This window comes from Phoenix dactylifera, unplaced genomic scaffold (assembly GCF_009389715.1).
Source record: "Phoenix dactylifera cultivar Barhee BC4 unplaced genomic scaffold, palm_55x_up_171113_PBpolish2nd_filt_p 000312F, whole genome shotgun sequence".
Lineage (NCBI taxonomy): Eukaryota > Viridiplantae > Streptophyta > Magnoliopsida > Arecales > Arecaceae > Phoenix > Phoenix dactylifera.
Window position 1 is genome coordinate 59,662 of NW_024067783.1, and position 144,179 is coordinate 203,840.

General features: G+C 41.9%; 7 protein-coding genes across 11 annotated transcripts; 3 read left to right on the plus strand and 4 right to left on the minus strand.

Annotated features, from left to right (window-relative positions):
* Positions 1–4,083: 4,083 nt before the first annotated feature.
* Positions 4,084–7,790, plus strand: LOC103697473 (cytochrome P450 704C1-like). 2 transcript variants are annotated; one of them, XM_017840683.3, is made up of 6 exons: positions 4,084–4,506; positions 4,723–4,938; positions 5,025–5,312; positions 5,406–5,741; positions 5,846–6,049; positions 6,154–6,246. In XM_017840683.3, the coding sequence occupies exons 1-6, from the start codon at positions 4,177–4,179 to the stop codon at positions 6,172–6,174; spliced, it is 1,395 nt and encodes a 464-aa protein (XP_017696172.2). In that variant the 5' UTR covers positions 4,084–4,176; the 3' UTR covers positions 6,175–6,246. The 2 variants fall into 2 exon arrangements, with proteins under 2 accessions (XP_017696172.2, XP_008777558.2); XM_008779336.3 differs by lacking the exon at positions 6,154–6,246 and adding an exon at positions 7,473–7,790 and having other exon boundaries at positions 4,086–4,506.
* A 6,426-nt stretch (positions 7,791–14,216) lies between these two features.
* Positions 14,217–28,774, minus strand: LOC103698423. The gene is made up of 5 exons (XM_008780434.4): positions 28,487–28,774; positions 28,274–28,344; positions 17,403–17,629; positions 14,841–14,967; positions 14,217–14,732 (listed from the first exon to the last, which is right to left on the minus strand). Exons 1-5 carry the CDS (start codon positions 28,644–28,646, stop codon positions 14,601–14,603), a joined length of 717 nt encoding a protein of 238 aa, XP_008778656.2. The 5' UTR covers positions 28,647–28,774; the 3' UTR covers positions 14,217–14,600.
* An 18,103-nt stretch (positions 28,775–46,877) lies between these two features.
* Positions 46,878–71,217, plus strand: LOC103723649 (nudix hydrolase 14, chloroplastic). 4 transcript variants are annotated; one of them, XR_005507935.1, is made up of 10 exons: positions 46,878–47,179; positions 53,385–53,490; positions 54,398–54,475; positions 57,494–57,586; positions 57,803–57,895; positions 68,523–68,621; positions 68,992–69,108; positions 69,709–69,912; positions 70,624–70,775; positions 70,845–71,217. XR_005507935.1 is itself a non-coding variant. In XM_008814623.4 (8 exons), the coding sequence occupies exons 1-8, from the start codon at positions 46,893–46,895 to the stop codon at positions 69,737–69,739; spliced, it is 885 nt and encodes a 294-aa protein (XP_008812845.3). In that variant the 5' UTR covers positions 46,878–46,892; the 3' UTR covers positions 69,740–69,870. The 4 variants fall into 4 exon arrangements, 3 of the variants coding, with proteins under 3 accessions (XP_008812845.3, XP_008812844.3, XP_008812843.3); XM_008814623.4 differs by lacking the exons at positions 70,624–70,775; positions 70,845–71,217 and having other exon boundaries at positions 69,728–69,870; XM_008814622.4 differs by lacking the exons at positions 70,624–70,775; positions 70,845–71,217 and having other exon boundaries at positions 69,725–69,868.
* A 189-nt stretch (positions 71,218–71,406) lies between these two features.
* LOC103723652 (alpha-L-fucosidase 1-like) lies at positions 71,407–73,919 on the minus strand. The gene is made up of 3 exons (XM_008814625.4): positions 72,588–73,919; positions 72,269–72,508; positions 71,407–72,169 (listed from the first exon to the last, which is right to left on the minus strand). The coding sequence occupies exons 1-3, from the start codon at positions 73,112–73,114 to the stop codon at positions 71,485–71,487; spliced, it is 1,452 nt and encodes a 483-aa protein (XP_008812847.1). The 5' UTR covers positions 73,115–73,919; the 3' UTR covers positions 71,407–71,484.
* A 5,757-nt stretch (positions 73,920–79,676) lies between these two features.
* On the plus strand, positions 79,677–82,081 carry LOC120105576. The gene is made up of 2 exons (XM_039118163.1): positions 79,677–81,229; positions 81,499–82,081. Exons 1-2 carry the CDS (start codon positions 79,677–79,679, stop codon positions 82,079–82,081), a joined length of 2,136 nt encoding a protein of 711 aa, XP_038974091.1.
* Positions 82,082–95,161: 13,080 nt separating this feature from the next.
* On the minus strand, positions 95,162–96,656 carry LOC103723653 (3-ketoacyl-CoA synthase 5). The gene has a single exon (XM_008814627.3). The coding sequence runs from the start codon at positions 96,563–96,565 to the stop codon at positions 95,162–95,164; it is 1,404 nt and encodes a 467-aa protein (XP_008812849.2). The 5' UTR covers positions 96,566–96,656.
* A 36,793-nt stretch (positions 96,657–133,449) lies between these two features.
* Positions 133,450–135,105, minus strand: LOC103723651 (transcription factor PCF2-like). The gene has a single exon (XM_008814624.4). The coding sequence runs from the start codon at positions 134,728–134,730 to the stop codon at positions 133,636–133,638; it is 1,095 nt and encodes a 364-aa protein (XP_008812846.2). The 5' UTR covers positions 134,731–135,105; the 3' UTR covers positions 133,450–133,635.
* Positions 135,106–144,179: the final 9,074 nt, after the last annotated feature.

A 144,179-nucleotide genomic window follows, 5' to 3' on the forward strand; every position in this document is an offset into this window, starting at 1 on the left:
GAAATAATATTATTTTGATGTTTTGATCATTTTATTATTATTACTGTGTGTGACTGTTGGGATTCTTACGGGGCTGGAAAAGCTCATACTACTCTTACTTTCTTTTTCAGAGGCACTGGATTTGTAGAGTCCATCGGGTGGAACGAGAAATGAGATCAGCATGAAGTCTGACTGCTAGATAGATAGAAATTAATTTATCTTTTGCTTATGGACATTTGAATTTATGTAATTATTCAGTACATTTTGGTTGGTTTGGTTTAATTACATTAATCATGGAATTATTGGAATTAATTGTTTATCTTAGGCCTTGCATGATCTTTAGGGCACTGCTCTAGGGCTCATGCGGCCGGTCACGTACCAGACCCGGGTGATGGGTTCGGGGCGTAACAGAGTGGTATCAGAGCTTAAGGTTAAGGTATCCTAGGGTTTAGGCTCGAGTAAACCTGAGTGGGGAAAATTACTAAACATGTAAGATATTAAAATGGTGTGATTAGCATATGAAAGATGCAAAATTTGTCTTAGTTTGATAATCTTGGTGTGAGGTCCAATAGTCCCACATCGGAAAGACTCGTTCCAGAGCCTAGGCATATGAGGCAGGTGTCTCCAAATTCCGCAGACGCATTTTGGGTGGAAAACAAAACCGGGGAGGGGTGAAGGACGCTTGCGTGAAGCTCCGAAATCGGACAATATCTGGCAGAAGAGCTCCGTATTTCCCCCCTCATGTGGCCCCCACGTGGGCATTAGGTGCCTCACGTGCTCCGCGGAGGCGGGGGCGTGACATTTGGTATCAGAGCCGAGGACGGCTCTTGTCCGATGGTGGGAAGGGTGTGAGGCCCAATAGTCCCACATCGGAAAGACTCGTTCCAGAGCCTGGGCATATGAGGCAGGTGTCTCCAAATCCCGCAGACGCGTTTTGGGTGGAAAACAAAATCGGGGAGGGGTGAAGGACGCTTGCGTGAAGCTCCGGAACCGGACAATATCTGGCAGGGGAGCCTGTTTTCCCCCTCATGTGGCCCCCACGTGGGCACTAGGTGCCTCACGTGCTCCGCGGAGACAGGGGCATGACAGGAAAAAAGCTCAGCAACAATAAGGTGAGCACAAAATTCAAAGGACCTTCGCATCTCTCTACCCACTTCGTACTGATAGTCAACTTTAAAGACCACGCAATAGCACGTATCTGGTAGGATAGTGATTACGGGTATCGATCCATAGGGATTGGGGTACAGTTATTTTTCTTAAAAATAAAAAAATATTTAAAAGGAAAAGTTTGTGAAGAAAACTTAACTAAGAAATTTTAATAAAAAAATATAATTAAAATGATATCAGTTTGGGAGAACTTAGGGCAAGGAATTCACCACTAACATCGGAACAAGGGTTATTTATATTTTAATTTATTCTTGGATTAACATGCAAATTGGCTACAAACCTAATAAGCATTTGAATAAAATTTCACAAAAGTAATTTAGGCATAATTCATCTTTAGTTGGCATGAAATGTCTACCCTAATCTAAGGTGGCAGCACATCGCATCTTCCTTAAGCATGAACTATCTTATTTTTACTTCAATGATCATGAAGAACAGTTGTATAAACTTCATATTTAAAATCACAGTAATTAAACATGAGATAAAAGGATATTCAATAAGATCAATTAGGTTCATACAATTCCAAGAAAAAAAAAATACAAAACCCGTGTCCCTTTGTTAGGGCTGCATCCAGCCCTGAAGAGGAGATCAGCCTTCCATAAAGTCGTGGGCGACAGCAGCAGCACAGTAGCAGGCTCCCATCTGTATCACGATCGGCTTCCTTCTTTTCCTCCTTTGAAATATTTCCAAAATAGCCAAACTCCTCTCTCTCCTTTTATTTCTTTTTTTCTTCCCGTGGGATTTGGCCTGTGAAGAGCTTGATGAACCGAACCCCCCAAGCTTCAAGGATCAACCCCGGCTCCCTCCGGTGGGGAAGAAGGAATGGAATGGGAGCAGTCCCCCCCCCCCTCGGTGGGGAAGAAGGAATGCCTCCCCTCTCCGGTGAGATAATCCCCAAGAATGAAACCTCCTCCTTTTATAGCTTCACCAATTCTCTCTCTCCTCTATTTCGTGGCTCTTCCGAATGGGAGGATCATCTTGGATGCCGTGAAGCTTGGGAGGATGAAGCCGAGGAAGCTGGAGAGCTGATCCCTTAAATCGCGGATGATTCGAACGGGATGCTGATGATGCAGCTGTTGAAGACCGAATTGTTGCAGATGCAAGGGATGCAATCCACCAATGGGCAGCTGGAAGTTTGGTTGAACGAGATGTGAGGAGAGGGCTCCACGCGGACGGGAGGAAGGCTGGCGCGTGGACGTTGGAAATCTTACGTGGTTGCTGGATAAGGATGATACTATGTTCTATTTCCGAAAAAGGGGAGGCTGTGAACGGTGGATACGGGATAAAGGCTGGCTATGGAAGTTTGAATCATGGAACATCCGGACGCTGGAGAATGAGAAGACGTTGGAACTGCTGGGATATTCGTGGGAGGATGGAGCTGATCGTGTGAGGATTGGTTGCGGATGATTGGAGGTGGCTCTGTTCCGAAGTAGGGGAGGATGCGGTTGAAGCCTGGTGGATACGGCTGATGGCTGATTCATGGGAATGGGACTCATGGCTATGTGGAGATGCCGGAAGAATCGGGATGCTGATCCGGATGGCCACACGATGAGAATGGATTGCGGGAAGATTGGAAAGTGCTGGGAGAAATCCGGAAGAAAAGGATGGCTTGGTTCGGAAGAGAGAAGACACGCGGATGGGAGGAAATCTGGGAAGAATCCGGGTGAAGATGAGAGGGATCTCATGCGGATGGTGAGTGTTGATATGATCTCTGCTCTGTTCCGAAGCAAAAACGTGGGAACGAGGGGATGACGTGGGATTGAGTTGGGATCATTTGAGTAGGGGAGATGCTGGGATTCGGGTTCACTGGCTTGATCCGAAGATGAGAGATGAGTCGGGATGCAAGGGCTTTGGAAGATTCAAGTGATCCAGAGAAGAGGATGAGAAGAAAGCCGTTGGGATAAATACACGAAGAAAAGGGATAAGGATGAGTTCTATAATCGGCTGGGAAGTTCGGGAAGGCTGTGAATGACTTAGGAGATGAAGTATAGACAACGGAAATCACTCTAAGGTTAGTTGGGATCAATTCGGAATGCCGGGATGCATGGGATTCGGAGAGGTGAACTCATCCATGGATGGAGTCAATTCCAAACGGGAGGGAGAAACGAGGAGTGCTCTGTTAGCTGGACACAGGGGATGAGGATGAAGTTTCGGATGGAGAAGGATGCGGACACGAGATGAACTCGGGACGTTGGGAAAGCGGACTCTATTTTGAAGCCTAAAACTAGGGAGGAAAGGGATGACGTGGAAGCTTGTTCTCTAAGCACATAAAGGATGACGTGGACATGGGTTTAGCTGCAAACGCGACCTGCACATATTAGTTCAGACATCATCCCAATTAGTTCGACTCAACCTGCACACATTAAACTTGGCCAGTAAATAAATAAGTAAAACACGAATTATATTTAATTTATTAAAATGCAATGATGAAGGTAACACAATTTTTTTAGTTAAATTTTCAAAATATGTGAATTAAAATAATAATAAGTGCTATGAATAAGATATTAATTTATGTATTATTTAGCACTTATCGTACCTTCTTTTCTTTTAGGATATCAATAGCAATGGAAGCTATGTGTGACATCAAGTTTATCTTATCTTCAAAAGAAACTGGATCCTATGTAGCCCAAATTAACTCTTGATGGAATTTTCAAAAAAAAATACGAAAATAATTTTTTTTAGAAATAAAATTTCTATATTTTATAGAAAAAAGAATAATTTCTACTAATTGAAAATTAGAATAATTTTTTTTCTAAAAATACTCTTAAATTTTTAGATAGGATAGAGTAAGATTTTTTTGTTAAAAATATATCGGTTTTATAATTAAATAAATATATAAAAATTATTTGTTTTGTTTTTTTAAAAAAAATATTTCAGTTAAAAATTAAAATCTTTCGGCGAACCAAAGGAGCTTAAAATCTCGATAACCCCACCACCAAACCTCGATCCCCATGGCTACTATAGACAAGGGGGTTTTCGTGATGTCATGGCCAAATCCAAACATATACTCTTCTCCCTGACTGCGAGATCCCAATGGTAGAAACTAGAGAACCTCTCAATCTTGCAAAGAGTGCCATGGATTTCCTCTCCTTCAAGTATTCGATCACTCTTATAGCCACTGTCATGGCCTGCCTTTGTCTCCACTCCTTCATCAAGGCTACAAAAAAGAAGCGATATCCCCCACTCACAGGCACCGTCTTCCATCAAATCTTATACTTCAGCACTGTCCACGACTACCATACAGACCTTGCAGCTCGGTTCAAAACCTTCAGGCTCTTCTCCCCAACTCGTAGCTTGATTTACACCGTTGACCCTGCCATCGTTGAATACATACTAAGAACCAACTACACAAACTATGGAAAGGTAGGCACTTCATAAAGCTTTTGGTTGTTACTTGTTAGAAACATGGTACTATGGCTACAACTAAACGAAGTATCTTAGACTGATGATATAATTTTGGAGTCATCTTCTCCAAAAAAGATATAATCTTAAAGTCTGGTAGTATGAGCTTAAGGTTTTTGGTAGGAAGGTTGAGTTTTTGGGTATTTGTTTGACTTTGAGATGGATGTAAACTGGCAGGGGTCTTACAATTATAACAACCTGAAAGATTTGCTGGGTGATGGGATTTTTGCTGTAGATGGTGAGAAGTGGCGCCACCAAAGAAAGCTGGCAAGCTATGAGTTCACCACCAAGAATTTGAGGGACTTCAGTAGTGATGTTTTCAGAAGCAATGCCTCCAGACTGTCTCTGATAATTTCCAAGGCCGCAAATTCCAACCAAGCCATGGACATCCAAGTGAGTGAAAAGAGGATGTTGTGATGGATTTATAAAAATAAATCTGTTTTCGTTCTTCTAATGTTATATTATTTTTTGAGTTGCAGGATTTGTTCATGAAATCTACACTAGATTCCATATTCAAAATTGGGTTTGGTGAAGAACTGGATACTCTGTCTGGTTTAAGCGAAGAGGGGAATAGCTTTGCAAAGGCATTCGATGATTCAAGCGATCTAATCCTGTGGCGCTATGTGGATATTTTCTGGAAAATTAAGAGATTTCTAGGCGTTGGATCAGAAGCAGAGCTGAAGAAAAACATCAGAGTGATCGACGGCTTTGCGTACAAACTGATTTACAGAAAAACACAGTCCATGTCTAAGCAACAAATTGACACTGTGAGTTGGAAGAAAAATTTTTCATGTTTGTAGTCGAAAGGTTCATATACTCCCTTTCTCTTGCTAAGCTCTATGTGGCTGTTTGGATTCTAGATGAAGAAAGAGGATATCTTGTCAAGGTTTCTGGTGCAGAAGACAAAGGACCCGAAGAATTTGAATGATCAGTACCTTAGAGACATAATATTGAACTTCATAATTGCCGGGAGAGACACGACGGCGGTCACTCTTTCTTGGTTCTTCTACATGCTTTGCAAGCATCCATCTCTGCAAGAAAAGCTTGCTCAAGAAATAAAGGAAGCAACCAAAACAAATGACAGCATATCGATTGCAGAATTTGCCTCCAGGTTGACTGACGAGGCACTTGACAAGATGCAGTATCTCCATGCAGCTCTGACTGAGACACTGAGGATATATCCTGCTGTCCCTGAGGTCATCTGTTATTCAAATTAAATTAATTTATCGACAAAAAGTTAACTATATTTGACTTGTTTCGGTGTATGATGACACAATTGGTTTTACCTTCCATGTTGAAGGACCCAAAGATTTGTTTCTCTGATGACACTCTGCCGGGTGGATTCGATGTAAAGAAAGGGGACATGGTATGCTTTCTACCTTATTCGATGGGAAGAATGAAATTCCTGTGGGGGGTGGATGCAGAAGTTTTCCGTCCGGAAAGATGGCTTGATGAAAATGGGGTTTTCCGACCTGAGAACCCCTTCAAGTTCACTGCCTTTCAGGTAATACTTTACTTGAATTGAGTTTTATTCTACCTTAGCATAAATTTTGGGCTCAATAATTGTTCAATCTGTTTATAAATTTCTTATGTTTGGCTTGATTGTAGCCTTGCTCAAGCTTGAATTAGAAGTACACAAGCTGGACTTAATCCTAGGTATTTAGGCACCAAATGATTTCAATTTGGGATGCACATTGTATATCTGTGATCAACCACTGTATTCAATTCAGTGGCTGAAATCAGATTCTAGACCTAAAAGCTTAAGTTCGAAGTAGGTAGGACTAAGGTGTTATATGGCAATTTGTCTAATTGGTTTAATGGGTCATTCATTATATTTGCTCAAACTATGATTTTGATTTTTTTTGTCTGTGTGTTTTCTTCTGAATGAACCTGGTGGACTAGGACTCCACCAGCTTCATTCAGAAAAATGGTGATTTGTGTGATTCTAGCTAGGCTGCTAGAAACAAAGGGAGAAGGAGAAAAAAGAAACCAAAAGGAAGAATAGTACATAACTTCAGATAAACATTGGAATCATCTTGGAAAGAGAGCTGTAAGTGCTGCAGAACTTCTGGGGGCAATGCTGTGAGTTTCAAGCTTGATAAAACCTAGGGCAAGCTTGATTTGAGGTTTTTTCTTTTTCTCTTATAATTTTTCTAGGACAAGTGGAAGCATGCTTAAGTATTGGGGTGATGGTGGGATTAAACCTGGTTCTCTTGTATCAATATAAGAGATTCTTTTTCCTTTTACAACCTCTTAAAACCAAAACCCAAGCCAATTGGCCTGAGATAACCTCCAAATCTTGGTAGGAAAATCTGCTGTGCGGAAGGCATACGTTTCCCAGGAGAGTGCATGCCTTGCTAGCCATATTAGATCAGCAGCAAGTTGGCACCCTCAAGCTTGATTCAAGTTTCATTCAGCTTGATTTAAGTTTGACTTGAATTCAGCTCAATATAAAGGATTCGAGTTTATCAAGCTGCTCAAAATAGGTTCATTTTCGTTTCATCTCAACACTTGGCTGAATGGCTTAATAAAATTGGAAACTAAACTAGCTTGATACTGAAACTCAGATTTCAAATTCTCAGGGGGCATTAAGTTCCTCTATACAATGCTTAAAAAAGGCCCTGTTCGACTCCTTGTTGCCATATCTATTTCATGCATGGTTCTTAATCCCAATCAATTTGTATTTTGATAAATATCAAAAAAAAAAACATTAAGTGAGCTAATTTACTGTTAGCTCCTAATCCAGGTATCCATTCTTTTCCCTTATTTTATGCAAAGTTACAAATAGAACTAATTATCTTTATGAGAACTGATTACCAAATCTTCTTGTCATTTGTTTTCATTACATGGATAGATCATCTGAAATTGTTTATATTATCTGTCCTATTTTCATCTTAGAAATAACCTGTCAAGACTTCCATTCGCAGGCTGGTCCACGAATTTGTTTGGGAAAGGAATTTGCATACAGGCAGATGAAGATCTTTGCAGCAGTCCTCATCCACTTCTTCACATTTATGCTGAGTGATGAGAGAAAGGATGTCAAATATAAGAGCACGTTAACTCTTAGAATCGATCAGGGACTCCATCTTTTAGCCTACCAAAGAGAACCGATGGCTTCTTCAAATGATCCTTCTATGTAATCAAGATGCACCAACTGCTATAATGTCAAGGGTTATGGAGTATTGTGAAATTTTCAAATGAACATCACCAACACTGGAAAAAAAAAAAAAGTTTAGCTTTTCCATCAGTGCATCTAGTAGCTTAATTTTGGTCTCTTGGAGACTAGAAAATCTTCTCTATTCTTAAGATTCCGTCATAAAAATGAGTACCGGAATATCGCTAAACTAGTTAAATGCATGTGCAGTTCATGTGAATGATGATAGATAATTTAGTTAGGCTTAAGTTAGATGTCCATTATTTAATATTCTACTAGTTGTGTGCTTCAACATATACTTACAAATTTATTTCATGCTTTACCATGATAGCTAATTTAAATGAGTTTAGGTACTATTATTCCTCTTTACAGTATATAAAAAAAAGTAAAAGAAATAGCTAACTCCTTTTAGATTGTATTTGTTGGGAACCATGGTTGCTACTATAATAGCATTGAGCATGTAATTTGAGAAAATCCATGTGAGAATTTGTGAGAATTTGCATACTTGAACAAGCAACTCTTAATTTCCAAAGACTCAAATTTAATGCCCTCAAATGTGAACTACAGCCACATATACAGTTACCTACATCCGCATGTTCAGAATTTCAGTAGTTTTCTCCAAGGGTCCAAATTAGCATTTAATCTTTAATATCAGAAATATGTGGCCTAGGTTTGCACTGAGCTTAAGCCAAGGTTTAAGTGCTGTGTGCAGAGCTCCATAACACCTTAGAGAGAAACATAAGTGTAATTGATCCATGAAAAAAAATTTGTAGAAGTAGAAATTTTTATTTCTGTTAAGAGGAAACTCTCTACAGCCTCAAGTCTATGACAACATAGAGTTCTTTAAGGAAGAAGACTTGGATGTAGGTCGCTTCCTGGGTGCAAAGAAGTGACCGTTCTTAATGAGATGGCTCTTCAACTCTCATGATTTATGCCTATAGATAGCTCTGTCTCCAACCAGAGATGTGCCCAAGCTTATAATCTATGGGATCCATTGAGCTTCTAAGGAGAGAAACAAGTAGAATAAAAAGGAGAAAGAAATTATCATCTGGAGTTTCGCAAGGCCTGATTTTGGCCCCAGACAAGAGCTTCAAATGAGAAGAGGTTAAGAGAGATGGGCATAGAGGAGCTTGTGGTGATGGTGAGGTATGAGAGAGAGAGAGAGAGAGATTTAATATCCCTTCAAAGAGGAGAAACCTCTGATGGTTTTTATTGCTTGGGCAGAAAAAACGGTAGGGAGAGTTAAGTGCTGATTTAGTTTGAGATGAAAGGTAGCTATCTTTCTAACTGAAAAATCTCTTTATTTTCTCAATTAAATGGATGGCTATTTTTTTTTAATAGATGAATGTAATTAGAGATTAATCAAGTAATTATTATGTTTGTAAATAAATTTAATATAAAATTAGTGTGTTAATGAGATAAAAGATTTTGCTTCTGGTTTCACTTACCTTCGTGATCTTTGAATTTTGTGTGCGTCCGTCCTTTTTCTTTCTTTCTTTCTTTCTTTCTTTCTTTCTGTTTGAGAAGGTATTAAAAGAATATGCAACTAACTTGATGAAATGAATTAAGAAAAATTTTGATTATCAACTTTAATTATGTAACAAAAATATAATGATATAAATAACTTATTATTCATGCTAATTGATATAAATTTGAAAGTTTATAAGATAAGAAATTTACTCTAGGATAATTTTAGTGATCAATTTTGGAATACCCAGCATGTGTGAGCCTAATAAAGAGCTGAACCTGGTTCACTTAATCGGGCCGGATAGCAAAATTAACCCATAATGGAAAAAAATAAATAAATAAAGTTCTTAGCCAACATTTGTGCTGGGAAGAGAGTAGACTTTGTTTATGAGTCGTTTTCTACTCTGATTTTGAGTGGAAGTCCGCAGATGGAAGATTTTTGGGGATGAAGGACCCTCGGCTCTGCCCTATTTAAAGCCACCACCGGCCTCCCTTTAATCCCCATTAGTGATCTCAACTTCAAGTTGGAAAATCACCAGCATTTGTTTAAGTCTTCGCTAAATGCCGAACGCCACTGCCATGGCCAAAACATTGCTAGAAGCTAGATAAAGATCTCAAAATCATTTAATTAATCCTCCTTCATGCCCTTGTTAATCTTTAAATCATGGTTTCCGTCCGACTAATCGACAGATTTTGTCAAGAAGGGGATGCCCTATTTGGTTCCCCTATTTTTTTATTCGATTTCAACCTTCTTTCTTTCTTTTCTGATCATTCGTGTTGTTGGTGCTTATGTCAAAACTTGTGGTTAGTCTCCTCATGCACTGCTAGAACCCCAGCTGCCGGTGAGCGGCCTAGGATCGGAAATCTACCAAGCTAAGGAAACCCCTATTTGATTGGCTCTTTTTCTAGTTTGCTTCTTTCGTTGTTGGCCACTTGTAGCTGCCCGCCGCCATTCTCAATGGCCGACCATTGGTCCTCCAACCGCTAGTCACCACCCACGAGCTTCCCACTTTCTCTGTTGGAGAGAGAGTTTTGTTCTCTCCCTTTTTCTCTCTTCCTCAGGCTCTCTATCTTGTTTCTCTCTATATATATTTTTTCTTTCTACTATCCCTCTAGGGTTGTTAGATACAGCAAAGAGCTCTCCTCAATAATCTTGATCGACCCTAATGGATGGGGAGGTCCTGACCTATGACCACCGATAGCGTGCCGGCCTCCACTTTAACTCTTGTCGGACACTGATAGATTTGGTTACCCTCAATCTTTATTAAGCCATCTGCACTGCCTTAAGTAGTCTCCTAGTTGAAGCAATGGGTTTTTATTAAAACCAAATGGGATATCAAGAACCTCTACTTGGTCAACCCGTTGAGGGTGTTAGGACATGAAATTCCTATTCTTAAAATAATTATTGCTAAAAATATAATTTTTGAATATTAGTCTCTAAGAGGGATTTTTAGAGTTAGAAGATTTGTTAGCTGGTTGTACTCTTAAGAAAAGTGACGTAACTCTTTTTCTATATTTGTCAGCAAAATTATAAAATATTTTTTGAATGGAATTATTCATGATTTATGAACTTGATATATGGTATTTTATTATTGAAAATGTCTTTTTCTGAAATAATATATATTTTTTGATCGAACATATTGATTTTGATATGGATTATGCTCGATTAATTTCAATATTGCATGATTTTATGTATCTTTTGATTTGGAACATTGAACTTGTTTCTAAGAAAATAGTTTTGATTCGAAATAAATTTGGACTCGCAGTGAAACTAGGTTTCAATATCCTGGCAATGGGGGTTACATATTGACACATTGATACCTTATCAGTGGGGATTATGTGTTGACATATTGATACCCTACCCATAGGAGTTATATGTTGATACTTCGATATCCTACCAATGGGGGTTATCACTGGCATTTCGATACTCTACCATTGGGGGTTATATGTTAGCATTTCGATACCCTACCTATGGGGGTTATATGTTGGCTCCTCGAAATCTAGTTAGTGGAGTTATATGTTAGCATTTTGATACTCTACTATTAGGGGTTATGCATTAGCATTTTGACTATTTGTAAGATTATTTTCTGGTCTAGCCATAAAGTATAAGTGTAGTCGTAGTTTATTGCTATCGAGATTTGTCAATAAGGGTTATATATATGTTGATACTTCAATACCATGTCAGTAGGGGTTATACACTGGCATTTTGATATCATGTCTTTGGGGGTTATATGTTGGCTCTTCGATATCTTGTTAGCAGGGTTATATGTTGGCATTTCGATACTCAACCATTGAGGATTATGCATTAGCATTTTAACTATTTCTGAGCTTATTATCTGGTCTAGTCATAAAGTCTAAGTATAGTCGTCGTTTATTACTGTCGAGATAAACTTGATGTTTTTAAAAGAATTAGATTTATGAATGCAAAATTGGAACTTTGAGAAAGATAGAATTCGCATATATGATGCTTTAATAATGTTACATATTTGGATTTGGTTTTGAACTAATAAATTACATATGCTTATTTTCTATAAAATTATTATTTATCTTATTGCTTAATTAATCTAATTGAAATGTCCATTGCTTACTAGCAGCTACCTAGTTTATTATTCGATATGCTATTGTTTTTACAAATTCAGAGAACTAGCTTAGCTTGAGGTTTTATTATAGGAGAGCGATTTGAAACAGAATTTTGATCTCTTTATTTTAGATCAAAATTTTACTAAGTTTGATGTAAGATCTTTTAAATGTCATTGAATTTCACAAAACATTAACATTTAGATTTTAACTATTTAAATTTTAAAACTTATTTAATTGATTATTTATCCCGCTGCTTGCTTTGTAATATCTTGATAAGAGGTCTTGCATACTTCTAGAGAGAATCCTTTATAAATATGCTACAGTTGCCACAACCTCGGCCCGTAATTTTGGATAATTTTGGGCAGGGAACATGACAAAATTAGAGGGGTAGTTTAGACATTTACCCAAGTATAACCAAAATTAGGTACAACCAAAATCCAAAATATTTACTTTTACCAGTACTATAAATAATGCAGATATTATTGCCTGGAACTGAATTGCAACATGAAAGTGACAACTTAAATTGAAGACAAATGAATGAAGACAAGAGAGACCTGAATAAGGCATCTAGAGCGTGCCAGACTGTCAGGGTTTAGTGCCCAGACAACCAAAGTTTTAAAGGTCGGAGGCAATGATCATAGGGAAAATTGGATGAAAGAGACAGGATTTTAGTACTCTGAAACTTTCAAGGATTAACATGCAAACAGGCTCTTAGTAAATGTCGTAGTCAGCTTAATCTTCACTCTGATGTTTGCTATATAATATAAGGGGGGTGATCATTTGTTTTAAACAATTCCGACTCAGCTCCACAAGAAACAAATTAAAACATGATGGCTTCCTCCGAAAGAAAGACCATTTGTTCTAACAATTCCAACTCAGTTCCAAAAGAAACAAGCCAAACCATGACAAAAACCGGGGAGAATGATTCATATTTCTTGGGAGCTTTTACATATCAAACCAGAACTCCTACCGACAACCCAAGTTTAAAAAGAATCCCTCTGTTACTCTGACTAAAGATATTCATTGCTGATAACATGAATGTTTCTTTTGAAAAGAAAAATGCATTCACGTTATTGGCAATAATTTGAATGTAGCTGCTACAGATTGACAGCTACTTGATTCAAAGCCATGGTATTTCAGCCAACAAAGACACGCCAAGCATTAAACATTTCATATATCCTTATGGCGGCAAGCCTCATCCAATCACCTAGAATTTCACTTTCAATTATATAAACCATGATATTCTTTACCATCTATAAACCTGACTAACCTGTGACAACTAATACACCTTCATGTTCCCATCAATACAATGTTATGGTCAACTAGCAAACCAAGAACTCAAGCAAACTAGCTGTAAGCCCATAACTCAGCATCCCTCTGGTTAGAGGAGATTCCAGTGCAAACCTTGGGAAGTATGTCCCAAACTGTCAGCTAACTATGACCGGAAAAAAATTAAGAAGCTTTCAGCCATAATATCTTCGCATGAACAAAATGTTAATCGACTTAGTACAGCTCATTATGAGTTTATTGTGATGCATGTTAACATGTAAGTTACATGTCAAAATAAAAGTTCTCCTTATCAAGCATTGAGGTGTATCAGAATTTCATTGAATATGCATTTCTGATATCTATCTGAGCTTCACAAAAATAACTAGGCTTCCAATCAGGCAGTAAAATATGCAAGAATTGGCAATCCAATTTAAGATTTCACTAGACATAGCTCGAAAGCTATTCCAGAAATTTAGTAAAAGATAAACAGATAAATCTTTAAAAATTCTCAAACAAAGGTCGTATTTCATGCAACCACAGTCATGCCTTAATGAGACTTTATCTAATAGACTATCAATCCATGTGTTATTCTTTTTATTTCAGATACAAACTTCAACATATAATTTAAATTGTTAAACAAGGCAGTGAAGATCTAGCATGTGATTTACGTCCAAGGAACTACAATCTTTTGCGCAATGTTATTGAGAAAAACTAGCTGTATGTCATATCAGGGTTTGACTGAACTGGATATTTAGGATATTAGGTTTGGATTGGACCCTCACAATTAACTGTAAACTGTCCAGATCATGTGACAGCATTTTAGGCAATACTTAGGAATCAATGAAAGAAAAGGTTTCACTTGCTGAATTTCATTTAAGTCCCATAACACAAAATTAAATTACCAATTAACATGTATGCTGTTTTTCTAGATAGAAATTTTGAAGAACAAAAATTAAACCTATAGCACATGCTTGTACATCTTGTTCAGCCAGATGGAACAACTGGATGAACTGGTATCAACCAAGCCTTAAACGTGTTTTCTAGCAGAGGCAATACCCATACCAATTCTGTGAACATTAAGCATGTTGGTTATCAATTGTAGAGAAACCATAAACCTAAGATAGTGAAAACTTGAAAAATCAATCCTTAAGCAGTTTGCTTGTATATATGCACTCTTAATTTGACTCAGAACATTAAGCAATGAACCATTAAGATGGTATAGAAACCATAAATCTACACGAAGATTGTGGATACCTAAACTCATCCTCCAGCAGTTTGCCTGTATACATGGATTCTTAATTTAATTCAAAACATTAAGGGATCTATCATTAAGATTGTATGATGTCAAAATTTGTCTCTATTTCCTCACAGGCACGTGTACAAATGCTTAAGCAGCATACATAGATCAGTATGAAGACATGCTCTGGTTGGTGTAGCCGAAATCAGAACTGTTAACCGATGGACAGTTCCATATTTGTTAAAAGGTGGATCACAAAGCATGAAGTTAGTCCCAGGTCCATGATACCACCATAAGCAAGGACCATAATGGGAGGACCGGATTCCAGAAAGGTAATGGGAACAACAGTCAAGATGGGGTTTCTGGAAGAGTAGGAAGTTGGATTCCAGGTCTAGACGTCCATCCTCTGCGATTCCTGTAAGCCTCAATTGCCTGTAACCTCATTCTTTCACGTGAAGCATCGAGGGGTTTCTTCAATGCCTTCAAAATAGATACTCATTTCAATTTTACCAATTTTTTAAAATATTGAGATAACAATAATTAGATATACAATAACTTATTTACAAGGACAGAATTCAGAAGGGATACCTTTGGAAGTGACAACCTAGGCGGAGCCTCAACAATTTCACCAAATTTGATGTCTTCACGCCCAGGGAAGTTTGGAACATCATCTGTCTTTGCTTTCTTGTGCTTCTTCTTTTTAGCTTCAAGATACCTTTACAGATAGTAAAATAAGACATTCCCCAAAGTACTTCTGAGAAAATGTTAAAATGAAATTAACAATTGCAACAGTTTATTGTTTGGACTCAATCAATGATCAGAAAAGCTTCATTAAAGCAAAAACTCATAGTTTGCTTTTTCCACTTCAACAGAAAGATATAACAAGTTGCTAAAAGCTGTAGCTTCTGAATTTGGTCAAGATTTAGCAAGATGGTAGCTTTGAGACAAGCAAAAGTAAAAGCCTTTTTTTTTCTTTTCTTTTTGGAGGGGCGGGGGGAGCAGCAGCTCTGGAGAATAACAATTTTCTCTTTCTGCGTAATTTCATTGCAAAAATGGAAGAGCCCATACGAACAATGAAGAGAAACAAAGTCAAGAGATCCAATAGAGCCAAATTGCTTGGACAAATGATGAACCACTCTAGAGTCTAGATTCCACCCATCACAGTTATCCGCCAACTTATGTTTCACAACAAAAGACCACTCCACCATCCTAGAATGGCAGCATGGATAACTTCTAAAGCCATAGATATACTTTAGTCCTAGACCACCCGAATGGGCCTTGGGCCTACCAAGAGTCCTGTTAGGTTTGGTTGGGCCCCAATACCTCCAAACTAAAATTCAAATGGGTACTTTACTCAAATCTTACCCATTTAAGAATCTGATTGGTCCATTTTTGTGTACGAGAATTCACAAGACTAATTGGAACTAAAATTTTGGTGCATGTACATTAAGAGTCCAAATCTTTCCTGACACTCACTCGGTCTAGGTCAAGTATGGATCAAGTCTAGAACCAGGTCATAAGCAAATACCAATATTTAGGTAGCTAAATTTTCATCATTTACTGCTTAGAGTAATTCATCAATGGCATGGTTTCGAAATGGAATTAATATTTTATATAAGAAATGTGAAGGGTATAAGAGTAAATTTATAAAATATTTACCAAATAAACTATTGCTGAGTTCAGATCTGGAGTGGATCAGGTGCATAACAATTAGACTTGTAGCCTAATGTAGCATATGATGAGGTCAGATTTGGTCCTGGTCGAATACCAGTATTCTATATCTGGACCCAGATTTGAAAAGTTTTATGAATCTAACTTTGGATTCATGCGGCCACGCCTCATCCATAAGTCTACAGGTCTGAACTGGGTGTAGGTCAGCTCCAGGTCCACGGGTCTTAGTGACAACCTATTACTGGTTCTACAATTTTATGTATAATAGATATCTAAGATATGAGAATTTCTGGAAGCATATCTAGGTGCTGGAGCTAAAAAAAATGTCAAAAAAATTTAAAGTAGGAAGCATCAACAAAGTGCTGCAGAAATATTTTGATGAGAATTCAAGATAGAAGACACCAACCTAACACTCCAAAAAAAATGAAAAACCATCAATACTGACCGGTAGGGCTGGTACAGTATCACTAATGCACATCGGTATGAAGCAGTACGGTACCAATACAGCTGTTCCGGCATCATGGCATCCATACCAGTGCTGGTTTCACACCAGAACAGTACATATTGATCATATTATCCCGTTTCAGCGACTTTTTGAAACCATGCGAATAACCATATTGGTTCAACAGCTATGAATAAGTACATACAGAATTATTCAAATATTTTTGTCTCTTATTCTATATGGAAATTTTCTAACACGTTATTGCTCTTGACTCAAGAAATAAAAACAATTTCATAATTTGTGACTTGTCAAACTCTAATTGCACATAATATATTGACCAAGATGAATCTAACATTAGAATACTATATTTTCAATATAGTCGTATCGTTGAACTCAGTGCCATATATTTCTATTTTATAACTTTGCACTTTACATGAAACAACTTATTAAAAGCACTGAAAAATCTAGAAAATGATATGCCCATTCAAAAATTGGATGGAAAGGCACAAATAGATTCTACAGCAATAGAAACAAGTGAAAAAAGAAAGGAATGAAACAAGAAGACATATAACACTATATATATACACACACATTCATATTCAGTCAAAAAGAATTAGAAACACATAGAATCATGCAGCAAGCATAACGAGGAACTAGTTAAAAAGAAAATAATAGAACCTTGAAACATCATGTCAATGGGTTACCATGACCATTTAGAGAATTGTATGATATGGTTAAAGACCTTGTATAAGTTTAATATGTTTGTGTTGGCAACTGTCAAAATGCCGCCTTCCCCTGATTTCTTAAAATATTATACATCTGAGAAAATACGAGCTGATATGGAATAAGACTCCACATTCATTAGGTTTTGAAGTTGCACTTTTTGTTGCAAAATCAAGAAAATGTTGGGGACTAAGATTAGCCTAATTTGTTCAAAATAAATCGAGATACCAAGATGCTTTTTCAGGACAAAATAATACATACATGCGTACATATATATACATGAAATTTGATCATCGAGGAAAGGAAACACTTACTCCTTGCGTTTTTTCTTCCTTACGTGAGATGCAGCCTGATCTAACTCCTGAAAGCGGAAGTCATTAACTGCCTTCCTCTTTCGTTTTTGCTGACTGTCATTGTTTATGCTTGAATTTGTAGTCGCATCTTTGTCATTTTTATGTTCATCTGATGCTGTCTTCTCAAAGTTTTCTCCTCTTCTTACATTTACACCAGCGGAAGAGTGCACATCTTTTGGATTTGCTTTCTGTGATCACATTCAGAACACTTCATATGTGATACACATGCTACAATTATCAAATAGCCCAGAAGGCCAAATTTTAAATGCACACAAGAAATGAAAGTGTTAATAGAAAACCAAGAGACAGGAAAATCGAGAAGAATTTCCTGTAATCCCCTAGATAAGCCAAAATCATCCTCAAAATTAGATAAAATACTTATTAGGTTGTTCATTTGCATGATAGTAGATCAATATAATTATATATACGATTTAGGCAGGAACATATGAATCCCTGCTGCACCAGTTGGCAGGATCCCTTTAAAAGAAGAGTCCATGAGTAAGAAAATAAAGAAGCATTCACTCAATGATGCATCAAAATTCCATACAAGTTAACAAATTATCCTTAAAATTCACATACGTGAAAAATACAACAGCAATAAGTACAAGTTTCACAACTAGAAGATTAACACTAATCACAATATACTATTTTATAGCTTCTCGCAGCTACTATAAATTATAAGCAACACAGAAGCCTTATTCCATCTAATAAATAAAGACAGGAAGGGATTTAGATCACCATTGGGGGCTTGTCTGGCAATACCCAGCCAGATTTGGCAAGATACCGAGAGGAAACCACGTGGGGTGCGGAGCATGGGAGGGGGTGGAAGAAGGAAAGGGAGAGCACAGTGAGGTCACAGGCCTGATCACAGCGGGAAAGAAAAGGGACCTCATGAGGTCTTCTTTTCTTCCGGCAGCGATTGAGACCCAGCCTCCCCGCACTCTCCTTCCATGTCTCATGCTCTCTCTCCTTTCCTTCCCTTTCTCCAGCCTGGTCTGCCGACTCTGGTAGGATGTTCCCAACCAGGCCCTAAATATGAAGGAATAATATATTTTTTATCATAATCTAATTTGGGAAAAGTTCGAGTTAATTAGCAGTAAAATGTTGCATTATGAAGGCCCTAAAATCAAGATGAGGTAATTAGTAGCAGAAAGAAGGATGAAGCAGCAGCTTCTTTTTAGTTCAATCAGGTCCTTTCGATGCATCTGAATTTATTAAGGAGGCTCTAGGTCTCTGGTTGTGTCTAGGCTTTGTTTGTTTTGTTATAAGAAGTTTATGTAGGATCAGGACTAAGAACAGACATCAAAGCCAATTTTCAAACTATAGCCTATAATTTGAAGGGTCTTACATATAATAGGGTCCACATTTTTCCCATTACTATACATGTTATTGAAAGGTTTATTGTAATTATTTAAATGAGTTTAGATGCTGGAACTGCTCTGGGCTTCCCTCTTGGCACCCCAAAAAAAAAAACAAGCTTGGTCCGAGCCTAGGCCTCACAATTTTCTTTTAAGGTCCAGTACAAGCCCAAACCCAAGCCCAAATTGAGTCAAGCTCAAGCTCATTCCCATGAGCACAGATCTACGGGTGTAAATGAGCCAAACACAAGCAAGAAGGCCTAGCTCAAGCTCAGCTTGGCATCAAGTCAAGCTAGAAAGGCAGAGCTTAACCTTGTCTCCTTTTGTGTCGAGCTGGTTGAAGCTTTAATAGGCTCAAAACATTGAGATAACTAAGCTTTCAGCAATGATGGAGAGGGGGAACCCTAAGTAGAGATGGGAAAAAAGAAAATAAGAAAAACCTTGCCTCTCATCCCTCTGATCATGAATTAGACCTTGGATCTGAACCTCTTGGCAGCCATGGTTGCCGAAGGAAAAGTGGGAAAAAAAGAACTCCATGTCCTCCCTCTCATCTCTCTAATCTTGAATCAGATCTTATATCTGAACCACTTGGCCAGCTATGGTAGCTAACCTCACTGTGGAAGTAGGCAGCGACGCCTCCAGGCATTGGATCTGGCCTCTTGGCAGCCATCGTCGGACCTCACAGTGGAAGGAGCAAGCAACACCTCAGACACCCTTTTGGTGCCCAGATTGTAAAGAGTGGGGTGGGGGCGAGAGAGACAGAGAGAGAGAGAGGTGACAATGAATTGGGTGTGATAGAGAAAGAAATGGTAGGCAACAATTGGAACCTTTGAGAAAGGGAGAGTGAAGAAGAGTTAGGAAGTTTAGGTTCCCACTAAAAAAAAGGAGCTGGTCGATGTAAATATAAGGGCTCTAATATTATTAGAAAATAGGTTAATATTTGTGCCATTAGGTTTGGATACAATAGCTATAAATTTATTCCTTAAAATAAAAATATAATAGTAGTGAAAAATAATATATCATTTATTTTTAATTTACAAAAATTAATGCTTAATATTACAAATGTATGTATGTATGTATGTATGTATATATATATATATATGAACTATATCGGGCTGAATGAAAACAAGCTATGCCTAGCTCATGTTCAACTAGTTTACGTTTCGATTTCAAAATCCTAGCTCACATTCAGCTCGTTTACCAGTCAAACAAGCTAATATTGAGACAAAATTCCAGCCAAACATGAGTTGTTTATGAACAGCTCGGCCTTTTGACAACCCTACTCAGATCCTCATTGCCTATAGCAAGGGCCATTACCCCATCCACTAGCGAACACCTCCATTCTAGATGTCACCACCATCTCTTCATTAGCCTCCATCTCTGGCTTCCCCAGCCAGTGGCCACATAGGGGAGGGGGAGATCAATGACCTCTAGCCAAAGTCGTCCGCATCTGTTCAACCATGCACCGTCTGTTTTTCAACTACTAGAGGGGAGGAAGATTGTGTGCTGGGGGCAGCAGTTGGAGGCTAGAAGTAGAGTTGGGCATCGGGCCGGCCCAGGCCCAGGCCCGCCGGGCCCGAGGTCTAAACGGGCCGTGCCTGGCCCGGCCCGCTTATGAAGCGCCGGCACGGCCCGTTCAGCACGGAACAGTAGCCCGGCCCGGCCCCAGGCCCGTCTATTGGCGGGCCGGGCCGGGCACGACACGAGACGGGCCGTGCCTGGCACGGCCCGCAACGGTTCCAAACGGGCCGTGCCAGGCACGGCCCGCAACGGGTTTGGCACGGCCCGTTTGGAACCGTTGTGGGCCGTGCCTGGCACGGCCCGTCTGGAGAGGGGGGAGAAAAATAGCCGTTTCCAACGGCTATTTTGGAAAAATTTCAATTTTGCCCCTCCCAACAGTCCAAAAACGGCTAAATTGAGGGGTATTTTGGGAAAAAAAATTTGGGCTTCTATAAATAGCCCTTTCCTCCCTCATTCTCACCACACCAAACCAACTATTCTCTCCTTCTCTACTACTATTATTTCTCTATTCTAAAGTGCTCTTCTAGCAATTTAATTTTTAGTTTGCATTTAGCAAGTGTTCAAGTGCTACACAAGAGGAGGTTCCTGTTGAGAAGAGAAGGTCACTCCTGTTGAGAGCACAAGAGGAAGCTCAGAATCTCGGCTCTACCTCTGCCCTCCAACCCTCTACTCAATTCCTCCTTGTGGTTAGTTTTTATTTTTTCAATTCATCAATTTAGATATGTCATCTTTTGAAGAAAGTCAGTTTGGCATTCCTCCTGTTTCTGAGGGAGAAGAAACTAATCCCCAACCCCATGTTCCTAGTTCCTCTAGAACTAGTGACCCGAGTGGAGATCAAACCTCTTCTCGTAAGAGGACTAGTGCTGTATGGAATGAATTTGATAGAGTTATGGTTGATGGAGTCTGGAAAGCTAAATATAAAAAATGTGCCAAACTTTATAGTTGTAGTAGTAGTGGGGGAACAGGGCATTTAAAAAGACATCAAGAGAGTCATAGGATGCATGATTCTCATGCTCAAACTCAAAGTACCCTTAATATACAAGGGGGATTACTTGTAGGTAATTTTGCATATAATCATGAAAATCAAAGAAAAGCACTTGTAAAATGGATAGTTAAGGATGAATTACCTTTTAGTTTATGTGAATCTTTTAATTTTGAAGAATATGTTCAATTAAACCTACAACCTGCTTACAAAAGAACTAGTAGGCGTACATTTAGAAGAGTAGCTATGACTAACTTTTTAGCAATGAAACAAAGTTTAATTGAAACACTTTCTACTTTAAATGTAAAAATTTCATTAACTTCTGATATTTGGTCAGCATCTGTAGGTAGTAATTGTTTTATTGCCATTACTGCTCATTATATTGATAATGATTGGCAATTAAATAAACGTATTCTTGCTTTTCGTGCTTTTGATTTTCCACATTCTGGGCAACAAATTTCAAATGTCATTTATCAAACTGCATGTTCATATAATATTAATTATAAAATTATGTCTATTACTTTTGATAATGCATCTAATAATAATTCTGCTGTTGCATTATTAAAAGACTCATTGCATCCCATGTTAGATGGAAATTTATTGCATATTAGATGTGCATGTCATATCTTAAATCTTTCTGTTCAAGCTGGCATGGGCATGATTCAAGATGTGATTTCAAAAATTAGAAATACAGTTTCTTTTATTCATGCTTCAAGATCAAGACTTCAAGAATTTAAGGAACTATGTATAAATCATGGTAAACGTTTTAAAAAATTTAAACTTGATGTAATTACTCGTTGGAACTCAACATATAGCATGATACATGATGCATACCCATATAAAAACTTATTAAGTGCATATATTAATGATCGTGGATTAGGCTTTACATTGACTGAAACTGATTGGAATAAAGAAAAAATTTTGGAAGATTTTTTGCTTAGTTTTTATAATGCTACCAATGTTCTTTCTGGTATTTATTATCCAACTTCATGTTCATTTTTACAAGAAGCATATATAATTAGTCAAAAATTTGCAGAACATAGATATGATGATGTTTTAATGCCTATTATTGACCTAATGGAATTTAAATGGAATGAGTATTGGGACAAGATATGTCCTATGCATAACTTAGCTGCTATATTTGATCCTAGAGTTAAATTAAATGGCGTGCTAATTTTACTTGATGCATACTGTGAAAATATGAATCAAGATCCTGAACCTACTAAAAATGAGGTAAAACAACTTCTTTATGATATTTATGCTATATATGATGAAAAAATTCGTGGATCTAGATTTTTCGTACAAACCTCTATTTCTTCTTCTAGTAGTTCTCGTTCGTCATCTATTTTTTCATTCATTGCACAGAGAAAACACACACATGCTTCAAGTTTATCTTCATCTTCTTCATCTTTAAGTAGTGAACTAGAATTTTATTTACGAAATGATCTTCAGTCTGCATATGATGAAAATCAAATAGAGAATCTAGATGTATTATCTTGGTGGAAGAGTGTTAGAAATCAATATCCTGTTATGTCTGCAATTGCACGCGATATTTTAGCTGTGTCGATGTCCACGGTAGCATCGGAATCCGCTTTTAGTGCAGGTCGGCGTGTTCTTGACGAAAAGAGAAGTAGGATGACGGGCGAAACGGTGGAGATGCTTCTCTGCTTCAAAGATTGGTTGGATGCTGAGGCAAGACTTCAAGATAAAGGTGGACATAATACATCCTCTGATGATGATGATACAAACACTACTGAAGAGTGAATACGGATTCACTGAATCACTGATGATTAGTAAGATTTCTTAATTTTTTATAATTGTACATTTTTATTGTATTCTGGAGGTCAGACCAAGGTCCAAACCTCGGCCCTTTCTTATTGTATTCTGGAGGTCAGACCAAGGTCCAAACCTCCCTTCATGTACCATTTTGATTTAAATTAATAAACTGGTAGGGGTCTATGCCAAACCCCCCACCATTAAGGTGACTTTATATTAATAAATCCTTAGTTTTCAATATGTATTAATTTATTAAAAAAATTTATAAAGCATTAATTTTTATGGAGATGGGCCGTGCCTGGCCCGGCCCAGGCCCTTATGGGCCGTGCCGTGCTTGGCCCGCGGGCCCAGAGCGGGCCGTGCCGGCCCAGGCCCGAAGCGGGCCGTGCCGGGCTCGGCCCGCGGGCCAGAAAACCGTGACCCAGCACGGCCCCCTTAATTGGGCCGTGCCAGGCACGGCCCGGTACTGTAGCTAGCAGGCCGTGCCGGGCCGTGGGCGGCCCGGCCCAGTGCCCAACTCTAGCTAGAAGGCCTACAACAAGTCACCACCAAAGCAAATGTCTAGTATAGGAGTCATGGCGTTATAGGGTAGGGTGAGGTAAAGGCGGTCGGACATGGCAATGTTATGAGAAGCAATGATCAAGGGCAGGCAATGAAGGGAAGGAAGTAGGGGAAGGGGTGAAGCGAGGGGGTCAACAAGAATAGCTTCAAGAGAGGCAAAGTCACCAAGGAGGTGCTCATGAATGAGATCGGGGAAACCACGACATGGGAGGAAAGAAAGAGATAGATGGATGGGATGGGGCAAGGATGTGAGGAGTTAGGTGCCTTAGCCTCTTAGTGTGGCCATTTAGGTTATGGATTTAGAGTTTGTTCAGTCTGGGTCCAATTTCGGGCTAGCCATTAAGCTCGGGCTTTGGGCCAGATGTCGAGCTCAGGTTTTGGACCAGGCTTGGACTATGCCAAAAGCCTAAACTCGGCCCAATACCATACCAAATCCAACCTGAAAACTAACTAGGTTCTAGATTACAAGCCCAAGCCCGATCAAACTACATCGAGCCAGGCCCAAAGCCTAACTTGAAGCTAGTCCAACCTGACCTAAAGCCAATCTAGCCTGACCTACCTAGGGTTGGCCTGGGTCCATCTCCAACCCTACCACAAGCCTTAAATACCTTACATGGGATTAGGAAATACTCTTTTTTCTTGGATGAACATGAAAGTAAAAGGTCTATATTAGTATAAAGCTTAGGTCCTTCATAAAATTTCATAAAAACAAAGTGAATTGATTGTTTTTCCAACTGATGAGTGATTCCATTAGCCTAAATAATCACACAAAGCACTTTGGTGATCCCCTCAAAGCTTCGTTTAAGAGGAAAGGCGCAATACCTCCTAGATATCCTCTTAACCTTGTGGTAATCATTCAACCGAAGAAACAATTTTGCACTTTTCTCTCATGTAAGTATCTTCCATTTAGAAGAGGACATTTTCTATGATAGCCTTGCATACAACCTAATCATGTTATCAAAAGATTTACAGATTTCCATTGAATTTGATGAATGGTGACAAACATAAAGCCCAAAATTATAATATTCATCTTGTTTTACCTAAATTAAAGTGAAAATATGACATTTTCTCTATACAGAAGAGAAAAGGAAAAGAAATAAAAATCACATGGATCTCCATTTATGATCTAAATGTCGAACTAAATATCCAGAAAATATTATAAATGTTACAAGTAAAATATATATACCAAGTAGAAGTCCTTGCCCCATGATATTAGAACATAGCATTATCCTATAATGAGTTGAGATTTCTAACCCATTGAACTCACAAGATAGCATTGAATCTCAGGTATAAAGCTTGATCATTCAAAGCAAAATTATGGCTAAGGATGCTGAAGAGAGGCTTAGGATGGCTGTTTGAATGAATTTTAGGGTTTCAAGAAAATTTCTGGGTGGTTTCCTAAATTTCAGCTAAGCAAAGACATCCTCTCTAGGTGTTTGAAGTTCAAACCATTGCATTAAGGTTACCAAGGTTTCATTTCATAGTTGTAACAAATGGGAAGGGTATCATTGCTGTTCTGAAATTCTTGCATAATTAAAAGCAATGATAACATTCAATCTTGATAAACAAATCAGGAGTCAAAATAACTGGCCCCTTGGTGGTAAAGAGAAAGAGAGAGACAATATCCCTAGGGATATGGAAGCGCAGAAGGAAAGGAGAGAGAGGCCATGTGCCTCTTTCTCTTTTTCCTTCTTTTAGCTGCCTGCCCATGTATAAGCCCCACTACTTGTAGGGCTGATTTGGCTTTTAGCTCCAAGATCTTTTAATCTCGAGCTCTAGGCTCCATAAGGCCCATTAAACTAAAAACTAAGCAGAGATGAAAGAACAAACTAATGGCTAAATTTAATCTAAAAGCAACCCAACAATTCACAACCATGCAGTGCAGCATCTTAACATTGGAATATGAATCTGAAGTTTTTGGAGCATCCATCTAATCCATGAAAGAGTCCATTAAAGGAATATATTAAAAAGAATTTGGAGCACTAAAAAGAGGAGAAAATAAAGTAGAGTGCTATCTCTAGATCCAACTCAAAAGGTGGGCCATGCTGCAAGAAAAAGTTCATGGAATGAGTTCAACCAACATATCATAGTTTGTACAAGCCCAACAATAGTCAAGGATGTTTGTTTTATTTATTTCTATGTTATTTATTTAAATCTATGTTGTCAATCTCATATGATTGGAATATTCCCTTCTTAGACATGGTTATAGACTTATAGTTTGATCTTTTTTTTAAAAGTATTGTTGAATCTATTTTCAGGCCAATTTTTTTATTGAGTAATTATGAGATATTTAGAGTTGTCATGTAAATTGTTGAGTAGTCATGCAGAGTTAAGGGGTTCATGTGACAGTCACTTCATTTGGTGGGAGTTTAAGCTCCCACTTTTGTCCAGAAATGATCTAATTTAAAGCTAGGCTGAGGCTAAATATGACTTGGAGATTATAACTCTATTAGGGCAGGGTTTATGCAGTTTTCATGGTTACAAACAGTAAGTGGAAAATCTTAGATTCATATAATGAAAATTTGACCAAAAAATAGTATCTTCTCCTTTCATTGTCATTCAAAATTCTAGAAGATGAAGATGCAGTCTCCAGTCCACTAGGTATCCTCATGAAAATCTGTGGTAGCTGCCCATCAGCCTACCCATGATACAGGCCATACTTTCCTAGCAGATTATATAGACATAATGTGTATTAATTCATCATGGCCATATTCTATTGTTTTCAAGTTGAGTAACCATAGTTTTCTTATAATCTTACATAACATAAATTAAGAATTGATTAAGATATTGTAAGTTCACTCACGTACAATGACATATATATTATTAAAGTGCTCAAGAATCAACAAAGAAATTATAAAAACCCATTGCTTCAATTAGGAGACTACTTAAGGCAGTTTTTTTCCAACAAGTTAATGACTTTGGCTGCATGCAAGATTCAAGGCTGATAATACCTAAATTCTTATAGTCTCGATAGCTGGTCATCCAAAGGAATCAACAATAACAGCAGACCTTATCCAAATAAGAGGTACTTGGCTGCAACTTCAACAAAGAAAGATCCAGCCAAGGCTCAGCAAGTTGTCGTCACTAGTTACTAACCTGACATTAATCTCTCACCCAGTGGGCAGGCATTTTTGGCCTATACCAGAGAAGGCTCCATCAAAAGCTTGAGCAAGTTGCCACAGCTAGTTGCCAACCAGGCAACAATCCTCTCACTGAGCGCATAAACATATTCGGTCTTAGCCAGTTGGGAGTAAGGAAGGAAGTGGAATTGCTTAGATAAAAAAAAAAATGTTCTCAAAACTTTACTTTCCTTCATTGTTTAATGTTAACTTTGTTATTAACAAATACTAAATACTGACACAATAATGGAATCTTCTTACATAAAAAATGTATCATCATGCTCTTTCTCTATATCTCAGACATAATCTGTAATTTTCATCTCCATTCTTAGCCTTTGATTTCTGTTGAAAATTAACAACCAAAAATCACATATATAAATCATACCATAATTTTTTTCCTATTGTTTTCAACAAGTCTTGACATTGGCCAAACTTAATAAAAAATTAAAAAGATTCCCCACAATATGGAACATTAGAGTTTAACAACTTCAATAATATATGACATTATTCAACAACTCACCAATACAATTACATGCTGTTTCTAGGACTATATTTTGTCTGTTAACCACTTCTCAACAGTAGCATTGATAACTAATAATTGATTAAAGAAAATGGAAGTTGCATAATAAAAGAAAGAAAGGTATATCACAATGTCCAAGTGAAATAGATAAATGTTTTATGTTATGTTCTTGACTTTTTTTAACATAAGTCTAACATCTCATAAAAAGTGATAACCTCATATAAGTGCTCAAAACAATCCATATTAATTTTGAAAGTTTATCTAAATTCAATTCTATCTCCAGCAAGGGGCAATGAGGATATTAACTATAGATGCTACCACATACACTGGTACACTGTAAAGAAGCTTATCTGCATGACTTTATGTTCTATGAGTAGAAAAAGCTTCTCAAGCATTCGAATTGTTTCCTCACTTCATAACCTTGGAAGCAAACTAGAAATAGAATATGGCTGGCCGTGTCCATAATCACTGGTAATCAGCTACCTGCTCTATAGCAATTTGGATACGGAACTGCATTTCTGGCCCTTCCTCCAATTCAATGGATCACAAATCGATGGTGCAAAATGGGATAAGTCATCATGTCATTTAGGCAAAGAAGTGATACATATCCTATCCTTTTTCTTAACCATCAAATTCCCCAAAATCCATCACAATTTAAAAAGACAATAATAATAAAAAATCATAATCATAATCCAGCAGTTGCATCAATAGAATGATCAAGAAGAACAAGACTTCACCATTTTTATGTTTTACACTATTTTGTCTTGTATAACTACATGCCTCTAATTGAAATTGCAAGCACATGAACTATCTTCCCTTCCACCCATCAAAAATACAAAATATAAGACGGCTGCAAGAACAAGAAGTTACAAGCATAACACCTCTCTAGCTCAAAAAATTCTATAATCACATGAAAAACCCTAACTCATCACAGAAAAAGTCCAGCTTTTGGCAAAATATTGCAAAGATGAGTTTGAATTCAAAAGAATCCTTACTTTTTCTTTTTCACCAGCAGCACCTCCTTTCCTCCTCTCATTCCTCGAATCTTCGGAACTTCGCAAAGACCCTAAAAACACAGCTTGTTTAAGTATTGGAACAAAAATATAAGGAAAAAGAAAGGAAAAGGCAACCAGAAAGCTATTATAGAGTTGATTAAGAATGAAAAGAGAAGAGAGGGGGAGAGAGTGCAGGGAGGGAAGGGAAGAAACCTGGCTTGGTGGAAGAGGGGTTCTTGAACTCCATGATCTTGCGGAGCTTGGAGGGAAGGGCTTCGAGCTCTTTGAGTTTAGGAGGGGGAGGGAGACGAGTTACGCCGCCGTGGGCCGCTTGGTAGTTCTTCTCCCTCCGCCGCCGCCCCTTGCCGCCCATCCCCTCCGCCGCCGCTACTTCCGACTAGTCTTGTTGGAGAGAGAAGTAATCTCGACCAACCGACCGAGAAAAGTAACTAGGGTTTATTTGCCATGAGGAAATTTGTGAACCGGAATAGAAAGGGGGGAAAATAACTCTCCCACTTAAATGGATGCGAAGAGTTAATATTTTTCGGTTCGCTGGCTTCTATATATTTTATTTACGAACAAGCGACAGAATAAAATGACGCCCTATGAACGATGTACAATGTTCATGATATAAATCAGCTAACTTTTATGATGTCTTGTTATCTTTTGAGCACATTGGAAATGTCCTAGTATTTTCATATTATATTAAAAAATTAAGGAACCTATTTGTCTTGTTGAGCTCGATCATTCCAAATCAATTTAAACAAAAATATGTAATGCTAATTGATGGGGGGCAAAAGGGATCGTCCAGCCTACAACTAAAAGGTCGCCTAGTTTCGGCCCAATAAGCATCAAAGCCAATCGGTTGAATCTTCACTTCGGTCTAGAGTCAGCTCAACTTCAGGACTCCGCCAAAAGCTCCACCAACTCCAGTATTCGCCGACTCCCCCAACCAAGTTCGAGGTGCCTCCAGTATTCGTCGATCCGCCCTGACCAAGCTTGGGGCGCCTACCCCAGTAGTACGCCTCGACCCTCAAGCTCGGGGCGCTCCACCAAGTACACCTCGGAACCCGAGAAGCCGAGCTACTCACAGCACCCATCAAACCGACCTCATCAAACGCATGATGCGACCTTTCAACAAGCTCGGCCTCGCCAACGACCGCACCTATGTGCGTGCGTACACCCATCCACGTGGCCGTACATTACAACACTACCATGCTACGTCTCCATAGCCGGCCTTCGACAGTCAGACAACACCTTGACTACTCCGGACATACCCTGTTGTGCTGTCAACACCCTACCGTTCTCAAGAACGGACAGTACTACAAGCCACCAACCAGCCAAAGCTACGCGCCATCCAGCTCAGAGCCATGCCCCCTCATAATGAGGGCCGACGATGCCTCTGCCATCTGGGCCACTCCACCGGGACTATAAGTAGCTCGGTTAGGTAACTTCTAAGGGACCTTTTTTTTGGCTGGACCAAATTTATCCCACTCTAACTTGATCGTCGGAGGGCCATCACCGGAAACATCGGTGAGGCTTTGTGCAGGTCCAAGGCCGTCGCACGGGAGGTGGCTCTCATCTTCTCTTTCTAACCAACGGCGGCTCCCTCGACTCCACCAGTGTGATCACCCTCGGGCCAAATTTGAACCATAACATTTCTGGTGCTAAAGGAATGGACTGAGCCGTAACCACAAGAATAATGAACCAGGGGGCCCCAAACGCGTTGAGCAACCGGGAATCAGTGCCTGACTACTCTCTCCAAAATCCACCTCCTACACCGCACATGCCGGCAGACCAAACTTCCCAAATCTAGCCAGAGCAATTTTATTTGCTCGCCCAGCAAGTCCAAACCTTGGCTATGGTTATTCAAACCCTTCATTCGGGTGGAGTTTCATCAATCATTGAACTCAACACGAAAGTCGAGGAAGTAGGGCAACAAATCGAAATGCTTTGGGATCAAGCCGCGGAACTCCACAAGGAGTGCTATCGATCGAGGAGCAAGTCCCCTCGGAAGTCTGGAAGACATGTCTCCCACCGAAGTTTTGAGGAGTATACTCCTCTTACGTCCTCCCGGACCGAGATCCTCACGGAAATTGAGGGTTGCAACTACCTCCAATCTCCTCCGAAGATGCGACCATCCAAGTCACGGAAGCATTTAGGCAAATATTGCCGCTTCCATTGGGACCACGGCCATAACACGGAGGATTGTTATCAGCTCCATGATAAGATCGAAGTGATCGTCCACCAAGGCCTCCTGAGCTGGTTCATCGGTGGATCAACCAACAGAGCGGAGCTCGATGGACAAACTTCGGGACCATCTGACGGACCTGACGACGGACGCCCCGCCGTGGGTATTATCAATACCCCGTCTATTAGTCTTACGCGTTGACACCGCCTTGGCCCTAAGGGGCCGAGAAGGGGCTAATGACCCCAAATGTAAATTACTCCCCCAAGAAAGGACCTTAGCCTCTTTCATGTCAGGGCTTTCTTCCTCATACCGTAATCTAATGAAGTTATTCTCCGAAATTTTTCCAAGGCGTCTCTAAAGTGTTCTAGGAAGCTCGACGCATGTTTGATGCCCTAGCAGCACGAGTTATATGCCGATAACTTTATAAAGTCACCCATAGAGCTTGCCTCGGGGCGCCCTGCAGGACTTAGCAAGAGCCCGAGGGTCTCGCAATTGCTGGTTCTATTTATAAAGTCGCCTCTGGAGCTTGCCTCGGGGCGCCCTACAGGACTTAGCGAGAGCCCGAGGGTCTCGCAACTGCAGGTTCTATTTATAAAGTTACCCCTAGAGCTTGCCTCGGGGCGCCCTGCAGGACTTAGCGAGAGCCGAGGAAGAGCGCCCCCGTCCGCAGGATTCCACGAGCACGCCTCCTATCTTAGTAGGAGGGCAATTGCGGGGTTTGTTTAAACTTCATCATGCTCGAATGGATTTCTGTTCTCGGGTATATGTTTATCCCCGAGCTCGTTATTATTCTCGAGTTGGCATTGTCCCTTGGGTGGATTTCTAATCTCGAATTGGCTTCGGCCCTCGAGTGGATTTTTGTTCTCGGGTAGATATTTATCTCCGAGATCATTATTATTCCCAAGTTGGCATTGTCCCTCGGGTGGATTTCTAATCTCGAGTTGGCTTCAACCCTCGAGTGGATTTCTGTTCTCAGGTATCTATCACCGAGCTCATTATTATTCCCGAGTTGGCATTGTCCCTCGGGTGGATTCCTAATCTCGAGTTGGCTTCGGCTCTCGAGTGGATTTCTATTATCAGGTAGATGTTTATCCCCAAGCTTATTATTATTCCCAAGTTGGCTTCGGCCCTCGAGTGAATTTCTATTCTCGGGTGGATACTTATCTTCGAGCTCGCCTGTACTCCTGAGTTGATGTCGACCCCCGGGCGGGCTTCTATCCTTAAGCTAATTTCCGGTTAGCTTCCTCATTTTCCGATTTCGCTCCCCTAGGCAAAGCATAAAGCGGCTCGCACTATCAAATAAAGAGCTACGAGCTCGCTTCATATGAGACTTATTTTCTAATCGGGGGAATGTACCGAGCCCGAAGACTTCAACAAGTGCTAAATGCAGCTCCTGCTATATGAGATGGGCCCGGATCTAGGCTATGCAATTCGGATCTTGATGTCCGAACATGGAGCGGAGCAAACTCAAATACTTAGTCACCCAAGGGAATCGATTATAGAAAATTAGTTTAATTAGTCGATTTATTAGTGAACAGGGAAAAATATTATCTAGATGGGTGAATAAATTGACCTTGAAACAACAACGATTAATTACTATTGCTCCCCTTGTTCCTTCAACCAATTTTCCATTTCAGTTCTGAGTTTAGGGGAAGGAAGGGGGCTGTGGCGTGTTCAAAAAAAAGGCTGTCCTGGGTCGGGAGAGTCTTCAGTATATTGGTCACAATCATCAAAGACCTGAATCGAAGGACCTTTTATCACGACTTTCGCCTCTTTCGTACCCTGCTTCCACTACTGTACGAATAGCATTTCCTTCTACACGAATAGCATTTCCTGCTACAGTTTGAGCAGCAAACGAGGTTTGACAGTATATTGAAAGAGAAGAAATTTTATTGATAGTGAAGGACGAAGGCAGAATACAAGGGTGCCCGACCTTATGGTCGGAAAAATTACAAAGGGCCTAAATGACCAATTTTACAAAAACAAAAACAAAAATTAGTCAACGTGGACGACTTCCACATTGATGTAAGTTACGGCCCCCGACTCGGTTGCGACCTCCGGAATGTCGTCTCCGACTGCTTCAGAAGCGGCCTCAGCTCCAACGCCGGCATCAGGAATGACTATTGATTCCATCCTGTCGGTAGCTTCGAGAGCAATCTCCGACATAGCCTCGGCATTGGCTTCTGCAGCATCCTCGTCCATCTCGGCAGCTCCGTCTAGGTCTGGATCAAGGCTGTTGAGATCAACTTCAGGGCAGAACTGCTGAACTTGGAGACGACAATTGTCGAAACCTTGAACCATAGCAGCAGCGGCCCCTTCCGCTAGTTCAGCGAGGTACTCCTTCAACTGACAGAATTTCTCGACGGCCTCACAAGCGGATGATTTCACTAGGCTCTCGAGTCGCCCGACCTTCAGCTCCCGCTCTTCCTTAACCAGAGCGGCTTCGAGCTCGAAGATGCGGCTTGCAGAGGAGGAACGAGCCCAGGAATGCTCGGCCTCCATATCTCGGATCTAAGCAAGCCTATCCTTTATTACGGCTTCAGAAGCACGCACCTTCTTCTTGGTCTTTCGAAGTTGCTGTGCGGTAGCTGTAGTTTTCTCCTCGGCTTGACGCTGCTGCTGCTCAACAGCAGCCGCTCGATTTTCGGCCTCCTACTAACGTTACGAAGCAGTTGCTGCTCGAGCTTCGTCCTCTTGCTTATGAAGCTCGGCAAGCTCCGTCCTCAGCCTGAGCACCCTTAGCTCCTCCCGGTCGGCGAGTACATCGACCACATGAAAAGACCGGCACGAAAAGACAAGAGTGTCAACAAAAACTGAGCATTCACAAAGAAAATGAACAAGGGACAGAAGGATGGTGTCACTCACCCGCACGCTCGTCGAGTAAATATGATGGACGAGGTCACCAAGGTCCTCCTCCATCTATACACGGTCGCGTGAAAGTATGATGCTGCGCATGAGCCCGTGAGCTACATCTTTAGATTCAAGAGCCGAATCGCCCTCAGATGCGCGACGTTGATGCCGCGGTTGCTCCCTGCCGGACTTGGAAAACATCGGCTCGACTCTTGCCAAGGCTGGAACATCAGAGAAAGTCGCAGCCTCGGCGCATAACGAGACCATGGGGGGACCGAAGTCCCAGGCCTATACCCTAGCTCAAAATCTCGTCCGAACAACTGGGTTATCGCAGCGACCTCTGGGACTTGATCGGCAAGCACGACCGCCGCTCAGTCGGAAAGATCCCCCACAGTCATCGACTAGGGCACCTCGGCCTCTTCTGCGAGCCCCCGGATAGGTTCGACTAGAGCAGGGGAGGCAACCTCAGGCTCTCCCTGCTCGATCTCGAGGCTGGGGGCAACTCTTGCCTTCTTCGGCCTTCCCTCAAGCCGGACCCCTTCGAGGGCAGCCTTTTTCTTCCTATATACGGCCATCAACATCTTGGTATTGATAATCATCCCTGCAATGTTTGGAGACAAAAAGGCTTATCAAATTTCAACATAAAAGAAAAGAAGGAAAAGCCAAATTACTCTTACCCTCAGGACGAGCTGGGCTTAGGCTAAGATTCACTAAAGCCTCCTCGCTGAGCAGGTTAGAGAGCTGAGGAGTTTCTTTCAGTCCAAGCAAAATATCTAAGGTCTTCTGCTTGAACTGTGACAACTGCGGGAACTTATTGTTTGCCAAAGCCAGCGGAAAGCTCCAGGTCGGATTAAATCCCCACGACCGCTCGGAGGAGATAAAAAAAAATATCCTTCCATCCGTGAATGGAAGTGGGCATGCTCCCAAATAGCTTGCGGCCGCCTCGAGGGAAGAAGTACCACCACCCTTTGTCCACAGGATTGCCTTTTAATATAAAGCAACTTTTGAAGACCTTCACTAAGGGGGACAGGCCGTGTGCCAGGCAAAGGACGAGGAAGCCGATGATTAGTCTCCATGAGTTCAAAACGAGCTGCACCGGCACCAGGCCATACACCGTCAGAAGCTCCCCCATGAATCCATGCAGAGGGAACCTCAGCCCTGCTTGGAGTGTATTTGCGTATACTCCGACCCAACCGTAAGTGGGTTGGTGACTCGTCCTCCGAGGTCCAGGAGCTCGAGAACGAACTCCAGAGGATTGAAGAATCGGGCTCGAACCGAGCTTAGATCCTCGTCACTCATGAGCGAACCGATTCCATACGGGCTCAGGCCCACCTCGAGTTCAACATCTCCCACCTCAGAAGAGGCCTGAGCTCGCGATGGACCTACATCAAACATCGATGCCCTCGTCGGCGAGTCCCTTGCCTTAGTCTTAAGATTATAGAAAAGGGAAAAGATGAAAGACTCTCCGAGCGACCGAAAGAAGGGATAAAATGCCTACCTAAAAGCTCGCCGGAAAAGGTGGACAGGCAAAGAAGGAGAATGTCCGTCGGGAGAAGAAAGCAACAGCCTGTGCGAAGGCCGACAAAAAACTACCAAGAGTGCCTAGAAGAAAACTCCAACACCACAGCAATGGCGGCTGAAGAAAGAAAACCAGGAGCAGGGAAGGGTCAAGCAATGATCCTAGGACCCTCTTTTCAGGCTTTATATAGGCCACTGTAGCGGCTCCAATCAGGCAGCCTAAATGATCAGACGATCTGGGATTCGCCATGGTGGCGGGCCATAAAACCAGGGCCGGCCCGAGCCTTAGGCGACTGAGGCGGTCGCCTAAGGCCCCGGGAGGCTGACCAAAAGGAAGCAAAGGCCCCATATAAACGGGATCAGGAGCTTGCTACGAATCTTCCCCCCTCCATCGGTGGAGAGCTTGCAGAGGGGCAATTTGGAAGTTGGGGACAGTAGTTTTGTTTTGGGTGGGTGGGGGGGGGGGGGGGGAGGAAGGGAGGGGGAGAGAGAGAGAGAGGAGGGATTTGGTTGGCTTGATAGACGCCTGAAGCCACTCTTACCTTTCATCCCTTCTCTTTTTTGGTTTTGGTCTTGGTTTTCCTTCCCTCACATTACTCCTGATCCAGCTGGGCCATCCGGAAGAAAGATAGGGGGATTGGAGATGGACGTCTTGGAGGGTGGAGATTCTTTTAGTTTTCTCCTCTCGGTTTCTTCTCCCCTCTTGGGTGGTAGAGAGAGAAAAGGAGGGAGGGGGTTGAATGGCTGCTGTGCCGTGATGTTGCAGTTGCTGCTTGGGTACTCACTTGAAGGGGGAGATGGTGGGATGGGACTTTTATTAATTTGATGGAGTGAATTTTCCATAATAACCCTATTTTCTCTTATTGAGAGGTTTCTTTACGGACAAATTCTTTTCTTTACCTTGACCATAAAGTGCCATGAGATGACCTTTTCCTATCCGGCTCTTGCTTGACATGGTAAACAGTATTGCCAAGTATTATCTCAGTTATTTAATCAGTTTCATGGCCCTTCATTTAGAATAATTATTTTTATGTGCTTCCATTCAAGAATTATATTAAATTGAAAAGGCTTCTTGTCTATCTTTGTTAGATTTATGGTTGAAATAGTGTACTTGATAGCTATCTATTTTCATATATATTTTTAAGTATTTTATATTTATTAAAAAATTATTATTAAAAAAATTATTATTAAAAAAAAGGCCTCATTCATTGGATTCGCCTTAGGCCCCATAATGTATTGAGCCGCCCCTGCATAAAACGGCCTCAACAAATCTCCCTGAATCGCCCCACTAAATGTTGATGATTATGGAGAGCGCTCCGGAGTTCGAAATGTTGATGATTGGCCTCTTGCATTCCGCCAGACGAGACGCTTCGGAGAAGGGAGCATTAATGGCCGGCTTCTCACATTTTGCCAGACGAAATACTTCAGGAGATGGGAAATTAATGATCGAAATCCTCCTTGTCCTGTTTCAACAACCTCCAGAAAGGAACGCCCACGTGGAACACTGAAAAATTTCTACGGCAGATTTTACTCAGGAAAATCTGGCAGCTCAAACCTTCCAAGGCTGACATTGAGCTTCCAACCATAAAATGCATCGAGGCACACCCATCTCGGTATGCACCTCTTTTCACCTACGTGATCGAAGCACTAGACGATCAGGAGTTTGCCTACTTTCATCGTTCGAGCTGCGGGGTAGCTCGACCTCGAAAGTGGGGGGCAAATGATGGGGGGCAAAATGGATCGTCCAGCCCACAACTAGAAGGCCACCTAGTTTCGGCCCAGTAAGCGTCAAAGCTAATCGGCTGAATCTTCACTTTGGCCCAGAGTTGGCTCAACTTCGGGACTCCGCCAAAAGCTCCACCAACTCCAGTATTCGCCGACTCCCCGACCAAGTTTGGGGTGCCTCCAGTATTCGTCGACCCACTCCGACCATGCTTGGGGCGCCTACCCCAGTAATACGCTCCGACCCTCGAGCTCGAGGTGCTCCGACCCTCGAGCTCGAGGCGCTCCATCAAGCACACCTCGGAACTCGAAAAGTAGAGCTACTCACAGCACCCGTCAAGTCGACCTCGTCAAATGTATGATACGATCTTTCAACAAGCTCGGCCTCGCCAACGACTGCACCTACGTGTGCGCCTACGCCTATCCACATAGCCGTACATTACAACACTACCGTGCCACGTCTCCATAGCCGGCCTTCAACAGTCAGCCGACACCTTGACTACTCCGGCCACACCCTGCTGTGACTGTCAACATCCTACCGTTCTCAAGAACAGGCAATACTACACGCCACCAACCCGTCTAAGCTACGCGCCATCTAGTTCAGAGCCACGCCCCCTCATAATGAGGGTCGACAGTGCCTCTGCCACCTGGGCCACTCCACTGGGACTATAAATAGCTCGGTCAGGTAACTTCCAAATTTATCCCACTCTAACTTGATCGTCGAAGGGCCCTCACCGAAAACACCAGTGAGGCATTGTGCAGGTCCATAGCCATCGCACAGAAGGTGGCTTCCATCTTCTCCTTCCAACCAACGGCGACTCCCTCGACTCCACCGGCATGGTCACTCTCGGGCCAAATTTGAACCACAACACTAATCATTTTATTTATGGACATCCTATTTTTGAAGACATGTACCTCGCATGATACATGATTATGTTATTATTTTTGTTAATTTTTATTGTTTAAAAGTATTGAGATTTTATAATGTCTGTCTTGCAAAAAGAGAACCAGCTTGATGGAAATACAATACCAATGGATCCTTGCAGACCTTTAAGGTAAGGTTAGTAGCCAAGGGCTTTAAGCAAAGGAATGGTGTTGATTATTTCGACACATATGCTCCGGTGGCGAGAATAAATTTCATTAGAATGCTATTCGCTTTAGCATCAATTTATAATTTGTAAATTCATTAAATGGATGTTTAAACAGCATTTCTAAATAGTAATTTAGATGAGGAGGTTTACATAAAGCAGCCTGAAGGTTTTGTGTTACCTGGAAATGAGAAAAAGCTTTGCAAATTGATTAAATTATTATATGGTTTGAAACAAGCACCAAAACAGTGGCATGAGAAATTTGATTCAGTGATTTTGTCACATGGTTTTAGCCACAATAGTGCGGATAAGTGTGTTTATTCAAAATTTACTAAAGAATATGCTGTGATTATATGTCTTTATGTTGATGATATATTAATCATTAGGACCAACATGAAAGGAGTAATTGAAACTAAGAAGTATTTAACTTCTCAATTCAAAATGAAAGAACTTGGAGAAGTTAATACTATCTTGGGAATTAAAGTTAAGAAACATAGTGGGGGTTATGCTTTATGTCAGTCTCATTACATTGAGAAGTTGCTAACTAAATTTAATCATTTAGGTATAAAAGAATTTAATACACCCCTAGATATTTCAAACAAGTTGGTTTAGAATTCAGGTAGATCTATTAGTCAAATTGACTATGCAAGTGCCATTGGCAGCTTAATGTATGCCATGCATTGCACTAGGCCAGATATTGCTTTTGCGGTTTGCAAACTCTCAAGGTTTACTCACAACCCTAGCACTGGACATTGAAAAGCTATAGGAAGAATTCTTGGATATCTTAAAAGGACTAACTCCTATGGGTTGTTCTATAATCAGTTTTCAGGAGTGCTAGAGGGTTATACTGATGCTAGTTGGATTACTAGCATTAGTGATAACAAAACTACATCTGGTTGGATCTTCACTTTAGGTGGAGGAGCTGTCTCGTGGTCTTTGAAAAAGCAAACTTGCATAACTCATTCCATAATGGAATTTGAGTTTATAGCTTTAGCGGCAGCAGGCAAAGAAGCGGAATGGCTAAGAAATTTGTTGTTAGATATAAAGTTGTGGCCACAACCGATGCCAGCGATTTCTTTGCATTGTGATAGTGAAGCAACAATGTCTAGAGCTTTTAGCAAGATTTATAATGGCAAGTCTAGACACATTAGTTTAAAACACGAGTATGTAAGGCAACTTATATCTGAGGGGATCATAACAATTGTCTATATAAGATCCAATAATAATTTGGTTGACCCGTTAACCAAAGAACTCTCAAGAGATATGATTAGGAAAACTGCCATAGGTTGTTGGGGTATGTGAAGACCTTTGGTAATGAAGAGAATTGAAGAAAAATCAATTCTGCATAGTTTTCTGTCTGGCGGACTGTCGGAGTCGACTCGAGCTTCAGTCGAGTCGACTCGGGAACAGTCGAGTCGACTCGAGGTCCATCGAGTCGACCCGGGAGAAGAAAGGCCGAAAAACCATATTTCTGTCTGGACTGTCAGAGTCGACTCGAGCTACAGTCGAGTCGACTCGAAGCATCGTCGAGTTGACTCGAGCCACAGTCGAGTCGACTCGAGATCATGCCAGTCATACTGGAAGTTGTCCAGACGTGCCCGAGTCGACTCGAACTAAAGCCGAGTCGACTCGAGCTCGCGGAAATCATACGGATGAGTTTTCTTTTGGTGTTTTGTTGGCGTTTCGACGGCTATGATCATCTGAAGGTCTTGAGACTATATATAGGACTCATGAGAGCCCTAGGGTATAGCGATTGGCCGTATATTTGAGAGAGACTCTTGTTTGTGAGGCTAGGGTTCTAGAGAAGAAGAGGATTGGGATCCTACTTCTTGTGCAAAGGGAATTCTGTGTGAATCTCTTGTAGAGCGATCTCGTGTGATCGTTCGGATGTGTGCCATCTCTGTAATCTATTCATCCTAGTTGAGATTTGGAGCGGTAGAGGACGTAGGCTATTTGTAGCCGAACCTCGTTACATCTTTGTGTTTGCTTTGCTATCTTCTTCCTATTTCTTCTTCCTTTGGTTTGATAATCCGCTGCGGTGCTCAAGTGTTTTACCCTATTGATACCACGGGGTAATCTTTTGCCCTTCGTAGGGATAAGCGAAGCGGTGATCTTTGAGTCCGGTGTCGAGGGAACGAGAGAGTTATTCTCTCTTTGTTTTCGACGTTGGTGGGCAGTGCCGGTGTGAGTGGGTTCCGGTGCGGTCGGACGCCAACAATTGGTATCAGAGCTATTGGTTTTCTGCAATGGCGGATGAAGGGAAGTTGCGAATTGAGAAGTTCAATGGAACGAACTTCGGGTTTTTGGAAGATGCAAATAGAGGATTACCTTTACCAGAAGGATCTCTATTTACCTCTTGGAGGTAGAGCGAAGAAACCAGAGAAGATGTCCGATGAAGACTGGGAGGTCCTCGATCGGAAGACGCTCGGCACCATAAGATTGTCACTTGCATCCCAAGTGGCATTCAACATCAAAAACGAGAAGACGACAATGGAGTTGATGGCAACATTGTCGCGGATGTACGAGAAACCCTCAGCATCAAACAAGGTATTTCTCATGAAGAGGTTGTTTAATCTTCGTATGAAAAATGGCGGCAGCGTAGCAGAATACCTCAACGAGTTCAATGGACTCACGGCCCAGTTGGAGTCAGTGGAGATTAGTTTTGACGATGAGATTCGGGCATTGCTAATTCTCTCCGGATTACCTGATAACTGGGAGGTCCTGGTGATGGCGGTGAGCAACTCTTCGGCAACGGGGAAGTTGATCTTTGATGACGTTGTGGGAGTGCTTCTGAGTGAAGAAGCAAGAAGGAAATCTTCTGGAGCTGCGAAGTCGTCTGGAAGTGCACTAAACACCTCTGACCGGGGAAGACAAAAGAAGGACGGTCGATTTCGAAGCGACTCGAAGTCGAGATCCAGCAGGTCTCGAGCACCTCAGAATAAGGGAGCGAAGTGCTGGAACTGCGGGAAGATGGGGCACTTTAGGAGGGACTGCAAATCTCCTAAAGGAAAGCAAGGCGACCACACCGAAGGAGTCAGCAAGGATCTGGCAAATCTTGCTGAAGACGGTGACATGGATGCCCTCGTTCTATCTTTATCTACCGGTGACGAGTCTTGGGTGATAGACTCGGGCGCGTCCTTCCATGCTACATCCCAACGGAAGCTTCTTGGAGGATATGAGAAGGGAGACTTCGGCAAAGTCTACCTAGGGGATGGAGAGCCTTGCACTATACAAGGAAGGGGAAGCGCGGAAGTGAAGTTGATTTCTGGATCTTCACTTGAGCTTGAGGATGTACGGCACGTGCCTCAACTGCAGAGGAATCTGATCTCTGTTGGACAGTTGGCGAGCAAAGGGTACAAGACTACTTTCACAGCTGATCAGTGGAAAGTATCCAGAGGTTCGTTGACGGTGGCTAGTGGCAAGAAGATTGGGACACTTTATGTCGCCAATGGCACAGAAAACTCTATTGGAGTTGCTGCAGCAGATGTGAACACCAAGTTATGGCATTGCAGACTTGGGCACATGAGTTATCAGGGACTGGAGGTGATGCACCAGTTGGGAAAGCTGCAGGATCTCAGGAGTGTTGAGATGGACTTCTGTGAGGATTGTATTCTCGGAAAGCAGAAGCGTGTTTCATTCAACAAAGAAGGTAAACCTCGGAAGCAAGAAAAGCTAGATCTCGTGCACACGGACGTGTGGGGGCCTGCACCGGTTTCTTCCATTGGTGGATCTCAGTACTATGTTACTTTTATTGATGATGCTACCAGGAAGCTTTGGGTGTTCTTCTTGAAGCACAAGTCAGAGGTATTTGGGGTCTTCAGGAGATGGCAGGCAATGGTAGAACTCGAGACAGGAAGGAGGTTAAAATGCCTGAGATCAGACAACGGTGGTGAGTATTGTAGCAGGGAATTTGAGGACTACTGTGCAGAGGCTGGGATCGTCAGGCAGAGGACAGTTCCAGGGACACCACAACAAAATGGAGTTGCTGAAAGGATGAACAGAACAATTAATGAGCGTGCCAGGAGTATGAGGATACATGCTGGATTGCCACAGCAGTTTTGGGCGGAAGCAGTTAACACTGCTGCCTATTTGATCAATAGAGGGCCATCAAAGAAACTTGAATTTGGGATTCCTGAGGAAGCATGGACAGCAAAGAAGATTGATTTGGCGCACTTACGAGTATTCGGTTGTACCAGTTATGTCCATGTTGATTCCAGTCAAAGAAGCAAACTAGACGCCAAATCAAAGAAGTGCATTTTCGTTGGATACGGAGGTCAACAGTTTGGGTATCGGTTTTGGGATCCCGAACACAGGAAGATCATTCGTAGTAATGATGTGGTATTCAATGAGAAAATGCAGCAGAGCACTGAATCAGAAACAAAACCTGTTGAGCCGTGTTTTGTGGATCCTGAAGAGGAGTCTACAAATTCTGGTCAGAAGACTCAGTCAGAGCAAGAACCTGAAGTATTGGCACCCCCTCCACAACTAAGAAGGTCCACTCGTAGTACTCATGGGAAGCCTCCTCAAAGGTATGATGGGACTCTTAGTTATTTGCTGCTCACAGATAATGGCGAACCTGAATGCTTCACGGAGGCATTGGAGGTTGATACCAGGAAGGAGTGGGAGTTGGCCATGGATGATGAGATGAAGTCATTGGAGCAAAATCAAACGTGGGATTTGGTGGATCTGCCCAAGGGGAAGAAAGCACTGTCAAACAAATGGGTTTACAGGCTGAAGGAAGAGCAGAATGGGAAGAAGCGATACAAGGCCAGGCTGGTTGTAAAAGGATTTCAGCAGAGAGCAGGTATCGACTTCACGGAGATCTTTTCTCCTGTAGTCAAGATGAGTTCTATTCGGGCGGTGCTGAGCATGGTGGCAGAAGAGGATCTTCACTTAGAGCAGCTTGATGTGAAGACGGCTTTTCTCTACGGAGATCTCGATGAGGAGATATATATGCAGCAGCCGGAGGGATACATTGCAGCTAGCACGGGTGACTTGGTTTGCAAATTAAAGAAAAGCCTCTATGGTTTGAAACAAGCGCCCAGGCAATGGTATCTCAAGTTCGATAGCTACATGCTTAAGATAGGATACAGGAGATGTCAGGAGGATCACTGTTGCTACTTCCGGGACTTCGGTACATCTTACATTATCTTACTATTGTATGTTGATGACATGTTAGTTGCAGGAGCTAGCATGCATGAGATTGCAAAATTGAAGCTGAAGCTGTCAAGAAAATTTGCAATGAAGGATCTAGGAGCAGCGAAACAGATTCTTGGAATGCGGATCAGCAGAGATAGGTCTAAACATATCCTCAGACTATCTCAGGCGGAGTACATCAGCCGAGTACTCAGGAGATTCTGCATGGAGGGTGCCAAACCTGTTGGCACACCGCTGGGTGCCCACTTAAAGCTTTCCAAAGGGCAAAGTCCGAAGACGCGGGTGGAGGAGCTCAATATGTCAAAAATCCCGTATGCATCGGCGGTGGGGAGCTTGATGTACGCTATGGTGTGTACAAGACCAGACATTGCTCAAGCAGTGGGAGTTGTGAGTCGCTTTATGAGCTGCCCAGGCTTGGAGCATTGGCGCGCGGTCAAATGGATACTGAGGTATCTGAAGGGTACGGAGCACATGTCATTGTGCTATGGAGGTTCTGAGATCCAGTTACAGGGCTTTGTGGACTCAGACATGGCAGGGGACTTGGACGGCAGGAGAAGCACGACAGGGTACTTGTTCACCTTGGGCAGTGGAGCCGTCAGTTGGATTTCCAGGTTGCAACCAGTTGTTGCATTGTCGACTACGGAGGCGGAGTATGTGGCAGCCACAGAGGCGTGCAAGGAACTAATATGGCTTCAAGGCTTGATGAAGGAGCTTGGGAAGGAGCAGAAGGATTGCATGTTATATTCAGATAGTCAAAGTGCAATTCATCTGGCGAAGAATTCAGCTTTCCATTCGAGGACGAAGCATATTGACATACGGTACCACTTCGTGAGGTCATTGCTCGAGCAGGGACTCGTCAAGTTGGAGAAGATTCATACAAGTCAGAATCCTGCAGATATGCTGACGAAGGTCGTCACGGTGGAGAAGCTGAGGAGTTGTTCAGCTTCTGCTGGTCTTCATGCTTGAAGACGTTGAGGAGGCATCGTACCTATTTCACTAGGATGATTCAGTTTCAGTGGGAGCACAGAGGAGAGCCAAGTAACAAGAGGATATACCCAAGGTCTCCAAGTGGGAGATTGTTGGGGTATGTGGAGACCTTTGGTGATGAAGAGAATTGAAGAAAAATCAATTCTGCATAGTTTTCTGTCTGGCGGACTGTCGGAGTCGACTCGAGCTTCAGTCGAGTCGACTCGGGAACAGTCGAGTCGACTCGAGGTCCATCGAGTCGACCCGGGAGAAGAAAGGCCGAAAAACCATGTTTCTGTCTGGATTGTCAGAGTCGACTCGAGCTACAGTCGAGTCGACTCGAAGCATCGTCGAGTCGACTCGAGCTACAGTCGAGTCGACTCGAGATCGTGCCAGTCATACTGGAAGTTGTCCAGACGTGCCCGAGTCGACTCGAACTAAAGCCGAGTCGACTCGAGCTCGCGGAAATCATACGGATGAGTTTTCTTTTGGTGTTTTGTTGGCGTTTCGACGGCTATGATCATCTGAAGGTCTTGAGACTATATATAGGACTCATGAGAGCCCTAGGGTATAGCGATTGGCCGTATATTTGAGAGAGACTCTTGTTTGTGAGGCTAGGGTTCTAGAGAAGAAGAGGATTGGGATCCTACTTCTTGTGCAAAGGGAATTCTGTGTGAATCTCTTGTAGAGCGATCTCGTGTGATCGTTCGGGTGTGTGCCATCTCTGTAATCTATTCATCCTAGTTGAGATTTGGAGCGGTGGAGGACGTAGGCTATTTGTAGCCGAACCTCGTTACATCTTTGTGTTTGCTTTGCTATCTTCTTCCTATTTCTTCTTCCTTTGGTTTGATAATCCGCTGCGGTGCTCAAGTGTTTTACCCTATTGATACCACGGGGTAATCTTTTGCCCTTCGTAGGGATAAGCGAAGCGGTGATCCTTGAGTCCGGTGTCGAGGGAGCGAGAGAGTTATTCTCTCTTTATTTTCCGACGTTGGTGGGCAGTGCCGGTGTGAGTGGGTTCCGGTGCGGTCGGACGCCAACATAGGTATGGGTCTAAAGTCATTTTAAACTTTTGTCACTAGTAATGGAAACCCAACCTTTCCTATTCTTTGTTAATATTAAAGGTTTAAAGAGTAATAACAAATTTCTGATAAGTGATGGTTTCAAGTATTAGAGGCTAATACTTATTAAAGGAGGGTAGTAGGTATAGATTTTGTCTTTAATGAAGTTTGTTTGTTCGGTTTGAACATGGGAGCCATGTACTAAGGCTCAAAAGAACTTTACCTATATGAACATAGAAGTGGTGCCGCTTTTAACAGAAAATTGGATATTCATTTTTTATACATGTTTATGAATCCAGAATGTAGCACAAGACCATATACGGTGCTAAAACTTATGGTATACTTTGGAATGAAAAAGGGTAGAATTTGTGTGTATGGTACTTCCAACTTTGATAATAAGGTATAACGGTTTAAACTTAAGTTACTGTTGATTTTGTCGAAGTTTTGAAGTGCTTACACTAAGAGGAGGTTTAATTCGAAAGAAACTTTCTCATGCATACACTCGAATAATTAGCATTACAAACTAAGTGAGGGATTATTGGAAGTCTCTTTCTTTTTGGTAGTTTGTAATGTTGAGAGGGGTTTTAGTCTCACATTGCTTGTGTAGGAGTTTTTTAGATAGCTTTATAAGCATTCATATGCTGCACATATTTAAGTAACTTTTTCGTGGAAATTTGTGGACCAAAAAGTTACTTGAACATGTGTAGGATATGGATGCTTATAAAGCTATCTAAAAAACTCTACACAAGCAATGTAGGGCTAAAACTCCTCTCAACATTACAAACTACCAAAAGGAAGGAGACTTCCAACACTTTTTGAAAAGACCCAAGAATCTAAACATAGTTTAGGCCAACATGTGGTTTGGAAATCTTTTGACATTTACACCATGAACTTAGACCATGAGCTACTATGGGCTACAAAATGAGGAACAAAAGTAAGAAAAATTGTAGAGGACCGTGCACTATCTCTTCCAGCTTGTGCATATTTTATTTTATTGTGAAGGAAACATCTTTAGAGGATAATTTTCAAATGTTGATTAAATTCAATTTGGCAAAAGTCAAACTCTATAAAAGCATCTCACTTCTCAGTTTTTTTTTTTAACAAAAATATCAATAATTAGATTTTTTACATTAAAGATTAAAAATATTCTTATAATAACCTAAATTAGGCTTCTCTCTCAAAAAGCTTAAAATATGGTAAACTATCATAGAAGAATAATTTAAATGCTGTTAGACTTTAGAAATGAGAAAAGGGGTCAAAACTGTACAAAGAGACAAATCCACTTGTTATGTTCAGAGCCAAAAAGTGAAGAAAAAATTTGATTTAGCAAGAAAGAAAGGTAAAATCCAATTTAGCAAGAAAGATACTTTGAACCAAGAAGGGAATGTGAAATATGATGCATATCAGCATAGAAGATAAAAATGTTTAATGAGGATTTAATTATTTTCTAATTATTTTGTAATTTAGGCTTTCCAGAAAAAGTACTTAAGATTTTAATTAAATTATCTTAAATCTAAATTATCTTAAGATTTTACCCACTAGTTTTTACCTAAAAAAGTAATTTCAGCTATTCATGAATGGATAATAGACTTTGCAAACCTTTCTTTATAACACCCCAAAATATCTAAGAAAATAAGCAAAAAATCTAACAATTATAAGACACAAACCACATCAAATAATGCTATTGCTATGCAATAATTCAAGTATCATAATAGCCAATATTTTCCACTTAAAAAGAAAGAAAAAGAGATTTTTTTTTTTAAACCAATGTGAAGATGGCATATATTGTTTGAAAAAAAGTTAAGTATGTATTAACTACTTTAAAATCTTTTTCTGAAAAAAATTGATTGCACATTATGACTAGTAATAATTTTATATTGGAAACTAATTTTAACTATTAATGGTTGGAATAATGGTATAATTTAGTATTACAGCAGGCTATATTTTCCCTTTAAAAGTCCCTATATTGTAAATAACGGCCCTTGTTATGGACAATAAAGGTTTCCGAAATTACCTGATTTTATTTTATTTTATTTTATTTTAGAGGAGGAGGAATAAACGCCAATATGGATTCAGTAAAACCAATGGCGGCCCGGGCGGATTCGCTTCTCTTCTCCTCGATCTTTCCCCGCCGAAACGCTCTTACCGGTCTTCGTCTCTTCCATTCCCTGAGATCCGCGAGCAGCCGTGCTATCGACGCCCGTCGCAGTAGTAGTAAACTGGTTTCCAGACGAATGGCGTCGGCGTCCAGCGACACCCGAGACGCTCCTCCGCCGATCCACACCATCACCTTGCCTGGTGGAGACTCCGTCCAGATCGTAGCCGCCCCCGGCCTATCCAATTCCGATCTCAGGTTGCCCTCCGATTCTATTTTATCTCTAGCTTTGATGTAGCGGTCGCTCAAACGTAAATCGATTCTTAGATTGATGGATATGTATAATATGCCTTGAGAAATGTGCTCTGGTACCGAACGATATGAACCTGATCGCTAATTGGAAATTACTAGAATAGATTCGTGGAGCATAAGCAAATCTTGAGGAGCAATATCTTATACTGCTTCAAGGTTCATGTTGGAGAAATTAGATTAGAAAGGTGGATTAAATTTTGCAGAATCAAATTCTAAGGATTTTGGATTTAGTCTTCTTTTTCTAGAACTAGGGTGATATTGTTTTAAAGCAAAAACAACAAAATCAACTCACATCACAAGATATTTTTATTTTTATTTTTTGTTTGCATTGTAGCTTTGGTAAATTTAAGTGTCTTTGCGTGTGCAGAAGGTAGTGCATTCTTTTTCTATATATAATCTTTTAGGTACTGCTGGATTGTATCGTTGCAATTCTACTTGTTTTTTCTTTTCTTGTTTTTTTAATGGTTTAGATGTTGAGAGTTTTAACTTCCATGGAATCAGTAATATTAGTTTATGGTGAAGGGGATATGCATCATATAATAGAAGATCAATGCCTAGTAGTGCTTTTCGATTAGAGAGTTTTAACTTCCACTACTGATCGCTCCAAAATCTTCATTCTGCTGTAGCACCTACTTCTCAATACTCCTGGAAACCTTTTGCTGGTGCATTTTTTATTATTACAACACTTATCAAAATCAGTATTTGTCCAATAACAATACCACCTTCTTTTATTTATTCTTTTTCTGAACCACTCTATGTTTTACAAAGTAAGCAATCATGGATGTTTTTGGTAATCATGCTATTCTTTTTTTATGTTTTTTTTTTTTAATTTAGTTGCTTTTACATCATTTGAGTCCATTTAGGCAGCCTATAGACTTATGCAACCACAAACCAATGATCCTTTCATACCGAAACATAGTTTTGCTGTTTTGTCACCAATGTATGTGACTTACCATTTCCATCATGTGAATTTATCTGGCCATATGGGCAAAACCCTTTTGGTGTTGCAGTACCCTGCCAAAAGAAGGACTGTAATGACCCCCCTTTGGCATGCCCAAGAAAAGTGAATCCTAAAGAGCCATGTGATCTACTTTATCTATGTTTTTGCTTGTGGTTTGATGCATGTTACTTTGTCTGTAGTTTTTGCTTCTAATGCATTTAATGGGAGCCAAAATCACATTCCTTATTTGAATGATTCCAGTTTTACTGAATGGAAGGATACTATCATGTTTACATTAGGGTGCATGGATTCAAAATTGGCTTTTCGAGTGTATGAACCTAATCCACTTATAGCTAAGAGCATGATCACTTAGAAGGCTGCCTTCAAAAGTTGGGGCATTCGAATAAGCTTAGCCTCCTTCTTATGCAGACTCATTCATGCAAGCACATACAGGGCTACTTTCCTATCTGTGAGGCTGTTAAGGAATTTATAAAGGTAAATGAGGGCCACTTCGCCGGTTTACACAAAAATAAGGCCAACAACTCGATGTGCAACCAAACCCTTTATTTAGGCTCCCCAAGTCTATCAACTCTTGGCATTTCCCCTTTTCTTCTTTTATTTGTTCATCTGATTCTTCATTTTTGTTATTTTTCCTCTCCAAATAGGTTTGAAATTGCTCATTGCATTTGGAGGGGTTTAGATGAGAGCGGAGAATAAGAGAAGGGAGGAAATACTAGCTTGTGGACAAAGATATATACTATATTGGCATATTTTCGGTTTCCTTAATTTAAATTTCAGATTATGATTCTAACTTATCATTTTCTAACCAGATTGTATTTTCTTTTGTAAATCTATTTAGGATGTTTCGATTTTTTATGCCTTATAAGATAGCACAGTAAAGGCTATATAAAAGGAAACTTATGGGTTTGATGCTTTCAATTGATTATTGTGTTGGTGGAGAAGTATAGAGAATGCATTCATTTTACAGCTTATGTCCTGTAGTCTAAGAGATATCTTGTCAATATATGTGTGTGTATTGTTATCTATTTGTTGGTCCATCCATTTGTCTATCATTCTGTTTTCTCATCCATTTGTTGGCCCATCGCTCCATCTTTTCATCCATATATGGGTCAGTAGATTTGTCCACTCGCTTGTTTGTTCATATATATATATATACATATATGTTATGTGTACTTGGTAGATTCTTAATAATAATTTTATAATAAATTATTATTTTTATCTATTCAAGGTTCGCCGAATTGGTACCGGCAGGCATATCGGCTAGCAATCGATTTGATATAGTACATGTCCGTATTGTGATGTTCTGGGGCATATTGAAAATAAGGAGAGAGAGAGGGGGGGAGAGGGAGAAATTGAGAGAGAAAGAGGGAAAGGGAGGGAGGAAGGGGGAGGGGTCCTCTAAACCCGAACCCTAATCCTAAGTGAGATAGAGAAAGAGAGAGAGGGAGGGAGGGAGAGGGAGAGGGAGGGAGGAAAGGGGAGGGGCCTTCTAAACCCTAACCCTAACCCTAAGCAAGAGAGAGTGGGAGGTAGGGAGGAAGGGCCAGGGCTTTCCATTGAGAGGGAGCAAGAAATGTCCGGCCATCGAAGCCCTTGAACGGTGGAGGGGGGTCACGAGCGGCCGACGGGGGAGCAGGATGCACTTCGAACAATCGCTAGTAATGGGGTGATGGGGGGGGTAGGGCGTTGTTCTCGATCGGTCTCTCAATGATTCGAGAGAGTGAATAAATGGAAGTGAACTGAAAACTCGAATTGGCCAACTCAAATACGGGCTGAAGTGAACCATTTCGAAGGGCTAAACCATGCCAGTAACCAACCAACCTGGTTCGGCACACCTCGAATCGGCTAGTGGCCTTGAATCAGCCGGTTTGGCAATCCTTGGTTTTAATCTATTATTGCATTTGAGACCTGAAATTCAAGGCTTATTGGGAAATTGGTGAGTCCATTTGTCTCAACTTAGTTGAAAATCATGCTGAGTTGCTAGTTTTTGTGTTTTTAGATGTTACAATTGTCATGACAATGATGTTTTTGTTTAAACTTAGCTGTTGGAAATGATATTCATGCTATTTTGAGGTTGCATTATTATGACAACTGTTATGGTCATTGTGGAGATAGCTACTATTGTAGTCCAATACATACAATGAACTATAATAGCAATTCTCATCTTTGAGAATTACTTCTTCAAGTTGTTCTTTGGATTCTCAAAGTCTCATCAAACATCACTAAATATTATTCAAAGTATATTTAAATAAACTAGCATATAGGAGCATGTAGTGCATGCTAGTTGTAAAAAGTATATTAATGTATAAGAAGCAAGGATTCATGTTCCAATGGCATTGGTGGGACGTGTCCTGCGAATACCATACTTTTCTAGGAAGAAACAATACTTGCGATAGGTGCCGAACACCATTTCTCGCTAAAACTGGGATGTTCTGACCATTGTGATTGCGCCATGACACAGGATGGTCAGGACCGATCGGGATGCAACTTTTTTTTGTTTTTCCATTTTATTTTGTTAATGATTGATTAGATCCATGCTGGTTGTACTAGTACTATCTTGCTTCCATATTACCCTAGGAGTGAATCCCCTAGTACTAAGATTTAAAGTTTAAACCCCTCATAAGAAGCATTAAACAAAGAAGAGAAATAAATAAAGAACAAAGATGATGATGATGATGATGATGATGATGATAATATAATAAAATAAAGCTAATTGTAGAAATAATAGATTACTCATCAACTTTTTTAAAAGGAAAAGGAGAGCAGATGTAGGACGAAGATGCTTAACCCTATCATTTTCTGATCCTGGACTCTTTTTTATCAAACTCTATGATCGATATTGTTAAAGGAGGAGGGTAAGGGGTCAAAAACTTCCAAAGACATAGAAGTCATGGATGGATTAGAAGTTGTGCTGGAACAAGACTAAAGAATGAATCCAAGTTCTTCACAATCAAAGAGCCTTGTACAACCTCCAAACCACCCTTAAACTAGCTAAGAGAAGAATATAAGGTGACACTGGACTACAACCGTCCAAAAGGGCTCAGTATTTCTAAAAGTATAGGTCTAGTTGATCTATTAGGTACAATGCTATGCCCATAAGTCTGAAATATGACTTTGTTCTAATTAGCACAGTTTGAGTTTAAAGCTTCAACCATCTATATTGCATTTGACATCGTGTAAGCTTTTCAACGCCACCTCAATCACCTCAATCAGAGCTCAGACGAAGAATATATGGTCAATAGAGTGAAGTTGTATCAATGCAATCAGTTCCTATGTTGGTTGAATGGACTATGTGTCAGTTGAACTGACAATGTCTTAGTACCGTCCAACTGCAGTGTGTTAGTATAATCAGTTGAAGTGACGGTGCATTGGTAGGTAATGCACAGCGAAGTTTTGTGTCAATACAAATTTTGTCCGAATTCAACTAGAATTGGATCTACATGGTTGATGCCATAATAACTGGTGTTGGAAGGTATGGATAGTTTGATTTTTGCTGTCGAAAGGAATTTTCCCTCTAGAAAGCCATGCATGGCGAGATTTCTTATTCTAGGTGTTTTTAGAGTTGTTTTTCTTTTTTCCTTTTTTCCCCAAACTCTGAGGATGCCTAGATGTTGCTAGCTTTGTAAGGACCCCAGAGCCTATAAATACCATCTCTTGTACTCATTTTTGATCAATTGAAAATTAATAAAGCTTCTCTTTTACTGGGTATACTTTTGTGCTCTCTTTCTGCATGGTGGATATTGCATGACTTTGGTGGATTTTGGGGAATGGCGATGAGGCTAATAGGTAGAGTTCTTAGTACTAGAGCATCTCAAAGGCACCAAATTGGCAGAGTCCTTGGCATTAATGGGGCCTTCTAGGTAGCGAGGCAAGAAGTTACTAATTATCCCTCTTATTTATTTCTTAGCATCTTGCTCCTTGTTCATTAAATTTAAAATTCAATAATTGCTTCCAAAATTCTAGGTTTAGATTTAATTTTATTGCATAGCTTGCTTGAATGGCTAACTCTAAATCTTGCGCTAGGCCTCCAAGTCTACGTTAAAAGCACTACTCACCTTTAAATCACATGATTTTGTGGATTTTTCCATTCATATGTTGTAAAAGATAAACACATAGCAGATTCCTGAACTTGTAAAAATGGGTAAAGAATGGGGAAGGGCATCATTAATACAAGACAACCAACTTCTGTAGACAAACATGAATCTTTCTTGACTCCACTGTATTTTTGTTTTGGATGCAAGGGGGAACCCAAAAAGAGCCAACACTAGAAGAGCGAACGCATCAGGAAAAGTGGACTGAGCAATCATAATCACATCCTAACTGATGGAACAAAAAACTCAGTAGGACAGGTGGATGATCAACCCACCACCATCTGATTATCTTCATGACTATCTTCCCTTCTTAGCTTGAGTAGTGGCCCCTAAAAAGTTATTTGATATCTTTGTCACTACCTTCCCTTCTTGGCCTGAGTAGTCGCTCCTAAAAAGTTATGTAATTATTTTTTTATTTTTCCAGATGAAAATATATTCATATTTTTATTCATAAAAAAAGATTAATAGATTCCTTAATTTTGGCCGAAACTTAATGTTTTGGTTTAAGTGAAAATGCTTTTTCCAAGCTTGGTCTAATGCTAAATTTTAAACATTGATCACATTGTTCTCTATTTTGTCAATGACATTTAAAAAAATAAATTCAGTTTTTTGCATAGCTAAATGACTGAAATCTTGCTTAGGGTGGTTCATGCACTTTCACTAGTCTTGATCCTGCTCTTAAAGTGTTTTCTAGTTGGGCAAACATCTAATACTGCTACCATTGTCCATTAAAACAGATATTGAACTACTGTTTGCTATCTTTCTGAAATGAAAAGAAAAACATAAAAGAAATAAATGACTCCTTATCTCCTTATTGCAGTATACACAATATTAATTTGTACTCATGTTTCCTAGGCATCAAGATGTCCTAATTTTTCAGAGTGCTGCTTTACCTTTCATGCATCCTAATATGCTTCTTCACTTGTTCTTGATGTTCCAGTCTTTAGAGAGTTAAGTTTTCAAATGATTACATGGAAAGAATTGGTTCTTTGGTTGCATGGCATTTTGATACCTTTTCTAATAACTTTCACGTTTATCAATTATACTAAATTGGGCTAAAATTGCATCATTACAACTTTCATTGTGCTCTTTATCACAGGAATGCTATAGATTCAGCTCTGTTCAGGCAATGGCTGAAGAATATGCAAAGTGAAATGGGTGTTTTATCTCGTGGGCAGATGTGTTTAAGACAAGTGCACATTCAGGTACTTTTAAATTCCGAGTCCCAACAGGTCAAACACTTAGATGAAGCCACTTTTTTTCTAATTATTTTTTAAAGCTCATAGATGAAGCGTATTAGGGATATATATGCTGCTGTAAAATTCCATCAAAGCTTATACTTAAATCCCCATGAGATATATGATGCAAGATGAATCTATCTCCTATTTGTGGTTAACCTTATAGGTTAGTTCTACAAGGTCACAAATTTAATCTTAGCTTACCCGCTATAATGGAAAAACGATGTCACTGCCTCCCATTTGCTTACCAAGAAAATAGAAAGAAAAGGTAAGCTATTACAATTCTTTTAGTTAATCTTCTAAACCATTAGAGGGAGAAATGCCTTTTAAAACTGGAAGCTTATAGTTTTATCAGTTAGTCTTGTCCCTCCTGTTTGGGTCGAGCTTACAGATCAAGTTTTTATTATTTAATGTTCTACCTTCGGTGTTCAACCTCATATTAAACTTCTGAATTGGTGCTGATTCCTGACAAGTGCAACTTGAAGACAAGAGAGGAATCTGACATGAAATGTATATGAGTAAACTTTCAGCCACAAGGCAACTGCACACTGTTTTCCTAAGTATGATCTTAAGTTGTTTCCTTTAACTTTCAATTTTGTGACTAGATTTCTGTAAAAACCTAAATCTTTGTTCTTCATACTTGGATGGCAGAATTAGCAGCATCCGACAAAGGTGAACTTATGAGCCCTTTGCTTTAACTCCCTTGTAGCTGTTCTGACTACAGTATAAGAAAGAGAAAATGGTGGGCATGAGCTAGATAATTCCTTTTGGATAATCCAAAGCCTTTCTTTCCTTTATTGTACTTTGCAAGCTTTTCATCATCCCGGCTCTCGAGTCTCCATGAATTTTTTATTGATTATTATCTTGATGGCAGGGATTGGATATGTTTGGAACAGGTGTTGGTTTTTTGAAGTTTAAAGCAGATGTGGTTGAGAAGGAAACAGGAAGGAAGGTAACATGACCATGATAATGGATTCTTCCGGACTTTGAACTTCTTGAATATACTTAAATTATCTGGTATACATATTCTCTTATGAAGAAGTTTGAATCGACTTTACTTAGATATTTTAAATGATTTTGGCCACTTCACTGAATTGTATTTTCTAAACAACTCTGTGTTGTAAGTGAATGTATTTATATATTTCACATCTCGCCAACCTATGTGTCATATCTTGTTTAATCCAACTAGAAAACAACAGACTTAGATCATGTCCGAAACTAACATCAGAGAAAAAAATTCAAGTCCTTAAACACAATATCCGCCGAACCAATATGGGACCCATACTGGTTGGCAGAAAGATCGGTACGATACCGGTTCGTGTACCGTACTAACACATGGTACGCTTGGGCATGCCGATTATGGGATCGGTTTGGTACCTTACCAATACATGGTACCGGCATGACTAATTTTTTTTAAGCTTTTCAAATTTGATTAGTTGGTAATCAATTTTTTCCAACTTTTTTAATAATTTTAAGTATAATTTGATATTTTTTGATATTTCTTTGATCCCGATATAACCTAAATAATGCATCTTGTTATTTTAAAGTGATACAAAATATAAAATAATTAGTAAGATGTTGCATGCTATAAGAAGTAACATGAAATATCCTAAAATCAACTAGTTAAATAAAAAATATAAAATAATACTATCAATTATATATATTTAAAGTACAATATACATACCGATATCTAAAATTTCGTCGAGTGGCGATGCCCCTCGTAGATATCCGGATCATTAGCATGGTCAAGAGGTATATTAGCCCACCTCTCTAACCAAGCGGCATTGTAGTAAATAAGTTAATAACATTAATAGTAATTTTTTTCATATAAACTAATGTAGTAGTCCAGGGACCGGGTTTTTTGGACATCCAAAACTGTATCACTTGTCTCATGATCAATATTAATATATGTTTTCCTTTGAGTAATAATAATTCAGGACCTCAGGATGTTGGCTGTTTCATAATTCAGACATTATGAATTAACATTGTAGATCCTTTATTACCATATTAATCTTTTGGATTCCTTACATCTAGCTGGTAATTATACAGATGGTATGCTATCTTATATGTTGTCTGCTTTGATTAGTTGCATTGCATCCCTGGTGGCTGCGAACAATTAGAAGTGTACTTAGATTTGTCTAAGATTATGTTTTGGAGACTTAGACCAGGTTTATGCCATTCATTAGGGTTTTTTGGTTTTAAAGATACTCTGTAATGTGAATTTTGTGGATGATTTTGATTGTATCTTTCTTTAGTAGTTACCCATCAACAAATAACATGATTTCTGCTTGATTTGTCAGAGACCTGTTTATTTGTAAACCAGAAATCTGCAGGAACCAATGCATGAACTAAATAAGGTGCACAGACCCAGCCCTGTAGTTTGCAAAGGGCATGTCTTACATTACTTCTTTTTGAAAAGGACATTCTTAGAAAACACTTTAGTAGTCCTTAAGTAAGAACCTCATCTTCATACATTTGGTGTTTGGTGAACACATAATGCAGAACTACTGTTTGCGATTAATGCGGGTACTATATTGATGCAAATGCGCTGGATTTGAAGTGTGGGTGCAAACTGTATATTTGAGATCAAACCATAATGGTCCAACTCACAATTTGGAGAAATTTTGAGACAAATCTAGTTTCTCTTCATAGAGGCTCCACTCCATTTTGTTGAACCTATTGTGCAAATGGTTAAAGGTTTAATACCTTCACCCTACTCATATCTAAATATTGGGCTACATTGGGTTTAGTCGGGTTGGATTTATCAAATTTAGGTCTGTCCAACAAAAAATGCCTTCAGTGCAAATGGGAAATGAAAATAAGGATTTATCTTTTTGTTCTGCGGACTCATTTTACTAAACAAATTTGGAGTAAGTTCACATAAGCATTAGCTAGAAGTTAGTGTTTCTAGCTTCTCCTGAAAGCCACTACTTGGCTTATTTAGAGAAGCACTTTTCAAATTATGTCATCACTAAGTGTTTTTTTATAAAAAGCACTTAATTTACTTTAAAATCTGGAAAATGACTTTTTTGCATGGTATGTTGAACCGGCCCGTATCGGACCGATCCGATCTTTGACCGGTCTAGTACAGCGGCGAAAAACGGTACCGGCCCATACCGGCCCCCGTACTGGCCAGGTCAAATTTTTTTGGGCTTTTGGAGGCCGAACCAATGGTACTAGTTGGGTACTGACTCGAACCGGTACTGAACCGGTCCAGTGGCCGACTGATACGCCTACCGGTACTAGTTCGGCGATTCTTGCTTTTTTGTACACCCCCTAATATGGAAAATATATACTTAGTGGTATTCGAAGCTTTTTAGGAATTCAGTCTGTTAAGATGCATAAATAATTAGAAAGCATCGCATTAGATGAAATATGTGAAAAAATTGCTCTTGTGGAATAGTTGATATAGATACCGTTTTGGAGTTTGGGTTTGTTGCATTTGTTGTGGGTGCATGCCACAGATTAGTTGTTATAGATATATTCTAGAGTTTGCATTTGTTGTGGGCAAGGTATGCTGGACCAGCCTGAACCGGGCGGTACAGTGCGTATCGTACCAGTTCGGTACTAGTATTTGGTACGGATGGCGTACCGACACTTGGTACGCCAAAAAAATCTCATATCGTACCTCATCAACGCTGTGCTAGTGTGACACTGGTGTGGGGTTCGGTACTGAGACGACGAACCTTGGTTGTGGGGGCATGCCACAGCATTGGATGGGGGTTTATTGTCTTAAATATGGTCATAAATCCCTTCATGCTTCCACTATATAGGTGCCTTGAAGAATCGAACACTTAAAAAGATCATTATACATTTTTTATTTGTGCATGCATTCACACATTTCAACATGTTTCTATCTTGTATGTATTGTAATACATCATCTCTTCCATCTATAGTGACCACTTACTAATGTTGGTCTGCTTATGGGATCTATTGCACTCTGTTTATAAGCAATATACAATTTGTTTAGATTCCAGGAATTGTTTTTGCACGGGGACCTTCTGTTGCTGTGTTGATTCTTTTGGAGTCAGGAGGGGAAACTTATGTCGTTCTTACTGAGCAGGTACATGTATAGGTTAAAGTGAAATAAGTCTTGTTTTTTGGTGAATAACTCGATGTTTTGGTCTACATATATACATTAAAGAAGGATATATTCTTTTCGTTACACATTTTCACTTCTGAGCAGCAGCAACATTTATCTTATTCCACATAAAATGCTCCCTGATAGGTACTTGTTCCAGTTTTGCTAGTATCTGATGAGCTCTTTCGAAAATGTTAGGTTCGTGTTCCTGTTGGAAAGTTTATATTGGAACTACCAGCTGGCATGTTAGATGATGAAAGAGGTGATGTTGTGGGCACAGCAGTCCGTGAGGTAAGATATATTTTGAAGCTCTATAGTTCACATCTAAATTTTCCTTGGTCTTTCCTAAGATGGTCATAAAGTGTATATTTGAAGATGGAACCTAGGAATAAGATATGAACCAATTATTTGCTTTAAAAAGACATGCATATCTGTGAAACCAGTGGTGTCAGTGCATGCACTAGTGGAATCTCTAGAAATTGGTATGCTGGATACAACAAATCTGCACAGTTCACACGTGAATTTGATGCATTTACATGCAATGCACATGCCATATACAAAAATATCTCTGAATCTCATGATTGATTATAAGTTGAGTTTTGCAAGATTGTGCTAAAAAGGTCCACTGACTACTTAATATTCTTGGAAACAGTAAGAGATGGCTACTAACGACATATTTGGGTAGATGAAGTAAGTGCGCTATTAATATAATTTTGGTGCTTTTGAAAATGTGGATTGGTGATAATTCAAATGACATTCTTTTTTCTTTCTTTTTCTTTTTTTTTTGCTTCTTTTTTCTTGGTTCAAATGACACTTATATTGTCATAAAAGAAACTTTTAATGCATATAGCAATGCTCAAGTCAGAAAAAATGAACTCAGGCAACCTCATGAAACCTCAACAGTTTATTAATTTATATTTGAACTGGGTATTGGGAGGACATGGAAACCAACACAAATTGCCTTCTTTAAGTTTGTTAAATTGGCTAGGCGGTCCTAGGTATTGACCCTCTTTGAAGGCCTAGGTGGCTAGGCTGGTCGCTGAATAAAACTATTCCTAAAAATTTAATAAATTTTATGTTTCTATATATAGAGTTACATGTAGTTCATAAAAAGCACATCGAACATCTTATTGATGGAGAGTAAGGTTGTTGTTTGACCTTCTGACTCTTTTTTCTCAAGTCTTTATCTATATATTTTGTTTGCACACTCTCATGTGTGCATATCAATTATTATCAAAGCAAGTCATATGTCCTTGTTAAAGTTTACTATTCTGTCAAATTGCATGAGACTTAGTCAAGTTTGAAACTGAAAGGGAGCATGATTACTCCAGTTATGTTCAAGGTTCTCAAACTGCTTAGGAGTTCATAAGCAACGACCTCATCAAGGTCTGCAATATCGACTTAAATTGTCTAGCTAGGGGTGGACTATATTAGATCAGTGCGGAATTGGGTTAATACGTAGGTTTCGTTTGGGACTCAGTAGGAATAGGGTCCAAACCAAGTAGAACCATCACATTTGGCTCGATATGACTTGGTTCGAGTTGGTTCGTACTAGCCCATGATGTCAAAGAGAGGAGATATTCAGATACCTTTCTCCTCTCTTTTGTTCTGAGTTTGAGAAGGCAAGAGGGAGAAGGTGAGGGAAATCAGCTACAAATGCAGATTTTTGATCTTTCTAGCCCTAATCGAAGGTAGGATAAGATATAATCCCTCCCCTATCCTCCATTCTTCTTTGTTTTCTTTTTATAAGCCAAAAATAAGCTGAAAATGACAAAATAAGGTGAAAACATGCCAAAATCTTATATTTGGTCATGATTTCATGATTTATTATAGGTCTAAGGGTGATCTACACATTGAAGAAGCAATCATGATTTTTATAGGTCATGCAATTTTAGAAGAAAAATATATTTTTATTTAAAAGTAATAATAAGAAATATTTTTCAAAATTAGAAAATGGTAGCATATTTGAGGATGTGATGCTACCTGCTATTTTTTTTATAGTAATTTATTTAAATTTGGGCATTGCTATGGCTATCCAAACTTAAGTTCAAATTCGAACAAATTTCAAAAATAAGTGGTGAATATAGATATAGTACTCAACTACTCATGATAAGGGGGTTTACATTAATCTGAATTAAAATTTTTGTTAGATATTTAATTTTAAATATTAGTTTTTATTAAAAATTAATTAAAAATATTTATATAATCAGAAAATATTAAAATCAGTATTCTGTCTAAATAATTTAGAATTATTTTTTGAAATAATTCAGCCATTTTCTGCATTACTATTTACAAATTACCAATTTTTAAAGTGTTTAATAAGTTAAAAAATTCAGCTAAGAATCATGAAAATATTATAATATATTTGCAATTGGGACATATTTTCTAAGAAAATATGCATAATTTTTTTTACATTATTTTATAAATTACCACATTTATTAAATAAAATTAAATAATATAATGTTTTTGTTTTACAAAATATATAATATTTTAATTATTAAAATATTTTAAATTTTTAAAAAAGTGTAGATCCATTTTATATAATTCTTATAATGGATGAGGTGGTTTATGATGTATGGTCGTCAAAGTTATAAATATGAATTCAAAAAAGACAAGGAGGTTGATATTGGTTGGTTGCATGGTACAATAGTGACAGGTTGGCTCCAAAGTGCAACTAGTGCGGTGCATAGTGGAAAGTGGGTGGGCGACTAGATTGAAGTAGCATGAGGCTAGCAGTTCGATAAAAAGCAGCACTTTCTTCTTCTTTTTCCTTTCTATCTTTCTTTCTTTTTTCTTCTTCTTTCCTTTCATTTTTTTCCTTTTCTTCTTCTTTCTTTCCTCTTTGTTCTTCTTTCCCTGCATGGATGGGTTTTGGAGTCCTGATCCCAACGCAGTCCCATTTTCGCATAAGAACAGAACGAGATGGCTCGAACGCCCCCCCAACTAGCTCAGACTTAACACCTTGTTATAATATCCCTATAATCCATCAAACATTCAAACAGGAAACGTGGTAATAGATGGAACTTAGGAACATGTGATTGATTTGAGAAGGCATATTTGATGGATGGTTGTAGACTGATAAACTGGTTAAGTATTTTAATACATGAACTCCCACTTTTAGTTTATGCACTCTCCTAGCTTCTCTAACTAAACTATTATATAGGAAGTAAAGAAGAGAGTGGATAAATATATGTATATATGTATGTATGCATGTGTATACATACGTATGTATGTATGCCTGTGTGTGCATGTGCACATGCATGCATGTGTGCATGTACCTGCTCTATATTTATTGTGCTTCTCTCCTTGAGATACATTCTTATAAGTCAATTGCAGGGAAGGAGGGATATTTACCATCATTTAAATGTACATGATTTCATGCCTAGGCATCAACATGGGTGTTCGGATTACCTGCTTGCCTAGGATCCCTGAAAGCATCAAGTGTCAGTGGTTGCCTTCAACAACACTAGCTGTGTTCTGATTAAAATTTGGTAAAATCAGTAGATGATGCCTAAAGGTTTAAGAGCTTGTGCGAGGAGATTATTGAATGTTTATTCTGCTCACAGTTGGCACCCTCAGTATGTTCTTTGTATGATTGAAAGGCTTAGAACATTATTCTTGATGAAGGTAAGGTGTGTATGTATATGCTTTGTCTGCTGCTGATTTAGGTGTTGTTTTGATCGTTAAAGAAAGCAATTCAATTATAGTTAATATTCTCAAGGACTCTCAAAGATAATCATTTTATGGATTGTCTAATTGGATCATCCACCTCCTTGAAAGTGGGGTGGGGTGGGGGTTTGAGAGGGTGGGGAGGAGGGGAAAAGGGGATAAATGCAAGTGTAGATGACTTCTATACATGGTTGGCTGAGCTAGGCGGTTTAGGCCTTACCGAGTTGAATTGGGCAAGATTGGAGGCTCAGGCGGTTGGCTCAATTAGACCCTTTAAAGCCTCCCGACCCCACCGTTCGGCCTTTTAAAGGCTTTGAGACCCCATCATATATCCCAAGCCCCCGACCCTCCCCCACGCACACAACCCTTCCCACCGAAGTCCTAGAAGGTCCTCTTTCCCTCTCCCTCTCCCTCTTCCTGATGTAGCACAAGTGTGGGGAAAGAGGAGAAGAAGGAAGAACAAGAGAGGGAGAAGAAAGAAGAGGTTCTAGGGACGCAGGAAGAAGAGAAGGGGAGGAGGAAGAAGAATAAGATGTGGGGGAAAAGAAATTCTTAATCATTCATTAAAACCCTAATCATGAAAATAGTCCCCTATATATAGGGCCAAATAAACACAATTAACATAAAACCCCCTTACACAAAAATAACTCCTAATAAGCCCACAAATAACACAAATAAGCCCTAAAATGCAAACAAGCCCAGAAATAAAAATAAAATAAATATGCAAATAAACGGGTCTGACTCAATCCGGAGGCTCAGGATCATCTGGATGAAGGGCTCTGATGTCCCCATCAACTCCTTCCGGGTGAAAAAAACTCAACCCCGTCGAGTACAGGTCTGATCGGCTGTCGTACTGCTCCAGAAGATCGGGGTCAAGGCGCTGCAACTGTGCTTTGAAAATCCACGTCACATCAGACTTTGGTCGACCTTTCCACCAAACAAAGTAACGTTGGTAACCACCATTTCTGGTTGAAATAACCTGCTCATCCAATATATGTTCTATTTGTTCTCTGCGTGCATGAAATTTGGGAGGTGGTGGCTCAACAGCAGATAATAGATCAGGGTGTCCAACATGGGCAGGTATATCAATAAAGGGGTTAGAAGGCATGACTATTGTCTTTTTGTATGGGACTAAATCTTCAATATTAAATGTCGCACTAATTCCATAGTCATCAGGAAGATCCACAACATATGCATTCGAACTGATTTCTTTAAGATTTTGAACGGTTCCGCACTACAAGTTTGCCTGAAGAAAATCGTTCAAGCCTAATTCTTATCATGACGTAATCTTTTTCACTTAACTCTTTATAACGTCTGTGTAAATCAGCAAGGGATTTATATTTTAAGTTATTAAAGTGAATACAATTGCTGACTTCTTGATGCAATGAATGTGGATGTGATGCAATTGATTGTGCAGACTCAGAGACTCTATACTGATGAGACATGAAAAACAGGTCTATGGGTTGCCTAGGTTTGTAATCATGCACCATTTCGAATGGACTTGTTAACCGAACTATTACATGCAAACTCGACTGTCGGTAATATTAAATTCCAGGTCCTAGTATATGCATTTGGGTTGAGCCTATGGTGTGGAAGGTTGGGCAGAAATACTCCGGGAACTAGATCAATTGCATGTTGGATATCACGCATCGGAGAAAGTGCATCCGGACGATCATCAGGGACTACATCATTAAACTCCTCTAGAAGGGAAACTACTATAGGGGAATGTTCAAGATTGGACTCCACATGGGTATCTTTAGCTACAAGTGCCAATTCAGGTGAATGGCTCTCAATATCTGTCACTACCTCTTCCACGGTAGTGATGTGAAGTGGCTTGGTTGTACTTGGATCAATAGTCTTCTTTTGGAAATCATTTTGGACAAAATCTAATTCTATAGGTTCGTCTTCAAAGTCTTCTTCATAGTCTTCTATATTTGGTTTATAGACTTCTTTGACATATTCGACCTCTTGGCTCCTAACTTCTGGTTCAGTAATCAGGTAGGTCCTAATGGAACATTGGGATGCTATGTGGTCGAATTGTTGACACCTTGAACATTGGGTTTGGTGCCCAAGAAAATAGGGAAGGATTACAGGTGGTACAACCAAACTGATTTTAGGTTGGGCTGCAACAGGGGTTGGCGGTGTAGGGGTCCTAGAATTTTGCATGAGCTCACGGATCTCTTGTGTGAATTTCTTGTATCTAGCCCGCATGGCAACGATCTGTTCTATGATAGACCTCAAAATGTCGGAATTCATGGTAGCTACAGAGATTTTAGGTTGATTGAGATAGTACTCCTACTCCATATCACTACAGGTTGGCATGCAATGATGACACTGGGTGATGACGTGAAATGCAGTGTCACTAATCAAACCCTAATAACTATGATGTAGGACCAAATTTGATGCAGGACAACCTACTAATGCAATCTATTATGATTTCAGAAATCAGCAAGTCTTCACAAGAATAACTTAAAATTTAAATGTTGCTGAATTTTACTTCGGTTATTCAGAATTAAGGATTAAGATTATTCAATTTAAGAAATTAGATTGCAATCAAATAGTACGGTTGTTCTGATCCTAAAGTAATCTGATCGAATAATATTGAGAAACGTCCTGTTACTAAGGTGTGCTAATTTAATATCAAGATTTAATGGGTAATAGGGCGGGTTCGGAAGTGAAGGTTCAATGTTCTGAATTGTGACAGCAATATAAGTTTTTAAAATGTGACTATCATGCAAGAGAACTAGAACATAATTAAATGGACAAACCCAAGAAAAGTAGAAACCTATCACCTGTCGTGAAGTAGTCGACCAGAATGTGTGCTCGTGGGCTGGGGCGACGACCAAAAGCACGGCGTAGCAAGTAGACTCGTCAAAGAGCTCCAATTAGATCCATGCGCAGCAACTCGTCGGGCCTGCTGTGAAAAGGGGCCTGTCGGGCTCAGAATCGGACAAACAGAGTCGGCCGTGTGGCCCTTGAAGTGGCCGGTTGGACCTGTGAGTTGGGCCCGTTGAATAAAGAAAAGGGGAGGGGTCTGGTGTTATGGTGGTGTCGGCTTGTTGGTGGATCCGATGGGCTATTGGGAGTCAGGGTGTGTGTGGGGTGGGGAGGAAACAAAGGGGAAAGGGTGAGGACCGGAGATGAGGCCTCCAAGAGGTGGTGGTCGCAGTGGCGGAAAGGAGGAGGTGGAGAACGGCGAAGGTGAAAAGGGTGGCGGCACTCTCGGGTGGCGAAGCGGCGGATGGCGACGGCGGAAGCAGCGCTGCAGGGAAGATTCCCTTGGGTCCGGTCGGTAGTGTCGGATGGAGGCGGAAGCAAGGACAAAGGCGATGGGGAGGGGAGAGATGGCGATGGGGTTCGGGCGGTGGGCGCGGGCAAGAGCGTGAGGCGGCAACGGTGAGTGCGGGGCGGCGGAGGCGGGAATGGTGACGGCGAAGTGGCGAAGATGGCGGCGGCACGGGCGGAGCGGCGCTACGAGGGCGGCGGCGCAGCGTGCGGTTGGGGAAGATGAGCAGAGGTAAGTTTTTTTTTTTGCCTCTTTTTTTTTCAGCTCATACCCGTTAGGATCCGGGTTATCGGGCGTGACCCGCTTCGAAAACCCATTAAGGGTCCATCACGTGCAAGTCACGTGCGTAGCTTTTTTTTTTTTTTTTTTTTTTTGAGTCGGACTCGGGCTAGCGGGTAACGGGCTAATGGGTTTGGCTCTTACCCGTTAACACTGGTCTTCTTCAACCTCCCGACGGATTCGGAAGGGCGTGCCGCTCTCCGTGGCGGCGCTTGCGGGCGGAGTGGAGATCCCAGCCGCAGCTCTGCGGCGACGGGGGCGGAGCTTGTGGCGACAGGAGGCGGCGGACCACAGTAGCCACGTGCGGCGCCGACAGGCACGGGAACTCGGGCGGCAACATTTCCATGGGGATATGGCTCCTCCGACGGCGGGCTCGGACCCTCACTGGGCGGCGGCGGCGGCGGCGGCGAGGACGTCCGACGGTGTCTCGGCGCTGCTGGCGGCGGTGGGCGCAGATGTGACGATGGGTGGGGTGGACCTGGCGAAGGCGTTTGCCCCTATTCCTTGTGCGAGAACCGAGAAAGGGAAGAAAGGATTTCTTTTTTTTTTTTTTTGCTTTTCTGGTGAGCATCGGGAAAGAGAAGCACGCGAGTCCGAGCGCTTCAGGAAGAGCAGAGGGGAAGGCCGCGGCGCTTAGGAGGACAAAATGGCTAGGGGAAAGAAAAGAGCTGGATCGTGGCTTTGGCAGCAGGGGCAAAACCAGCCTGGCTCTGATACCAAGTTGATGTAGCACAAGTGTGGAGAAAAAGGAAAAAAAGGAAGAACAAGAGAGGGAGAAGGAAGAAGAGGTTCTAGGGACGCAGGAAGAAGAGAAGGGGAGGAGGAGAAGGAAGAAGAATAAGATGTGGGGGAAAAAAAATTCTTAATCATTCGTTAAAACCCTAATAATGAAAATAGTCTCCTATATATAGGGCCAAATAAACACAATTAACATAAAACCCCCTTACACAAAAATAACTCCTAATAAGCCCACAAATAATACAAATAAGCCCTAAAATGCAAACAAGCCCAGAAATAAAAATAAAATAAATATGCAAATAAATGGGGTTGACTCAATCCGGGGGCTCAGGATCATCTGGATGAAGGGCTCTGATGTCCCCATCACTCCCTCTCCATCTTCCCCCAAAGTACTAGACGATCCTGAGCCCCTTGTCTTCATTGCTTGGTTCCTGCCATTGGCATGACGGACACCACGAATAGGAAGCGGGATTCCGAGCCCCTTGTCTTTGTTGCTTGGCTGGGAGGGTGGTGTCGAGGCCCGAGAGGTGCTCGGAACTAGGACGGAACTTTGAAGAACTTCCCCGACCTACGAGATGCTCTCTCTCCCTCTCTCTCTTTCCCTCCCTCCCTCTCTCCCTCTCTATCTTTCCCTCCCTCTCCCCCTCCCTCTCCTTTTTTCGGTCTTGAAGTAGTAGTTCCAGATGAGAACCTTGGCCGAACCAACCAGATACCAGTTCCTACTGCACCATCTAGGATGGGGTGGTGTGTCCAAAACCTTGCTTTTATTTTTTATAAACCATTGCATGGCATACATTTTCAACCGATTAATGTAAATGTCAACGAACTAAAGTGTCTAGGTTTATTAGGATTCTCCAGATTTTGTTTGGTTCTGTAACATTCTGTCATGTGTTAATATCAGATTTGTTAATAAGTGTAGATATATTAGAATATCTTCAGTCTTGTTATTGTACCTGAAAGAGACTTTTTCTTCACCAAGACTTGGCATTTATGGGCATAGTCCAAGTTATAAACTGAGGACCATCTGACAGACTATATGCATTCATCTTCTGCATAATCAAACTGCACACAGAATCAGATAGGAACATCTGGTTAAAATGCATTTTTAAATGTTGGATCTTCTATAGATCCTTCTAGTTGCTAAAATTCTTCTGGTAGACCCATAACCTAGTTTCATGCCCATACTCATGTTGCACTGAGATAGAGTACTATTGGGGTAAATGAGGGACTGAATATCATAAACTAAACAGGCATGGACAAGAACTGTCTTGAAAACAGGTACTCATGAAATGCCAACATACCACATGTGGATAACACAAACTGCATCCTTAGACAGTGGTGAGGAAAAGAAAACTAGATTTTGTCTCTAGTTGTCAAGGGAAAAGGAAAATGATGGTAGCTTTTCAAAAATAGTGATATAATGAAAAAATTAAGGGCAAGTGCATACATGATTAACTTTTTGAAAACAGAAGTCAAAAGGCTGTAGTAGAATATAACTAAGATTCTTAACTGAAGGATGAGTTCAGAATTTTTTCAACCAGTGGTCATATAGTAGGAGCAATCTGTGTTTAAAAAAATGTTTTCCTTAGAACAAGCTTCAAAGTGGCATTACATTTAAGAATTGGAAAAGTCTATGAAATTGATTGCATCATTGTTATGAGCGAACCCTACACTTACCACTAATGTTTCATGAACTCAATATTGTGGTTCAATGTCTAGGAGCATAGGTTTTATTTTTCCCTAGTTGCATGTAATATAGTCCTATTTTGGGTAGTTCCAGAGTCATGAAAATTAATGGTATTGCATAATTAAGAATTAGACGAAAATGTAAATATGAGATGTCCATTATCGAAAAAGGTGAAGTGATACAGTTATTTTTGGGATTTTTTATGATGTACTCCATATATTTTTCTTTGTGGTGGATTAAAAATGCTTTGACTTCTGATCTCTCTCTCCCCCTCGCCTCTGTCACTGTCTCACTCTCTCTTATCTTTTTGTTATGGACATTTTCTTTTGGGAAACTTAATACCAGATCCTTTATTTGACTTCCATCTCGCATTTAGTCCTTTATGCAGAATTTACTTTTAGTCCCTTTTCATAGTTATTCCTGTTTCTTGCACACGGTTACGCCAGTTTGTGTTACAGTTGAGCATGTTTTGTACCTACTTATGCATGGGCAAGGGAATAAATGTGAAATGGTCATTAGTAACAAAGACTGGACATAAAATTTTCAGTCAACAATGAACAAACATAAAATGACAGTCAATCCAGGGGGAAGACTACAATTTCCCATATGTTTTCATGATTTCTATTTTTATGGGACATCAAGTACTTGTAGCAAAGCTGAATCTATTTTATCTTTGAACATATTGTCAGTATCACTAAAAAAATGCAATAGAATCTTCAACAGTGTGGTAGTTCAAAAGTATGTTGACTATTATTGTACTTAATCAGAATCATTTTTACTAAGTATCAGTTTGTGATATTCTTTCTGCTAATTAACCATTTACCCGAAAGCTTAGGTTGCTAGGGAAAGGCTTATCAATGTTTACTAGGCTTAACACCCCTTTCATGTTCAATCCAGTGTATGTTGAGGGATAAACAAGTCAAGACACAATTGACGATGACAATTGAGTTATCTTTATTTAATCAGAAATTGATATGGAGAGGATATGAATGCACCTTCATTAAATTTAGTTTTCATACCATGTTAACTAACAATTTCATCCCAAAAACTCAAGCTGTTACAGAAAGGGTCAGCAATGTTTATCAGGCTTGTCACTCAAGAACTCCTAAATTCTCATTATTGACCTCTACAATGAGTGCATTTACATTCCATAGTTGTTTTAACATTATTGAGTTTTTGGTATCAGTTGAGGCCATGGATGCATGTCTTATCTATCATAGCTTTTTTCATCAATGATCGATATTAAATTATCATGGCAGGTTGAGGAGGAGACAGGGATATGCTTAAACATCGAAGATATGGTTAATCTCACAGCATTTCTTGACCCAACAACTGGATGCAAAGTTTTTCCATCACCGGTAATTTGTCAACTTCATTTCAGCTAAAATATGATATATGTAGTTCAACCATCAAAAGGTATACTTCGTACATCTTGATGGGCCATCCTAGATAGAGTGAAGCATATTTTCCATATGGAGACATAAATGTTGTGAAAACAGTCTGTCTCAGTTGGAGGAACCTATGTAGTCTATTCATTTACAGGCGGAAATCAAAGGAAATAATTGGATTGGTCTTTTATTTTGTGATGCAATCCTGATGGAGAGTGATCATTTGGAGCTTTCCCTTAAAATCTTTTTTTCAGTGATGGTTTCTTATTCTGTTATGCTCTTTAGTTTTTTTAATAATAATGCTGGACCAATAAAACACTTCGCTGATGTGTTTGTGTAGGGTGGATGTGATGAAGAATTGAGCCTATTTCTATACAGAGGGCATGTCGAGGAGCAAATTATAAATTCATTGCAGGGAAAGGAAATGGGCCTTCGGGACCATGGTGAACTGATCAAGGTACATGTGGTTCCTTATGTTAAGCTTTGGCGTGTAACCGCTGATGCAAAAGCTCTTGCTGCAATTGCTTTATATGAAATGGCCAAGAGGGATGGCCTACTGCCTCAAAGAAATGTCCAGAATCTTTCTACATAGACTAAAGAGAGAGTCTTGCTGTTAAATGACTTTTACAGAACCATTTGTATAGAGAAACTGCTTTGTTGTATGGTGCTGCCACCTAATTCTTTGAATGATGCTTTGAAGAGAACGAATTAACCAATATATATATCGTTTTCCTAAAAAAATTTGGAAGTGGAATGAAAATGGTCATCAAGCTACTGCACTTCTTTCTCTGCAAAATGAAAAATTATCTTTTATAAATATGATCTGCATTTATCTCTTGCTGTTGATGCGAGTAACTTAGGTTCATATCCCACCTTCTCTACATTTCTTTGATATCCATGAAATTTCAATGAGCTTTGCCCTATCTTTATTTTTTTTAAAAAAAATATGAGCTGCATCTCTTGGTTTAAACCTACAAACTATGCTCTATTTTTTATTTTACTTCAATTTTTCAGAAAAACAAACAAGTTTCTATTGTTCTTTCTAAGTCCTCCATAGTTTGCTGCTTGGTCAGCAGCAGTGCTGGTGAAGCAATGCCCCTCAGAGACTGTCAAGTTGCCACGAATCTGCCACGTCCCAGTTCGAGTTCTAGTCATCCCCTCCATTACTGCTCATACCTTGCTGCTGGATTCCCCTCTGCCCCCTACATCATTCTAAGATCACAAGATGAAGCCTGCTGCAAATTTATGCTGAACTGCATAGGTATGCCTTCTTTTCTTTCTTTCTTTTCCCCTCTGTTTTTTATTTCTTTTGATCAATAGTTGATAAATATCTAATCTATTCTGGAGTCACACCTCAAGAACACCTTATTAGAGTTCTTTTTTTGCAACCATCAATTAATTTTAGTTAAACAACAAATAGTCAATAATTTACACTGCCCTCATTTGCGGGACCTACGGAATTTTAGCGTCTCAATGATGCATCAGCTGCATCATACTTATATGTATGGTGCTTTCTTTAAGGAAAAAATAAAGGCTTTGACAAAACTTCCTTTAACATTATTAGCTTGCTAAACTGACACAAGATAATGAAATGTTTGGTGGGTCTTTGCCCACCGTTTTGATGTAAAATGTTTTCATATAAATTTCAACCATTTTGGATCTTGCTCGTTGTAAATTATCTCATCGTGGAGTTTCTTCCACGTCTCATCAAATTGCAACATGACTGAAGTGTGCAAACTCTTGAAGTTCTCATGTTGTTTTTTGTACTGATCATTGTTCATTCAAGTCATCAAACTCTATAATATTTATCTATATAATTGTTTAATGTTGTCATCTTCTTGGATAAGATCAGTTTTTATATGGATGGTGCCTACCAATTCATATATGGATGGTATTCTGTTTGGCTATGCTAGCCAAACAATATTGGAAATTCCTTCACTTTTGTCCTCTAATGAGACTCAAATGTCGGCAGCCTAAGATGCGCACTTTTGAGTGCGCACAACTCCAGCTTCAGATGGTGCTGCCTTCTGCTTCTAAAGGTGCCAAGAGTCACCAACTTGTGGCAATCAATGATTGGATGCAAAATCAAGGAATGAGACCCGACAATACGTTAACCACTTCTAGGTGAGTTTTTTTATTTTTATTTTTTTTGTTGGTACAACGGCGATTTACACATAACGAACATGGATGCAGCTCATAAAATCAAAAAGGATGAGAGAATACAAGAAAGATGGAACCAAGGCATGGTTATCCCAAATGAAATCTCTGAAATGCTGAGCCGCAAAGATGCCATCCATCCGCACTGTTTGCCTTTCTGTAGGCATGAGTAGCCCAATGAGAGGTGTACTCATCCAAAAGTCGACGGATATGGTGAATCAATCACATTCCACCGGCTGCACGATCCGAATTCTGGATCTACTCGAGTACTGTAGCAGAATCTTCCTCAAAGACGATACAGTCCGCGCCCTTCACTCACCATAGATAACTAGCCTAAAAGACGGAGCCCATGAGCTATCGCTCATGGTGGTTGAACCATACCTTTGGCAGGTCCACCGCATCACATTCATTCACATAGGATCTACTTTTATAGTTGCCTTGACCCTTTCGGTCTCCATTCTAATATTTTATTAGCTTTTTTTCTAGAACAACCAAAGCAATTGCGTTCAATCATTCCCCCATTACAAGGTAGGAAAGCTCCTCTCCATTCTTATAAAATGAAAGTTTGGAACATTTAACTAAGAAAAGGATGAATAGATATCACAAGAAGAGAATCTCTTTCTTAATTTGTTCTCTTAAAGTAGATTCGTCCAACAAGATTTGGTGAAAGATGAATTCAAACTGAAGTCTCATTATTCTTCATGGAGACTCTATGAAATGGATCAAAGTGCAGGCCCACTGCCGATATCAGCGGCACCCCCCGTGACTCCTTGATCCACACCTTCACCTTCCTGGCTTCAACTGGCGTCTTCAGCCGGTGGAGCCGCTTGTACCCCACCGTCGTCCCGCTCGCCACCAGCTTCCCATCGGCATACACCTCGTGCCGCTTTATCCTCTGCCCCATTGCAATAGCCTCCTGAATCCTGACCACATTGAAGCTCGCACTTGGATCCCATCTCTCCAATTCAATCCAATATCCATTCCCATCCTTGTCCTCCTTCGGAGCCCAGTAGGTCTGGTCATCGCCATCGACCACGTTCATCGCTGCGAAGCTGCCGCCTCTCTGGCTGCTGGCTTTTGCTTTGCTTCCTTGGGCTAAATCCGTCGAAAAGATGGTGTTGATTGCTGAACGGAATTCTCTTAGCCTTTCGATGTCGGCGTCGGAGACCAGGCCGGTGGAATTCGGTGGCACGTTGAGTAGAAGAACACAGTTCCGGCCTACCGATTTGTAGTATATATCTAGCAGCTGGCTCAATGGTTTTGCAGTCTCATTCTTGTGCCAGAACCAGCCCGGCCGAATCGAAACGTCGCACTCCGGCGGCACCCAGTCGGTTCCTCGTGCATCACCGACGTTCAGATACCTGAATTGAGTCGGACACAGCAATCATTCACTACTAACTACCCTTGAAATGGATGGATATGTACATTGCTGATTCAATGGAGACTTAATGAGGACTCACTTGACTATACTGGCATCTCCAATCTTCAGCATGGTGCGGTTAATGGTGGACCAGCATGTAGTTCCTGCAAACCCCTTCTCGTCGCCGACCCACCTGACGTCGGGACCGGCATCGGAGAATATGTTGATGGAGCTTTGCAGCTGCTTCGCCATTGCAAACCAATCCTCGAAGTAGTACGTCATGTTCTTCGCATTCTTTCCCTTGGCGCCGTCGAACCATATCTCCGATATGCTCCCATATCTAACATCAAACTAAGAATTTTAGTAGAATTCGAAACCTCGATCCTTCCAGTGGTAGTGATCTAACCAGCGTTTCTCACCTAGTGAGCAGCTCTTGGAGCTGGGCCATGTAGAACTCATTGTACTCAATCTCAAGACCGTAGGACTTCTCATGGCGATCCCACGGCGAGAGATATAGCCCGGCATCGATCCCTCGGGCACGAGCAGCATCCACGAACTCTCTGACGACGTCGCCTTTCCCTCCTCTCCACGGGCTCCGCTGGACGGAATGGGCGGTGTACTGCGAAGGCCAGAGGCAGAAGCCGTCGTGGTGCTTGGCGGTGAGGATGACGAGGGAGAAGCCTGCGCAGGCGGCGGCATCGATCCACTGTTTTGCATTGAGTGCGGTGGGGTTGAAGAGCGACGGGCTCTCCTCGCCGGTCCCCCACTCGGAGTTCGTGAAGGTGTTCATGCCGAAGTGGAAGAACATCACGAGCTCCCGGCGGTGCCATTTCAGCTGCGCCGCGGCGGGGATCGGAAGGAGCGGCAGCGGCGGCGTTGGGAGTTTAGACTGAGCGGAGAGAGATTGGTGAAGTAAGATGGCAATCAGAAACCATAAACTTCTCATGCTTTCCTCGCTGCTCACCCGTTTGGTTGTGGTGATATAAGGAGAGGAGGAGAAAGAAGCGGGGAAAGAAAGATTCTTGATGCGTTGTGTGGTGAGAAGTGGACAAAGGTCAGGGAAAAGAGGGGGTTGGGAATGGGAGGAAGGTAGGAAAGGTTTGGGGTGGGAGGGATGTGGGTGGAGGGTTGTGTGAGAGAGGCATAAACGGAAGCTAACATGGGTCACGGGTGGGGTGCTTGTCTGCACGTTAAACCAAAACGAGGGAATGGTGTCGCAGTTTGGAAAGGAAAATGTTTAAAAAGCAACCCAAGAAAAGTCACACAAAAAGTCACTCAGCTGGTGTGGCGTCTTATCGTTGCTCTTAATTGAATTGGCATTGGCTGGGTGACCGTCTGGGATCGTCCCCAGTTTGGAGGTACAATAGGAATACTGGATGATAAATCACAGCCATACGTATGGTGAGACAGCTGGATGATCCTTACATTGTGCTAGGCCAAATAATGTAGCTGTCATGCACTATATAAGTCGTCGTGATTAATATTTGCGAGCTTGTTTAAGGATTTTCTTTTTGATTTTTTTTTTGGGTACGGTTAAGGATTTGCTTTCGGAGGAGAATTCAAATTCAATATAACTCCAATTAAGGATTTATATTGGTAAAAAAAAATCAATATAATAGTATGGGGTTGGAGTTGTATCTTTTGTGCGAAAAAATAATGTATTAACAATGTCAAACAACGCACAACTTGAACCAGTGTATCCTGACTATAATATAATTAAAATTATGAAAATTTTGTCTTGCTTGGTAATTGTATTTTCTCTTATTTATTTATTTATTTATTTTTGGAGGGTTCAGGGCGGTGCCAATGTGTTGCCATAATTAGAGGATATGGTGGTGAGATTCTACTCACACATGCTACATCTTGTAGCTTCCATGTGGGTCCGTATGGTCCTGAAATTTTTATTGGATGGAGATCATCTCCATCCCTGAATTGAGTCTGTCTTCTACTTATCAACCATTCATAATTGGGGAGTGGTCAAAATTGGATAAAAAGAATTAAGATTTAGTGCACTTTTTTTTGCAATACTTCAAGCCTTCGTACTTTCCTTAAAGCCTATGATATTTAGGATTTTGTCTGTAACAATCTTACCAATTATAGACAATTTCCAATGTTCAGGTTTCTTCCTTTTTGACTGAAACTTTGTCATTGGAATCCACCCGAAACAAATTTGGGAAACCTAAGATAATATATTTTATATAATTTATTTATGGAAAATTTATGGAGATGCTTCTTTGAGTTTGGGCCATTTACAGTTAGACCCAAAGGCCTAGCGGTTTATTTCCATTACAAAATCTTATCATATAAGGATCACATGATAACTAATTTTGTAAAATTTTGAAACTACCTTTCCTACTAATTTAGCAAGAGGCACTTATTTTGACAAAAATTGAAAGGAAAGGAAGAGAGAATGGTGCTTTGAGATATATGCCAGCAGATGAATGAAAAAAGATGGAATGTTTTGACACTTATATAGATAGATGTATGATAAAGGATGAATTGCTTTTAAGAGCCGTGCAAATAGATAAATGATAACGGAAGGAGTTGTTTGAGAGATCTATGTAGGCAGACTAATGATAGTAGATGAAACACTTTAAGATATGTACATGCCATGGATGATATAGGATAGAATGCTTTTAGATCTGTATAGGTGGATGGATGATAGAGAAAAAAGTTCTTTGAAATTTGTGCAGGCAGATAGATGGTAGAGGAGAGACCATTTTAAGATTTGTATAAGTGAATGGATGACAAAGAATGAAGCACTTTGAAATCCGTGTAGGAGGATGAAGCGCCAAAATTATGCTAGTCTTCCATATTGAAAACCCTAGTCCAACTAATTCTTTGAATCTGTAAAACAATAAAAAATCGTACAATGAGTTATACAGCCCAGTAAGAATAACCACTTTAGTTAAACAATTCAGGCAATTAAATAGATAATAATTTATAAAAAATAAGAATATATGCAGTACTAATATACGAATCAAATCTTTCTTAAAATATTAAATTCTATTCACGGATTAAAATTCTTTCAAATATTCAATTCATCTTATTGATCCTGAGTTATGACCACATCATCCGATGGTAAGGTCATAATACCGACTAATCTTCTTGTATTGAGCGGCGCATCATCTTCTAGCAAAGTCCTTCAGGACTGCTGGTTTGTTGGCGTTATATCGCCAATCATCTTGGACACAACCATTAGGATAAATCATGTGCCAACGTATTAGTTTTCATTGGCGGGGTCCTCAACATAGCTAGATCGAAATTCAAATAGTTCTAGGTTTCATATTTCAGTTCTAATATTATGCGGTGTCAAAATCTATCAATCCTATCCATAATAAGATCATATATCGTCATAATATTCTAAAATAACATTTTCTATAATAATATACCATCCATCAAATTCATGCATCATGAATAATACCTCTCAAAAGTCATGAATATAATAATTTAATAATTGCTAATAAATTTAGAAAAAGTGAAATATTGCTTATCTTGCAAGCACAATCTAACTATCAGATCCAATTAATTCCAAAAATCTTTCTGAGAACCTAATATCCAAAAATTATATTTTTTTATTAAAATTTCATCATAAGTATTTTTTAAAAATAAAAATTTTAAATTTCAATACTTTTATAGGGCGGACCAAGTGGGAGTGCCCGACACTTCGGTCAGTCCGATTAAAGTGAAATTCATGGAATCATACTCGGACTAGGGCATAGATAGTTTAATAAAGATCAGGGCAATCAAATCTAATAGTATTTAGTAGAGGCTAGAGTAGGAGTTGACACGCCGCCTGATGACTCTGGATCATGATCCATTACCACGATTAATTCGATTAATTCAAAATAACTGTGAAGAGTCCCTATTGGATCCAACTATCCTAGAGAAAGTAGAGAGAGAAAATTCATATAGAGAGAGAAAGAGAGGGATGGGCGCCCATCCCTCTCTTTCTTTCCTCTTCTTCTTTTTTTCTTTTTTTTATCTTTCTTCTCTTTGGTAAACAGGGAAAGGAAGAGGGTGGACCGATGGCTAACCATAGTGGTCCAGCAAGGTGGCAGCCGGAAGTGGGGGTCGGCAGCAAAGAGTGGCCGGTGGCGGCAGCCAGCCAGCCAGCCAAATTCAGCCCAAAAATAGGGCTCCGAGGAGGATGATTGTTGGCTCCATTGTCCTTCGATCCCAACCCGCTTGCTGGCGGGTCTAGCTTTGGCTAAGGCAGAAGCAGGGAAGGGTTGGGGCTTTCGGCGACGAACACCAAGGATAGCGGTGGTTGGAAAAGGAGAAAAAAGAACCGGTAAAAATGGGGTATGTGACATAGAAAAATTTTTGGCCAATTTTTAATGGGTTTCTCGGCCGAGAAGTGGTCCTACCACAACAAGGAGAAAAGTAGAAGGTAGATTCGAGCCTTACCTTGCTCTAGCGATCTCTCCGACCTCAATTTCTGACAAGCATGATGAATCCAAGCCATGGACTCAACAAGAGAAAAGAGGCAATAGTAATCAGCGATCGTCGGTGATGCTTGAAAGGGATTAGGAGGACCTTGTATAGCAGTGGAGGCTAGGCTTATCCTAACCTCCGATGAAGTTCGTGGTGGAGGAGGCCCTTGAGCCACTGTTTGGCACCGAGCCAAGCCAACAGGCTGGCCCTATAAGGCTGGCCCTCATAAAAGTTGTGGGATTTTGGTACATTAATAGCCTATCCAAAGTAATAACAATAAGAATCAATTAGCATTTTCAGATAGAGACCATCTTTGGCTGTAGCTCTGGCCACTAGGAAACAACCATTGACAAATAAAACATGAGAACCATAAGGACCATATGCCTTAGGTCTAAAGATCTGCAAAATATCACTTTGAACAGCTACCAGCAAAGTTCTAGAAAGCATTTCCGTACAAAAAAATAAAAAGATTAGGAGATAGGGGACGCCCTTACCTCAAGCCATAAGTAACATGAAACCATGAAAAGGGTGAGCAATTTATTGGGAAGGCAAATTGTGGACCAAAAATGCAAGCTTGGACCCATTTAATAAATTTAGTACAAAAATCGAACCTCCTTAAGACCAGAAATGATAGGACCACTGGATTCGGTCATATGCTTCTCTATATCTACCTTTAGAAGCTTTAGACTCTTTGTTATAGGAGCCGTCATCAAGGAATGCATTAATTCGTATGCCAAAAGGATGTTATCAGTGATGTCTTGACCTTGAACAAACGTGCCCTAAGACTCTAAAATCAGTGAAGGAAGAATTGGCTTGAATCTATTAATCAAAATTTTAGCTACAATCTCATAGACTATTTGTGGAAGAACTAGATTTTGGAATTAGTGTAATAAAAGTCTACTTTTATGACATAGGCATACTAGTAAATTGAATATTATATCTTGACTCAGTTGGTTGCACCTACGCTAGATTAACGTGAGCGACCGTTGTACCAAAAAAAAAAGAGTATTTGATAGCTAGAATTATCTCCCGTTTAATAATGCAATTTTTTGAGAATGATAGCCGTCAAAACTTGGTGTTCTATCAGAACACATACCTTTCACAGACTCCTCAATTTCATCTTATATCACTGCTGCAACTTGCGCCTCATTGACTACAAAGTTCCTAAGCTTGGGCTTCAACCCTCCATCTATGCTTGAAATGGTCTTGTAAAAGGATTCCAATAGCGTTCTCCTCCTCCACTTGACCCCAGCTTCTGTATGAAGAACTATAATCCAATTGTATGTTCTACAAAGGATGGTAGTAGACCAGTGGAAGAACTTTATATTAGAATCCCCCTCCTCTAGCCAGGTTACTCTAGACTTCTATCTCCAAAGCACCTCCTGCGACTATAAATTGTGGTTATATGTTCTAAGCAATTCAAGTAGGTGCAAATGGTCCGTGTCATTGAGACCTCCACTTGAAGCTTCCAACTCCTGAAGGTGGAGAATTCGTTGAGCAATTACACTTACTCCACCTTCTAAGGGCTTTAGCGTTGCGCAACATCATAGATGAACAAACCCTCGGCGAGTGGTTGCCTTCACACTTTCAGGCTTGCTTAAACACCTGCAACACCTTCTAATCCAAGGCCCCAAAAGAGGTTTGGCTTCCTATACCTATGTACTAGAGAAGCCGGAGCAAACTCTGTCGTGGATTGCTGCATGAACCTGTCAAGCTCCTCTAGCAAGGAACACTCGACTCGGTCGAATCAGGGGACCCGGGGCCAAGCCGGCGGGTCGACCCGGTCGTCTCGGTCGACCCGGCCCCCCCGCAGGCCGACCCTGGGCCTAGCGGGGCGGTTGCAGCCCGGGCCCAAAACCAGAAAAGGCCTAGGCCCCCAGCGGGCCTTGGCCCACAAGGGGGCCCAGGCCTGGCGATCTAGGCCGTACCGGTGCCGGCCCAACGCGCATGGGCCCACAAGGCTGGGCGCCGCGGCCGTGGGCCGGCTACGGCGGGCCGAGCGAATGGCGCGCCCCGCGCCAATGGCGCGCCGCGCCTTGATGGCGTGCCCCCTGTCGAGGGCGGGCCCGATGATGGGGTCGCGCCCCGTTCGCGGGGCACGAAGCCCCTAGGTGTGCAGGGCCCGCGGGCCCATCTCGCGTTGGGGCCGCAGGCCCTGATGCCTTCGGGCCAGGGGGCAGGCCCGCGGGCCCGGGCGCCCCAGGCCCAGGCTGGTGGGGGGCCACAGGACCAGGTGACGAGCAGTCCATGCGCCCGGCTAGCCTCGGGCCTTGGGGACATGACTGAGCCGGTTCCTCTGGCTCAGGATGAGCTGACCAGGGATGGAGGCCCTATGACGCCAGCAGGCCCCTTTCGGTATAGCCCCCCCTGTCAGAAGTTGGCGGCAGGTTTGGGGTTCCCTCAGGCCGGTGGCTAGGACCCCCCCCCCTGGTGGGTACGTCGAGTGAGCCTCGGTTGTGGGACGCTCATGTGGGTCTCGGGAGTGGGCCAGAGGGGGTTTTTCGCTTTGGCCCTCCTCCCCTGACCGCAAGTGTGCTGGAGGATGCTACCCCAGGTAGGTGCGTGGTGGGGGGCCACCCCACCCCACACATGGAGGGGAGCATGGCCATTGCACTGCCACCAGGAGTGGGTATGGACCATTCTACTGTCGTGCAGCATGTCAAGACATTTGTTATGGGGCTCCTAGCCGCACCTGGTGGAGAGGAGGAGCAGCGAGGTTGCCTAGGCGCCGAGCCCGAGGACGGTCCCGCATCTTTAGGAGAGGATGAGTCTGAGGCCGACTATGTGGACTGTGACCCATGATGATTCTTGCTTGGAATTGTAGGGGGGCGGCCAAGCCGTCCTTCATGTCTTCGTTTAAACGATTAGTGCAGGTCCATTGTCGGAAGATCTGTTTCCTTTGCGAGACCCGATTATCTGGCGAGAGGCTTAGCCGCTTGAGGCGGCGCATGGAGAGGGATTGGGAGACCTATACAGTCGACTCCTAGGGGTTGTCGGAAGGCATTTTGGTTCTGTCGAGACGGGGTGTGGCGACGCTTGATGTCTTCCACAACTGCTCTCAACAAGTAATCATGGTCATATCAAGACCCGACGCTGCTCCATGGGTGTTGTGCGGTGTATACGCGTGCGCGGACCGAGTTAGGAGAGTCCTTTGGCAGGAGATCACCAACCTGACCGCCCAGGATATCCCGACGGTAGTGATTGGTGATTTCAACTGTATTCTGAGTGAGGATGAGAAGCGGGGGGGCGCTGCCTTTACGGATCGAATGGACAGAAGAGAGTTTCGTGACTTTGTGTCGCGGAATGGTCTGGTAGACTTAGGTTTTTTTGGACCACAGTTTACTTGGTGCAATAATCAACTGGGCAATGCTAGGGTTTGGGAGCGATTAGATAGGGCTCTTGCGTCTCCTGATTGGATCCTCCGATTTCCTACTTGCCGGGTTAGCCACCTGCCTCGGATTGCCTCAGACCACTGCCCATTGCTACTCTCCACCTCATCGGGTCCTACGCATCACAGCCCCTTCCGTTTTGAGAAGGTTTGGCTGTCGTACCCCCAGTCTTGGGATATTGTTCGCGATGCATGGCGGGTCCCGGTGCATGGCGATGCCATGCAACGGGTTTCACGCAAACTTGAGTTGACTAAAAGGCGCTTTCGCCGATGGAACTGTGAGGTTGTGGGCAATATTTTTCGGCAATTGGAGGGTGTAGAGACCTCGATCACTGAGTTGCGAAGGAAGGAAGACTTAGGGGGTGTGCTCTCAAAGGACGATATGGTTGATCTCCGAGGACTGCTCGCGACTCACCACTCGCTGCTACGACAACATGAGACTTTCTGGCGACAGAAATCTCGGGTGCAGTGGGTTAGCGAGGGTGATCGTAACACTAGGTTCTTTCATCGAACTACGGTTATACGGAGACAGAGGAGCATGATCCACTCTCTGCATGACGGGTCCGGACATCGAGTGGAGGGTGAGCCTGCCATCCGTCAGGTCTTACTCGACCTTTTCCGCACTAGATGGTCGGAGGATGAGGAGGCCAGTGATGGGGACCGCCCTCTGAGGGTGGATGTGGGTATTCGTGACGCGGAGAGTGTATCCCTGATCCGGCCGGTGTCGGCGCTGGAGGTACAGGAGGCAGTCTGGGCTTTGACTCCTGACAAGGCCTCTGGACCTGATGGCTTCCCCCTTTTCTTCTTTCAGCAGTATTGGGGTATTATCCGACCAGCGGTGGTGGAGGCTATTCAGTGTTTTTTCACCCAGGCAGCTATGCCTGTGGGTTGGAAGGCTACCTTCATCACGCTCATACCTAAGCGTCAGAATGCGACTGAGCCTTGTCACTTTCATCCTATCAGCTTGTGCACAACCTTATACAAGGTTGTGGCAAGAATTATGGTGGGCAGGATGAAGCCTCTCTTGCCTGGTATCATTAGCCAGGAGCAGGGGGCTTTTGTGGCTGGCGGAAATATTTCTCACAATGTTATGTTGGCCCAGAAAATGATGTGGGATCTTCGACGAGCATCGAAACGGCACAGCCTAATGGCAGTCAAGCTGGATATGGGGCGAGCTTATGATAGGATCAGGTGGAGTTTTCTTCAGCGGGCGTTGGAGGCATACGGTTTCCCCAGGTAGTGGATTGATTGGGTTATGGGGTGTGTCCGTGGGCCAAAGTTCTCTATCTTGGTCAACGGCACACCGTCATCCTTCTTTGAGTCCACCTTAGGGTTACGACAGGGATGTCCCTTATCCCCTTACTTGTTTATTATCTATGCTGTTATCTTGTCTCGGTCTTGGAGAGGGTGTGCGCTAGCCGGGAGTTGGAGGCCTATGTCCCAGCCCCGGGGGCTCGTTCTATCTTCCACTTACTTTTTGCTGATGACTGTCTTCTTTTGACCAGGGCACGAATTCCAGACGCTCGGATTCTTCGCAGGATGGTGGCAGACTACTGCGCGGCGTCCGGCCAGAGAGTGAATTTGCTGAAGTCTACCATTTCCTTTAGCCCCAGCACGGAGAGCAGAGTCAAACAGGATATTAGAGGGATACTGCAGATACCAGAGCAGGAGGTGACGCTTACCTACCTAGGCGTCCCTATTACTGGCCGAAGGCTTCGGATGGCAGAGTGTTCGGGTTTGGTGCAGCGAGTCCAGAGCAGGTTGGAGGGATGGAGGGTGTCCTCCCTATCCATGATGGGGAGAGTGACACTGGTTAGAGCGGTGTTGGGATCCATACCGGTGTATCTTATGGCCAACACAGTGGTTCCGAAGACGATCCTGTTAAGGATCGAGCGCTTTCTTCGGAGCTTCTTGTGGGGGTCATACGGTGGAGGTCACGGAGTGCACCTGGTGGCATGGGAGCAGGTCTGCCTTCCTACTAGTGAGGGTGGCTTGGGGGTGCAGTCCCTCATAGAGAGGCGTGAGGCGTTCTTTGCTCGGCACGCGGCTCGGTTCATGTTAGAGCCACATGGCCTCCGGAGTCAGTGATGGCAGCTAGATATGGTCGGGGGGTTTCAGTGGCGGCGTGGAGGGGTCGTCGAGTCTTCTTCATGTGGCGCGAGATCGGAAGGTACCTGCCGTCTGTATTGGCACATACTAGGTATTTGATTGGAGACGGCCAGAGTATTGATGTGACCAGCGATTCATGGGTGAACTCCCTTTTTCTGAGCCGCTGGCCGACTATGGTTGACACCGAGGCAGTGGAGAGGCTACGAGTGTGTGACCTCGTAGTACCAAGAGGGGCAGAGTGGGATGAGGCTAGACTCAGGTTGTTGTTCGAGGCACACCTAGCTGTGAGGATTCGGTCCCTTCCGTTACCCGGATGCGGGGGGCCAGACGTCAGGGTGTGGGGTACCTCGAGCCAGGCCAGTGTTAGACTGGAAGATCTTTTCCTCATTATTTAGTCGGAGCACGAGCCGGGGCCGGACTGTACTTGGATCTGGAGGTTCGGACTTCACCCAAGGGTAGCTCTCTTCCTATGGAAGATATGCTGGGATCGCCTTCCGACGAGAGCAGAGCTGAGCAGGCGCGGCTGGGGGGTCCCGATAGAGTGCGGGACGTGTGGAGCTGAGGAGACAGTGGACCACATGCTCTTCCAGTGTACATGGGCGAGGGCGACATGGCAGTGGACTAGGATCCCGCAGGGAGACCGGAGTGCGCGACTACAGTTTCTCAGGATGATACGGCAGTGGTTACCCAGTTCACAGACTCACGAGGAGGGCATCAGAGCGACTTGCACAGCACATCAGATTTCGCTGGCAAGGAACGCTCGTACTCTAAGCGAACGTAGGGTGTTACCGAGGTTTGTGGCAGAGCTCGCTCGAGCACAGGCCATAGAGATCAGGCCCACCCTATCTGCAGACAGACCTTTGACAGCTTGGGACACCTAGGGTTCCCCCTTTGCTCCGGCAGCTCCTCAGATGGTGTTTTTCACCTGGGAGCCCCCACCCCTGAGCTTCCTCAAGGTCAACTTTGATGGGTCGGTTATGGATGGCAGCATGCAGGGTGTTGTAGGTTTTGTCATACGGGACTCGCACTCTAGGGCAGTAGTTGCAGGTGGCTGCCACTTGTTTGATACCTCGGTTCCCGGAGCAGAGCTGCGTGCAGCCTGGGCAGGCCTTCGTCATGCACGAGTAGTGTTGCGGGCCAGCTTGATTATGTTGGAGGGTGACTCGGCCACTATCATCGGGTGGATTCAGAGGGGGTTGAGGGGTGAGGGCACAGACCTCCCCTTGATCCGCGATATCGTGGTGATGATGAGAGATGGGATGGCCATCCAGGCCAAGCATATATTCAGGGAGGCCAATGAGGCAGCCGATTGGGTAGCTGCCTACGTGGCCCACCACTCGGGGTATGCCCTTTGGTCGGAGGAGGGGGAGTTGCCATTGGCACTCCGGGAGTTATTGTATTTTGATCTTATTGAGTGTATTCATACACGTACTGTATGAAGCGCCAGTTTTTAGCAAAAAAAAAAAAAAAGAAACACAAGGTTACCCTAGATGCTTCTTTGCCCTTGTCCTGTTGTAGCCTGAGAGACATAGGTTGAAGTTCTCATTAGAGAGACTGGATCCAGCTCCATCTTGGACCTCCGGAGACCCGCTAGGCTTCTCTGATGAGAAAGCCCTTGCCGCTCTTGCCCCTTTGATTGAGTGACGGTGGCCTGAGGTCGATCAAACTGTTGACAATAAAAGTACAAGAAAAAAGAATTATATTTCTGTCTGTAAATTATAATGTATAGAAGCAGCTTTTATGTAGTATTAGAAGGCTGATTAAGTTTGATAATATATTCAGTCTTTATGGAAGCCAATTAAGTTTGGCACAATTAATCACAAATCAATCTGGTCCTAATCAAGGATATACATGGAATCATTCTAGAATAATCTAGAATGATTCTAACACAAACAAAGCTCTTGCTAAAGAAGCCAAGTTAAGTTCCACCATGGTTTGCTTGAGGCCATTCCCAATTTACTTTTCAATCACAATCATTAGTACATGTAGGTAATAGGCCCCAGCTAGGATTCTCCACAAATTGAAGTTGTCAAGGATACTACAACAAAAAATAATATATTTGATGAATAAAAATTAAGGGGTAATTAATTCCCCACCCTCCAAAAGACCACGCTATAACAAAAAGTCCCGGTTGACTGGTCTTAAAATCTTCCATCCAATATCTTTACCAAGTTTAATTTCCGGTCCTTGAGCCCCTTTTATTTTCTTTGAAAAGGCCGAAAATGCCCCTGCCCTCCTCATCTCCCATTCCCAAAAGGAGAAGAAGAAAAGGACGCCACCGCCGACCACGGCCCGCCCCCGCCCGAGCTCCCTCCTGCGGCCGCCGCCGGCCCCGGCTCGCCTCTTCCTGAGCCCCCTCCCGCAGCCCTGCCCCCGATCGAGCTCCCTCCTACGGCCACCACCGGCCCCGGCTCGCCCGCTCCCGAGCCCCCTCCCACGGCCCCGCCCCCTCCCAAGCCTTCTCCCGCAGCCGCGCCGCCAAAATTGCCCCCGCCCCTGCCCCCGCACGAGCCCCCTCCTATGGCCGTCGCCGGCCGCAACCCGCCCTCCTCCCACGTTCGCCACGGACTGGCCCCTTTTCGGAGCCGCTAGCCTCGCGGGAGGAGAGGTGCTTTCCGCTGGCTGGCCGCGGCTGCCGCCGCCGGAGGCCCCGCCCCCTCTCGGGCCGCCTCCCATGGCCCCCTCCTGCAGCCGTTGCGGCCCGGCCCCCTTCCGGCGCCGCCAGCTCGCGGAAGGAGAAGAAAGAAGAAAGAAGAAGAAGGGAAGAAGAGAAGAAAAAAAAGAAAAAAAAAGAAGAAAAAGAAAGAAAAAGAAGAAAAGAAAAAAAAAGAAAAAAAGAAAAAAAGAAGAAAAGAAAAGAAAAAAAAGAAAGAAAAGAAAAATAAATAAATAAATGCATCAATATATATATATATGAATGAATGAATAAATAAATAAATAAATAAACAAATATATTTTAATGACATAAAATAATTATAAATAAATAAAACTGCTGTGGCTGGACCCCCTCCCACGGCCGCCACGGCCCGGCCCCCTTCTGGCGCCACCGGCCTCACGGGAGGGAAAAATAGAAGAAAAGAAAGAAAAAAGAAGAAAAAGAAAAAAAAAAGAAAAAGAAGAAAATAAAATAAATAAATAAATAAATAAATAAATTCATAAATAAATGAATACATATATATATATGTGATGAACGAATAAATAGATAAATAAATATATAAGATATATTGTAATAAAATAATAAATAAATAAATAAAGTGGCTGCGGCTGGGCCTCCTCTCGCTGCCGCCATGGCACAACTCCTTTTGGCATCGCCGACCTCACAAGAGGAGAAAATAGAAAAAAAACGAAAAAAAATAAAAAAAAATAAAAAAAAGAAAGAAAAAAAAATTAAGTGTGTGTAGAGAAGATTTAATTGTATACAGAGAACACTTAACTGTATGATGCACACAGTTAAGTATTCTCTGGATACAATTAAGTTTTTTTTGCACACACTTAACTGTGTGATGCCGAGAATACTTAACTGTATGCAGAGAAGGAAAAAAAAGGAAATAAAAGAAAAAGAAGAGAATGAAAGAAAAATAAAAAAAGGAACGAAAAAGAAGAAAAGGAAAAAAAAGAAAAGAAAAAAGAAGAAGAAAAAGGAAAGAAAAAGGAAAGAAAAAGAAGAGAAGGAAAGAAAAAGAAAAAAAGGAAAGGAAAAGAAGAAAAGGAAAAAAAAGAAAAAAAGAAAACAATAAAAGAAGAAAAAAAAGAAAGAAAAAGAATACTTAAATGTGTGATGCATAGAACGGTTACTGTGTACAGAGAAGATTTAAGTGTGTGTGCAGAGAAGACTTAATTATGTACCGAGAATATTTAACTTAAATGTGCGATGTACAGAATACTTAACTGTGTACAGAGAAAATTTAAATATGTGCATAGAAAATTTAATTGTGTATAGAGAACACCTAATTGTGTGATGCACACAGTTAAATATTATCTGTATACAATTAAGTCTTCTCTGCATACACTTAATTGTGTGATGCAGAGAATACTTAACTGTATGCAGAGAAGATTTAAGTGTGTGCAGAGAAAATTTAATTGTGTATAGAGAACACCTAACTGTGTGATGCACACAGTTAAATATTCTCTGTACACACTTAACTGTGTGATGCAGAGAACACTTAACTGTGTGCAGAGAAGATTTAATTCTGTACAGAGAATACTTAACTATGTGATGCACACAGTTAAATGCTATCTGTACGCAGTTAAATATTCTCTGGATACAATTAAGTCTGTATGCAGGAAAGACTTAATTGTGCACAGAGAATACTTAATTGTCTTTTTTTTCCTTTCCTTTTTTTTCTTTTTCTTTCGTTCTCTTCTTTTTCTTTCCTTCCTTCTTTTTCTTTCCTTTTCTTCCTCTTTCTTTTCTTTTCTTCTTTTTCTTTCCTTTTTCTTCTTTTTCTTACCTTTTTCTTCTTTTTTTTCCTTCTCTTCTTTTTCTTTCCTTTTTCTTCTTTTTTTTTCTTTCCTTCTTTTTCTTTCCTTCTCTTCTTTTTCTTTCTTTTTTCTTCTTTTTCTTTTCTTTTTCTTCTTTTTTTTGTCTTTTCTTCCATTGTATCTATCAATACCAAGAAAAGAAAAGAAAAAAAAGGAAAAAAAGGAAAGAAAAAGAATAAAAAGAAAAGAAAAAGAAGAGAAGGAAAGAAAAAGAAGACAAAAAAAGAAAAAAAAGAAAAAAAAAAGAAAAAAGAAAATAATGAGTGAGTGACAGTTAGGTTAGTAAGCTTGGTATACAACTAATATAGCATGGTTAACTTAACTGTGTGCAGAGAAACCATACCTATGTGCAGAAAATAGTAAACTGTGTGCACAGAATAGAAGACTGTATTTCGAGGTTAATTAAGTATGTATCATCGTTAGTTAAGTGTGCTTCAAGTTTAATCGACTATGTGCCATGCTAAGGTAAGACTTGGCTCACAAGAACAACCTATATTAAGTATCTACCACATCATTGTAATTGATTCGAAACATTCTACAAAAATCAGATTGCTTAACTTAACTGTGTGCAGAGAAACCATACCTGTGTGCAGAAAATGGTAAACTGTGTGCACAGAACAGAAAATTATATTTCGGGGTTAATTAAGTGTGTGCACAGAACAGAAAATTATGTTTCCTTTTTCTTCTTCTTTTTTTCTTTTCTTTCCTTTTCTTTCCTTTTTCTTCTTTTTCTTTCCTTTTCTTCCTTTTTCTTTTCTTTCTTTTCTTTTTTTTCCTTTTCTTCTTTTTCTTCTTCTTCTTTCCTTTCCTTGTTTATTTATAATTATTTTATTTTATTAGAATATATTATTTTTTTATTTATTTATTTGTTTATTTATATTTATTTATTTATTTATTTATGCATTTATGCATTTATTTATTTATTTATTTTTCTTTTTCTCTTTTTCTTTCTTTTTTTTCTTTTTCTTCTCTTCTTCCCTTCTTCTTCTTTCTTCTTCTCCCGCGAGCCGGCGGCACCGGAGGGGGGCCGGGCCGTTGGAAGGGGCCGCGGGATGGGGCGGGGCCGCCGTCGGCGGCGGCGGAGAACACCTCTCCTCCCGCGAGGCCGGTGGCTCCAGAAAGAGGCCGGGCCGCGACAGATGCAGGAGGAGGGTGGTTCGTGGCCGCAGGAGGGGGCTCGTGAAGGGGCGGGGTCGGGGGTGGGGGCATTCATGGCGGCGCGGTTGTGGGAGGGGGCTCGAGAGGCGCCGAGCAGGGGCTGGCGGCAGCCACGGGAGGGAGCTCGGGCGGGGGCGGGCCGTGGGAGGGGGCTCGGCCGCGGAAGGGGGCGAGGCCGCGGAAGGGGGCTTGGGAGGGGACGAGCAGGGGCCGGCGACGGCCGCGGGAGGGGGCGAGGCCGCGGTAGGGGGCTTGGGAGGTGGCGAGCAGGGGCCGGCGACGGCCAGGCCTTTTTCTTTTCCTTTTGCTTCTGAGAACGGGAGATTAGGTGGGGAAGGGGCACGGGACGGGGCGGGGCCGCGGGACGGGGCTCGGGAGGGAGCGAGATGGGGCCGGTGGCGGCCGCGGGAGGGAGCGAGATGGGGCCGGTGGCGGCCGCGGGAGGGAGCTCGGGCGGGGACGGGCCGTGGTCGGTGGCGGCTGCCCCTTTTTCTTCTTCTTCTTCTTCTTCTTCTGGGAATGGGATATCAAAAGGGACAGGGGCATTTTAATATTCTTAGGGGGTATTTTCGTCTCTTAATAAAATATTGAAATATGGCTGGACTGATTGTTAAACAATCAGTCAACAGGGATTAAACATTAGAGACTGGTCAATAAATGTACCAGTGATTAATTACCCCTAAAAATTATCACTAAAAAAATCAATTTTTATAAAAAAATTAGTGACAAAAAAATCGTCATGATCTCGCTAGGAAAAGTGCATTCCTAAAGATATACACTGACAACAGAAATATTTTGTCAACAAATATATATTAACTATGACAAAAATGTATTTGTTACTAAATGGTAAAGTATTTGGTGATGATAGTTTCCATCACAAGAAATTAAAAGTTTGTCATGATATGATATTTTTTATCACCAAAGGTTAATCTATATGGCGTAAACAAACTTGTTATCAAAGAGATTACATTTTTATGATAATATTATTCATCACAACAAGAAGAAGAATTTCATCAATAAAAAATATTCTTCGTCACTAAAAATCAATCTATGGTTACATAAACAAACTATCATTAACAAGGTTATATTTTTGTGACAATATCATTCATCACAAAAGTAAAAAAAAAATCATCACTAAAAGAATCGATAAATTTTAGAGTTGAAAATAAGTTGGATATTATATATGCTTACAATTTAATAGTAGAGAAAATTATTTTATGTTCCTATACAAGGAATAGAACTTAAGATCTCTCAAATTATTGCATGCTACTCAGCCACTATGACAATATTAACTTCTAATATATAATTATATTTTATTATACTTATTCCAACTTAGTATAATATATTTGAAATGATAATATTTTTATGATATGGTTTATTATACTTATTCCAACTTATTCACATTAAAAAAATATTATCATTTCAAAAATATTATGGTGATTCATATTTTAATAATTAGTTATTTTCATATAAAGTTCAATCCTCATCCTTTTGACAAAAAATGATTAACTTTATTTTATTCTTTGCAATATTCTGAAATTTTTTATTTAAAATATTTTGAAATATCAATAATTAATATATTTCAATATTTGTATAATTTTGTAAAGTTATTTAAAAATACATAATTCATGATTATTTTTATTCATGAAGTAATTAAAAATAATAATGGTATTTAATATTGAAAACTTTTAATACTTTAAATAGTTTAATTTTTACCATATTTTTAATTCAAATCAAGTTAGATCAGTGATCCAAACCTTAGTTGAATCAGACTCAATATAAATTAAATATTCAAATTTTAGACTATTATCCAATTACTACAATTTTTGGCACCATATTTATGGTGACCAATTTTTTTCATGAATATATTTTTTTTATAAAAAAGTAATAACATTAATTAGATGACAAACCTTAGTTTTCGTCAATACAATTGCAATTATTAATGATGTAATTTTATTGTCACCAACAACAATTATAGATAATTAATTTTTATATTTTTTTGACAAACCTATAGGGACTTGCAACGATAGGATCCGCTCAGCAAGCTGCTCACCAAATATCCGCCTAACAAGGTTTGCATCCCATCTTCTCTCCTCCCGAGCAAACAAATCACTAACTGTGCGATCCTCCAACCATCCATGGTTGATCAGTGTGGGCCAGTCCTACAATGAGCCCTTCGGTATCCACCTATCCTCCAGAATGCTGATGGTTCGACCATCCCCAATCTTTCATATGATCACCCGAAGCACCCCCGGGGCACGAGCATATATCTCTCTCCAAATGAAAGAAGACCCTCAACTAGCTCAAAAATCTACCAAGGTGGTGGGGTCTCCATACTTCGCCCTCAGTAGACAGACCCAGAAACTCTCCGGCTCCAAGAGAAATCTGACTGCCAGCTTAACAGCCAGTGTCTCCCTGCGCTTTAGGAGAGAGTGGACTCCCAACCCACCCCGACTAGTAGGCTGACAAATAAACTCCCATGCCAATAGGTGGACGCCCCCTCTGCCCCCCCGCCGCCCCAGTGTATTAGATAGTAAGTAAACAGGGATGGAACTCAAAACTAACCTTATAAGAGTGACTCTACCCATTATCAAAAAGGCACACACCTGCCAACTCTCCAATCTACATTTGATGCTCATCTCCATGGATATGCACTCCCCCCTCCATAGACGCCGACCCATAATCGGGAGCCAAAGGAATCTAAGTGTCCCCTCCTGCTCGCCAATCCCCATACTGCTTATGATGGAGGCCTTCACCCTTGGGTCGGTCCTCAGACTAAAGCAGATGGCTAACTTAGACAAGTTGACCATCTGACCTAAAGCTCCACAGTACCTCTCCAGTATCCTGCTGAAAGCCTGTGCTGATCTCCGTGTCGCACGGGCCAATAAAAAACAATCATCTACGAAAAGTAAGTGTGAAATGTAGGCCGCACCTGTCACCGGCCTATAGGCCTTTACCTCATGCATTGCTGCTACATGACAAAGTGTCCGCGATACATAATTTGAGCAGATGATAAATAGAAGCCGTGAAGGGGGGAAACCCTGCCTCAGGCCCACTGATGACTCCAAGAACCACGATGGGGATCCATTTATCAAAAGTGCAAAGGATGGGGAAATAATGCAGCCTTTAATCCACTTGATCCACTATAAGTGAAATCCAAACACCTCCAAGAACCTCCTCACACAAAGTCCTATCGCATCCTATCATATACCCGCTCCATGTCCAGTTTGACCCCCATCAAACTCTTACATCAAGGCGCTCTCTACAGGTCAGTCATAAACTTATGTACAATGAGGACATTATCAGAGATCGAACATCCCCCAACAAGCGCTCCCTGCTCAGGGCAAATGATCCTGGGCAAGATGCCTCTCAATCTCTGGACCAAAACCTTTGCCACCACTTTATACAGGGTAGTACACAGACTGATAGGTTGGAAATGGCCCGACTCCACAAGATCCTGTCTCTTTGGGATCAGGGCAACGAAGGTTTGCCTCCACTCCTCGGGCATCGACGCCGATACAAAGAACTAATAAATAGCCATTAACACCTCCTGTCTAACAATATGCCAGTACCTCCTAAAAAAGACTGGAGGGAACCCATCCGGACCCGGGGCTTTGTCCTCACCCAGGGACCAGAGGGCTTCCTGAATCTCCATATCCGATACTGGTCTAATCAAGGCATCATTTTCTTCCTTGGAGACCTGCTCCTCTGGATTCAGCCCACATACACCACTAACACTGCCCGCTGACTCGGTCCACCTGGCACAAAAAAACTACTCTAGGGTTCTCCTCACAACCTCCATGTCCTCCGACACCTATCCACTGCTCTCCCGGATCCTGTGAATTCTGTTCTGCTGCCTCCTGATGATGATCGATTGGTGGAAGAATCTCGTGTTATGGTCCCCCTCTCCGATCCACTGAACTCTTGACTTTTGCCTCTAGAACACCTTCTGCTGGCTAAGTAGAGAGTGGTGCACAACCAGTAGCCCCCTAAGCTCCCCCTGGTCATCCTCTGATAGTCCTCCACCACGTCCTCTCGGGCCTGTAAGCTGGTGATGGATGCTTCGACTTTCTCCACCCTCCTGAATAGGTTCCCCACTTCTTCCTTATTATATCTGATCAATCAATGTCTGGTCAACTCTAACTTCCGGGTCACCTTGTACATCACATTCTCGCGAACTAGCAATCGCCAAGCCTCCCTCACCACGTCCCACGACCTCGAGTAGGACAATCATACCTTCTCAAAACGAAATGGACTATGAACCTAAACTGAGTGTGAGGTACTCAGCAGTACGGGGATATGATCTGAAGCTATCCTGGGCAGGTGGTGCACCCAGTAGTATGAAAATCTCTGAATCCATTCGGTCGATGCGAAAACTCGATCTATCCACTCTCAAACTCGTGCCAGTCTCAGACGCTTGTTACACCAAGTGAACCTCGGACCAGTGAAACCAAGATCAGCTAGCCCATTGGATAAAATAAAATTCTAAAATTCTCTGACCTCGATTTTGTTGGTGAAGGCCTTCCCTCCTCTCTTCTCCTTTGGACCATCAATGCAATTGAGGTCCCCCGCTATCAATATCGGATGCCCCAATTGAATGAGGTTAGTGGCCTCGTCCCACAACACTCTTCTCTCCCTATACTCTATGCTCACATAAACTGCCAATAAGACCCAAGGTGGCCTACTATCCTCTGATATCACTAAAACTACCTGCTGATTACACCGGTGAAACACATCAATACTACAAGACCGCCTCCTCCATAATACAATAATTCCCCCAGACAACCCCTGTGACTCCACTGCATATGTCCCCCAAGAACATGGGATAGCGCACCTAGCCCGCTCTAGGCTAACCCCCGACAACTTTGTCTCAAACAAAACACAAATCTCAGGATCATGAAGGCTGACCAGCCTTCGGAAAGCCGGTCTGAAGGATGGTTTCCCCGCCCCCCAGCAGTTCCACAACAGAACTTTCATTTAAGTAGCTGGATGCTGCTAGGCTGGGCCACATCCCTCCCTAGAGTTCCCTGCCTCCATCTACCATGTCTCTCCGCAACCTATTTTATTTGCTTGACAACCTCCTCATGGGCCAGCCGGCATGAAGGTTCTGCTGCATCAACTCCCAAAACAGTCCCAATCTCTCAATGCCGGCGCACCTTGTCCTCATGTCTCACCTCCTTTCCGTTTATCCCTCCGGCCACTTCTTGCAGGTCGGCCACTGGGATCCCGCCGGGGCCACACCCCAAACAGGCACCATGGAGGCCAACACAACCCTCTTCGATAGTACCTCCGCCCTCACATGCATGAGCGTGCCGCGGTGACCACTTGTACCGCCGTCGGGACCATTGCTGGCCGATCGGGAGCCACCAATGACCATCAGCGACAGGCTCCAACTGTGGAACCTCCACCGATCAACCCCTAGATTTGCCGCCACCATCCCTGGCACGCTTGGCATGGAGGGAACCCGTGCCAAATAGGTCGTACCATGCTTAGCCGACCCTTTCTTCGACGGGCTACGTGCCCATTTCAGTAGGCCAGGCCTGCTCTCCGCACCGGTTGACAGGCCAGCCTCAGTGTTCGGTTGGGCCTTGGCCCGGCCCTGGTCCTTCGGGCCTGCAACCCTGTTAGCCCCATGGGTTTGACTTGGGCCTGGGCCAAGGCCATTGGCTGGCGAGTCCGTAGCTTGGGGCGCTTCGCTTGTTGACCCTGGGCCCAAATCGTGCGTCAGGCCCGAGCTGGTTCTCTATTGCAGTAGGTTCCGAGTCGACTCAGTCTAATGGGAACTCGTCGCCGAGCCAATTATTGGGTGGCTTTGCTCGGGAGCCTTCCCCGACGACACGTGCTGGGCAATCTTATTGGGTTTCTGCCATCCCTTGGAGTCTGACGGTGAGTCAGGCACGATCGATTCGTCCCCGACCGGCCTGACACTGAGGCCGCCACGGTCGGCCGCCAAATCGCCTCAGCCGACTCGGTCCCCTTCTTCGTCACACCCTTGGCGGCTCCTCCCCTTTGCTGCCGCTGCCGGGTGACGGTCATCCACAGGCCAAAAGCCATTCGCCTCTCGGCCTGCGAGGGTGCTTTCAATCCACTGGGCAGCTCACCTGGGTCTCCTATCGCCGTGAGCCCAAGCTCCTCCCTCGTTTTCAGAACCGAGTCTTGGAACCAACACTCGCGAGACTGGTGGCCGATGCGAGCACACCGATAGCAAAGGCCCAATAGGTTTTCATAGACGAAGGCCTGCCAAAACTTCGCTTTCACGCCCTAGACAATGGTCCCCGGAATTGCGGGTTGCTGGGAATCGATTTCGACCTTCACCCTCGCATACCCGATCCGCCGCCGCTCACGGAGAGACGGTCGAGCTCCAGTGGTCGTCCCACCTCTGCTACAATCACCCGGATAGCCTTCATATCCCAATACTCAAGGGGAAGCCCAAGCAGTTGGATCCAGATGACCATGCGGTTCATTCCGAGCATCCATTTCTCCATTGCCAACAGCTAGCCCGCTACCAGCCACGGGCTCGCCGCAAGCACCGTCGCCCGATCATTGCCAGAGCCGAACCGGATGGTGAGAAACCCCTCCAACATTGGTAGGACCTCCACTTCGCTCTGCAGCTTACCCCAGCTCCGGGGATCACACGCCACCAGCTCCGGGGGAACCCGCCGACCCAGGCTTGTGGCAATCACTATCGTGTCCTCCCACATACCTCTGGCTTGTGACACCCGCTCCGACGAGACCTCCGCCACTCGGGGGTACCTCCATTGAAGCTCCTCCAGCTCCGTATCCGTGAACCGATGGAAGAAATCTTCCGACCGCCACACAATCCTTCCTGCCACCTCCGACCACAACAGAGTGGTCTCGGCCTGCCCTGGTGCAGGGCTAGAAGGCCGGCCACCACTGGAGCCCTTCGGCGCAGCCATGCCAGGGGCCGCCATGGCCGCACACCAGGTGTTTGATGGAAGCTTAGCGGTTTAACCTTTTTATAAGTCCGATTAGATTACCTATTTCATAAAATAATTAAGTTTGAATCTAAATAATTATTTTGGACCCGGTCTGCATCCAGACTCTTCTGACTAGACTGCTATACCACTTTAATATGGCCTTTGCGGAAGGTGGAGATGAATTGCTTCTAATATCCCGCTCCCCCTCCCACTCCCACTCCTGCCTTCTTTTGATTTAAACGATAGTCCTCAACGCACTGTTGAATCACAGAAAACACGGAAGCAGAGTAATGGAGCTGTCGGGCACCTCTGACTCTTAGCAGAAGCTACAGATTTAAATAAACATCACCAAACACCTGAGCTTGCATTAAACACGACACAGGAAATAATAATAATAATAATAATAATAATTTCACCATTCATTGACTACTGCATTCAACTCCACCACCACCACCACCACCACCACCACCACCCAAACCTCCTACAAATCCTCCTGGCCTTCGCCCACGGGATACCGATGGATGCAGTCCTCCCACGGTCCCTTCTCCGCCTCTTTTGCCATTACACCCCTCAAACACTCCCAGACCAGGCTGTTGCACTTGGGCCCAGTCCCCATCCCCAGCTGCCACACTCTTTCTCCCCTCTCCACCCTCCCCTTCGCCTCCATGTACGCCAACTGATACCACATCGACGCCGATGACTGGTTCCCGAACCGGTGGAACGTCATCAGCCCCGGTTCCATCTCTCTCTCCCCCACCCTCAACCCCTTCCCTATCTCCTTCATCACCGCCTTCCCCGACGACGGGAAGCAGTAATGTTTTATCGCCGTCCGGAAGTCCGGCGCGGCGGCCTTGTTGCACAGCCTCATTACGCCATACCTCAACTTCTCCCGCAGTGGAAGTATCGACGTGCCGACAGCGACGGCGTTGGACCGGAGCGTCTCGGCGACGACGGTCAGAAGATTGCGCTCGATCGAGAAGCCGGTGATGCCTTCGGAGTCCTCCTCGCGGATGGCCGAGAGGTAGGACTTGTCATCGAAGGCTCTCTGGGTTCTCACCAGTCGCACCAGCCGGTACTTGGACCACCCCTTGGCCTCCCTCCGGTTGGTGAGCAGCACGGCGGAGCCACCCATCCGGAAGTAGCAGTTGAGCAGCAGCTTGCGCCGGTCCCTGCCGCTGTACCACCCGGTCGACATGATTTCGGTGCTCAGGACGACGGCGTAGGACCTGCGGTGGACTTTGAGAAGCCTCTGGGCGACGTCGATGCCGATGGCTCCCGCGCTGCAGCCCATGCCGGAGATGGTGAAGGTCTTGACGTCGTCGCGCATGGCGAAGCGGTGGACGACGATGGAGGAGAGGGAGGGAGAAGGGCAGAAGCCGCTACAGTTGACGACGAGGACGTCGATGTCGCGGGGCGAGAGGTTGGTCTTGGCGAGGAGGTCTTCGAGGGCCGGGAAGAGGTCCATGTGGACTTCCTCGATGCAGTCTTGGTGGGTGGGGGAGGGGGGAATGTAGTGGAGAGAAGGAGGGAAGCAGGTCTCGTCGCCCATGCCGGAGGTGGTGATGATCTTGGTCATGAAGGCGACGCTCGCGTCGTCGAAGACTTTCATGAGGGAGAGGTGCTCCAAAAGTAAGGGGATGGGAGCCCGGAACCGACTTGGGGGCTTCGTGCAGGAGAAGTCCACGAGGTAGACTTGTCTGTGCATGGAAAGCAGGCGTTGGAGCGCTGGGAGGAGAAGCATGCATGACATGGGGAAGAGGTGGTACGTGGGGTTCCATTTGTGGAGAAAAATATAGGATTCTATTGATATGGATAGAAAGAGAGTGAAGAGATCGATGAACTGGAGAAGAGAGGAGAAGACATGGTCTCTAAGGGCAATATCCATGACACAAGGTGTGGGGAGAACAGGGGGGTTTCACCGAAAGTGTTCGAGAATAGGGTTGGAGCCTCCTACTATTTAATGAGGAAGTAGGAGTCTTGGAAACGGATTTTACTTCTTGGTGGTTGAGTCGTACAGGTGGAGAGTGCATTAATATGTTAAAGTTTGAGAAACGCTTTAAAAACAGATGATACTTAAAATCAAAGAAGATTTTCTATTTTTTCCCTTTTGTTAAGTGAGTTTTTAAACAAGAATCTGGATCCTTTCAAACGACGGCCTACAAAATTAGACCATCAATCAGTCTGGAACTTAGAAATAGAGATGATCATGAGGGAACTTAGGAAAAAAAAATTAAATTTTAAATAAACCTAGCCTAATGTACAATTCAAAATAAATATAGCTTCGGCCTGAGACCTAGTTTGATCTCAGCAAAGAAGGCAACTTTTTTTATTTTTTTTCCCCTCGCAGTCTTTCCTTCCACGTAATGCAGCATAGTTGCTGCAAGGATTTAACATGGACACCCTTTATAAAGTTTGATATATTATAAACAAGATTTTCATCCCACTCAAGATCTCAGTGTGTATCAATAACCAGCATATCCTGATATTATAATTATAAAAATTTCAACTAATATAAACAGATAAAATCTAAGATACCAATTGATATGGTATATTTATATCGGCTAATATTTTTTCAATCATGTTCTTTACTTCTTAATTATATTTTCTTGATTGATAAATTTTAAAATCAGTGCTTAGATGTAATGTTTAATATCATATTCACTACACTGGCCAAGATTTTTATATCTCGATTTGAGATATTGGCCGAGATGTTGGAAAATCTCGGTCTCTCTAAATTTTTCTACATATTAGCTGATATAAACCAGCTCACGGTTCATCCTGATCAAACTGGTTTTAAAAAATATTAATTGCAAATCAATGCATACTATTTATTGTGCTCCAAATTACTACTCACCCAATGTATATTAGTTATATTTATTAATTGTACATGCTGTCTTATCAAAAAAAGAAGAACAAAAAATATACATGCTACGTATAGTATGGTGCACTTAAGTTGCTGTGTTCGTCGAGAAAAGAACAAACGCTTAAATTTGCTACTACATGCGCATTTTGAGGATGGCATATGTACTTCTGCACCATATTCATCAATATGAGCTTTTTATCAAAACGCTCTACAAAGTACTTACTTGCTTGTGCTTTTTTGTCTTTTTAACTAGGATGGAAAGATATCCTGCCCAATTCAGGTCGACAGGACTCGATCATTGATTAGTGGTTCCATTTCCTAGGGCCACAAAGAATCCAAGCTATACTTGCACCTAATTTCGACAAAAAAAAAAAAAAAAATCGGGTTCTATTACATCAAAATGCTTAAGCTCCCAAAATGGTATCCAAAATCAGTTAGTATTCAGATACGAGTTATTTCGAGATTTAATTAGCACATCACTTTGGTAGGCAACATTATAACTAAGGGTCAATAATTTTCAAAACTAAAAAAAGCTAATCTATAATAATTTTAAAATAATATAATATTATTATATTTCTATAATATTGTACTATTATATTACAATATTATGGTTTTCTAATATTATACCATACAAAATAAATAATTTATAAATTAAAAATACATTATAATAATAGTTCTTGATAGTATAACGAGTTAAAAAATTGAAAACACTATATATATTCAGTGTCCTTTATTGATACTTATACTAAAAGTACATTCTTTATTTGGTTACCAAGGTTCCATGGTACTTTACAAATATTATTTTTAGATATTAAATAGCTTTTATTAAAAGTTCTACTAGTAAAGAAGCTTTACTACGAACAACAATCCCAAACAAGAAAATCATATGAACACATAAGTATTTTAAATCTTTTCAAGCTAATCTATGAGGGCAAAAGTATCATTTCTAAATCTAGTAACACTTTAATAATTTTAACAATGTCGGTTAACAATACATAATGGAGGGAAAACAAGTGTAAATATGTAAAAAAAAAGATTTAGGAGTAAATATGCAAATTACAATTTTGCCAAGATAAAATATTATTGGATATTTTGACGTATATATGCAAAAATATCTAAATTATTTTATAAAATGCTTGCACAATAATTTAGAGATGTATACTAGTTGACCAGACTAGTCAACCAAGCTAGAGTTTAAATAGGATTACTAGACTACGTTTGGTTAAATATTCAAGGGAAGCTAATTAAGGGTTTATTCACACTAAAAACCATAAACTTATGCTAATTAGGAGTAAATTAACTCATTAGCTTTGAATTAATTTACTAGAATGAAATCTTTTACTATTCTTCAGATTACAATCATTAAACTAATATAAATCTGATGAATAACGTTTTGTGTACCTAGCATGTTTCTTAGCCTATACCGTAGCTTTTATCTAAGCCGAGTTTTTCGGGGACCACTGAGGATAAAATGGCAATTAAAGCCACCAACCTACCATGTACAGTGCAAAAAACCCAGTTTGCATTAATTCTGGGCACTTAGAGACGTAGGAATTTTCAAATCTAAAAGTTTCTACTAGTTACAAATTATAGTTGTGATTCAAAATTACTGGAAATTGTTAAATTTGTAAGTGATACTCGAAAACTCAATAATTTAACCCAATTATTTTTATAATAGTTGGGTATGGATTCAATTTTAAGTTTTCAATAACTATTAACCTTAATGAATCAAACTTGGATTCCGATGTAGTTTAGGACTCCATCTTATACTTAATTTATGTTTTTTGTTGTTTGCGTATTTTCCATCCAAAGCCATGTTTAGACTTGAATTTTCAGTTGATTCATGTACTAACGTTGCCAAGCAAAAAATGTCCACCTAAGTGTGATAGGAAGTCTAACCCAACTCCAAACCACCACACTTAATTGCTTGAGCCTTAGCTTTTCTTCAATGCCCACGGTCATCACTTATCTCTAGGAATGGAGGAGGATGTATGATAGTCTTGAAAATAGAATTGTTGAATGTATGGAAGAAGGGGAAAGGGAAGTTAGAAGAGAAAAAAAAAGATACAATATAAATCTGCAGAAATCTGCAGAAAACAACACAAAAAAAAATATTATTCACGTGAACAGTAATCCGACCCGTTACTGTTCAGGAAATAGTAACCTGAACCATTACTGTTCACGGAACAGTAACTCGACCTGGTTACTATTCACAGAACAGTAACTCGGCCTATAAAAAGGGAGGACAATATCCAAAAGAAGAAGAAGAAGAAGAAGAAGAAACTCTAGAAAGGTAAGTGCCACCGTGGGCGAAGCCCTGAGAGATCCTTTTCCTTCCACTCTCATCCTACTTTTTGACCTATTTCTTCTTGGAGCCACCTTCTTGACCCCATCATCCTTCATCACGATACTTTGGTGGAACGTGGCCTGAAGATTCTCATTGGATTGGAGGGACCAAACTCGCAGCGATAATTATCCGACTAGTTCTATCATCTTTTGCCCATCTTTCGTTTCTTCAACCATCAATCATTATCTCCATCCATCATCATTACCATCGTTGCCATCTATCACATCCTTGGAACCCGAGATTACTGGCAGTATTTATTTTATTATTCTGTTATGATTATTTTCAGTTTGTTGCACTAGTTATATTTCATTAATTAGACTTCATTAATAGGATATCTATCATGTTCAGTTTTACGTTCACATATCTATATAATAATCTTTTGGGATGATGAGTATTTGCTAAAGTATCTAATCAATCACACCATAATTGATTATTATGAAATCAATCTATATCTATAATAATCGATTATAGGTTGCACCAAAGTGGTATCAAAGCAAATAGGTCCTGCATATCTAAAAAATTTTATTATTATGTTTGCATCATAACATTCATTTTTTCTACATTTTAATTTCTAAGTATTAAATTTCTGCACTTCAAAACAGAGAAATATATTTTCTGGATTAAAATAATAATAAATTATATTTTCTTACATTTAAAACTACAAAAATTTTAATTTTTAGAGTTAAAAAATTAGAAAAATTAGTTTCTGAATTTTAAAAAAATTATGCATTCATTTTCCCCATTTTAAAAATAAAAAAATATTTCTGCATTAAAATATTAGTTTCTGTATTAAAATATTTATTTTCGGCATTAAAAAATAAAAAAAATGAATTTTTTTTTAAAAAAAATCTGTTTCACCTCCATAACATTAGAAGCACCTCCGAAATAGTTTTGGGTCAAAGCTCAGCCTACAATCATGTTTGATAATTGGCAAGACGCATCTAGAACCCAACAACAAATCTTAGAGCAGATCCAACGACAGGTAGAACACCTCTCCAACTTCATGACTAGATTAGAATTGAACATACCTAAAACAATGAGACCTAGGAGAGGAAAAAACCATCAGAATGAACCAAGACGTAGAGTCAGATCTTAAGGTAGACAAAGGGTCCATCAGAGGGTGGTCGAGAGTAGTGAATCAGATGAGATAAAAAATGAATTAGATGACCGACCACCATATAGGAATAGAAAGAGACCACCACATAGAGAACCCCCTCGTGCCAGACATTGGGATGATGGCATTAAGATTGATGTTGGAGATTTTGAGGAGTTTTCCAACCAGATACTTTTCTTGATTGGGTCGATAAAAAATCGACCAATATTTTGATTGGAAGGAAATCCCTGAGGATAAAGAGGTCAAATTTGTGACCCTCAAATTAAAGGGACACACACTGGTTTAGTGGAAGCTGAAAGTGAATCCTAGGTTCTTCGGTATTAAGCATGCTGAATTTTTTTTTTTATAAAAATCATGGCTGAACCTGATCGGGTTGCCTACGTACCCCTTCATAAGGGGGATCAAGCCATACGTAGTTCTTTTTAAGTTTTAAAATGCAGCGAAAAAACCGAATCAAACAATTTAATTCTTGCATGCTTACAAGATCAAATCTAGAAATCAGCACCTTAAGAACACATAGGATTATGCCGGAATCGTTTAAACAATTATGCTAAAGCTTTCATGCATGATTAACTATCATATCTGAAACTTAAGAACTCTATTCCGATTAATCTCCGAATATCCATCGAATGGATTTTGGAGATAACTCCGTGAGGAGCCCCAAAGGAGGGTAAAACCTCAGAGAATCAGACCTAGACCCTGACTCCAAAATAAAATATTGATGTGGGATTAATACCTTTTATGATGGAAGAAACTAATGGATTTGATCCTTGACTTCGCAGCCACGCACACGAATGGCCTCTATGAAAAATACACGCGAAGCCCTAGGTAGATCATCTTCCGCGGGAGTGCTAGCTCGCGCAGGAACGTTGCAATGGCTGAAGCTTTCTCTTTCTAAACACTCAACCTTTAATTGTTCTTCAAGGAGATGAAGGATGGACGTGAGGAAGAAGGAGAAGAAGGGATGGAGGCCCTCAGAGAATTTTTTCAAAATTTTTTGAAAACTCTAAATATGGTATATTTTGAACCCAAGGCATGGGGGTCTTTTATAGCCAAAAGACCACCCCACACCTCACACCTAATTTAGCCAACTAATTTGGCTGATAAAATTTCCAAAAAATTCGGGTGGTTTGGCAGCTAAGAGAAGATAAACATATCCAAATTTTGTGCATTTTGGATCCCTAAAAGATAGAAATTCATGCGTCCAAAGTTCAGCCGCAGACCACCCTATTTCACGCACCATGCAATCCCCACAAATTAGGAAATTCATCTAAATCTTTCTAGAAAAATTTAAGGCGCCATTTATATAAAAAATATAGCCCCACTCCTCCTCTCTTCTCACGCCAATTTTGGCCAAAAATAAAGAGGATAGGCGTAGAAAATATTGGGAATAAATTAAGATGTCATTCTTCTCCAAGAAGATAAGAATGGGTTCCTAAAATTTAGGGATTCTTCTCCTTATCCAATTCTGATTATTTGGACTTATAATCCTCATCAAATAAGGTCTTCTAATTTATTTGGATCAAGTCCAATCCAATTGGGTCAAGTCCAATCCAATTGGGTCAAGTCCCATCAATTGGGTCAAGCTCAATCTACTTGGGTTGAACTCAATCCAATTAGGTCAAATCCTGATGCAGCTCAAATTGAATCCTATTCAATTTGGCTCAATCTAAGCCTAATTACTCAATCAAATTGAGTTCATTAGCAATCTAATTGCTAATTAGTCCTCCAATAATTCAATAATTATTTTAATGCAACTTTTGCTCAGGATAATTTGTCAATCGAATTGACCAAATTACCTCCGAATGATTCTTAATCATCAATCAGCCATTTGATCAATCTAGAAACTTCTATGCGTGTGACCTCACAGGTTCGAACCTACCGGTAATATAGGAACGTCTTTCTATACTAATCGATGTGACTATCTAGCAAAGGTACCCGACGTCCGGATAGGCCGAATATATGCGAAGCAAATATTCTGGAACCCTAGACTATGGTTCCCTTTGACTCCTAATGCCAGGATGACTTAGAGCTCACTGTCAACTCTATAATTAGTACATCCATTATGTGATTAACTTTAGATATCCCGTGACTCCTCACTGGGATTACCCTGGCCAAGGTTTTGCTAAATTAATCACAAGACATTATCTCCTATTTTCAGGAGGGGTCAATTCCATCTCGACTCACAACTGACTACGCAAGTACTTGACTGCACCCAGTGACCTTCCGTCACTGAATTAGAAATTCAGATAGTTCGGTACCAAAGTACAGTGAGTTGCTTGCTAGTCACAGGTTGCGATCTCAGGTCAGAGGGCCAAACTTATACCCATATCCACTCGAAACATCCCTTGACAGTAGAGCATTCTAGAGTTGGTCATATTCGGTGAAATGTACTCTTACACTTCACCTGTGTGGCATACCAGTGTCTCCACACTCCTTGGTTATGAGGACAGCCAACATATATGTCACACAACAACCTAATCTCGATAATGTTGTCGTCCTAGTAACAACATATCATTTGATCACGAACAAGTTTAAGGACTGATAGGGTTTAAAAAAAGAAGGAAGAGGTGTTTTTAAAAGGACATAATGTTTACCAAGAGACAAAACCAAAATCGTTTTAAAATTTAAATTCAAAAAACTAATCGAAAAAAATAAGTCAGGCTCAAGCCCAACTCCCACACCCGAGTAGGGGGGTTTCCCCGCTGCGCGTGATGATTGTGAAAGTGGGTCCTAGGTTCTTCGGTGTTAAGCATGCTGATTTTTTTTTTTTAAAACCATGGCTGAACCTGATCGGGTTGCCTACGTACCCCTTCATAAGGGGGATCAAGCCATACGTAGTTCTTTTTAAGTTTTAAAATGCAGCGGAAAAATCGAATCAAACAATTTAATTCATGCATGCTTACAAGATCAAATCTAGAAATCAGCACCTTAAGAACACATAGGATTATGCCGGAATCGTTTAAACAATTATGCTAAAACTTTCATGCATGATTAACTATCAGATCTGAAACTTAAGAACTCTATTCCGATTAATCTCCGAATATCCATCGAATGGATTCTGGAGATAACTCCGTGAGGAGCCCCAAAGGAGGGTAAAACCTCGGGGAATCAGACCCAGACCCTAACTCCAAAATAAAATATTGATGTGGGATTAATACCTTTTATGATGGAAGAAACTTATGGATCTGATCCTTGACTTCGCAGCCATGCACACGAATGGCCTCTATGAGAAGTACATGCGAAGCCTTAGGTAGATCGTCTTCCGCGGGAGTGCTAGCTCGCGCAGGAACGCAGCAATGGCTGAAGCTTTCTCCTTCTAAACACTCAACCTTTGATTGCTCTTCAAGGAGATGGAGGATGGATGTGAGGAAGAAGGAGAAGAAGGGATGGAGGCCCTCAGGGAATTTTTTCAGAATTTTTTGAAACCTCTAAATATGGTATATATTGAACCCAAGGCATGGGGGTCTTTTATAGCCAAAAGATCCCCCCACGTATCACACCTAATTTAGCCAACTAATTTGGCTGATAAAATTCCCAAAAAATTTTGGTGGTTTTACAGCTAAGAGGAGATAAATATATCCAAATTTCGTGTATTTTGGATCCCTAAAAGATCAGAATTTATGCATCCAAAATTCAGCCGCAGACCACCCTATTTCATGCACCATGCAATCCCTACAAATTAGGAAATTCATATAAATCTTTCTAGAAAGATTTAAGTGCCATTTTTATAGGAATTATAGCCCCACGCCTCCTCTCTTCTCACTCCAATTTTTGGCCAAAAATAAAGAGGATAGGCGTAGAAAATATTGGAAATAAATTAAGGTGTCATTCTTCTCCAAGAAGATAAGGATGGGTTCCTAAAATTTAGGGATTCTTCTCCTTATCCAATTCTGATTATTTGGACTCATAATCCTCATCAAATAAGGTCTTCTAATTGATTTGGATCAAACCTAATCCAATTGGGTCAAGTCCCATCAATTGGGTCAAGCTCAATCTACTTGGGTTGAACCCAATCCAATTAGGTCAAACCCTGATGCAGCCCAAATTGAATCCTATTCAATTTGGCTCAACCTAAGCCCAATTTACTCAATCAAATTGAGTTCATTAGCAATCTAATTGCTAATTAGTCCTCCAATAATTTAATAATTATTTTAATACAACTTTTGCTTTAGATAATTTGTCAATCGAATTGACCAAATTACCCCTGAATGATTCTTAATCATCAATCAGCCATTTGATCAACCTAGAAACTTCTATGCGTGTGACCTCATAGGTTCGAACCTAAGCCGGTAGTATAGGAACATCTTCCTATACTAATCGATGTGACCATCTAGCAATGGTACCCGACGTCCGGATAGGCCGAATATATGCGAAGCAAATATTCTGAAACCCTGGACTATGGTTACTGTATAATTCAATCCCTTTGACTCCTAATGCCAGGATGACTTAGAGCTCACTGTCAACCCTATAATTAATACATCCATTATGTGATTAACTTTAGATATCCCGTGACTCCTCACTGGGATTACCCTGGCCAAGGTTTTGCTAAATTAATCACAAGACATTATCTCCTGTTTGCAGGAGGGGTCAATTCCATATCGACTCACAACTGACTACGCAAGTACTTGACTGCACCCAGTGACCTTCCGTCACTGAATTAGAAATTCAGGTAGTCCGGTACCAAAGTACAGTGAGTTACTTGCTAGTCACAGGTTGCGATCTCAGGTCAGAGGGTCAAACTTATACCCATATCCACTCGGAACATCTCTTGACAGTAGAGCGTTCCGGAATTGGTCACGTTCAGTGAAATGTACTCCTACACTTCACCTGTATGGCATACCAGTGTCTCCACACTCCTTGGTTAAGAGGACAACCAACGTATATGTCACACAACGATCTAATCTCGATAATGTTGTCGTCCTAGTAACAACATATCATTTGGTCGCGAACAAGTTTAAGGACTCAAAGATAAATCCTCCTTTATCATAACATAAGTCCTAAGGACTTCATCATATAAGAGTTCATTTGAAGATGAAATGATGAATAATGCCAAATAATACTTTATTAATTTGTCAATTTATTTACAAAATTCAATCATCAATATGCTGACGATTGACATTTAGGATACAATTTCCAACAACTCCCACTTAGCCTAAAGCCAATCGGCACAGTATCTAATACCCATCTTCGACTTGTATTCGTTGAACTCTTTGATGCCGAGGACTTTGGTAAATGGGTCAGCCATATTTTCTTTTGTTTCAATTTTCTGTAGAATCCGCCACTGTGTGCTGCTTGGAACTCTTCCAGCAGATAGCACCACCCTTAAGAGTGAAGATATATCCCGACACGCTCTTGCTATCATCTTGATCTGACTGAAAACTTGAATCGGTATATCCCTCAAGTTTTAAGTCAGAATCACCGTAGACAAGCTACTGATTTTTAGTATTTCTCAAATACTTAAGGATGGTTTTTACAACCTTCCAGTGGTTGCTACCTGGATCAGACTGGTATCTGCTCACTACTCCTAGTGAGTATGCCACGTCTGGTCTAGTACATGTCATGGCATACATTATAGATCCCACTGCCGAAGCATATGGAATTCTATCCATACTCTCTCTTTCTTGAGGGGTTGTCGGATAATCCCTTTTAGAGAGATTAATTCCATGGCCCATCGGAAGATAGCCTTTCTTAGAATTAATCATACTGAACCTCTTCAGTATAGTATCAATGTATGTGGATTGGGATAATCCAAGCAATCTTTTAGATCTATCTCTATAGATCTTCATCCCTAGGATGTAAGATGCTTCTTCCAAATCCTTCATGGCAAATTGAGATGATAGCCAAACCTTTATTCCTTGTAATGCAGGAATGTCATTCCCGATTAAAAGAATGTCATCCACATACAAAACAAGAAATATGATAACTGAACCATTTGCCCATTTATAAATGCAAGGTTCCTCTTCATTCTTAATGAAGCCATATGATTTGATCACCTTATCAAATCGTATGTTCCAACTCCGTGAAGCTTGCTTTAATCCATAAATGGACCTTTGTAGCTTGCACACCTTAGACTCATCTGTAGATGTAAAACCTTCAGGTTGTATCATATATACCTCCTCTTCTAAATCTCCATTTAGAAATGCGGTCTTTACATCCATTTGCCAGATTTCATAGTCTAAATGTGCTGCTATCGCAAGCACAATCCGAATGGACTTGAGCATTGCCACAGGAGAAAATGTCTCGTCATAGTCAATACCATAACGTTGACGATATCCCTTGGCAACCAGACGGGCTTTATAGGTCTCTACCTTTCCGTCTGCACCCCATTTCCTTTTGAATATCCACTTACATCCTATGGGTTTAATCCCTTCAGGTGGGTCAACTAATGTCCATACATCATTGACCTTCATGGATTCCATTTCGGATTGCATGGCTCCAAGCCATTTATCAGAGTCATACCTCTGCATTGCATCCATATATGTGATCGGTCCTCATCGTTTTCATCAAGTTCGATAGGATCCCCATCTCGGACCAAGAAACCGTAGTATCTGTCCGGCTGACGTGGTACTCTACCCGATCGCCTTAATGGTGCATCTAATATGGGTTCTGGATCTGATCTAATCAAATCCGACTCAACTGGTTCAGTAGATGGTATCGGATCTTCTACATGTTGAACTTTCTTAAGCTCAACATTAGAGCTTTTAGTTCCTTCACTAAGGAATTCTTTCTCTAAGAAAACAGCTCTATTGCTTACGAACAACTTTTGTTCTTCAGCAAAGTAGAAGTAATATCCTTTAGTTTCTTTAGGATAACCAACAAAGAAACATTTGTCAGACTTGGGTTCAAGTTTGTCTGTTTTCAAATGTTTGACGTACGCTGGACACCCCAAACCCTAAAGTGAGAGAGCATCGGCTTACGTCCAGTCCACATCTCATGTGGTGTTTTATTTACAGACTTACTTGGAACTTTATTTAGAATGTAGCAGGCTGACTCAAGTGCATATCCCCAAAAGGATATGGGCAGACTCGCAAACCCCATCATGGATCGAACCATGTCTAACAGAGTTCGATTTCTTCTTTCTGATACACCGTTATACTGTGGTATACCAGGAGGAGTCCATTGAGAGAGAATTTCATTTTCTCCTAGATATGTCAAAAACTCACTGGTGAGGTATTCACCTCCTCGATCTGATCGAAGAGTTTTAATACTCTTTCCAGTTTGTTTTTTACTTCATTACGATATAATTTGAACATTTCAAATGATTTAGATTTATGTCTCATTAAATAGATATAACCATACCTAGAAAGGTCGTCTGTAAACGTAATGAAATATGAATACCCACCTCTAGCATTTGTGCTCATTGGCCCACATACATCAGAATGTACAAGGGTCAATAAATCACTGGCTCGTTCACCTTTTCCGGTAAAAGGTGATTTGGTCATCTTACCAAGAAGACATGACTCACAGGTTGTCAATGATTTACAATCATTAACATTGAGGATTCCCTCTTTACTTAACCTGTTCATCCTGTTCTTGTTAATATGACTTAGCCTATGATGCCAAAGGTAGACATCCGTGACATTATCTATTCTAGGACGCTTACTTGACGTGTACATTACATTAATAGGTTGTGATAACAAGTAGATGCCATTACAGTAACACCATTCATAATGATATCACAAGAACATTTCTTTATTGAAATTTCATAACCGTTCATGGCCAAAAGGCCTACGAAAATTACATTCAATAAGAATGTAGGACAATAGTGACAATCACTCAAGACAACTACATAAGAATTGAAAACAAGTTTGAGATTTTCTAAAGCTAGAACTGGAACAGATCTTCCATCTCCAACATTCAGGAATCTCTCGCTGTTTTCAAATCTCTCATTGACCTGAAGTCCTTGCAACGAATTGCATATATTAAACGGACTTCCAGTATCTAATATCCAGGTCGAATTATCACATATAGAGAAATTACAAGGTGTTATCGTATCAATACCTTGATCAGCAACTGATTGCCCTTTTCTCTTGCTTGGCCTGTTCGGGTCAAGTGAGGTAAGGTACTGAGGACAATTCCTCTTCCAATGCCCCTGCTTCTTACAATAGAAGCATTCTGCCAGATTGTGGTCAGCCTTAATCTTTTTGGTCTGACTTGGCTTAGCACGTTGCACCTTTTTTCTTTTGATTCTTATTTTTCTTCTTTCCTTTAAAGGTACCACGACCTCTGGACGAACCTCCCACTAAATTCACCGACCCTTTTAGGAGTTGGTGATCCTTCTCAAAAGTTTGTAGTAAACCCAACAATTGGTGATAATTTACTACCAGTTTCGTCATACGAAAGTTGGTGAGAAATGGGCAGTACGAACCAGGAAGAGAATTCAGTATAGCATCCTTCCCCAATTGATCATGTAGGGGAGATCCGAAAGTGCCTAGGCGCTCGATTAACTCAATCATGTACAATACATGATCGGTCACCAAAGCTCCATCCTTCATATGTGCGCTGAAAATAGCACAACTAGTCTTGTGCCTTTCAACATCATCAGGAATACCGAAAGATTCATTCAACACTTGAATGATGTCTTCCGGCTGCGCATTCTCAAAATGCCTACTAAACTCATCATTCATTGCAGCGAGCATAATGCAACGGACAGTGATATGATCACTGAGCCACTTCTGATAAGTGTCTCTGACTGTACCCCGTGCATTAGCAACGGGCTGCTCAGGTGCCGGATCTATTATCACATAAAGGATCCATTCAGGCTCTAGCACAATTTTCAGTTTCCTATACCAATTATTGAAGTTGGGACCTGTCAACTTGTCATTATCCAATAATGAGCGAAGTGACAAACTTGTGGTCATTTCTACATAAAAGAAAATTTGGCTATTAGTATATGAATTGACTAAACACAGTAGACTTGGACTTTAGTCTAAAGATACTTCCACTATTTCATACAAATTGGTAGCCTCTACCTCCAATTCGAAAAATCACTCCTAATTCTTTAGTGGGCACTAGAACCCAATAGATCGCATATAGGCCCGAGTATGGCTCGGCTAACCCATATGCACCTATTGGTAGGTTCTAAACCAGTTGCTTCACCAAGCAACTTCTAGTGATAATTTTGCCCTAGGTTCTTCGGCAGGCGTGTGGCGCCTCCACCGAATACCCTAGTCAGGTCCAACCATTAAATGATAGGGTTAAGTCTAATCAACTAATAGACGACCAAGCCCGAGTGTGGCTCGACTCACCTGACCGCCTATTGAAGGTACACTTAACTCATCATATATTGAATGACAATTCTAATGCTTGATAAGTACCAGGCGTGTCGCGCCTCCAATAATTATCAAAACATTGGACCCATTATCATCCAACTTAATGGGAGGCTATAACCTAGTTATCCCCATAACCATTTCATTTTAAGGACCTAATAATTTTAGAGGATTTCTTAATTAGGATAGATAAGAAGATCCGGTTAGTCTAATTTCTCCCACTGACTTCACCAAATCAGATTAGACTCAAACCGGTTAAGGAGGCACCTAAATCAGTCGAACTGATTTTCCTTATAGGCATGGGCTAACTCGAATCATTAAGTGATCCAATCAAAATGTGATTGACCATGTCGGCCAGGTAAGTGAGATCGGTGGAAGGGATATGCCATTAACTCGACAAAGACGAATCAGTGCGAGTAGCTCCCAATTAAAAACCACCGGTCAAAACTGCCAAACTTACCTTAGACACCGACTGGTTAATCAATTTCGATTTGATTACTCAAATGACTCGGGCTACACCTCTGAGCCTAAATCAAGTTCCATCTTGGTCTAATCAAAGACATGGACTTGATCCATCTACAACTATTGTAAATTGATCTAGAATTTTCTTGACCTAATCTAGTTACTACTTAATTAGATTTGATCAATTAATTCTATTTGTCCATGTATGATTCTAACCTTAGGTCTAACCCAATCCTAGGAACTTGATTCAAGCTAACCCATATGCCCAAAGAATTATGCAATGTCAATTAATTGAGTTACAATTCTATTTCATAACACTTAATTCTCAATTAAGTTTAGACTTATGAAAATTTTGATCATTGCATATTTCTTTTTAATTACATATTAATTACAATCTTTCAGTTCTTAAAACATATTTTCAGATCTGAGTTTTTGTAATTAATCACATGTAATCAGATTTAATTCATGTTTAAGTCATTATATTTAATGTTCATGCATCACATATACATAACAACATGAATTAATACAAACAACATACATCTTATGTATTTGTTTTTTTACTTTTATTTTCAGATCTGATTTGTTCATTAAAATCAAAGATCATATGAATCATAAATTTTATTTAGATCTAATCTAAACAATATTATGATTTCAGATTTATTTATGTTACAAATCTTAACACAAACATGCATCATATGCATTCAAAATTTCAGATCTAGTTAATCATGCATAATCAGCAATTAAATCAATCATAAAAAATACTTTAGATCTAATCTAAGCATGCTCATGATTTCAGATTTAATTACAAGAATTAAAACATAAAAGTTTAAACATGAACCTGGTTCTGATACCACTGAAAGTGGGTCCTAGGTTCTTCGGTGTTAAGCATGCTGATTTTTTTTTTTTTTTAAACCATGGCTGAACCTGATCGGGTTGCCTACGTACCCCTTCATAAGGGGGATCAAGCTATACGTAGTTCTTTTTAAGTTTTAAAACGCAGCAAAAAAATTGAATCAAACAATTTAATTCATGCATGCTTACAAGATCAAATATAGAAATCAGCACCCTAAGAACACATAGGATTATGCCGGAATCGTTTAAACAATTATGCTAAAACTTTCATGCATGATTAACTATCAGATCTGAAACTTAAGAACTCTATTCCGATTAATCTCCGAATATCCATCGAATGGATTCTGGAGATAACTCCGTGAGGAGCTCCAAAGGAGGGTAAAACCTCGGAAAATCAGACCTAGACCCTGACTCCAAAATAAAATATTGATGTGGGATTAATACCTTTTATGATGGAAGAAACTTATGGATCTGATCCTTGACTTCGCAGCCACGCACACGAATGGCCTCTATGAGAAGTACACGCGAAGCCCTAGGTAGATCGTCTTCCGCAGGAGTGCTAGCTCGCGGAGGAATGCAGCAATGGCTGAAGCTTTCTCCTTCTAAACACTCAACCTTTGATTGTTCTTCAAGGAGATGGAGGATGGACATGAGGAAGAAGGAGAAGAAGGGATGGAGGCCCTCAGGAAATTTTTTCAGAATTTTCTGAAACCTCTAAATATGGTATATATTGAACCCAAGGCATGGGGGTCTTTTATAGCCAAAAGATCCCCCCATGTATCACACCTAATTTAGCCAACTAATTTGGCTGATAAAATTTCCAAAAAATTCTGGTGGTTTTACAGCTAAGAGGAGATAAATATATCCAAATTTTGTGCATTTTGGATCCCTAAAAGATAGGAATTCATGCATCCAAAATTCAGCCGCAGACCACCCTATTTCATGCACCATCCAATCCCTACAAATTAGGAAATTCATCTAAATCTTTCTAGAAAGATTTAAGGCGACATTTTTATAGAAATTATAGCCCCGCGCCTCCTCTCTTCTCATGCCAATTTTTGGCCAAAATAAAGAGGATAGGCATAGAAAATATTGGAAATAAATTAAGGTGTCATTCTTCTCCAAGAAGATAAGGATGGGTTCCTAAAATTTAGAGATTCTTCTCCTTATCCAATTCTGATTATTTGGACTCATAATCCTCATCAAATAAGGTCTTCTAATTGATTTGGATCAAGCCCAATCCAACTGGGTCAAGTCCCATCAATTGGGTCAAGCTCAATCTACTTGGGTTGAACCCAATTCAATTAGGTCAAACCCTGATGCGGCCCAAATTGAATCCTATTCAATTTGGCTCAACCTAAGCCCAATTTACTCAATCAAATTGAGTTCATTAGCAATCTAATTGCTAATTAGTCCTCCAATAATTTAATAATTATTTTAATGCAACTTTTGCTCAGGATAATTTGTCAATCGAATTGACCAAATTACCTCCGAATGATTCTTAATCATCAATCAGCCATTTGATCAATCTAGAAACTTCTATGCGTGTGACCTCACAGGTTCGAACCTACCGGTAATATAGGAACGTCTTTCTATACTAATCGATGTGACTATCTAGCAAAGGTACCCGACGTCCGGATAGGCCGAATATATGCGAAGCAAATATTCTGGAACCCTAGACTATGGTTCCCTTTGACTCCTAATGCCAGGATGACTTAGAGCTCACTATCAACTCTATAATTAGTACATCCATTATGTGATTAACTTTAGATATCCCGTGACTCCTCACTGGGATTACCCTGGCCAAGGTTTTGCTAAATTAATCACAAGACATTATCTCCTATTTTCAGGAGGGGTCAATTCCATCTCGACTCACAACTGACTACGCAAGTACTTGACTGCACCCAGTGACCTTCCGTCACTGAATTAGAAATTCAGATAGTTCGGTACCAAAGTACAGTGAGTTGCTTGCTAGTCACAGGTTGCGATCTCAGGTCAGAGGGCCAAACTTATACCCATATCTACTCGAAACATCCCTTGACAGTAGAGCATTCTAGAGTTGGTCATATTCGGTGAAATGTACTCTTACACTTCACCTGTGTGGCATACCAGTGTCTCCACACTCCTTGGTTATGAGGACAGCCAACATATATGTCACACAACAACCTAATCTCGATAATGTTGTCGTCCTAGTAACAACATATCATTTGATCACGAACAAGTTTAAGGACTGATAGGGTTTAAAAAAAGAAGGAAGAGGTGTTTTTAAAAGGACATAATGTTTACCAAGAGACAAAACCAAAATCGTTTTAAAATTTAAATTCAAAAAACTAATCGAAAAAAATAAGTCAGGCTCAAGCCCAACTCCCACACCCGAGTAGGGGGGTTTCCCCGCTGCGCGTGATGATTGTGAAAGTGGGTCCTAGGTTCTTCGGTGTTAAGCATGCTGATTTTTTTTTTTAAAACCATGGCTGAACCTGATCGGGTTGCCTACGTACCTCTTCATAAGGGGGATCAAGCCATACGTAGTTCTTTTTAAGTTTTAAAATGCAGCGAAAAAATCGAATCAAACAATTTAATTCATGCATGCTTACAAGATCAAATCTAGAAATCAGCACCTTAAGAACACATAGGATTATGCCGGAATCGTTTAAACAATTATGCTAAAACTTTCATGCATGATTAACTATCAGATCTGAAACTTAAGAACTCTATTCCGATTAATCTCCGAATATCCATCGAATGGATTCTGGAGATAACTCCGTGAGGAGCCCCAAAGGAGGGTAAAACCTCGGGGAATCAGACCCAGACCCTAACTCCAAAATAAAATATTGATGTGGGATTAATACCTTTTATGATGGAAGAAACTTATGGATCTGATCCTTGACTTCGCAGCCACGCACACGAATGGCCTCTATGAGAAGTACATGCGAAGCCTTAGGTAGATCGTCTTCCGCGGGAGTGCTAGCTCGCGCAGGAACGCAGCAATGGCTGAAGCTTTCTCCTTCTAAACACTCAACCTTTGATTGCTCTTCAAGGAGATGGAGGATGGATGTGAGGAAGAAGGAGAAGAAGGGATGGAGGCCCTCAGGGAATTTTTTCAGAATTTTTTGAAACCTCTAAATATGGTATATATTGAACCCAAGGCATGGGGGTCTTTTATAGCCAAAAGATCCCCCCACGTATCACACCTAATTTAGCCAACTAATTTGGCTGATAAAATTCCCAAAAAATTTTGGTGGTTTTACAGCTAAGAGGAGATAAATATATCCAAATTTCGTGCATTTTGGATCCCTAAAAGATCGGAATTTATGCATCCAAAATTCAGCCGCAGACCACCCTATTTCATGCACCATGCAATCCCTACAAATTAGGAAATTCATATAAATCTTTCTAGAAAGATTTAAGGTGCCATTTTTATAGGAATTATAGCCCCACGCCTCCTCTCTTCTCACTCCAATTTTTGGCCAAAAATAAAGAGGATAGGCGTAGAAAATATTGGGAATAAATTAAGGTGTCATTCTTCTCCAAGAAGATAAGGATGGGTTCCTAAAATTTAGGGATTCTTCTCCTTATCCAATTCTGATTATTTGGACTCATAATCCTCATCAAATAAGGTCTTCTAATTGATTTGGATCAAACCCAATCCAATTGGGTCAAGTCCCATCAATTGGGTCAAGCTCAATCTACTTGGGTTGAACCCAATCCAATTAGGTCAAACCCTGATGCAGCCCAAATTGAATCCTATTCAATTTGGCTCAACCTAAGCCCAATTTACTCAATCAAATTGAGTTCATTAGCAATCTAATTGCTAATTAGTCCTCCAATAATTTAATAATTATTTTAATACAACTTTTGCTTTGGATAATTTGTCAATCGAATTGACCAAATTACCCCTGAATGATTCTTAATCATCAATCAGCCATTTGATCAACCTAGAAACTTCTATGCGTGTGACCTCATAGGTTCGAACCTAAGCCGGTAGTATAGGAACATCTTCCTATACTAATCGATGTGACCATCTAGCAATGTACCCGACGTCCGGATAGGCCGAATATATGCGAAGCAAATATTCTGAAACCCTGGACTATGGTTACTGTATAATTCAATCCCTTTGACTCCTAATGCCAGGATGACTTAGAGCTCACTGTCAACCCTATAATTAATACATCCATTATGTGATTAACTTTAGATATCCCGTGACTCCTCACTGGGATTACCCTGGCCAAGGTTTTGCTAAATTAATCACAAGACATTATCTCCTGTTTGCAGGAGGGGTCAATTCCATATCGACTCACAACTGACTACGCAAGTACTTGACTGCACCCAGTGACCTTCCGTCACTGAATTAGAAATTCAGGTAGTCCGGTACCAAAGTACAGTGAGTTACTTGCTAGTCACAGGTTGCGATCTCAGGTCAGAGGGTCAAACTTATACCTATATCCACTCGGAACATCTCTTGACAGTAGAGCGTTCCGGAATTGGTCACGTTCAGTGAAATGTACTCCTACACTTCACCTGTATGGCATACCAGTGTCTCCACACTCCTTGGTTAAGAGGACAACCAACGTATATGTCACACAACGATCTAATCTCGATAATGTTGTCGTCCTAGTAACAACATATCATTTGGTCGCGAACAAGTTTAAGGACTCAAAGATAAATCCTCCTTTATCATAACATAAGTCCTAAGGACTTCATCATATAAGAGTTCATTTGAAGATGAAATGATGAATAATGCCAAATAATACTTTATTAATTTGTCAATTTATTTACAAAATTCAATCATCAATATGCTGACGATTGACATTTAGGATACAATTTCCAACAACTCCCACTTAGCCTAAAGCCAATCGGCACAGTATCTAATACCCATCTTCGACTTGTATTCGTTGAACTCTTTGATGCCGAGGACTTTGGTAAATGGGTCAGCCATATTTTCTTTTGTTTCAATTTTCTGTAGAATCCGCCACTGTGTGCTGCTTGGAACTCTTCCAGCAGATAGCACCACCCTTAAGAGTGAAGATATATCCCGACACGCTCTTGCTATCATCTTGATCTGACTGAAAACTTGAATCGGTATATCCCTCAAGTTTTAAGTCAGAATCACCGTAGACAAGCTACTGATTTTTAGTATTTCTCAAATACTTAAGGATGGTTTTTACAACCTTCCAGTGGTTGCTACCTGGATCAGACTGGTATCTGCTCACTACTCCTAGTGAGTATGCCACGTCTGGTCTAGTACATGTCATGGCATACATTATAGATCCCACTGCCGAAGCATATGGAATTCTATCCATACTCTCTCTTTCTTGAGGGGTTGTCGGATAATCCCTTTTAGAGAGATTAATTCCATGGCCCATCGGAAGATAGCCTTTCTTAGAATTAATCATACTGAACCTCTTCAGTATAGTATCAATGTATGTGGATTGGGATAATCCAAGCAATCTTTTAGATCTATCTCTATAGATCTTCATCCCTAGGATGTAAGATGCTTCTCCCAAATCCTTCATGGCAAATTGAGATGATAGCCAAACCTTTATTCCTTGTAATGCAGGAATGTCATTCCCGATTAAAAGAATGTCATCCACATACAAAACAAGAAATATGATAACTGAACCATTTGCCCATTTATAAATGCAAGGTTCCTCTTCATTCTTAATGAAGCCATATGATTTGATCACCTTATCAAATCGTATGTTCCAACTCCGTGAAGCTTGCTTTAATCCATAAATGGACCTTTGTAGCTTGCACACCTTAGACTCATCTGTAGATGTAAAACCTTCAGGTTGTATCATATATACCTCCTCTTCTAAATCTCCATTTAGAAATGCGGTCTTTACATCCATTTGCCAGATTTCATAGTCTAAATGTGCTGCTATCGCAAGCACAATCCGAATGGACTTGAGCATTGCCACAGGAGAAAATGTCTCGTCATAGTCAATACCATAACGTTGACGATATCCCTTGGCAACCAGACGGGCTTTATAGGTCTCTACCTTTCCGTCTGCACCCCATTTCCTTTTGAATATCCACTTACATCCTATGGGTTTAATCCCTTCAGGTGGGTCAACTAATGTCCATACATCATTGACCTTCATGGATTCCATTTCGGATTGCATGGCTCCAAGCCATTTATCAGAGTCATACCTCTGCATTGCATCCATATATGTGATCGGTCCTCATCGTTTTCATCAAGTTCGATAGGATCCCCATCTCGGACCAAGAAACCGTAGTATCTGTCCGGCTGACGTGGTACTCTACCCGATCGCCTTAATGGTGCATCTAATATGGGTTCTGGATCTGATCTAATCAAATCCGACTCAACTGGTTCAGTAGATGGTATCGGATCTTCTACATGTTGAACTTTCTTAAGCTCAACATTAGAGCTTTTAGTTCCTTCACTAAGGAATTCTTTCTCTAAGAAAACAGCTCTATTGCTTACGAACAACTTTTGTTCTTCAGCAAAGTAGAAGTAATATCCTTTAGTTTCTTTAGGATAACCAACAAAGAAACATTTGTCAGACTTGGGTTCAAGTTTGTCTGTTTTCAAATGTTTGACGTACGCTGGACACCCCAAACCCTAAAGTGAGAGAGTATCGGCTTACGTCCAGTCCACATCTCATGTGGTGTTTTATTTACAGACTTACTTGGAACTTTATTTAGAATGTAGCAGGCTGACTCAAGTGCATATCCCCAAAAGGATATGGGCAGACTCGCAAACCCCATCATGGATCGAACCATGTCTAACAGAGTTCGATTTCTTCTTTCTGATACACCGTTATACTGTGGTATACCAGGAGGAGTCCATTGAGAGAGAATTTCATTTTCTCCTAGATATGTCAAAAACTCACTGGTGAGGTATTCACCTCCTCGATCTGATCGAAGAGTTTTAATACTCTTTCCAGTTTGTTTTTTACTTCATTACGATATAATTTGAACATTTCAAATGATTTAGATTTATGTCTCATTAAATAGATATAACCATACCTAGAAAGGTCGTCTGTAAACGTAATGAAATATGAATACCCACCTCTAGCATTTGTGCTCATTGGCCCACATACATCAGAATGTACAAGGGTCAATAAATCACTGGCTCGTTCACCTTTTCCGGTAAAAGGTGATTTGGTCATCTTACCAAGAAGACATGACTCACAGGTTGTCAATGATTCACAATCATTAACATTGAGGATTCCCTCTTTACTTAACCTGTTCATCCTGTTCTTGTTAATATGACTTAGCCTATGATGCCAAAGGTAGACATCCGTGACATTATCTATTCTAGGACGCTTACTTGACGTGTACATTACATTAACAGGTTGTGATAACAAGTAGATGCCATTACAGTAACACCATTCATAATGATATCACAAGAACATTTCTTTATTGAAATTTCATAACCGTTCATGGCCAAAAGGCCTACGAAAATTACATTCAATAAGAATGTAGGACAATAGTGACAATCACTCAAGACAACTACATAAGAATTGAAAACAAGTTTGAGATTTTCTAAAGCTAGAACTGGAACAGATCTTCCATCTCCAACATTCAGGAATCTCTCGCTGTTTTCAAATCTCTCATTGACCTGAAGTCCTTGCAACGAATTGCATATATTAAACGGACTTCCAGTATCTAATATCCAGGTCGAATTATCACATATAGAGAAATTACAAGGTGTTATCATATCAATACCTTGATCAGCAACTGATTGCCCTTTTCTCTTGCTTGGCCTGTTCGGGTCAAGTGAGGTAAGGTACTGAGGACAATTCCTCTTCCAATGCCCCTGCTTCTTACAATAGAAGCATTCTGCCAGATTGTGGTCAGCCTTAATCTTTTTGGTCTGACTTGGCTTAGCACGTTGCACCTTTTTTCTTTTGATTCTTATTTTTCTTCTTTCCTTTAAAGGTACCACGACCTCTGGACGAACCTCCCACTAAATTCACCGACCCTTTTAGGAGTTGGTGATCCTTCTCAAAAGTTTGTAGTAAACCCAACAATTGGTGATAATTTACTACCAGTTTCGTCATACGAAAGTTGGTGAGAAATGGGCAGTACGAACCAGGAAGAGAATTCAGTATAGCATCCTTCCCCAATTGATCATGTAGGGGAGATCCGAAAGTGCCTAGGCGCTCGATTAACTCAATCATGTACAATACATGATCGGTCACCAAAGCTCCATCCTTCATATGTGCGCTGAAAATAGCACAACTAGTCTTGTGCCTTTCAACATCATCAGGAATACCGAAAGATTCATTCAACACTTGAATGATGTCTTCCGGCTGCGCATTCTCAAAATGCCTACTAAACTCATCATTCATTGCAGCGAGCATAATGCAACGGACAGTGATATGATCACTGAGCCACTTCTGATAAGTGTCTCTGACTGTACCCCGTGCATTAGCAGCGGGCTGCTCAGGTGCCGGATCTGTTATCACATAAAGGATCCATTCAGGCTCTAGCACAATTTTCAGTTTCCTATACCAATTATTGAAGTTGGGACCTGTCAACTTGTCATTATCCAATAATGAGCGAAGTGACAAACTTGTGGTCATTTCTACATAAAGAAAATTTGGCTATTAGTATATGAATTGACTAAACACAGTAGACTTGGACTTTAGTCTAAAGATACTCCCACTATTTCATACAAATTGGTAGCCTCTACCTCCAATTCGAAAAATCACTCCTAATTCTTTAGTGGGCACTAGAACCCAATAGATCGCATATAGGCCCGAGTATGGCTCGGCTAACCCATATGCACCTATTGGTAGGTTCTAAACCAGTTGCTTCACCAAGCAACTTCTAGTGATAATTTTGCCCTAGGTTCTTCGGCAGGCGTGTGGCGCCTCCACCGAATACCCTAGTCAGGTCCAACCATTAAATGATAGGGTTAAGTCTAATCAACTAATAGACGACCAAGCCCGAGTGTGGCTCGACTCACCTGACCGCCTATTGAAGGTACACTTAACTCATCATATATTGAATGACAATTCTAATGCTTGATAAGTACCAGGCGTGTCGCGCCTCCAATAATTATCAAAACATTGGACCCATTATCATCCAACTTAATGGGAGGCTATAACCTAGTTATCCCCATAACCATTTCATTTTAAGGACCTAATAATTTTAGAGGATTTCTTAATTAGGATAGATAAGAAGATCCGGTTAGTCTAATTTCTCCCACTGACTTCACCAAATCAGATTAGACTCAAACCGGTTAAGGAGGCACCTAAATCAGTCGAACTGATTTTCCTTATAGGCATGGGCTAACTCGAATCATTAAGTGATCCAATCAAAATGTGATTGACCATGTCGGCCAGGTAAGTGAGATCGGTGGAAGGGATATGCCATTAACTCGACAAAGACGAATCAGTGCGAGTAGCTCCCAATTAAAAACCACCGGTCAAAACTGCCAAACTTACCTTAGACACCGACTGGTTAATCAATTTCGATTTGATTACTCAAATGACTCGGGCTACACCTCTGAGCCTAAATCAAGTTCCATCTTGGTCTAATCAAAGACATGGACTTGATCCATCTACAACTATTGTAAATTGATCTAGAATTTTCTTGACCTAATCTAGTTACTACTTAATTAGATTTGATCAATTAATTCTATTTGTCCATGTATGATTCTAACCTTAGGTCTAACCCAATCCTAGAAACTTGATTCAAGCTAACCCATATGCCCAAAGAATTATGCAATGTCAATTAATTGAGTTACAATTCTATTTCATAACACTTAATTCTCAATTAAGTTTAGACTTATGAAAATTTTGATCATTGCATATTTCTTTTTAATTACATATTAATTACAATCTTTCAGTTCTTAAAACATATTTTCAGATCTGAGTTTTTGTAATTAATCACATGTAATCAGATTTAATTCATGTTTAAGTCATTATATTTAATGTTCATGCATCACATATACATAACAACATGAATTAATACAAACAACATACATCTTATGTATTTGTTTTTTTACTTTTATTTTCAGATTTGATTTGTTCATTAAAATCACAGATCATATGAATCATAAATTTTATTTAGATCTAATCTAAACAATATTATGATTTCAGATTTATTTATGTTACAAATCTTAACACAAACATGCATCATATGCATTCAAAATTTCAGATCTAGTTAATCATGCATAATCAGCAATTAAATCAATCATAAAAAATACTTTAGATCTAATCTAAGCATGCTCATGATTTCAGATTTAATTACAAGAATTAAAACATAAAAGTTTAAACATGAACCTGGTTCTGATACCACTGAAAGTGGGTCCTAGGTTCTTCGGTGTTAAGCATGCTGATTTTTTTTTTTTTAAAACCATGGCTGAACCTGATCGGGTTGCCTACGTACCCCTTCATAAGGGGGATCAAGCTATACGTAGTTCTTTTTAAGTTTTAAAACGCAGCAAAAAAATTGAATCAAACAATTTAATTCATGCATGCTTACAAGATCAAATATAGAAATCAGCACCCTAAGAACACATAGGATTATGCCGGAATCGTTTAAACAATTATGCTAAAACTTTCATGCATGATTAACTATCGGATCTTAAACTTAAGAACTCTATTCCGATTAATCTCCGAATATCCATCGAATGGATTCTGGAGATAACTCCGTGAGGAGCTCCAAAGGAGGGTAAAACCTCGGGAAATCAGACCTAGACCCTGACTCCAAAATAAAATATTGATGTGGGATTAATACCTTTTATGATGGAAGAAACTTATGGATCTGATCCTTGACTTCGCAGCCACGCACACGAATGGCCTCTATGAGAAGTACACGCGAAGCCCTAGGTAGATCGTCTTCCGCAGGAGTGCTAGCTCGCGGAGGAATGCAGCAATGGCTGAAGCTTTCTCCTTCTAAACACTCAACCTTTGATTGTTCTTCAAGGAGATGGAGGATGGACATGAGGAAGAAGGAGAAGAAGGGATGGAGGCCCTCAGGAAATTTTTTCAGAATTTTCTGAAACCTCTAAATATGGTATATATTGAACCCAAGGCATGGGGGTCTTTTATAGCCAAAAGATCCCCCCACGTATCACACCTAATTTAGCCAACTAATTTGGCTGATAAAATTTCCAAAAAATTCTGGTGGTTTTACAGCTAAGAGGAGATAAATATATCCAAATTTTGTGCATTTTGGATCCCTAAAAGATAGGAATTCATGCATCCAAAATTCAGCCGCAGACCACCCTATTTCATGCACCATCCAATCCCTACAAATTAGGAAATTCATCTAAATCTTTCTAGAAAGATTTAAGGCGCCATTTTTATAGAAATTATAGCCCCGCGCCTCCTCTCTTCTCATGCCAATTTTTGGCCAAAATAAAGAGGATAGGCATAGAAAATATTGGAAATAAATTAAGGTGTCATTCTTCTCCAAGAAGATAAGGATGGGTTCCTAAAATTTAGAGATTCTTCTCCTTATCCAATTCTGATTATTTGGACTCATAATCCTCATCAAATAAGGTCTTCTAATTGATTTGGATCAAGCCCAATCCAACTGGGTCAAGTCCCATCAATTGGGTCAAGCTCAATCTACTTGGGTTGAACCCAATCCAATTAGGTCAAACCCTGATGCGGCCCAAATTGAATCCTATTCAATTTGGCTCAACCTAAGCCCAATTTACTCAATCAAATTGAGTTCATTAGCAATCTAATTGCTAATTAGTCCTCCAATAATTTAATAATTATTTTAATGCAACTTTTGCTTTGGATAATTTGTCAATCGAATTGACCAAATTATCCCTGAATGATTCTTAATCATCAATCAGCCATTTGATCAACCTAGAAACTTCTATGCGTGTGACCTCATAGGTTCGAACCTATGTCGGTAGTATAGGAACGTCTTCCTATACTAATCGATGTGACCATCTAGCAATGGTACCCGACGTCCGGATAGGCCGAATACATGCGAAGCAAATATTCTGAAACCCTGTACTATGGTTACTGTATAATTCAATCCCTTTGACTCCTAATGCCCGGATGACTTAGAGCTCACTGTCAATCCTATAATTAGTACATCCATTATGTGATTAACTTTAGATATCCCGTGACTCCTCACTGGGATTACCCTGGCCAAGGTTTTGCTAAATTAATCACAAGACATTATCTCCTGTTTGCAGGAGGGGTCAATTCCATCTCGACTCACAACTGACTACGCAAGTACTTGACTGCACCCAGTGACCTTCCGTCACTGAATTAGAAATTCAGGTAGTCCGATACCAAAGTACAGTGAGTTGCTTGCTAGTCACAGGTTGCGATCTCAGATCAGAGGGTCAAACTTATACCCATATCCACTCGGAACATCTCTTGACAGTAGAGCGTTCCGGAATTGGTCACGTTTAGTGAAATGTACTCCTACACTTCAACTGTATGGCATACCAGTGTCTCCACACTCCTTGGTTAAGAGGACAACCAACGTATATGTCACACAACGACCTAATCTCGATAATGTTGTCGTCCTAGTAACAACATATCATTTGGTCGCGAACAAGTTTAAGGACTCAAAGATAAATCCTCCTTTATCATAACATAAGTCCTAAGGACTTCATCATATAAGAGTTCATTTGAAGATGAAATGATGAATAATGCCAAATAATACTTTATTAATTTGTCAATTTATTTACAAAATTCAATCATCAATATGCTGACAATTGACATTTAGGATACAATTCTCAACAGATTGAGCGCGATGCGCCTGGTTAACCCGTTTTCAGATCAAATCTACAATTTTGCCTTGGACCTCCATTGGGCTCATGTGCACATGAGCTACTTACTTTCTTTGCTTCACCAAGTTAAAAGGCTGAAGACTATATAAAGATCATTTGAGTTTCATTCTTTTTTAATGTGGACTAAAGAAAGTACACAAGACAAAAGAAGGATAGGCTTGGAATTTTGAAATACTCCAACAATCCTCCATATATTTCAAAATTCAATAAATAATAAGAAAATAAAAGATATAAAAGAGCGCGAGAGTTCAATACATCAAAATGGTGTCTTTGAGACTATGAACCATTTCTAGAACTAGTGAGTATGACTTACAGAACATTGGTAAATATAAAATTTTTCTATGAATCAAAAGTCCTTGATGTTAATCAGTGACCCATAGACCATATTGACCTCTCAAGTTCTGGGCTTGTTCTAAATGGGTTGGTACAAATAGGCCATGCACCTTACCTGGACATTCATGAGTGCTTTAGAGAATTGCCTAATTCTCATAGAAAGTAGCTCCACTCCCACACCCATATAGGTGGATCCATCAAGTGTCATCCTCATACACTGCAGTTTGCACTATCTACACCATAGGGAGAGATTCTCAAATTTAAATATGATAGTACACTCACATTCAACTAACGACTTGTCATTATCCATATGAACATACTTTATGGGATCTCCAATCACATATGTTGGGTTTCTATCATTATTGACTTTGATATAGGCATAAGTCCCATCCACCTCAATGTTTCACTCACTAGTTTTCTACCTAGTGATTTTGTCAGAAAATCAGCCAAATTCAACTCTGACTTTACAAAATCAAGGAATATAATCCCATCATCAAGCAGCTGCCTTACAATATTATGTCTCAACTATATGTGTTTATTCTTCCTGTTATAAACTTTATTCTTAGCTCGATATACAGCAGCTTGGCTATCACAAAGAATAGACACAGAAGGTGTTGGTTTATTCCATAATGAAATATCCCCCACAAGATTTCTAAGCCACTCAGCTTCAGAACCTGCCTTTTCTAAGGCAGTAAACTCAGACTCCATCGTAGACCGAGCGATGCACGTTTGCTTGGATGATGTTCAAAATACCGCATCCCCACCAAGAGTAAAGATATATTCACTCGTGGATTTCATCTCATTGGAATCAGAGATCCAATTTGCATCACTATACCCTTCCAGTACAGCTGGAAATCCATGATATAACAAACTATAATTAATGGTTCCTTTCAAATACCTTAGTACTCTATGAACAACATTCCAATGATCTTTACTAGGATTATGAGTATACCTACTCAATCTTCCTACTGCATAAGCAATATCAGGACGCGTGTAGTTAACTAAAAATATTAAACTACTAATGATACGAGCATATTCAATTTGTAAAATACTATTTTTCTTATTTTTCTTTAAATGTATACTAGCATCATATGGAGTAGACACAGGTTTACTATCATAATGCTCAAAGTTTCTTAATTTTTTTTCAATATAGTGTTCTTGTGATAACATAAGTTCATTAGAACTTCTTGTTATCTTAATTTCAAGAATTACATCAGCTTCACCCATATCTTTCATATCAAAATTAGAAGCCAAATTTTTTTTAGTATCTATAACAATATTCAAATCAGTTTCTATTATAAACATATCATCAACATACAAACATATGATCACAACAATATTATTAACAACCTTACTATCAACACACTTATCAGCCTCATTAATTAGAAAGCCATTAGATACCAATACTTTATCAAATATTTCATGCTATTGTTTAGGTGCTTGTTTTAATCCATATAAGAATTTTACTAATTTACAAACTTTGTGCTCATTATCAAGAATAACACAACCTTCTGGTTGTTCTATATAAATTTCTTCATCTAAGTCTCTATTCAAAAATACAGTTTTTATATCTATTTGGTGAATTATTAAATTATGAATGGATGCTAATGCAATGAGAACTCTAATAGATGAAATTCTAGAAATTGGTGCAAAGGTGTCAAAATAATCAATATCTTTTCTTTGTAAGTATTCTTTCGCTACTAATCTTACTTTGAACTTATCAATTGAGTAATCAGGTTTTAACTTTCTTTTAAAAATTCATTTACAACCAATTGTTCTAGCACCTGGAGGTAAATCAACTAAGATCCAAGTATGATTAGACATAATAGACTTTATTTTATTATTAATAGCCTCCTTCTAAAAAGGTACATCAACAGAAGTTATTGCTTCTTTATGAGTTTGAGGTTCATTATCAACAAAAAAAGTATAAAAGTCATTTTCAAAAAAAAATTCTTTTCTAATTCTTTTACTTCTTCTTAAATCAACTTCATAACCTTCATGTATCTCTTTTTCTTGTTTATTATGAAGCAGAGAGTCAATTTTTTCTTTACCTAGTTTCATAGGAAAGATATTTTCGAAGAAATCAGTATTTTTAGATTCTACTATAGTGTTGGGCTCCATAATATTAGCATCATATTTTAATACAAAAATTTATAAGCATCACTATTTAATGCATAACTAATGAATAAATAATTAAAAGTTTTAGGTCCCAACTTTTTTTTCTTTGGTTCAAGTAACAGAACTTTGGCCAAACACCCCCACACTTTCAGATAAGTAAGGTTAGATACATGACCTTCCCATAACTCATAGAATGTTTTACCAGATTTCTTATAAGGTATTCTAATTTAAATGTGAGAAGCAAAGAGAATAACATAGTATTCATCATTTCTTTTAGAGTTCTATTTTTACATTCAGCAACTCCATTAGATTCAAAAGAATATGGTGGGATAATCTCATAAATTATATCTTTTTCTTCACAAAAAATTATTGAAGAGATTATATTCATATTCTTCTCCTCTATTAGTTCTTATTCTTTCAATCTTCTTACCAAATTTATTTTCTACTTCAATAATATATTGCTAAAATTTTTTAAAAGTTTCATCTTTAATCCTAAGTAGATATACCTTAGTGTATTTAGAATAATCATTAATAAAGGTTATGTAAAATCTTTTTCCTCCTCTAGTTGGAGTGTTTTTCAAATATTCTAAATCAGAATGAATAAATTCAAGCAACTCAGTTTCTCTTTCTATTGACTTATGACTCTTTTTAGTAGATTTAGACTCCACATATACTTCACATTTATTACTCACATTTTCAAAGGTAATGTTATTTAACAAGCCTAGGTCTTTCATTTTTTTGATGTAAGAAAAATTAACATATCCTAATCTACCATGCCATACATTAACAGAATCAATCAAATAAGCAGAAGATAATGATGCATTTTCATTCATAGTTTCAAGTACATTTAAGACAAATAAACCCTGGTTACAATAACCCTCCCCAATGAAAATATTTTTCTTAGTCATTACAATTTTATTAGACTCAAAATACACCTTAACTCCAGCCTTTCCTAATAAAGAAACAGACGCCAGGTTCCAGCAGATATTAGGAACGTGCAGCACATTATTCAGCGAAAGGACTTTTTTTGATGTTAGCTTGAGAAGAACTTTTCCTTTGCCAACCACTAGCAAGGGTCTTGAATCACCCATGAACACTTGTTCCTCGCCTTCATTCAATAGAGTGTAAGAAGTAAATGCACTCCTATTGTCACAAATATATCTAGTAGCCCCAGAGTCTACCACCCAGTCCTTTGCTCCCATAACCATGTTGGTCTCAGACACAAGTGCTGCAATAATATCTGTCTCCACCAAGCTGCATTTAGTTTAGCAGATATATCATTCCTTTTTTTAAACCTGCATTGATGAGCATGGTGTCCAAGTTTTCCACAAACAAAACAAGTTCCTTTTCTTTTAAAATCAGGACCTTGGAACTTAGGTTTCTTATCATTTTTGAGATAAGACTTCTTGGGCCTGGAACGAGACCCACCTAGTTTGCTGACTATCACATTTGCCTTCGAAGACATTTTCTTGGCCAATTGTTCTCGGTCTCTAACATGATTTTGTTCTTCAATTCTAATATGAACAATAACATCTTCAAGACTCATATGTTTCATGTTGTTTTTATAATCTTTTCAAGAGTAAGGTAATTTTTCAATCAAACAATTAGCTAGAAAAACCTCTTGAAGTGTTATGTCTTCATTTTTAAGATCAGTGATCAACCTATGGAAATCATGGATTTGGGATGACACATCGCTATCCTTGAACATTTGAAAGTGCAAAAAATTTTCTATAGCATATTTTTGTATTCCAGCATCTTCTAACACATATTTTTTATTCAGATTCTTTCAAATTTCTGCAGCTTCTTTGTATGACTAGCAGACATCAAAAAGTTCATTTGACAGTGTACTTAGAATTGTGTATTTACAGACTTTATTTCCACGTTTCCACTCTTTTGAGTTTAGAGTCAAAGTCTTCAGATCCTTCTTTCGGTTTTGACTAATTTAAATACTGAGTAAAATTAAGCATATCCAATATAGAATAAACACGTTCTTGCCATCTCTTAAATGCATGCCATTGAAACTCTCAATTTTAGGAGTATCAGGAATTGATCTAGCAGTAATTATAGCATAATCCATAGTGATATATTCTTAAGATTGTTATTGAAAAGAATAGATGGTAAGAAGAAAGAACTTATCGGTTGAGGCGTGATGTCACTATCCTTAAGAATAGATCACGCCCCTCAAAACCCGGGCCGGGCCGGGCTGGGCTCGGGCCGGGCTCTACAGCAGAAATTAGGCCCGATGGCTATGCCCAGGCCCGGCCCGGCCCAACTGTCGGACTTAAATTTTTGTCCATGCCCGACCCGACTTTATAAATCTGGTTATAGGCCCATCTAGCCCGGCCCGACCCGATAGACCCGACCCGACAGGTTCGATTTTTTCTTTGTTTGAAATCTGGAAATGGGCCAGAATGGCCCGACTAGGCCCGGCCCGATTTTTTTGGTCGGGCCACTTTTCTTGCCCAGGCCCGACCCATGGGCCTTTTTTTAATGCCCAAGCCCGAAAAATTTCGGGCCGGGCTAGGCTGGGCGGGCCAGAAGGCTCGTGATCAGCTCTAGCCATGAGTTTGTTTCAACGAGATCCCACAAGTTGCCAGGTTCATCCATGGATTTTGCCCAGAAATGCAAAACTAGATGATATTGGCACAAACCTTAAGCTTATCCAGTGACAAAAAAGCTCAAGGAGTGCCTGAATCCAAAGCTCGCATGTTGCCTTTCCAATATGATGTCGAACCAGTGACTAGAATAGGCAGTGAGACAACCAGCCACAATCTCTCATCGCAAAGGCTAACCGCCTAAGCCCAACCTTGAGAAGCAGCTCCAAATCAAGAGTCCGATGTTTCAAGTGCAAGGGATATGGCATATAGCTATGCAATTTCCTACCAGAATATTAACCTACAAACGACCAGGTTTGAAAGAACATATTGATATACTTAAAGTGAAGGGCTCTCGTGAGGAAGCCCTAAGAAGGCACGCGAGGATGTTCCTCGTTCTTCATTTCATCCCAAACCTGCCTCAAGAGGAGGAACCTGTGGATTGAAGGCGGCACAACATTTTCATACATCAAATTGTATGCCATGATCACTATACCAAGGTCATCACCGACAATGGAAGCAATGAGAGCATGGCCTCCAATGCGATAATCTTGGTCTCCCAATTATCTATCACTAAACAGTCTAAACACCAAACCAAGTCACTTGGGTTGATGACCAAGCCATCACCATATGTCAAAAAGTTTAGTATGATGTGATCCCCATGAACATTCACTTTCTTCTAGGCTGGCCATGGATCTATGATCATGAAGCATTCTACGGTGCTTAGGAGTGTATGTACACCTTTATTCATAATAGGAGAAGAATCAAGTACTACAAAGACCCATTGAGAATCCAAAAGAGGAGACACTGGCTGAACCCAAATGACTAGATCTAGAATGACCTAACCATCAAGACCAGCCAGTGCTCAATAGCCCTAAGTCACGATGCCATATTCTAGACTCATGATGTAGCAACACACCGAGAACCATGCAAGCCAGTGTCTCCTTAATCGCTCAGTGAGCTACATCCTTACAAGGTGGCACAATATCTTAGAGCTCTGATTTTTTTTTTTCTCCTATAAAAGCATCTCAATGAGACCTTGTGTAGGTAACTTAAGGTCCTTCAGATATTTGATAAGTGATTCAACTTTTTTATGTGGCAAATCTCGCTCTTAGATCCTATCTAGTCCTTTCTTAATGACCATAGTTGTCCGCATTGAGTCCAATGATCCTCCTAGATCTAGATTCGATAGTACAATATTCATGATCAGAATGCATCTAATGACCCAAGACTCACCTTAGATGAAGACCTACCAGGCTAGACACAAACCATTCTCACAATGTCACATTCATTGTCCGAATAGATATGATAGTCTACAGTTCATCCTGAAATCTGGAGGATCTGGATCCTACCAATACTATTCCAATACTGTTGCAACCATCATCAAAAGCCAACTAACGGTGCCCAAGTCACTGCCAAAAAATAATTTCTATTAAGGCATTGTTGTGACGCGATGAAATCTGGAATCGACTTTATTATATATGGCGGCATCCCACTCACCGTTCGAAGACCTCGAAGCATTGTCTAAACTTCACGAAGCAAGTTTAAGCCAATGGATGAAAGAGCTAACATCATCAGATGGACCCTGACATGAACTAAACCAATGTCTGAACCTTTTCGATGCCAATGAGTTCACCATCAGAAGGAAGTTTTTTTCTAAAAGCTCGCATCTACCAGAGCACTTAGTTTGTAATCTTTGGAAATTTATTTCTAAACATATTAATGAATAACAAGGACACCTGAGCATCTCGCTCGAAAGAAGTCCCAAAGCCTATAAAAGTTTACCCCTTATGTACCCTTGTTATGAATCAATCAATGAAATTTGGTATCTCTTGAGTGTATATCGTCTGATATTTGCCCTATAATATTTTGCATGGTAGATTCTGTGCATACTTGAGTGGATTCTCAAACAATCTTTGTGGATTCCGAGAACTGGCGATGATACCAGTTGGTAGAGTTTAGTCGCAGCATGCTTTAGCGATGCTAATTGGTGGAGTCCTTTGCAACGATGAAACTCTCTTGGTGGTGAGATGAGAAGCTAGTAGTTATCCTTAGTTTTCCTTAATCTTAGGTTTAATATCTATTTTTACTTTCTTACTTCTAGTTTTAGTTTAAGTTTAGTCTAATATTTTTAATTATTGGTTAGCTAGTCTAGCATTCAACTAGCTAGATATCTCTGAAGCTAACATTAAGCCTTACATGCTTGCATCATTATATAAAATTTACATATCCGATCCCTATGAAACACTCTTGCCATAACTATTGTGTCCCATCTAATTTGATGTCAATCAAAAATATTTGCCACAAATCATTCTCTATTTTATCATAAAAAGTGAGATGGTGGCTGGACATCTACACCGTACTAGATACTATAGCATCACAATTTTTCTAAGAGCACTCTTACAAAAATATTTTTTTAAGTGCACAGTTACAAATTTAACTCTTTCCTCTCTGTGTTTGAGAGAAATAAATTTAACAACCAAAGATAGGAGCACATTCGTAATATATATATATATATATATATAAGGAGAAGAAAATGTTCATATGCCTCCACCTCATTTCTTCTCTCTCTCCTTTTAGATATTGCATCACCTCAACCATCTTTTATATACCCCACACGTATTCCATATATTTAGATTTATCTGTTAATATAACGGCCAAGGCGTGCAGCTGATTCACATTTCTGGCCTCAAAGCCCATTTCTCACCTCAAAGGCCCAAGCGGCGAGCACTCGTAATCCGTGTACGTACCTTCCAAGGGTTCGAATCCAAAATTAAAAATATCTTTATTTCCTTCTCTAATTAATGTTCTTACAGATCCAAAACTTTTTCTGATTAAAACCCAATGCTTTATAATCAAAGCGATTCAAGATAAAAATAGTTCTCTAACTAAAAAAATTCTCTCACATAAACATCTTATTAGAATCACAGCCATATCCATGGAACAAATGTGGCACCTGCTGAACTCTAGTAAATATTGTTGGAATTTTAGTTTAAGAAAGATTTAGATTAAAAAAATTAATCTTATCCTCTAATTATTAGTTGTTTCAAAAAATACTACCCTCACCGGCACGTGCCTTACGCAATCGATCAGATCATGACTCACCAGAGCACGAAAGCGAGGTCAAAAAAACTGGATAAAGTATGATGTACCTTTTTGCCGATGGTCTCTCTTCAAAGTATTATGAAAGAGAATATCGGTTTGTGAAAGGTTAGATTGTTACCACTACCTTTGCTAAGGCATGCATATATGGTCCCTCATAAAAATATATGGTACTTTTCTAGATGCACCCGCCACAGGTAAGCCTTCCTTTAAACCAAACATGATAAGCAAGAGCCGCGGCAACAAATTGTAGGACCATGATAAAGAAAAACCACTACAAATCTCCGCACTCGTGCACATGTGAGACCCACGCAACCATTCATCTGGATTCAAACTTGGTGTGTTGTTAATTAATTTATTGCCAAAGGACATGTACTGCAGTAGCCATCATGTTTTGCAAGGACCAATTCACCTGTTTTGAACCTCATATGGATTGCAGGGATAACGTAGTTTAAGTGCTTTGCACAGGATATCCGACTGCAATATCCATTATGTTTTGTAAGGAGCCGTATGGAAAGAAATTTTAATAGGATAACGCGTTTCCCTGCATAATAACGTAGAACAAAATATCAGAGCCAGAAAGAAATACAAAGCATCTGATGAGAGAGAGTTAATTGTAACAGTAAAGTTTGTCATTAAAGTTTAAACAGGTCAAAATAACAAACCTTGCAACCCCACGTTCGCCCTTTGTCCACGTGGCACCCCACCGTGCCGGCGGATACCACCGGTCGCGTGTACCCCTCTAGTAGGGCCCACCCCTTCCGTCCCCTTCCCCGGGCGAACCACGCGGCGCCCTCCACCTGTTCTCCCTCCCCTCGTGGGCCCCGCGCCCGACCACCCATCACATGACCGATAGGTGGCGGCCAACCCCCGAACCCAGGGCCCCGTCCACGGCGCCCTTTGACCCCATTCCCCCGCACGTGGGGACCACCTCCCCTGGACCCAGAAAGGAGCTCAAAGGAGAGAGTGAAAAAAGTTATGAACTCACGTTGGCACGTGCGTCCCACTGTCACCGGTAATGATGCTGAGTATTACAAGTGCAAATATATTTCGTCCATGGCCTCTTCTACTCAGCTTAATAGAAGTCCCTTTTTTTTTAATTTATTTTTCACTCTGCCTAAAAAAGAAACAAAGAAAAAAAGAAGAGAAAACCCTAGTCTTCTGGGCTGGATTCCGAGAGCGGATCCTCCTCCTCCTCTTCTTCTTCCTCCGGCAGCTGCCGTTGTTCTTCTTCCATCGCTTCCTTGCCGAGTTGTGTCTCCGCCGACTCCCCCAACAGCTGTAACGTGGAGGCGGAGGGCCCGTCATCGCTCAGCTTCCCGTCGGCGGAGGCTCCCGCCGGCAGCTGGTGGACCTCCGCCGGGGTGTCAAGATTCAGCCCCGGAATGCCTCCGGGAAACACCGTGGGAATCGGTCTGCCCCCCACGAGGTTAATGATCTGCGACGGCGATGGGAACGTCCATATCTGCGGTTGCTGGTTTGACGGCCCTGCTGCAACTGCCGACGAGGGCGGAAGCATCCAGAGAGCTCCTGGCGGTATTACCCTCCCCCAAACGGTGTTTCCTACCGCGCACATCGGCACTAGCCCTGGTGGCGCAGCCGGCCCCGCCACCGCGATGGGGGCCAGCCCTGACGAAATAGAAATAGCGCCGCCGCCATGGAGTAGCGGGTCTGCTGGTGCAATCGGGTAGTATGCTGCTGCTACGCCGCTGCCGCTGTTCGCGGCCGCCCGCGTGGGCTGGAGCTTCTTCGGCCGCTTCGCGGCGGATACTTCCCCTTTGGCGTCGCTCGCGGCGGAGGTGGTGCTCCCAGTGGCGGAGGGGGCCTCGGAGGGGATTTTGAGGGTGCCGTCGACGGTGGTGGCCATGGCGGGGATGGTGCCGGTCCCGGTGGCGGCGATGATGGCGGGCTCCGCGTGCTGGAGAAGCCACCGTATAGTCTCCCCATCCGACTTATGCCCGAGCTCTCTTGTGAGCTGAAAGATCCTCGCTGCGCAAGCGGCGGGCATGCGGATCCTCCGCCCGCGGCCCTCTACCTTGGTATGCCGGTCCTTGGTCCGCCCGGACGGCCGCCGGAGGATCGGCAACGCCCCCATGACCTCCATCGTCTCCGGCTTGGGAACGATCAACCGGTGGTGGACAGGCATCGCCGCGCGACCGCTGTCTCCGCCTCGGCAGCCGCCGGCCATTCTAAGGTCGGTCCTCTGGCTGTCCTCGTCGTACTCCTTCTTCTGCTTCTTCGAATCCATTCCCTTTTATCAAGATCTAAAGCAAGGCGCCGATTCAAAAAAGAAAAACCTTGCAGCCTTCTTCTTTCCCTCCTCGCTCCGCCCCTAAAAACACACGCAATTACAGAGAAGAAACCCAAGCGAAGACCTCCTTTTATCCTCTTTCTCTCCTGGGGCCCACTTTTTCTCTTGTCCCACGCCACTAGGGCCTTCACTGCCCCCACCGCCCCCAACTTCTCACCCAGCAGACCGTCCGATCCAGCCGGGCCCCACGGAATCCAACGGCTAAGCATAATTTGTCGTATTTGGATGATATATCCGGTGGGCCCGATATCTCCCACCCCCAAGGTCCATGTCGCAATTAGAAACGACATATTTATGGTATTTTTATTTTGTTTTATTTTTTAATAAATATCGAGGACATCTCGTCCGTTATAACCATTGAGATGAGGTCCACCAATTGTACGACTCACCATCGCCGTCCCTTTCGAGGCTATAACTCTTTGAGCCGTTCGTTCAGTGTCCAATGGCAGCAATCAATCCTGATTCGATTTTTCTCCTTAAGTACTTGCACGGTGGTTCTCGGTATATACGTGTCGAGCACTCGGGAGGGTATTTCTTCCTTTTCACCGTGATCGTGCGGGAACAGAGGATCGGACGGCGGAGGGGTGCGGATGCGGCCAGCTGGAGCCAACCGAGGATAGGACCACCAAGTTACGGAGATGCCGAGGCCCAGATGTGGTCCGTGCTCACCTTTTTCCCATTCATTTAAAATTTTATAACTGCACGCCACTTTTCTGCCGACTGTACTCCATTGCGTCAGTCTCTCCCTGGAAAAACTTGTTTTTAGGTTGGAGCGTAATAACGGTGGCGGTGAGTGCAACGCTTTAGTACCGACGGCTGTAGTTCGGGGTGGGGAGTTGATCCAACTACAGCTGAATACAAGAATCTGCAGGATGACGTGCCCCAAAACCAAGCCGAAAATAGGCCACAAGCAAGTGCCAAAAGATACGCTCAAGCTATAAGGGTAATTTTGGTTTCGGATTATGGCCAATTTGGGTGCAACTCAATCATATTTGGAATATAAGAACCGAAACAAGCAGCATTGGAATGGAACAAGGTGAACCAGCTCAGAGTTGACAAATTTGAATTCGAAGAAAATAGTTAATTTAGTTTCAGGAGAAGAAAATAATTAGTTAGCTGAACACATACTTAACTAGTGAAGCAATTAATAAACAACATAATACTACATATATTTTGTTTGTTACCTATGCATCAAATGGATACACAATGAACAATTTCAAAAGTAATGTGCCATGCTGTATATTTTGCAAGATATTAGCTCCTAACAAAATGCTATTTTAGTTCTAGACCTATCTATTTTCTGTTGTACATGTTACGCCCCGAACCGACCGATCAGGTCAGCTACGTGATATGACCGCACACTTTCTAAGATAGAGCTCTAAAAAATATGATAGGCCTGAAAAACATATCACAACCTTAATATCTATGAACAGAATTGACCTCAATTTATAACAAATAATAATTTTGTACAACACTTCATACATCCTATCGGAAATAAGAATGCTCTATCTATTCATATCTTCCATCTGTGATCTCAATCATAGCAAAGTACTATGTAACTTACAACTCTGAAAACAATGTAAGGAAGAATATTAGCTTTTCTAGCCTAATAAGAATTCCGAACCGCCACACAGTAAGTAATAGAAAAATAATTCAATAAGCAATACCAAGTAAAATAAATATTGTTAGAATAATTTTAAGGATCACGTAACAAACTGCATCACTCATAATATTTTTTCCTTATCACTGTAATTCTGTTTCAACCTATATTAGTTTCTTTTGTTAGCATAATCTTGTTAGAGTGATTTTAGGGATCATATGACAACCTGTATTATTTATAATATTTTTCATTGTTAGTGAATCTCATATCAGCCTATATTATTTTTCATGTATGGAGTCTATACACTAGTATATATAACCCCTGAGACGTATCGAATATAAAGCAACAGAGAAATAAAATCACTTTTCTCTTTCTTTCTCTTTTTTCTTTTGTTTTCCTTATCTTCTCCAAATATTTCAACATGGTATCAGAGCCACCGATCACGTAACCTGCCATCATCTCTTCTACCTTTGTTGTGGTTCTCATCGCTATGTTTAGAAGCTTTGAAGACCCCTTGTTGCTGGTGGTCCAAACCGAGAACGATTGGCACAGCGGTGTGAACGGGGTTCCGTTTGAGTTGCCTTGGTTGGTGTTGATTGCGCTCCACCTTCCACCGGGAAACCTGCAAGCAAGCCTCGCACCACCATTGGGGTAGTGGGGGCCCTCCGACGATCAAGTCAGAGGAGATTGGAGGAGAAGGAGAGATAATAGTAGCAAGTAAGAGAATGCACTGGAAGTTCTTGCTTACCCCCCCTCCTCCCCCAGCCGCATATATACCAGGCTGGGGGGTCTTTCAGGGGGGTTCGTCATCGTGGGGCACGATGGAGCTGCCATTGACACGGCCGTTACAGGGCGTCGTGGGGCAGCGCTGGGTACGGCCATGACAGGGCGTAGTGGAGCTCCGTCTTGTACGGCTGTTACAGGGGATCGTGGAGCAGCGCCAGATACAACCGTTGCAGGGAGTAGTGGAGCAGGAGGCTGCGGCGTGCCTCTGGGGAATAGCCTGTCGTTATCGAGAGATGTCCGACTCGGGGTCGGGCTGCGGAGACGAAGATATCCGACTCGGGGTCGGATCGCTGGATCAAGGGGCTGCCGACTCGGGGTCGGGCTGCGGAGCCGAAGATGTCCAACTCGGGGTCGGATTGCTGGATCAAGGGGCAGCCGACTCGGGGTCGGGCTGCGGAGACGAAGATGTCCGACTCGGGGTCGGATTGCTGGATCAAGGGGCAGCCGACTCGGGGTCGGGCTGCGGAGACGAAGATGTCCGACTCGGGGTCGGATTGCTGGATCAAGGGGCTGCCGTAGTCTTCCTGGGCGCGCGTGCCGGTCACGTGGGGCATGGTGGCTAAGTTCCCCCGTAACAGTAGCCCCCCACTTCCGAGCCCGGAACCAGAAGGGGAACGGGTGAAGGGAGTGATGCTTCGAGATTGCCGCCAACCCTCGGAGAGGCGCGCGCGCTTCGAGCTCCTCGCCTTCTTTATGGCGTATGGCGGTTGTTGCTGACCTGGCAGTCTGAGAATTTCGGCGGACATCCTTCCTTAATGGCGTCGATTTGCCTTTGGGGCGCGAGCGACCCTTCGGCAGCCAGGCGTCCTCTGGCGTCACCGAGGCGTCGCCCACCTTTCCGCCTATTTAACCGGGGGCCCTCCTCCGTCCGCCTTTCTCTTTACAGACATCTTCGAGTTTCTCCTTTGCGCTGCCGTCATTGCCGTCGGACTGTTCGCTTGCTCCTCCTTTGACGCTCTCGGAGCCGTTCTTCCTTCTTTTCCGGTGAGTTGCCCCATTCTTCAATTTAAGGCTCTCCATACTTTTTCCTTCTGTATTAGTGTACTCCAGTCGTTCCGGTCCTTTCCCCCTTCTTGACCCCGTCTTGACCGTAGATTCACTGGCCATTAGGGATGGGCGAAGTGAGAGCAGACCGCATTAAGTCGGAGCTGGTCGCCGAATACCTAGATAGGTTCGTGGCTCGATACCACCTTCCCGAGGCCTGCAATGTTACGCTCCCGGGGCCTGAGGAGAGGATGTCCCATCCTCCTCCAGGGAAGGTTGCCATCAATGAGGGCATTCTTCAGGCCGGGTTCCGCTTTCCCCCCTCGGACTTAGTTGTGCAGGTGCTTCGGGGTTTAAGAGTGGCGCCGACGCAACTGGTGCCGAACTTATGGCGCGCCCTGACGGCCTTCCAGGTTCTCTGCCGCATGCACGAGGTTCCCGCCACCCTGAATGTCTTTTGGAAATGCTACGGCCTGAACGGCCACCCCCAGGACAGAGGGTGGTGGTGCTTTGCGGCGCGGCGAGGGTGCGGCCTCGTCAAGGAGGCTCCTTCCTCCATTCACGGCTGGAAGGAGCGTTTCTTTTTCATTGACGTAGATCCCTCTTGGGGAATCAGGGCAACCTGGGAGACGCCGATGAAGTCTCCGATTGGCCTATCGAGGTTGTCGAGGGAGGAATCCGATGGCGTCGCCGTCTTGAAGGGGTTGGTTGCCGAGGGCCGGCTCCCCCCGGTGGCTCGCCTTATTTCCGAGGATACCTTGGTGAACGTCGGTCTGAGCTTGGTCCCCGCTAACCGTGAGCCCGCCACTATTTCTTTTTTAGCTCTTTTCTCCTCTTTCGTCTCGTTCTTTCCTTCAGTTTCTCAACCTCCGACCACCTCGTCCTTTTTGCAGAGATCGACGACGTCATGCGGTCGGACAAGGCAACGGCTGTTGGTAGGACGTCCCTACTGGAAGCAGTCCGGAGGAAGAAACGAGCTCCTCCGAGCGGGGCCCCACCGGCGAAGAAGTCCCGCCAGCAGGTGACTCCGACGCCGACAGACGGGTCCGGACCCACCGATCAGGGGGACGCCGCGGGCGCGGACCGGCAGTTGACGCTGTATCAGCCCTCCGATGCCGAGACTACCGTTTCTCCGGAGGCATCACCCGGGCGCGCCCGAGATGGACGGGTCGGACGTGATCGGTCACCAGCCCAGCCTTCGACTCGGTCGGCTCCGGATGATACGAGGAGGGACGCGCCGAGGCCCCGGCCGAGCGGGACCCTGTCAATTCCAGGGGCGGTCCCCGCCCCGAGCATGGTCAGCATGACTCTTCCCCAAGCGATGGGTAAGGGTAAGGCTGCAGAACCACCGTCCGACTCCGGGGAGAAGTCGGGGTCGGCCTTCACTTTCGCCGGCGCCCGAAACCTCATCGAGACGGTGCTGCTGGAGAAGGACCGCAGGCGGGTCCGGGAGATGAGGGTCCCTGACGTTGGGGCTGCCAGCTGCGTCTGTCTCATGTCGGTGAGTGTTCTTTTGGTCGCTTTCATCATTCATAGGCTCTGTTGATCCCCGCCTGACGCCCTCGTTTTTCTTATCTCTTAGCTCGCCCAGTACATGATCCGCCTGGAGGAGTGCTACGAGGAACAGGCGAGGCTTCTGGCGAGGGCCGAGAGCCAACTGAAGGCAGTAGAGGAGGGAGGTCAGGCTGCGGCGGGGAGGACGACCAGGGACCTCGAGACGAGGCTCCAGGTGGCCGAAGAGCGGGCACTCGGCTTCGTCACCCTCGAGAAGCAACTGTTGGAGGCTCAGGAGCAACTCAAGGTTGCCTCGGGTCTCGAGGGCGAGATCAAGAAGGCGGAGGAGCGGGCCGAGAAGCAGTCCCGGAAGGCTGCCGACTACCGGGAGAGGTGGGAGAAGGCCCAGCGGTCAGCCGACAACGCCCGCAACCGAACCCGGTCTCTTGAAGCCAAGCTGGGCGAATTGGAGTCGGCCTTGGAGAAGTTCCGCGCGAGCGACCAGGAGCTTCATTCGCGCCTGGAGGAGGCTGAGGCTGCTCGCATTGCTGCCGAGGTGAAGCACAAGGAGGCTCAGGCTGATCTGCTGAGGGTCTCCTCCGAGGCGGATGACCGGATTGTGGCGAAGGTCTTGGAGGCGAAGGCTCAGATTATGGAGCGGGCAGAGGCGGCGCTGGCCGAGAAGAGTGCGGAGATCGGGCGTCAGGCGGTACAGGCTTATCGTCAGTCCGCCGAGTTCACCCGTGATATGTCGGAGGCGGTACAGGCCTATCGTCAGTCTGACGAGTTCGTCCGTGACATGTCGGACGCGGGGTCCGACTCCTTTGTCTTAGGCTTCGAGGAAGGCCTGGCAAGGGTGTCGGCTAAGTACCCCGAAATTGACCTGAGTGGGATCTCCCTTCTCGACTCCCCTCCGGCGCCATTGCCTGCTGATTCTCCAACCGTCTCCCTACCCCCTGCGGACGTGCCCGGCGTTCCCGACCCGGGGGTTCCTCCAAGCTGACCTTCTGTATTTTTGTTCTTTTCTTTGTGTGTTGGCGTTTTGCCAAGTTGTATGGGTCTCGGCCCTGAAACAATGAAAGTTAATGCAAATAGAGTTTCTTCATTTCACTTTCGTCCTTCTTCTTTTTAACTCTTGGTAGCGTCTCGCTGACTCCCGACTCTTGAAATTCTTCGGGCGCTAGGCCAGGTATCTGAGGGTTAGGCCTCAGGGAATTCTTCCGGCGCTACGCCAGGCATCCGAGGGTTAGGCCTCAGGAACTTCTTCCGGCGCTAAGCCGGGCATCCGAGGGTTAGGCCTCAGGAAATTCTTCCGGCACTAGGCCAGGCATCCGAGGGTTAGGCCTCAGGAAATTCTTCCGGCGTTAAGCCGGGCATCCGAGGGTTAGGCCTCAGGAAATTCTTCCGGCACTAGGCCAGGCATCCGAGGGTTAGGCCTCAGGAAATTCTTCCGGCACTAGGCCAGGCATCCGAGGGTTAGGCCTCAAGAACTTCTTCCGGCGCTAAGCCGGGCATCCGAGGGTTAGGCCTCAGAAAATTCTTCCGGCACTAGGCCAGGCATCCGAGGGTTAGGCCTCAGGAAATTCTTCCGGCACTAGGCCAGGCATCCGAGGGTTAGGCCTCAGAAAATTCTTCCGGCACTAGGCCAGGCATCCGAGGGTTAGGCCTCAGGAACTTCTTTCGGCGCTAAGCCAGGCATCCGAGGGTTAGGCCTCAGGAAATTCTTCCGGCACTAGGCCAGGCATCCGAGGGTTAGGCCTCAGGAAATTCTTCCGGCACTAAGCCAGGCATCCGAGGGTTAGGCCTCACGAAATTCTTCCGGCACTAGGCCAGGCATCCGAGGGTTAGGCCTCAGGAAATTCTTCCGGCACTAGGCCAGGCATCCGAGGGTTAGGCCTCAGGAACTTCTTCCGGCGCTAAGCCAGGCATCCGAGGGTTAGGCCTCAGGAACTTCTTCCGGCGCTAAGCCAGGCTTCCGAGGGTTAGGCCTCAGGAAATTCCGCTCGTTGGTCGGCCAAGGCTGGCGCAAGCCGAGGCGACCGGTCGGGGCTTCAGGCTAGTCTGCTCCCGGGATGATCATCGGGTTAGCCTGGCATCCGAGGGCCGAGCCTCGGGAAATTTCGCTCATTGGTCGGCCAAGGCTGGCGCAAGCCGAGGCGACCGGTCGGGGCTTCAGGCTAGTCTGCTCCCGGGATGATCATCGGGTTAGCCTGGCATCCGAAGGCCGAGCCTCGGAAAATTCCGCTCGTTGGTCGGCCAAGGCTGGCGCAAGCCGAGGCGACCGGTCGGGGCTTCAGGCTAGTCTGCTCCCGGGATGATCATCGGGTTAGCCTGGCATCCGAGGGCCGAGCCTCGGAAAATTCCGCTCGTTGGTCGGCCAAGGCTGGCGCAAGCCGAGGCGACCGGTCGGGGCTTCAGACTAGTCTGCTCCCGGGATGATCATCGGGTTAGCCTGGCATCCGAAGGCCGAGCCTCGGGAAATTCCGCTCGTTGGTCGGCCAAGGCTGGCGCAAGCCGAGGCGACCGGTCGGGGCTTCAGGCTAGTCTGCTCCCGGGATGATCATCGGGTTAGCCTGGCATCCGAGGGCCGAGCCTCGGAAAATTCCGCTCGTTGGTCGGCCAAGGCTGGCGCAAGCCGAGACGACCGGTCGGGGCTTCAGGCTAGTCTGCTCCCGGGATGATCATCGGGTTAGCCTGGCATCCGAGGGCCGAGCCTCGAGAAATTCCGCTCGTTGGTCGGCCAAGGCTGGCGCAAGCCGAGGCGACCGGTCGGGGCTTCAGGCTAGTCTGCTCCCGGGATGATCATCGGGTTAGCCTGGCATCCGAAGGCCGAGCCTCGGGAAATTCCGCTCGTTGGTCGGCCAAGGCTGGCGCAAGACGAGGCGACCGGTCGGGGCTTCAGGCTAGTCTACTCCCGGGATGATCATCGGGTTAGCCTGGCATTCGAGGGCCGAGCCTCGGAAAATTCCGCTCGTTGGTCGGCCAAGGCTGGCGCAAGCCGAGGCGACCGGTCGGGGCTTCAGGCTAGTCTGCTCCCGGGATGATCATCGGGTTAGCCTGGCATCCGAAGGCCGAGCCTCGAAAAATTCCGCTCGTTGGTCGGCCAAGGCTGGCACAAGCCGAGGCGACCGGTCGGGGCTTCAGGCTAGTCTGCTCCCGGGATGATCATCGGGTTAGCCTGGCATCCGAAGGCCGAGCCTCGGGAAATTCCGCTCGTTGGTCGGCCAAGGCTGGCGCAAGCCGAGGCGACCGGTCGGGGCTTCAGGCTAGTCTGCTCCCGGGATGATCATCGGGTTAGCCTGGCATCCGAGGGCCGAGCCTCGAAAAATTCCGCTCGCTGGTCGTGCGCCTGTCGCTTGCCGCCCGACGGGATTTCTCCGTGGCCAACTGCGATCGTGTTTCTCCTCCTCTCCAAGCGTCGCCTGGGGAACACCAGATGGGCATTAAATGCTAATTGAGGGGTTACCTGGGAAATCGGATCGCCAGTTGCTGCTTGCGAGGAGTGTCAGTTAAGCGGCCGCGATACGCGCGTTCTTCGAGGCGGATGCGGCCTGGGCGCGAGCGGAGATATGTGGACCTAGGGGTACAGGCCACCCGGAGTGTCCTGCACAAAGAATGCGATTAAGGAGAATAACGCTTAGGAAATCGCGGGAAGATACGCCTCGAGAGCCGGATCGGCTCCGGATTCAATGCGCCCGCATTTATTGAAGCCACCCGCATTGGAACGACCGGGGGGCCGCAGTTTGGCTATAAATATAGGTGCAGGTGCGATGGAGCCTGCCAAGCCGGAGCTGTTCAGGTTGCCATGGATCGTGGGCCTCCTCTCCGGCGCATGGTTGAAAGACCCCTACCGAAGGAACGGGAGGCGCGCCCTTCGCGACTTCCGCCAACTAGCCGTTTCATCTGGGATCAACAAGGAGGTTCTCCCCGGCGGAACTCCGCTCTAGGCGTTTCATCCGGGATCACGTCTCCCCTCCTTGAAGTTCGGCCTCCCGATTGAGCTCCGCACCAGGCGCTTGATCCGGGACCGCGCCTCCATATGCTCTTCTCCCTTGTATTCCTTCTCTCCCCTAACACTGGGGAGGACCGGAATATCCCTTGGAGGTGGCGTTCCCCTGGAGGCAGCGGGAGCTTCGTCTGCGGCGGCTCCTCGTCTTTTTCGTGAGGCGTGGATGGCGCCTCTGGGTAGGAGCAGTGTGGACTTCTCCTTCGCCCACTTCTTCTTCATCCGCGCTGGCTCTTCGTCTTTTTCGTGAGACGTCGATGGCGCCTCCGGTTGGAAGCACCCACTTCCGGTGGGATTGCAGCCGCTTCGGATGGAGGTTTCGGGATCCCAGATCTCCAGCTCCTCGGAGTCTCCACCTCTTCTTTACTTTCTTTACACCCTAATTCCCCTCTGGGAATTCCTTGTAATCACACGAGCACGCCGTTGTAACCAGAAATTATTGAAATGAAAAGTGTTATACATTTTTGAACTGTCTTTCTGGCATTGTCGTTCTACTGGTAATACATCCGCAGGTTA

Coding starts and splice junctions, on each gene's coding strand:
- LOC103697473 (XM_008779336.3), top strand. CDS start 4,177: ATGGTAGAAACTAGAGAACCTCTCAATCTTGCAAAGAGTGCCATGGAT. Junction 5,313..5,405: donor CTAAGCAACAAATTGACACT/GTGAGTTGGAAG, acceptor TTTGGATTCTAG/ATGAAGAAAGAGGATATCTT. Junction 5,742..5,845: donor TATATCCTGCTGTCCCTGAG/GTCATCTGTTAT, acceptor TCCATGTTGAAG/GACCCAAAGATTTGTTTCTC.
- LOC103698423 (XM_008780434.4), bottom strand. CDS start 28,646: ATGGGCGGCAAGGGGCGGCGGCGGAGGGAGAAGAACTACCAAGCGGCC. Junction 28,345..28,486: donor CCCCTCTTCCACCAAGCCAG/GTTTCTTCCCTT, acceptor CTGTGTTTTTAG/GGTCTTTGCGAAGTTCCGAA. Junction 14,733..14,840: donor CTAGGTTGTCACTTCCAAAG/GTATCCCTTCTG, acceptor TCTATTTTGAAG/GCATTGAAGAAACCCCTCGA.
- LOC103723649 (XM_008814621.3), top strand. CDS start 46,893: ATGGATTCAGTAAAACCAATGGCGGCCCGGGCGGATTCGCTTCTCTTC. Junction 53,491..54,397: donor TAAGACAAGTGCACATTCAG/GTACTTTTAAAT, acceptor TCTTGATGGCAG/GGATTGGATATGTTTGGAAC. Junction 54,476..57,493: donor AGAAGGAAACAGGAAGGAAG/GTAACATGACCA, acceptor CAATTTGTTTAG/ATTCCAGGAATTGTTTTTGC.
- LOC103723652 (XM_008814625.4), bottom strand. CDS start 73,114: ATGAGAAGTTTATGGTTTCTGATTGCCATCTTACTTCACCAATCTCTC. Junction 72,509..72,587: donor CTCCAAGAGCTGCTCACTAG/GTGAGAAACGCT, acceptor GTTTGATGTTAG/ATATGGGAGCATATCGGAGA. Junction 72,170..72,268: donor GGAGATGCCAGTATAGTCAA/GTGAGTCCTCAT, acceptor GACTCAATTCAG/GTATCTGAACGTCGGTGATG.
- LOC120105576 (XM_039118163.1), top strand. CDS start 79,677: ATGGTCATATCAAGACCCGACGCTGCTCCATGGGTGTTGTGCGGTGTA. Junction 81,230..81,498: donor GAGGCATACGGTTTCCCCAG/GTAGTGGATTGA, acceptor TCTTTTGACCAG/GGCACGAATTCCAGACGCTC.
- LOC103723653 (XM_008814627.3), bottom strand. CDS start 96,565: ATGGATATTGCCCTTAGAGACCATGTCTTCTCCTCTCTTCTCCAGTTC.
- LOC103723651 (XM_008814624.4), bottom strand. CDS start 134,730: ATGGATTCGAAGAAGCAGAAGAAGGAGTACGACGAGGACAGCCAGAGG.